The sequence below is a fragment of the Girardinichthys multiradiatus genome, chromosome 3, assembly GCF_021462225.1.
Source record: "Girardinichthys multiradiatus isolate DD_20200921_A chromosome 3, DD_fGirMul_XY1, whole genome shotgun sequence".
Lineage (NCBI taxonomy): Eukaryota > Metazoa > Chordata > Actinopteri > Cyprinodontiformes > Goodeidae > Girardinichthys > Girardinichthys multiradiatus.
The window spans coordinates 32,481,131-32,607,327 of record NC_061796.1 but is presented as its reverse complement, the minus strand read 5'-3'; the positions used below and the strand labels follow the sequence as shown (position 1 = coordinate 32,607,327).

Here is a 126,197-nt window from a genome sequence, read left to right as displayed (position 1 = left end):
CTCTCTCTCTCTCTCTCTCTCTCTCTCTCTCAGTAAAGTCCAAACTCAAACTAATTAAAATGTATCAGTATTTCACTTTACTGTAAGCTGTCTGTATAAGGCAGAAATTAGAATCACTTGACAATGTAGAATATATATAAGAGACTAAATGTAAATCCTTCAATCAAACGAGGTGTGAAAAGTTTGACAGGTGGGCGGGACGTCCGGTGGCTGGGACATCCTAGGGCAGGACTTCCGGTGGCGGGCCTTCCTGTGACGTAACCGGATATCGTCATTAATCGGATGTTGTCATTAATCGGATGTTGTCATTAGCCGGATGTTGTCATTAACTGGATCTTGTCATTAACCGGCTGTTGTCATTACAAGGAAGCGAATCTTTCTAATTCCATGTTTTTAGATGTTTTTTACATCTAAAAACAAAACATGTAGTTTATCCACTTTAAAAGGTCACTCAGGTTAATGCAGGCACATCACACGAAATTCTAATAAAAAGAGAGAACCTGACAGAATTGTAAATTCATTTTGTTTTAACGCAGGGCTTATTTAGATGGATGTTTTTACATCTAAAAAACAAGGAGACAAAAAGTAGATACAGAACCTTTTTTTCTCTGCTCAAATGTTTGACCACAAGGCAGAGAACAATAACTTCTTTGTTCAAACGAAGAGACGGAAACTGAAGATGAAAGGTTATGCATCAGAAAATAGTTTATCATTGTTTCATACATGGCAGTTCTTTAACAATTGAAATATATATATATATATATATATATATATATATATACAGGTCCTTCTCAAAAAATTAGCATATTGTGATAAAGTTCATTATTTTCCATAATGTCATGATGAAAATTTAACATTCATATATTTTAGATTCATTGCACACTAACTGAAATATTTCAGGTCTTTCATTGTCTTAATACGGATGATTTTGGCATACAGCTCATGAAAACCCAAAATTCCTATCTCACAAAATTAGCATATCATTAAAAGGGTCTCTAAACGAGCTATGAACCTAATTATCTGAATCAACGAGTTAACTCTAAACACCTGCAAAAGATTCCTGAGGCCTTTAAAACTCCCAGCCTGGTTCATCACTCAAAACCCCAATCATGGGTAAGACTGCCGACCTGACTGCTGTCCAGAAGGCCACTATTGACACCCTCAAGCAAGAGGGTAAGACACAGAAAGAAATTTATGAACGAATAGGCTGTTCCCAGAGTGCTGTATCAAGGCACCTCAGTGGGAAGTCTGTGGGAAGTAAAAAGTGTGGCTGAAAACGCTGCACAACGAGAAGAGGTGACCGGACCCTGAGGAAGATTGTGGAGAAGGGCCGATTCCAGACCTTGGGGGACCTGCGGAAGCAGTGAACTGAGTCTGGAGCCGAAACATCCAGAGCCACCGTGCACAGGCGTGTGCAGGAAATGGGCTACAGGTGCCGCATTCCCCAGACCTGGGCTACAGAGAAGCAGCACTGGACTGTTGCTCAGTCGTCCAAGGTACTTTTTTCGGATGAAAGCAAATTCTGCATGTCATTCGGAAATCAAGGTGCCAGAGTCTGGAGGAAGTCTGGAGAGAAGGAAATGCCAAAATGCCAGAAGTCCAGTGTCAAGTACCCACAGTCAGTGATGGTCTGGGGTGCCGTGTCAGCTGCTGGTGTTGGTCCACTGTGTTTTATCAAGGGCAGGGTCAATGCAGCTAGCTATCAGGAGATTTTGGAGCACTTCATGCTTCCATCTGCTGAAAAGCTTTATGGAGATGAAGATTTCACTTTTCAGCACAGCCTGGCACCTGCTCACAGTGCCAAAACCACTGGTAAATGGTTTACTGACCATGGTATCACTGTGCTCAATTGGCCTGCCAACTCTCCTGACCTGAACCCCATAGAGAATCTGTGGGATATTGTGAAGAGAACGTTGAGAGACTCAAGACCCAACACTCTGGATGAGCTAAAGGCCGCTATCGAAGCATCCTGGGCCTCCATAAGACCTCAGCAGTGCCACAGGCTGATTGCCTCCATGCCACGCCGCATTGAAGCAGACATTTCTGCCAAAGGATTCCCGACCAAGTATTGAGTGCATAACTGTACATGATTATTTGAAGGTTGACGTTTTTTGTATTAAAAACCCTTTTCTTTTATTGGTCGGATGAAATATGCTAATTTTGTGAGATAGGAATTTTGGGTTTTCATGAGCTGTATGCCAAAATCATCCGTATTAAGACAATAAAGGACCTGAAATATTTCAGTTAATGTGCAATGAATCTAAAATATATGAATATTAAATTTTCATCATTACATTATAGAAAATAATGAACCTTATCACAATATGCTAATTTTTTGAGAAGGACCTGTATATATATATGTTCGTTCTGATCCAGCAGGTTGACTTCACGACAGACACATTCTGGTTCTCTGTATTTATTCTAACAAGAGGCAAATAAACAAGTTGGTGGTTAGCAGCTCCAGCAGCTTCTGCCCCACAGTAACAGATAGCAACAGAAAAAGGGGCAGAGCTGACTGTGATCGTATAGTGGTTTTAACATATATTTACATCAATTTTCTACATTATATTTAACACAGTTAACAATGAATACATATATTGTGGTAAAAGAAACAAAGTACACACAAATATTTAACATTCAAAGACTATCGTACAATTGGCAACTGAATTGTTACTTTGTATCAAAAAGTAAAACATACCTAACAAGAGACAAATAAACAAGTTGGTGGTTAGCAGCTCCAGCAGCTTCTGCCCCTATACTTTAAATAAAATACAATAAATAACTCTAGACAAACTACTGAGTAATCAAATGAACAGTTGATAAAACAGTTAGCAGTTGTAACATTAAACACATCTGAAATACACAACATTAATTACAATAACAGTTTAAAACATTTACAAAATATGGCAAAATCGAATATGAAAAAAAATATATAATTAAATTAATCTAAAATATATGTTCAAAAATCATATTTGTTAAGAAAACACAGAGCTGATCCTAATACATACCACAATAAGAGACAGCAACAGAAAAAGGGGAAGAGCTGACTTACTGGTTGCTATGGTAACCACCAACTGACAAGAGTAACATAAAAAATGCAATTATTAATTAATTATTAATCGGATGTTGTCATTAGCCGGATGTTGTCGTTAACCGGATGTTGTCATTAGCCGGATGTTGTCATTAGCCGGATGTTGTCATTACAAGGAAGCGAATCTTTCTAATTGTATGTTTTTAGATGTTTTTTACATCTAAAAACAAAACATGTAGTTTATCCACTTTAAAAGGTCTCTCAGATTAATGCAGGCACATCACACGAAATTCTGATAAAAAGAGAGAACCTGACAGAATTGTAAATTAATTTTGTTTTAACGCAGGGGTTATTTAGATGGATGTTTTTACATCTAAAAAACAAGGAGACAAAAAGTAGATACAGAACCTTTCTTCCTCTGCTCAAATGTTTGAGTAATCCAGTAACTTGTAAAGATGATCTAAAACAGAGAAATAAATGAACTGAAAAAATAAAAAATAAAGGTTATAAAATCCTCAGTCACTGTTTATTGAATTAAGGCATCGCAGCTGTTTCTTGTGTATTGTCTCAGTCAATATACATCCACTGTTTAATGAATAGGTGACCAGACCTCAGACATCCGCAGCTGTTTCTTGCGTATTGTCTCAGACAGTCTTCACACCAACTGTAGTCAAAGTAATTAAGACAACCGTGCTCCTTCCTGGCCCAAAGTGTCGAGCATTGTCTGACAATTCCCATTCCCTGTTTATTGAATTAACTAACACGTCTGTGCTGTTGCTGAGGTATCTCGGGGGGGGGCAAGGGGCGTAACTATACGCGCTGATAGGATTTCGTCATTAGGGGGCGAATCTAGAATCAACAAATTAAAAAAACAGAGGGGCGTTCTTCATTGTTTGTTTTAAATACTATCGGAAAATGCAACAATTTACCTGCAGCATTCGCTGGAAAACAACGTTTGTTGAACAATGGTTAGAGTTAAAAGAGTTTTTCATCAAACCGGGGAGAAAAGCAAGGTGTGCCAAGATGATGAACAACCATCTACATCATCTATTTCCTCGTCTGAGATACCTGTCGGAATTCCTATCGTAACATACTCTGCAGATGATGATTCAACTTCACCAACAACAATGGATGAAAAACAGGCCTCAGGTCAGCTAAGACGTACGTCTCTTCTGTGTGAAACCCCAGTAACCGTCTACAGGCATACGCGCCGTGAATTGGATGCCCCGAAGAAATCAACATATTACCTATGCAAGGTACCACCTCGTTGCCTTTTGAGAGCCAGCTGTTTACGTTTGATACCGGTTCTTTTATCACCCAACAAGCTGATGATTTTTCTTTGCTTCTTCAATTTCCGGTGTTGAGATGGTGATAGTTTAATGTTACCTTTTAAAATATTCAGAGCAATCTCGCACAGAGCCTGAAGAAAGTCGGGTGAGCTGTGTGCGAGAATATCTTTACGTTTCTGTGGAGTAGCTTGGTACAATGCTCTGAATAATGGGACATTCCTTTTTATACGTGCAGACATGATGACTTACTTTGTTCTGGGCACGTACACAGCAGGCCACTGGTGAGGAAGTATCCCCGTTCTCAGTCTGAAATGTTCTGGGCAGGTAGGCATAAAATCGATGATTAAATATCCATGAGCTTCTCTCGTCGCATCTTCAAAACTCTCCAAGAAGAGACCCTTTTGAGATGGAAACATTTGACGGGCCAGTATATTCAGCTGGAGTTTATCTCTCGAGTTTTTAAACAACACCATATAATTACAGTTCAAACTAATAGTGCGACTGAACTTTCCTTGATGAAAAACATTCTGAGTCAGCATCATGACACTCATATTACGATGGTGACGAAACTGGGTAAAGACCTTCATCGCGTTTTCATCATCTGAGGCTTGAGCGATAACATCGTCTAGAATGATCAGATGATTCTGATCAGGAGGAAACAAGTTTTCATCTTCAAAAGAATGAGGCAATCCTTCCACAAATTTAATATTTTTATTCATCTTCTGCAATTCAGCATAAATCGGCTGAAAAGATGTGTAAATCCACACAATATTTTCTGGAACAATATCCATGACATGATTACAGTTCTGCAAAACACTTTTTACAAAAAAGGTTTTTCCACAACCACTGGGTCCTATTATCATACATGAGAAAGGCGCTCTAAATCTAGGATCAAAATCAACCTCCTGTAAACCCATGGAACTTTTTTTTTATTTTTTTTTACATTTTATCTTTCTTCTTCTTCTTCTTCTTCTTATGCTCTAATAACCGAAAGGCAGAGTTGTCCCGTCAGAAAAAAGGCATCTCTTGTCATACACCAACCGAAACCTTTTAACAAATGCAGCATTTCTTAAGAGGAATCTCTTTTTATCCCTCCTGATCGTGTGCTGAGGGATTTCAATGACACCCTCAGTTGACCCCTGTAAGTAGCCCTGGACCAGCCCTTTGATGCTGTCCAAATTGACCCTCTTGCTGCATTCATGCATCTAAGTGATACCTTTAGCACGTATCACTAGCTTTTTCTGGTTTTTGGTTTGATATGCATAACTATTGGGTCCTGTTGATGCAAACTCCGAAATGCTGTCTCCCGCGAGCTCGTCAGGAAGATCACCCAGATAATTCCCCAACTCCAGAGGAGTTTCACCACTTTTTGTCACATAAATCAAACTGTCCGTGTCAATATAAATCAATCTGTTCTGTAACTTCTCCATGCTGCTGAGAAGTTTTAAACGTGCATAAGCGGTGGTGAATGCAGCAATAAACACATTGTTTACCTTGCTTGGAGGAGAGATGACACGTTTGCTGTAGTTCCACTGCACTACACACATTTCAGGGTTGAAGAAATGGAAGTAGTTAACCCTGTATTTACTCGAGAACATGAAGCTGAAAAACTCATCAGGGTTAGTGATGACTGTGGTCTGAGACAGATCACTTCGCTGCGCAAACTTTCCCCAAAAGCTGTTTAAGCACAGTTTCGCTACCTGTCTTTTGGCAGGGTTCACCTCGATTTTGCCTGTGTCTAATTGGATACCCTGGTGGAGTTTGTAGTCTGCTGCATACTTTGACCTGCTCTCCTCATCCACCGCTTCAGAAGGGTAGCCTGAAGCCTCCTGCTTACCCTTTAAAAAGCAGTGAATGTAACCTTTAAAGATTGTGTCGCTGGTTTTCTCAAAATGCCAAACTTCAGTGATTTTAGCAAGGCGATAACCACACTGCAGCGCTTTACAAAACTCTACACTCACCCACACACCTGTCAGAGCTCTGTCCTCATCATTATGCCTGCACGGACCTGACTGGTTATTTATTTCAGCGCATGTGCGACAGTGAGTGAACACCAGCCCAGCCAGCATGTTCAGATGGGCCCCATATGGGTTAAGTACGGGCTGCAAATATAGGTCCCAAATGGGTTTGTCCGCGGGTTCCATGGAGGCCCAATCTGTATTGCCCATATGGGCCTAAAGTGGGTTCTACCTGGGCTTTACATGGGGCCTATCTGGGCAATTCATATGGGGCCCATATAGGCCCTATCTTTGTACAAAGGAAATATTTAAACAGGCCTTGCGAGGGGCCCACATGGGCTGGAAAATGGGTTCCAAGTGGGTTTGTCCGTGGGTTTCATGGAGGCCCCACATGTATTGCCCATGTGGGCCTCATGTGGGATCTACCTGGGCTTAACATGGGACCTTTCTGGGCAACTCATTTGGGACCCATGTTGGCCTCAGCTCTGCCTGCAGAAATGGACCCACTGGATCTTGTATGGGGCCCAAGTGGGATCTACCCAGGCTTTACATGGTGCCTATCTGGGCAATTTGTCTAAGACCCACATAGATATTACTGCCTGGGAAAAATAAATCTCACTGAGCCTTAAGAGGGCACCAACAGGACCTTAAAACAGCTTCCAAGTTGATTTGACAACTATTTCCCATATGGCTCTACATGTGGGTCTCTATGAAAGTCAAGTCTTAAAATGAAACACTGGCAAAAATATAAAATACTGCATTTTAAAATGTTGCTTAATTTACAACATAAAAAATACAATACACAGCTGTGAATGAGACAAACAAGTTTAATATCCAATGTTTCCTCTATAAAAACTAACCATACCATGTTACTGTTTGAATATTGAACTGTGAACGTGTTATGGGCTGAATCCTCTGAGTTATGAAACTTTTACTTGCAGAATCAGTATTCGATTTGTGTTTGATCTTGGGACTGAAGGGCCAGTGTTTCACCCCGTTTAGTGAGCTCCCGCTGTGTTCGCAACGCCCGTTTCCCTCCTCTGTCACGAGCACCAGTGAACCATTTTGAAAGAGCCTTCTCTGCATCCTTCTTGTTGATGTCCTTTGTTAGGATGTTCGTCTTCAGTGCTCCTGGAAATAAATGGAAGGGTCAACTTAGAATTTCTAAGTTGTTTTGTGGAATAAATTTCAAAATAAATGTTGCATTGGTGCATTTTTTGACTGAAGCAATTTATACTCTGGAGTGACTTCGTAGTCTGGAAAATATTGTACTTGACCAATAAATTATCTCTTCTCCTAAATAAATGGAGCAATAAACAAAATGCAACTGCACGGAATTCATTACATGAAAAGTTCCATGTAGGTTTTAATGAAAAAAGATACTTTTGACATGCATCATAAGATTGAATACCATAACTACCATTTGAAGTCACAGTAACAGTTTATGGTACCCTATCCAACTATTTTTGAACTTTCTAGGTTTAAGTAATTCAATACAAGTATTTTAATCCATGAAGAAAATACATTCAGATAAGATAAAAAAAAAAAAAACAATCTTTGGATAAAAAAAATATATACCACGGCATTTAAAAGTAAAGATTTAAATTTAAGGAATTTTCTTGGTAAAACTAGTAAAATATCTTTTTAGTTATACTGCAACTAGATAATGGTTAACAAGACTAGGTCAAAAGTATGGCTGACCCCATCAATCTGGGATTCTATTGAAATGTCTGAATTGTGTGATCTGGCAGAGTGAGTTTTTGTTTGGTAGTGTGATTGTGCTGTCCCAATGTCTGTGAAATTACCATAAATGAGGTCAAAAAGACGAAGCTCCCTGAAGGGCCTCTTCCCATGACGCCCGCAGAGGTTGTATTCCAGTGCCAGGTCAGGTGACATTATATATGACATCATTCTTCGGGTGGCATCGTCTACCGAAGCACCTCCTATTTCTTCAACCATGATGACCTAAGAATATATGGTGAAAAACAGAGAGGTCCATTGTCACTTAGATGATTACTACTATTACCATTTTGTATTTTAGAATTCGTCATTATGAAATATTTTTTGCTATGATTTAATTCTAGATTAAACTCTAAAATAGCCTCATTTAATTTCCTCCAAAGTAAACACTGAAAGATGTTTTTATAGTTTACTGGTAAACGAGATCACTGGTATTGCTCGCAAAAATTTACCATCTCGAAATTTTAGAATGAGGACCATCAACACATTACAATTATAAATCCCAATTAATCTCAAAACTTTCATAGATTACTTGTGAATCTTGTCAGCACAATGTAAGAAGTGTTTAACGCTTTTTGGATCATTTTCAATCAATCATATTGAGTCTTCATTCATTATTTTTCCATGTGAAAAAAATTCACAAATTCTAAATAAATTTTACTCATTGTAAAATTTATTTAGAATTTCTGCGTCGAACAACTTACTAAGGTTTTTTAAAGTATATGTCTTTTGGTGGAATGACAGCATAGTGGGCCTTGACAGCAACTTTTTCCCAATGAAATAAACCGTCGAGAACACTGGCATGCTATGCTTTATCAACAGTTGTGTTCACATCTTTCATCTGATCATGGTGACATGTTTATTTCCATTAACATAAAATGTATCTTCAGTTGAAGCAGATTTAATTGCACACCACTGCTGTTTGTTACACTAACAGTGAACTGATAACTGGTGTTGTACAATGATAAATATGTAAATACTCTGTATTTCAGTGGCAAACTGGGAAAATTTCATTTTATTTGTTCACCAGTTTTGTACACTTGGGATAAAAAGATAAACTGTTAAATTTGGACTTGTTCCCTGAGTGTCTCTTCACCCCCCACCCTTTCAAGACTAGTTGACGAGTCTTAATTAAAAACTTGGTCTAGCTGGAAGGGAAATTAGTTGCCAGAAACATCATTATCAATGGCAGCATTAAGCAATTTTTTTGGCAACGTTTACCGCTGCAATATACAGGTCCTTCTCAAAATATTAGCATATTGTGATAAAGTTCATTATTTTCCATAATGTCATGATGAAAATTTAACATTCATATATTTTAGATTCATTGCACACTAACTGAAATATTTCAGGTCTTTTATTGTCTTAATATGGATGATTTTGGCATACAGCTCATGAAAACCCAAAATTCCTATCTCACAAAATTAGCATATTTTATCCGACCAATAAAAGAAAAGTGTTTTTAATACAAAAAACGTCAACCTTCAAATAATCATGCACAGTTATGCACTCAATACTTGGTCGGGAATCCTTTTGCAGAAATGACTGCTTCAATGCGGCGTGGCATGGAGGCAATCAGCCTGTGGCACTGCTGAGGTCTTATGGAGGCCCAGGATGCTTCGATAGCGGCCTTTAGCTCATCCAGAGTGTTGGGTCTTGAGTTTCTCAACGTTCTCTTCACAATATCCCACAGATTCTCTATGGGGTTCAGGTCAGGAGAGTTGGCAGGCCAATTGAGCACAGTGATACCATGGTCAGTAAACCATTTACCAGTGGTTTTGGCACTGTGAGCAGGTGCCAGGTCGTGCTGAAAAATGAAATCTTCATCTCCATAAAGCTTTTCAGCAGATGGAAGCATGAAGTGCTCCAAAATCTCCTGATAGCTAGCTGCATTGACCCTGCCCTTGATAAAACACAGTGGACCAACACCAGCAGCTGACACGGCACCCCAGACCATCACTGACTGTGGGTACTTGACACTGGACTTCTGGCATTTTGGCATTTCCTTCTCCCCAGTCTTCCTCCAGACTCTGGCACCTTGATTTCCGAATGACATGCAGAATTTGCTTTCATCCGAAAAAAATACTTTGGACCACTGAGCAACAGTCCAGTGCTGCTTCTCTGTAGCCCAGGTCAGGCGCTTCTGCCGCTGTTTCTGGTTCAAATGTGGCTTGACCTGGGGAATGCGGCACCTGTAGCCCATTTCCTGCACACGCCTGTGCACGGTGGCTCTGGATGTTTCTACTCCAGACTCAGTCCACTGCTTCCGCAGGTCCCCCAAGGTCTGGAATCGGCCCTTCTCCACAATCTTCCTCAGGGTCCGGTCACCTCTTCTCGTTCTGCAGCGTTTTCTGCCACACCTTTTCCTTCCCACAGACTTCCCACTGAGGTGCCTTGATACAGCACTCTGGGAACAGCCTATTCGTTCAGAAATTTCTTTCTGTGTCTTACCCTCTTGCTTGAGGGTGTCAATAGTGGCCTTCTGGACAGCAGTCAGGTCGGCAGTCTTACCCATGATTGGGGTTTTGAGTGATGAACCAGGCTGGGAGTTTTAAAGGCCTCAGGAATCTTTTGCAGGTGTTTAGAGTTAACTCGTTGATTCAGATGATTAGGTTCATAGCTCGTTTAGAGACCCTTTTAATGATATGCTAATTTTGTGAGATAGGAATTTTGGGTTTTCATGAGCTGTATGCCAAAATCATCCGTATTAAGACAATAAAAGACCTGAAATATTTCAGTTAGTGTGCAATGAATCTAAAATATATGAATGTTAAATTTTCATCATGACATTATGGAAAATAATGAACTTTATCACAATATGCTAATATTTTGAGAAGGACCTGTATATGGGTCTGTTATGCTACATATGTGACGCTTCTGACTGATGATCCATGCAGCCAGCAGCTGTTAAATAAGTGACTGACAGAGATCCTAAAAGCAAGTGCAAATGCAGAAAAAAGCTAATAAGATTTGAACTTACAACCCCTGACATGAACTCTGAGTCTGACAGCTTCTCATTCATGGTCTGGACATCATCAACTGTTGTTAATGGAAACACTGCTCCCTGAGGCAGTTCGATCAACGCTGAAGCTTCTCTTTGCTTAAGCAAAGTATTGAGCATTTTGCCATGCACTTTCTGTGTTTCCTTCACTTCCTCAATTAAAGTTATCAGTTTAATAAACATGGCTTCTCCAACGCTCCTGGCAGTGTTTGAGCATGATGAGGCTTGATGAGACGGGGTGGCACTCGGGCTTCTTAGAGTCGCCGTGGCACTCGGGCTCTTCACAGTCGCCGTGGCATTATAGTCATTAGATGGATTACTGGTGCTTCTTGGGAAAGCATGAAGGCTGGTTACTCTTACAGCTGGCTTATATGGTTTTAAATTGCTGCTAAAATCGAGGGGTGGAGAAGGTGGCAGCTCATCATCGCAACATGTGTCAGAGTCCTCTTCACTCGTTTCAAGGGCCTGGACTTGCCTATTTTCAGATAAAAAGCATGTTAGAAAAAAGTTGCTCAAATGTTATAAAGACAGCACTAGGTCTACAGACAATAATATATTGCTAATTAAATAACTTGAACAAGATTGTGCATTACCCAGCATTCCATCCTTCTGTTTTTGTTTCCATTTGTTGAAACAATAATACTAATTGCCTATGGGGCCATTATTGGTGCAAAATTATTTGTGTGTGCGTGTGAAGACCTGTGCATGTGTGTTTTGATCTGTGTGCGTCATAATATTTTAAAGTCATAGTGTCTCAAGAATAACCTCCGTGATTTTCTAAGTATAATAGTTAATTGATTGTGTCAAAGAAACTTAAATTAGCAGTTATATGCCAGTAGCCTATGATGCAAAGATTTGCAAGCTTTTTATTTTTAAGCATTTACTGACTCATTAATGTTCACTAAAGTTCAAGTGCAATGCCACCCTGCGTGTATGTATATATGTACCATTCTTTAAAAACTCGAAATGGACCTATTAGGTAACAAGATCAGTCTTGAAGCTGAAAAAGCTGGAGCTTCCTACTCCCAAAAATAAACAGGGCTAATGAACCTACAGTGGGTTGTAAAAGTATTCATACCCCTTGAACTTTTCCACATATTGCCACATTAAAACCACAAACATAATTAACTTTTATTGGAATTTTATTTGAAAGACCTACACAAAGTGGTATAGAGTTGAGAAGTGGAAAGAAAATTATACATGATTTTTTTTTTTACAAATAAAAAACTGAAACGTGCGGTGTGCAAAAGTATTCAGCCCCCTTTACTCTGAGTGCAAACAATTACCTTCAGAAGTTGCCTGATGATTGCTAATGACTAAATAGAACCCACCTGTATGTCATCTAATCTCAGTCCAAATACAGCTACTTCGTGACGGCCTCAGAAGTTGGTTAAGAGAATATTGGGGAGCAAACAGCATCATGAAGTCCAAGGAACACACCAGACAGGTCAGGGATAAAATTATGGAGAAGTTTAAGGCAGGTTTAGGCTATGAAAAGATTTCCCAAGCTTTGAACATCTCACGGAGCACTGTTCAATCCATCATCTGGAAATGGAAAGAGTATGGAACAACTGGAAACCTACCAAGACAAGGCCGTCCACCTAAACTCACAGGCCGATGAAGGAGAGCACGGACCAGAGATGCAGTCAAGAGGCCCATGGTGACTTTGGACGAACTGCAGAGATCTACTGCTAAGGTGGGGGAATCTGTCCACAGGACAACTATTAGACGTGCACTGCACAAATGTGGTGGAAAGAAGAAAGACATTGTTAAAAGAAAACCATAAGAAGTCCCGTTTGCCAGAAGCCATGTGGGGGACACAGCAAACATGTGGAAGAAGGTGCTTTGGTCAGACGAGAGCAAAATTTAGCTTTTTGGCCAAAATGTAAAACACTATGTGTGGAGGAGAACTAACATTGCAGATCACGCTGAACACACCATCCCCACTGTCAAATATGGTGGTGGCAGCATCATGCTCTGGGGCTGCTTCTCTTCAGGAGGGACAGGGAAAGTGGTCAGAGTTGATGGGAAGATGGTTGGAGCCACATACAGGGCAATCTTGGAAGAAAAAGACTTGAGACTGGGGCGGAGGTTCACTTTCCAGCAGGACAACGAGCCTAAACATAAAGCCAGGACTACAATGGAATGGTGTAAAACAAAACATATTCATGTGATAGAATGGCCCAGTCAAAGTCCAGACCTAAACCCAATAGAGGATATTTGGCAAGATCTGAAAACTGCTGTTCACCAACACTCTCTAATTAGCTTCAAATGGCCGGAGATAACTGTGATGGTGGTTGCAGAAATCCGACAACGTAAAGGTCCTTTGATCCACAGACTCACAAGTTTTCGAACGTTTCCTAAGCAAACTAAATGCATGTAGTCAAGAACAAAGCTTGACCCCATTCCTATGCCTAGCTCTTGTAGGGGGGAAACACCACGATGGTGCTCTTCATCTGCCATATTTTGAAACTCTAAATCTGTTCTAAGTGGTGCGGCCAGATTAGGAAATACAACCCTGTTGTTCATGTGAACCCCATGCTCTGTACAGCGTTCACAGGAACTGTAACCCGAATGACCCTTGATACATTTTAGGAAGGCACGGGCTGGGGCATCACATATGAAGGCATCTGGAAGTGCAATATTGTAATGCATTCCATTGTACTGTAAACCCTCCTGGGTTATATGCTTCAGGTCCTGGATGAAGTCCTTAAGATATTCCTCTACAGAATTGGGCTTTGTAGAACCTGCATACAGACCAATAATAATAACATTACATCCGGGAATTCCTTTGACTTTGGCCAAAATAGGCCATAACTGCATTTTAGAGCTTCGGAACAGGGGCAATCCATCAATGTTAACACGAAGAGTCAAAGTCTCAGCTGAAGGTCGATGTTGTTGTGATAGCAGCGAAATCAGAGCATTTGATACCCCAAAATGATGATAACACCCATCTCCAATGTCTTTGACGTCACATGTTTTTAAAGTTGATAATAGAGTCCTTGGATCTTTTGGTAAATCCAAGCCGCACTGCACCAAAATTTGTAATAGTTCTGAAAGGGCACTGTGTGAAATGTTGCAACTTGCTGCCCAATCAGCCAACTTCTTTTTGACATCAGTGCAAGGCACAGTGTCTTCGATACAACTGTCAGAATCAACTTCTTCATTGCTGTGACTGGAATGGATGTCACAATCAGATTCTTGGTCATCTTCATATTGGGTTGCCTGCAAATTCAACTCTTCCACATGAACCTGGCTTTCTGTTTCAGGGACATGGGCTGGATTTGAAGTCACACTATTTTTGAGACCATAATTTTCCAAAATGAGCAAGTGCTCTGCAACTCTTGCTTTAATTCGTCTCCGTTTGGTTCGCGGGCTACAACAGTAATCCATGTTTGGATCTGAAACAAATATTTTAATAGTTAGACGTTATTCGTGATCATAGTATACAAGTGCTGAACATGTTTGGAGTGAGTCTGAGTCCTAAACAGAACGGCACAAGCATAAAACTCTGAGCAGCAGCCACTACCTGTTCTGCAAGTGTTTTTAATTATGTCTGTGCAATAAATGTGTATCTTTGGAGCCGGGTCTCAACACAATTTCATTATGGTCATACAATGACAATAAAGAATTGTGAATCTTTAGGTAAAAATCAACCAGAAACTCAGTGCGATACAGAGGGTTAATACTGACATGAAATAATTACTTTTTCAAGGTGCTCCGGAATCCTGCCATTTGTGTAAAATATTGGGATAGTTGCTGAAACTGGCTTAGGGGGGCTCAGCCCCACTTTGAATATTTTTCACCAGGGAAGTTATTGTAGACGCCCATAGCGTGAGCCTACAGATCAACTGGTGAGACCAGACCCGAAAGTACAGCCCAGAGGCGCTAAACGTGAAGCCTCTGGCTCTGCAGACACTATTTAGTGCCTTAAGGTACATGTCTACTGGACGCCTATGTTCCATATCCATGGCAGCGCTTTCTGAATTCTGCACGCTTGGTGAGCGAGCACTTGGAGTCTAGCAATCTATATAACGAGGCTGTCCTTTAATGGCAATTTAATACAGGACACCTATCCTCTACCTGGACCTGATCTGACAAAAGCATAGACAACATGGCGGGCTGCTTTGGGCGCAGCTCTGCTCCAGGAGAAACTCTCCCAGCTGAGTGTGCCCGACTCCACCTGTAGGTGGATAACTGACTTCCTGTCTGACAGGAAGCAGCACGTGAGGCTGGGGAAGCACGTCTCTGACTCCCTGACCATCAGCACCGGTTCCCCCCAAGGCTGTGTTCTCTCTCCTCTGCTCTTCTCCCTGTACACCAACAGCTGCACCTCCAGTCACCAGTCTGTCAAGCTTCTGAAGTGTGCGGACGACACCACCCTGATCGGACTCATCTCTGATGGTGACGAGTCCGCGTACAGATGGGAGGTGGACCATTTGTTGGACTGGTGCAGCCAGAACAACCTTGAGCTCAACGCTCTAAAGACAGTGGAGATGGTTGTGGACTTCAGGCAGAACCCAGCCCCACCTGCCCCCATCACCCTCTGTGACTCCACAATTGACACTGTGGAATCTTTCCGCTTCCTGGGAACCATCATCTCCCAGGATCTCAAGTGGGAGCCAAACATCAGCTCCCTCATCAAGAAAGCCCAGCAGAGGATGTTCTTACTGCGGCAGCTGAAAAAATTCAACCTGCCAAAGACTATGATGGTGCACTTCTACACAGCCATCATTGAGTCCACCCCCCCCCCCCCCCCCCACCCCCCCACCCCCCCTTTTTTTTTGCTGACAGGACACCTGTAACCTGTAACTCTATGCGTTACATTAACGCTCAGCTTGGACTCCTGCTTTACTTGCACTGCCATACTTGCACACTGATCATCTGCACTGTTGTATTGCTCTTGCATCTTATACTGCTCTATACTTACTCTCACTAACTTAAAACTGTGCACATATATTTATATTATATTGTAGATATGTTTGTACTGTTTAATTTGTATTGTATTGCACTGACTACGCCAAAACAAATTCCTTGTATGTCCAAAAACGTACTTGGCAATAAAACTTTTCTGATTCTGATTCTATATATATATATGTATATTTCAATTGTTAAAGAACTGCCATGTATGAAACAATTATAAACTATTTTCTGATGCATAACTTTTCATCTTCAGTTTCCGTCTCTTCGTTTGAACAAAGAAGTTATTGTTCTCTGCCTTGTGGTCAGGTTTTGATTTCATTTAAATAAAAAAAATTGTCAGTTCGGTCGTTTTTGCGGTTTTTATTTAAAAGTCTGTAGATGGTAAGTGATTTATTGTTCGTCCTGTCCTAATGCAAGCGGTGGTTTTTTATGTCTGTGTACCACCTGTGTAAAATCTCCCAGTCCATTAAATCGAATGCAGCGATCTCCTTGGCAACCGCTCTGTGTTGGGGGTAAGCGTGCATGCGCTCTCGTGTAGTGTATGTGAAATCTCTGGTCATAAGCGTGGTTTCGAGCTGTACTGTGTTGTTGTAATTCAGCAAAATAACGTGAAACACAATTAGTTTCTCTCCCTGTGCTTTTAACTGGGGTATTTAGCAGCGAGCAGACAAACATTAAACGTAGCAATGCTCGTTTTAAAGGCTGGCCGTTCAAAAAAGCCTCGACCTCCGAGGGGAGAGAAGCAAAGCAAGAGCATTGAGGATCCAGCATAGTAGTTCAGAAACTATTTGGAATGAGGGGAAATAGCTATATTTAGAAACAGATTAAGTAGTGTTGTAGACTGCCTATTGGTAGCGGATCTGTTCTTCTTTGTGTGCTCAGGAATTGTTACAGCCGTAACTGGTTCTGGATGACGGCTTCATAGCATACCTGTCGAGTTTTGGATTTGAAAATAAGGGAAATTTTCTGGGGCCCGTTGCGAGCCATCCCACGACCCCGACCAAGCTCCAGTATCCCTTGCATTATAGCACAGGTGTACAAGATATCTAAAATAACCACTTGTCAACCACCTACAGACTACAATAAGGTAATCAGAATCTGACAGGCCTACCTTTGTTGACACTGAAATGCTGTGGACATTCCTATGTTATAACAGAGTCTAAATGAAACACAAAAGGGGATTCAAGCACATTTATTTATTTCACACATTTTCAGTTTATATATACATTGCTTGTCTTTAGGTTAAACATTTACATTTTATTTTCATTACACATTTTATTTTAATTTCTCATGTTCACTCAGGTGGTTCTCTTCACTAAAGACTTATTATACAGATTTGTTGCAGACTTTGCATCCTTTAAGACTCGTTTGGATGGAGTGTATTTGGGGCCTGGGCCAGTGGTTGATTTTGCATGACAGTAAAGCACAAACAGTGCTGTTGTCTAATGACATCCTATTTTCTGTAGCAATCTTTCTTACCATACTGAATACTCTTTCAGAACTGGCATTGCTGTGGGGAATGCATAGTAAAGCCTTCATTAATCTTGGCAGCTCATTGAACCTCACTTCCTTCCCTACCAGTCCCCAGAATCTGTCAGTTTTGTCTTCTTGTGGGAGGTGCTTGCTATCTGTCACCTGGTAGTCAATGAGTTCCTCTCTCAGCCTATCCTCACTCAAGATCAACTGAGGGAAAAGGGCCCCTAGCCTTGCCACTGTAAAATAAAACAAGTGTTTGACTGAACATTGCAGATCTAAACCATGCAATATTTATTTATTCGTTCTATCAATGAGGAACTGACTCTAACATCTACCTGTCCTTGGAGTAATGTCAAGGCGAGCAGCAGGGTCCAGCACTTTCATGTCCTTCAGGAGTGGATGGTCAAGAGGAAAGGAGGAGAACATCTTCTGAAGCACTGCTTCATAGAATCTTCTCACAGATCCACAACAGCATAAGAGTAAACAAAAAACACTACAGCCTATAATCTCATACTGTGAAAAGATTATATAATTATATAACTGCTGGGTAATATACTCACTGAAAGATTTTCTTCTCAGCTGACACAGGGAGCTGTCCTTGCCATGAATGCCTTTGTTTCTGCTCCTATAAAGAGCCCTTCGTCAGCCAACTGATGTCCTTCTCCATACTCCACCTCCTTGAGAGGTACACCCATGATGGCCCTGGCTGGTATGAGGAACACCAGGATCCTCTTGATCAGCCTGCACATCTCCTCTTCAAGTCTGTGAATCTGCACTCCCTCCGACTGCAGAAAATATAATTGGTCACACTGTAATAAAAAGGCTACAATAAGTACAATCATATTTAATTCATCCAATATGATTGACACCCACCTGGAAGACAGTATTAAATTCATATAAAGGTTTAAGGGCAGCGCTCAGGAACATGAAGTAAGCCTTCACGATTGGATCATGCACGTGGCTTGCTAGATCGCGCACTTTGGCACTCCTCTCCACCTCATGACTGTTAAAGTAGTCCTACAGTACATATGGACACAGGATGGCAATTCATGGTTAAAATGGAAATCTAGCATAGTTAACTGTGTATAAATCTGCTGGAGTTACCATTCTTACCTGCAGTGCATCCCACTGGTTCAACACTCTGGATGCAGGTTAGCAGACTCAGCCATCTGGTGCTGCAGTACTTGAGGAGCTTCAGGTGGTCTGAATCAGTGAAATCTACAAACCCTTTGTAGAGTTCACATCTTTTTGCACTGAAAAATAGAAAAATGTTTATAAGAATATTAACTGCAGACCTAGAAAAAATAGAAGTCCTTTTTTCATTTATTTGCATCTACCTTTTATCAAAGTGGTGTATATCCCCACCAGGATGTCTTCCACCGGTACCTGGGCTGCTCTGATGCCACAGCCAGTGGCCAACACATGCATAAAAAAAGAGCATCTAATGGACGGAAATTTGGCACAAAAAGACCAAGCAGCATATCAGGTACACGTAAAACAACCAAAAAGACAGAAAAGCAGTGAAAAGACTATTAAATCCTCGATATGCCCGGGCCAAATCCTTTCAACAAAGACAAAGAAAATCACTCAAAGGCATTTAAAAATCAAAACAAAATAATGAAAGCATTGAAGGAATGGTTCTGTATATTAAATGAAGATTCAACTGGACTGGTTGTGTGTTTTTATTTTACTTAAGTTGTCAATATTCAATACCTTTACATTTTATCCTATACCATGAACAAACTGGACTCAATAATAAATTGGATAGAATTGGATTGCTGGTTTTATTTGGACTTGACTTTAACTTGTTTACTACCCATGCATATTGTCCTTGGATGACTCTTACTGTCTCACGACATCAGGAATTTTGAACCTATGTACCCACATTCATTCAGCAGCCTGACATCAGACATAGTTAGAATCAAGTGAGATAAACCCCAGGACTGGAAGGCATTCCCAGTGTCCTGGAGCTGATGGTCTGGGGTTGTGGGGCTTTAGAGATGAACATCATGAAGTCAAATGACTCAAACAGACAAAATAAATGCGGACACAGAAGAAATAATGAGAAGGAATGCTGCAGGTTCTCCCAGATGCCTCAGTGGCCTATCTGTAAAGTTCCTTAAAATGTTTTGTCCAATTGTCCTGGGAACTGCCCAATATACCCACCACTTCATCAAAGTGCCTGTTTATTTTGTAGGCAAGTAATTGTTTGATGTGATGAATTCCCAGAAGGTGGTTAATTGTTTTTCTTATTGACACGTCATGTTTTTAATAAAGTAACACCAATACCTGCCTTGAATACTCTCAGATGGTTGACAAACCTGACTATATGCCCAAACACCCATTAAATTACCCTTGCTAAAGGTGAGGACAGCCAGCTCTTTGGTGTATCTCATTTCTGCTGCATCAGGTGTTCTACACATAGGTCAGTTCATGTATAGACTGGTCCATTTCACTAATTTCCAGGAATGCACTGCCCGTGGCCACCGGCTGATTGAAAAGATGAGCAGTTCCCTCAGACTGCTTAACCCGACTCCAAATGGTATTAAATAGCCGGCCGGGCATTCTGCCAGAGAAGCCACTTAGACTCCACAAAAACTGTCCAGTCTCAGCAACACACTGTGAAGCAGCATCATTCAACCTTGTCATATCATATCAGCATGATGACAGGTTAGCAGGCAGGCTTTTTATTGGAGGTTACGGTTCAGAGACTGCAGGTCCCAGTGTTGTCAGACACCATTGATCGCTCTTCATCTTCGACTCCATGGTCTCTACAAGTTTAAAAAAATACTTTCCATCAATAAAATAAGTCTAATGACTAATACAGGATGTATTCAGTTTCTATTTACATTCAAATGAAATTTTGTGAACGTTGGTTGAAACATTTTCTTCTAGTCTCAGAAACATCAGCATGTAGAGATATGCCGATATTAAAGGCAGGAGCATGTCCTTTGTAAAGCATATTTCATTGCGTTACATTAACTTACCAAGAACAACTGAGTTAAAGAAATGGAACATAATAGAACAGCATAAAAGAGCAGAATAAAATAGAACTGATTTAACCAGAATACCACTGCATAAAAAAAATAGAACATAATAGAACAGAAGAGAAGGAGAACCCAGGGATGACCCAGAACTCGCTGGAGGGACTATATATCGTGTCTGGCCGGAGAACGCCTTGGGATCCCCCAGAATGAGCTGGAGGATGTGGCTGGGGAGAGAGATGTCTGGGTTTCCCACCTGGATGGATGGATGGATGGATGGATGGATGGATGGATGGATGGATGGAACAGAATAAAATAAATCACAACAGAATAAAATAGAATAGAACTGATTTAACCTGAATACCCAGGTGTCAAAATGACCACGTAACTCAATGATGGGAAAGCTCGCATGGCAACGGGATGAGCAGTGAGGCTATCTGCAATATAAAAACTGTGCCAAAGAAAGAAACGGGATTGTTTTCCTTGCAGAAGACCAGCAAACAAGATCGGACGGAGAAAGAAGCTACAGATGAATCAGAAGACCGGAGACGCAGCCCTGCTGACAAATTCTGAATTATAAAGAGGATCAACCCGTGTGCCCTGAGAAGAGCTGCAACTCTAAATTGAGACTGAATTTCATCTGTTGCATTTTTACCAAGACAACTGAAGTGAACTTGGTCAGTGAACAACTGATTGCTCTAAGTTTCAGACTTCAGGAAGTCCTGAACCAACCTGAATTACACCTCAAAGGTTTCCTTCAACTATTGAGCCTCTGGAAGCTTTTGAAACATATGCCAACAAAGTTTTATTTATTTATTTTATTTTTTTCCAACTTGACCATCAAAACCCCGAGCATCAGCGCCTGTCCACTTAGAGGAAGAAAACTGAAGATTAGCCTTTCATCCAAGAAGACAATCATTAGTTGATTACAAAAGGAATCATTCCATTCGGATCCATGTTGGGCCTCCGTCTCCAAAGCCTCTTCAGCCTTACCAGTTTCAGCATTAGAGAAAGATAGGTTGAGTTGATTTATTTATTTATATTATTCAAATTATTAAGCTTTGCTGATTTTTAAGCTGTTACTGACCCCTGCAAAAGCATTACTAATTAAAGAAAGCATATAAAATTCTAAATTTATTGTGGACAGTCAATTATTTGAGTCATCTTATTTTTGGGTTTTTTATTGGTTGTAAAAAATCTTGTTGCCTGGATCCAAATGATTTTAGGAGGTTTTTATAGGTTGTCTTAAGCCAAACTTGTTAAAACAATGCCCTTGGGGCTGGTGCCGAGCCACTAAAATCAACCTAACCCATATACCAATTGCAAGTTGTAAAATAGGGAATGAGAAGCTGTTAAAAGAAGTGACTGTCGAGGAGTGGATGACTGCTGTGGGCTACTTGGTCGTCCAGACCACCAGTTGAAGAAGGGTGAGACTTTTGGATGCAGGCTGTTAGAGGTTAGGCTTGTCATTTCCCGACACCAGCTTAAACAGATTGTCCAGTAAACCTGCTTAGTAAGACCTTCCAGGTTTAGGAAAGTCCGGACCCGTTGGTTGGAGAGCTGGACTGAGCAATCCCCCTAGAAATAGGGAAGTAGGAGGGAGGGATTAGCTCATCGGACAACGAAACAGGCATAAAAAAGAATCGAATAGAACAGAAACACCATAAAATGGAGCAAAGTTAAAAAAAAAAGTAGAATACAAAGGGATAATAATAATAAATGGAATAGAATAAAAAAGAATACAATAGAACTTGAACATAGACCATGTTCTGTAGGTGCATGGCCACACAAACAGTACATAAGTACATACAAGAATAGCTAAATTATGTTACTAAAACGATTAATAGTAATATATGCACAAATCTGTGTAAAGTTGGTCACACTTATAGGATATAAATACAACACATAACATGGTCACATTGTGCAGTTTCTAGTACAGTATTTAAAGGCTGATACATTTGTAAAATACCCATTAATATGTTTTCTGGGTCAGCTGGGGATCAAATAGAAACACATGTTAATTGTCTTTATGGACAACTATCCTTTTAGATTCTTTTACATATCGTGGTGAGCTCTGAGGAAATCTTCTAAAAATGTATTTCATGCTTTTTTCACCTGTTAAAAATAATAAGGAAACATTTGTCAGCACTTGATTTTACTTGGGGGTATCAAACTGAATGGGGGTGAAAACAAATGGACGGCCCACTTTTAAGCTTTTGATTTGTAAAAAAAACAAAAGAAATAAATTTTCTCTTCACTTTGCAATTTTGCATTGGTTTATATCATAAAATTTCAAATAAAATACATTGAACAGCAAAGTATGCCTGTATTGGTGACATTTAAAGTCTTTTTTTTATCTATGACTTTCAACAAGATAAGAGGTAAGATATGGTTAATATAGACAAAAAAATGTTTAATAAGGGTGAAACCAATTTAAACTTCTAAACTGCCCCATTATTATTTGATTTTCCACATGATCCAAAAAGGTCTTTGACCTCAGAGAGGTCATTCGTATGCAGTAGAAATGAGTAAAGTTCCCTGAGCTGAAGTTAAGATGAAGGTCCTCCAAGATTTTAGTGAAACTCAGGGCAGCAAAGGCTTCACCTTAGTTTATACATATTATTAAATATAGCGAACCAAGCGAAGGATGAAAGAAGGAAGTTCAGGGACAGCCAGAGACTTCACTAAGGCTTGATCTCCTTCTACTGCATATTTCCGACTGAATAAGGAATCCGAGTCACTTGGTGACAGTAGTGTGGGAGAGACTTGAAATAAATTGTTTGAGATGCGAGCAGTATGGGTTTTGATTCAAGATGATGCAAGGTTATCTTGAGACCATTTAAAAAAGAGGGAGAGAGAGAGAAAAGCATAAGAAGGGGCCAGCAACAAACACTCAATGTGTGTGATCCCATTCACATATCTGATCTTATCGAGCAGTGGAAGAGCAATATTTCACCCATCAAGGTCAAAGATATTTTCACTGACATTTGCAGTAGCTTGGTTACCATGACAACCACTGTGATTGGATTACCCAGCTAATCAAGCTGCAGAGAATAATTACTTGATTTTTACTAAATGTTTCAACCAAAAACACAAGAACATAAAATGTCTTATATACAGTATTTTACAGACCCTTGCAAACATATTCCACTTTTTGTGCTAAAACCTTTACTCTGATAACCCTAAATGCAACCTAGTGCAATCAGTTCCCTTCAGAAATTACCTAATTATCATAGAGTCTACATGAGTGTAATTTAACTTTACTAGAAGCGCTGCTGAAGGCCTCAGACGTTTGTTGGAGAACATTAGTAAATAACGAGTGTCACGAAGACCAAGGAACACAGCAGATCGGTCAGGAATGAAGCTGCGGAAAAGTTTTAAATAGGGTTAGGTTTTAAAACAATACAAGGTTTGAAGATCTCAGGGAACACTGTTCAATCCATCATTTGAAAATGGATAGAGTGTGACTGGTGCAAGGAGAGCATTTGCATTTGAGGAGAGCAGACTGGAGTGGAGATGCAACTGTGAATCCATCTGCAAGAAGGGACAGAGCAGACTGTACTTCTTGAGGAAGCTTAGGACCTTCGGTGTTTGCAACAAGATGCTGCATATCATCTATGTCTGTTTTGGAGAGTGTGATCTCTTCTGGGATCATCCTCTGGGGTAGCAGCATCAGAGCCAGGAACTTAAAAAAGCTCAACAAGCTGATAAAGAAGGCTGGCTCTGTTCAGGGGACTCCTCTGGAACCTCTGGAGATCATTGTGGAAAGAAGGATTCTTCATAAAATGAAGAACATTATGGAGAACCCTTAGCATCCTTTTCATGAGTGTCTTAAGTCAGAGGCTTCTTCAGATGCAGTAAGACGGAGCGCTACAGGAGATCCTTCCTGCCCAAAGCCATCAGCATCTACAACGGCTCTTTGAATAAATCCGTATAATATGAGCTACAACATTTATTTCCCTTTGGGATTAATAAAGTATTTTTAAATTGAATTAAATTAATCATACAAGTCAGACACCTATGGTGAGTTTGGAGGAGCTGCAGAGATCCACAGCTCGGGTGGGTAAATTTGTCCACATGAGAAGTATAAGTTGTGCACTCCATCTAGCTGTCACTTTTGGAAGTGCGGCAAGAAGAACCCAATCTACTGTAAATGTGCCATTCACTTTAAATAATAATCCCATTCATTTGCATGATCCCTGTATAGTAGCTGTTTAGCTACGATTTGAATGAACTGAACAGAAAGTAACTTCTTAGAATCAGGATGAGCACTTTGTTACATCCTTTTATAAGAAAGAACACCTGGAGTTGCACTTTATTCAAAATATTTCCTCAAAAACAACTACACTGGCTGGCTCAATTTGTATGAATTAACAGTTACTGCTTCTGAGTAGCAACAGTTTTTACTTTCTTGAGTTACTCTGGTGCCCTAACCTTAATTGTCTCGTGGGGTTTATATTAGATTGAAATCACACAGTGTGCCTTTCAGTAAATAATGTATTAGACAAGTTCCAGATGACGTGCGCCTTAATAAAAGCACGTAAGTGGATGCTGGTGTGTTAGATGTGGACGGTTCTGGTTAATAACCTTTTTGCCAGTTCTGATGGAGCCTACTGATAAGTGTTCAGGAAAATCAGATGTGTTCAAGCCGGAAAACAATGAGCAGCTCAAATTGTATAGTTAGCAGGAACGTCACAAGTTCCTCCTGCAAAACTGCAACAATTTTTTGATTTACTAACCATTAAAGGAAGTGTAATTAAAGGGAATAGGGATATGGCACAGCACTAAATGTGCACTTTGTTGCTCAGCTGTTTTTATTTTTATTTTCAAAACATCATGAAATGAAACTGGTGGTATGAAAGGCAGCAGCAGGAAAACACTGTGAATGTTGACTAGCTAATGCATAAGCTTGTGACATTTTATTTACACATGACAATTATTTAGGGAAACTTGCATCTGTAGTGAATTACAGATGTCATCCAAATGAAGGAAATAAGAGTAATACAAAAATGAGCAATATACACCAACTGTGACTGTCACATGAAATTTCTAATAAAACCTTAAAGAAATCAAAATAAACTAGAATGCTAATGAATTTCCAGAATTGTTCCACTTTCAATGGCATGAATGCTGGATTTCTGTTTTTCTATGTCAAGCTTTGCTGCACGCAGCAGCTCAAAGCATCACAAATTCAGTCAGAGTCCGAGGTTTACATAACTTAGCAATAACAGGCATGAATTTATTTTAGGCTTCCAATGATTTAAATGCACCCAGTTCTTGTTTACATACCTTTCAAGTTGTGAATTTTCTATAAGCCACACAGTCGCAATTATACCTACAGACTCAAATATAGACTTCTAATATTTTAATAAATGTCCTAGAGAGGGATGCATTTTGGTTACGTTTTCTAGAAATCTTACTCTCCATAATTCTGATAAATACCTTTTGGTGCAGTTGGCGGAGCTCATTTCTTGCTATGGGCCCAATTTTAAAAGATATTCTAATAGGTTTGAAGCCCAATGTTTGCCTGTTTATCCATCCCAAAACCCAGATGTTTTTCTTTTTGAGATGCTGTGCAGTGACATCTCCAACAGTGATGAGTGGGGCAAACGGTCTTCAGACCGATGTCAGACTTGTAGATGTCTACAAGCATCTTAATGAAGTTATGTTAGCCAGAGGTGAAACACTATGAGGAAAAAGCAACCTTTATAATACAATAAGACGTTTTTGGCTTAGTCTGTCTAAAGAAAATCTTTCTCACTTAATGGCTCTCTTTATTTTCATGACTATTTACATTGTAGATTCTCACCAAAGGCAAAGCTGTGAATGAACACACATGGAATTATGTAGTAAACAAAAACTGAGAAATAACTCAACATTTTTAGATTCTTCAAAACAGCCATCCTTTTGCTTTGCTCTCTTATTGTTCTCTCCATGAGCTTCATGAGGTGGTCACCTGAAATGGTTTTCCAAAGAGTCTTGAAAGAACTTCCCAGAGGTTCATTGAAAGATGGCCAAAGTAATATTTTCAGTCATCACAGCAAATAAAAAACTTTACATACAATGTAAATAGTAATGAAAATAAAGGAAACTAGTAAATGAAAGTATAAACCTTTTGACCGGTAGTGTGGGTGTATATATATATATATATATATGCAATATACTCCTTGCTTCTTCAATACTTGACAAATCATTTTACTTCTTTTTAGGATTTACAACAATGAAAAATTTCTAACTTTATTTTGAATGAAATATTCCTTTTTTTTTTAAATGGAGGAAGACAAAGAGGGATGTTATTTGAGGCCTAATGACAAGAGAACAACTCTTAGAATAAACTCCTTGTATTATTAACGTCATTTCTCTGAAGAAGTTACATGAAAATATACAAATAAAATCTGGGTCATTACTTTTTATTCAAACACATGAAGCAGTTCATGTTCTGAAGGATCTCTTTAAACAGCCTAAAATGCCACATGCAGCAGTGGATGACCAGGTTGCAGACCCTTAATTAGGGGATAAGGTAACCATCCTCAGCTAGAAAATAATCATGTTTATTGAGTAAAAGTTAAATTAAATCCCTCATAAAATGGATTAGAAATCAAAATATGAATATTTCTTAATAAGGAACTACATATTTTTACTCAGCTGTTGCATTAGAGCATATTTTAATCCTGATAACCCACGAGAAATTCAAACTTCTGCAGCCAACTCATCTTTGAAGCCACATGTTGCATTAGTCCACTCTCCAAAAAAAGAAAAATCCCAAATTTAAAGAGATTCATGCTCATGATTCAATAATGATGTAAATGTTTTCACCGGGCCTGTAGGTCTTTCTGTACCTCTGGGATAGATGTACATTCATGTTGTAATATAGCGTTGTACATACTCAGCTATGGTGGGAGTTGCTCTGTAGTTCAGGTGCCAGTCAGTAATGAAAGTGACGCTGGGACAGTTTCATCACTTTATTAATGAGTTTAATTATTTATACCAACAAACAAAAACTCTCTCTCTCCCTCCATCCCTCACTTTTCATCATCTCCTTTATCAAACTGGACTGTCCCTAATGACATATCACCCTCTGAAAAAGGGCAATAAAAGGGTCACAGCAAATAAAGTGTCACGACTCAGAAGACTGGGGAGGGAAGAAAACAATTAGCTAGCTCTTCGTGTAGGACAACGTTCAAGGTCAGCCAGCGCACTTTCACACACACATACACACACTCCCAGCTCAACCTTTCCATCTGTGAAGATCACAAACTAGACTGACAGGCCAAACCTTTTGCACACATACGACACACAGAAAGCAAAAACAGCTCACAGTCAGACAAAAGGAGATGATTTATGTCGTCTAGATCGATTCATTTTTCCCTTTTCCTCCAAACACACACACAATGTGATCTGTGCCCACGTATCCAGAGGCTTGTAACATTCCCTTCACATTGAAGTTTCATGAAAAACCAGAGCGCCATGAATTGGCTCGCATATTTATCTGCATACATACAGGACCATTAAATCAGTACAGTATCTTGGATGTGAAATTGTTTTGCATCTGACAGAACTGACTTGGGTTTGAAAAAAATAAAAATAAAAAGCAAGAGAAAAAATGAGAAAGATCCCAACCCGCCCCTAAAAACACGATACAATAAATAAAGCAGTCATGACAACATTAATGGAAAAGGGAAAGTTGAGGTGTGGAATGGAGGTAGAGAGAGAATAAAAATAAAACATTTTGTTCGGTTTTTCTCCCCTTTTTGAACAAGGGACTGAAATGAAACTGTATTTACAGACTGCGACTGAGGATAAACAGTCCGGCTGCTGCTGCTGCTGGGCCGGTCTACTACAGAAAAGAAAAGAAAATTACAAGAACAACAATATAATAACAATAATAACAAAAATAACAAAATAAAAGGTACTTGATATATTTACAGTTCAGCTGTGAAAATAAAAAGGGGAAATGGGAAAGTGGGAGGCAGAGGAGGAATGGGGGGGGGGGGGGGGCTCCGAAAGCGGTCGGGCTTTTCAGGGGTTTGAGCATAATATCTGGTCAGATTATAACAGATATCAGTCGGGTCAGCTTGAACTGAACATGCACATCTGCTTTTTTTTTTGTCGTTTTTTGATTTTATTTTTGGAAGAAAGAAACCCATCTTGTACTGACAGCAGACTCATAGTTTTGTAATGCATTGAAAGAGCAACATGATATGAGTGGGCCGCTTTAAAACGACGGTCCCTGCACCTCATGTCAGTCTGAACATAATCGAGCCGATATGAAATGCAACACTGTACAGCAACATAATTGATGCGGTGCTATGCTTTAACGAGAGCTCGGAGACACTTTGGAGACACCGAGGCTTCTGTTTTAGATGCAACTGGAGCCCCACAACCAAGGCTCTCCTCTGTGTGGCGTTACAACTGGCCCCTTTGCTTCCATCCACTCCCTTCTGGAGATGTGCAATACTTACTGAGAATCAACACCAAACACTGGGCTTTCCAGCTTGATGAACGAAGCTTATAATGACGAAACTGAAGCGGTGTAAACTCTGCTCAAACAAGCCTCCTCCTAATCACAGAAAAAAATTCAGTTTAAAGAGCTAATGCACAAAAACAGTAAACAACAGCTGTGGTGCCCTGTTTTTGTCTTAATATTTAAAACCAGCTCTCATCTAAAAAGGTTTCTCCGGTACGAAACCAGGATGTTAAAATATTTATTGGACATTTTTTAGTTCAGGGTAGAAAGCAACAGAAGAGCATCTTCTCTAAACACTGGGCTCTGGTTTGGATGATTGTCAATATCAGTGAGGCTGTAAATAATCCAGTTATCTCAACTCCAAAGCCAATCAAGTCAAATTAGTGGCGTCACAGCCACTTCTAAAATAGGCTAATGCAAATTAAATAAATAAAAAAAACAAATAAAAGTCAGCTGTTTATTTTAATACAGAAACCCCACAGTGTATAGAAGACTTCTCCATATCCTACCAACCTCCACCTTTAACTGCCCACCTGGCCGTGGAACTGCAGCTTATATTAAACCCGAGTGCAGGTATAAAAACGTCGTTAAAACAACCCACAGCTTCCTAAAGCAAGCAGCTGCAGTAGCAGCTTTCTATTGGAATAGTTTTAGAAAAGATGCAAATGCAGAGCGTTTAAGTTGAGTGAGTTTGGTTATCTTTTTCTAATTTAAAGGTTGGAGCCTGGAAGAAGCTTTAGAGGGAGAGGAGCAGAGGAAAGAAAAAAGGAAAACGGGGCAGACGAAACAGAAAATTGTGACAGAGGGATGGACACTCAGGTGCTGTTGTTGATGGAGCCAGGTGCTGAGCTGGGCTGGGCAGAACTGTCCGACACGCTGCCCTCTGCAGGCGAAAAGGCAGAATTATTAACCATCCATACATTTTCAATGATTCTAACGAAGCTGAATGTTAGCCCGCTGTTTTCATAGTCAGACCCAGTACTAGTGTGTGTGTTTGGGATCACATTCCTATTGGAAAACAATGTCAGGTGTTACGATGTGGTAAAGTTACAGAAACTGGAGTTTGTCGTGTTCATTTATTCCACCCACACTGTGACAAGCTCCAGTACCACTGGCAACTAAACTGACCCTGAGCATGATGCAGCCACCCCCATCAGTTGTTACATTGTTCTTAGGTTTGAAAGCCTCCCCATGACTACGTCATACATACTTCTCTAGGAGCCGGTGGGTTGTTGAGCAAAGGTGGCGATTATGGAGCCCAGGGCTCGTTTCTGGGTTGAGAAACAAGTTATCATCAGGTCAAGTTTATGTTAAACTCCTCTCACTGTGTCCAGAGACGCTGGTGTTCAAGCAACTTCAAGGTTATGACAGGCTGGAGGCCTGGCAGTTCCTGGGTTGTCCCTAAACATCCTGACCGATTTCCTTCCTTTAGAGGTGACAGTTTGGGTCAGATGGTTTGAAACTTGGATACAACTGGGTGTTCCAACAGAACAGCGATCCCAAACACACATTAAAGCTGGTTTTGAAAGGAAAAAGAGCAGACTGGCATTAAGCTTTTGGAATGGCCCTCAAAATCGTAATGAAAGTATAAGGAAGATATATAAAAGAAGGTTCTATGCCAAAAAAACAACTAATGGATGAAACTGACCTCTACCAGTTCTACAAAGAAGAGTTGTCAAATATCCCAAAATATAGCTGGATCTAGAGTTCATGAAAGCATGTTGCTTCTCCTAAACATGCTAAGGGAGATTTTTCAGTGGTTGTCTGTGTACATTTGAGTCTTTACACACAATTCTGAACCAGTGAATTAGAGAAAACCCACATTACATTCAAACTTGTTCGTTCTTGCTTTCGACATTTATTCAAGTTATTTGTTTCATTACTGCACCCCGGAAAAAGAATCGTTCAAATGAATCATTAAAAGCCCAAAAATGAATGACATTCGTGCTGATGATGGGAGGATCTAAACTTCTAAGGAACTGTAATTACAGGAAAACTAAGAAAATACCATTTAACACCTGAGCTGCCAACGTTTACATCTACCAGTGTTTTCATGTTGCCTTTAACAAAAGCAAATACAGTTCTAGTAAATAAAAAGGGAATAAAAGTACAAGTAAAGCAGCTATATGTACCATGTGAGGCGGGCGATGTCTGTGCACGAGCATGAGGAGGAATGAGTGTGGAGTTCAACTGGGGCTGAATGGACAGCTCTGAAAGTGCAAAGAAAGAAATTGTCAATTACAAATAAAATGCCGTCTGTTAAATAACAATGACAACTGCTAAGCCATGAAAGCAAATCTGAGTCCAAATCATTTCACAGTTAGGCACAGGTATACAGAGGGCAGAAACAAACTGACCAACAGGACTGAAGTTGAAGAGGGGCGGCAGTTCCCGACCGCTGGGCAGGCGGGTGTTGGGCTGACGCAGCTCATCGAAGAAGGCGTGCGCGCATGCTTCCAGAGGAGACAGTCTGGAAACTGGTGTGTATTCCAGCAGCCGGGAGCAGAGGGCAATGGCCTCTGGTGGGGTGCGAGGCTTAAACACCTGATAACAAAAAGAAAGGAACGTGGAAATCAGTATGTGAATGGACAAAGCCAGTCAAAACTGAAGATTAGATAATAAAAACCTGTTTATTTTTGAGGAAAGATGAATAGGGAGAACTTCATAAGCGGAAATGCAGAGATTTAAGAGCCCACTTGTAAGAAGTCAAGAACAAACCTTTGTCCAAGGATGTGCTTTGATCTGTGGGAATTTAAACTCCGTGTAGTTAGGGTTCATCTCCCGGATCTGCTCCCTTGTCGGTGTCCCCAAAACCTAACAAGGATGAAAATTATTGTTACCAATGAAGAACAACCACTACATAAAATCTCTTTATATTAAGTAAACTATATGACTAATCTGATATCTTGCCCTATTTTCATGGACAGTGTATTGCAAAACAAACAAAAAAATAATTCTTCTAATGAAGTAGAAAATTCACAAACAAAGAACTAAACCAGAAGCTGAATAAAACAACAGATGTGGTGATAATCAGAAGTGTTTCACAGACAGACGCCGTCGTCTTTTAATCTGACTGGTTGCGGTTTATTTTTGACTTTCACGTGTTTCTGTTTTATGCAAATGTTTTCTCTCACTCTTTCACAGCAGTTTTATGAAACTAACCCAGTGCTATTTTATAATCTACAGTGGAAACACTTTAAATACAAAAATCTGGAAAAAGAAGAACAGAGACCAAGGATGAAAGGAAGGACACTATGATGGAAAGAAATGCAAGTAAAAGAAAGGTAGAACATGAAGGAGCGACGGGGGAGGAAGGAAGGACAAACGTAAGAGAGGTAGGATACAAGGATGAAAGGACAAAAGGAAAGACGAAGAGGGAAAAAATTCCCACACAAGACAAAATAGAAGATGAGTTATAGAGGAAGGACAACAAATGATCAAATGAAGACAATTTATAAGGAATAAAGACTAAAAAAACAAATAACTTTTTCATACTCGTTTTTTTTTTTAATTTAACCAAATCTGAAAAAAAAATACAGAAATCAAATTACATAAGTTTAGAGGTTGCATTGGAACCCTGCTCATCTGCTCAGGAACAGTGGATTTAAGTCTCACTTGGGTAAAACTTTTTTCAATTGGCTTGTAGGCTTTCCTTTACAGATTACACCAGTGTGACTTTACCTTAATGATCTCTACTAGCTGGTCCACACCACTGTCCCCGGGGAAGATGGGCTGGCCCAGAAGCAGCTCAGCTAACACGCAGCCAGCCGACCAGATGTCAATATTGGACGTGTAGTCGGTGGCGCCAAATATGAGCTCTGGGGCACGGTAGTACCGTGAACAAATATAGGACACATTTGGCTCCCCTCGAACTAGCTGCTTTGCACTGGACGGTTTATGAGAGGGTGATGAAGGAAAAAAAAAGACAGTTAGAGATGGCAAAATTACAAAAACATCTCATTAGCAATAAAGATAAGTAAATAACAATAAACACTGACAAGCAAAACGAGCTACAAGAAGCTACCAAGACAGATAAAAACACTCTAACCTGCCAAAGTCACAAAGTTTGAGGATGGCTGTCTCTGGGTCCACCAGGAGGTTCTGAGGCTTGATGTCTCTGTGACAAACGCCCTGGGAATGGATATAAGCCAGACTGCGAAACAGCTGGTACATGTACACCTGAGGGGCAGACGGAAATCGTCACACAGAGTTCAGCAATTTGCAAGTATTCAATAATACTGCAAGAAAATTAGTTCACATTATTTAAGAGCAGTAAAGCAATTAGGACAATAAACCACGACAAAACAAGTGAAAATGTCATTTCTTTCCTACTTCATCACAGCGGTAATATTCAAAGAGGAAATGGACCAGATGGGAGCCAGAAAACTGAAACGATTAATAATAAATAGGATTAATTGTTGGAATCCCTTTGGTGCTGATTTGCAAAGATTACTGCTGTACGTCTGCATCAGAAATAAACATTTATGTCAGTAGAATAATTGAACATGTAAATAAACCCAAACATGCTACAGCACTTCTTTAATAACATGTCGGTAAGAGGAAAAACTCCCTAGTTCTCGTTTTCAATGGTTTATTACAAGAGAAGTCTGGGGAAAACGATAATTAAAGGCTCCTGGACAGACGTAATCTTAGAACATTGTTACGACACAGTGTTTATTGAAGACTGGTTGGATTATCTTTAAGATCTGGACAGTGAGAAACAAAAGAGCCCCCTCACTGCTTACTCTGAAGAAATCCCTGCCCTTCTTTCCTATAGTCCCCCGAGCCTGCCTCTCTGGAGAGAAAGGATGTTTCAGGAGAGCCTTGATGCTCCATGCACATGTTTGCGTGCTCTCGCACTGACAGGGAGCTACCTGGAGTGAACGCATCCCTTCAGACTGCTCCCTCCCTCATTACACGGGAGGCCAGGAACAACCGAGCTGTCAACGCAAATGTTTGCCCGGCTACAGTCCCTAGAGTCCCTATGAAGCATCTCAGTTAAACAAAAGACGATTCACGCTCAAATATACACACACTTCTGAGTCATCTTGGGAGACCTGTGCTATCTCAAGGTATAAACGGCTTGTTTTAAACTAAATCTTTTTTTCACACAGTTCTACACCAATAAAATGTAGTTATGAATATTTTATTGCACTTTTAGACAAAAGCACCCTTGATGTTAACTGAAATATAAGAAACATCAAATTATAGTATTTATTACTAATGACATATTTGTTTTGAACAAAAATGCAAAGAAAACAGCACCCCACCCTGCTCACCCTGAAGAAAAACAAATACAAAAAAACAGTACCTAACAAAATGTTCCCTTAAACATTTTAAACTAACATGGTACTGTTTAAAATTAACCAGCAAAAACGTGGAAACATTTTTCCGGGTTGGTGCCGATCACGGCTAAGCTGGACCCGTTGCCCCGATCCTGTTCTGAAGGCAGCTAACCGACTTCACAGGAAACAGATCAAACATTCCTTAATTCTAGGCTTGGGTTCACGAATACTGGTGCAAAGCGGACAATGTGTGGCTCACGATGAAGCCTGCAGTGACACATTTCTACACCAAAATAGCACAGTGGTGAAAGTTCTCCCAGAACAAGGGAACCCGTCCCTATCCAAGTCTTCTGACTTGTGTCCTCACATGTAGGTCAGTGATGTCAGCCTCAAATACAAAAATATGACAATACAATGAAGTCTGCAAACTACCAACTGTATCTGAGAATTGTAGCATCTTAATATGACAAACGCTGACTTTCGTCATCGTCATATATATCAGCATTTAGCCCACAGGGTGCCTTGACAGCAGACTGACCAGATTATTAAAAGAGGGGGACAAGATGGGGGATGAGAAATGATGGCGGTTAAAAAGAGGGCAGAATAAAAAGGAAGCATGGCAAAAACATGAGAGAGAAGGAAAAAAAGATGGAAACATGCCTCGGCAGGAGGAAAGGGAGGAGAGAAGAAAGAGAGAGAGATCAGCATGGATGTTGACGCCCCGGGGGAGCAGCTGGGTAAGGTGGGGAAATGGGCCATGAGACAGCTATAATGTCCTCTCTGCTGCTTCATATGCAGTAAACACAAGCACTAACATGAAGAGCGTTTAGGCAGGGATCCAAGGGAATTGCGTATGATTAACTCCCATGGGTCCATCTTTGTGCTTTCATTACCCCACTGAGCTTTCCCTAAAGCAAACATACTTGTGGCTTCATTATATCCTCAGGTGAGTAATAAGGGAAAAAAATCTTTTCAATTTCTACTAAACGCTTTTCTACAATCAAATTAACAATTAAAAAATACCTACTTGAACCTACTTTTAAAAAAATCAAGTACTTTGAGAAGCAATTTTCCAGACTATGACTTAGTAGCATTCAGAGGGATTTAAACAATTTAGTGAAGACTTCATCTTAGATTCAAGCTCTACTTGTGAAACAGTTGCTTTATAATTGTTTTTGCAGTATTTCATTGTGCAGCACTTTTATCTCCTCTGATTCTAACGCAGTAATCTCACACCTCAGCTAAAATGGACTGTTTCTGCTTTTAGGGTAAATATGCACTATATCGCCAAAAGTATTTGTCTGTCTACTTTTACATGTACCTAAGGTCCAGTCTGTTCATGGACCCATCGATCCCAGCATCAGCAGTGTTAATAGTTAGATGAGGAAACCACAATTGCAGCCACCTCTCTAATTCATCCCCGAGGTGTTCAAAAAGGTTGAGGTCAAAACTCAGGTCAGTCACGTCTCTCCACACCTGCAGCCATGGAAGTGATTGTAATACTAGAGTTTATTGATTTGGTGACGTGACTCAATACTTTTGGCACTATAGTGTATATATCGATGGGGAAAAATACACATCGCAAGCTTGTGTATTCAGTGTGATAGTACGGTTTAAAAAGTCTAAACTAGATCATTTTTTAATGCAATGAAGCTTAACCTGAACTTTTATGAAATAACCAAGAATGAAGTGGGTCCTCCATGAAAAACTGACCTTTTTTAAATCCTGCAAAAGGGAATGGGAACAACTTCTTAGCAAAAGGTGAGTGTTTTTGGCCTCTACTTACCTTAACATAGATGATGGGGACAATGGCCTTGGCCTTGTTGAAGTGCCGAGCCACCCTGTACACCGTCTCCGGGACAAAATCCAGCACAAGATTCAAATACACCTCGTCTTTCTGGTACAGGGAAGTCAAAGAAAGAAGATTTAATACAAGGGGAAGGGGATTATACATTGCTCTGAGGTCACTATCAAACAGTCTTGACCTTTTCTTGATTTCTTGAGGAGCAGCATATAAAGTCACAAACTACAATCTTTGCCTTAGACTTGTTTTTCCAGACCTGCAACCCCAGAACAGGGGCTTTTTCATAGCATTATTTCCTCTTCAAATACACACAGGTCAGAATGTGATTGGAATACACAGAACGGTATCTGGAAGCACATAACCTTCCTTGCAACACGTTATTTCCTGCCACTTAAGCTTTGATTTGCAATAGAGAATACAAACTTGACGAAACTCACATACTTGTCACACTTTGGAGAAACTTGAACCAGTTTTCATCAAAACAGCATGCGTTGCAGGTTGACTCAGACTGTATCATTACTGTAACCTTTGCTTAACTGAACAAATCATATTGATACCAGAAAAAAAAAACATCACAATCAACTCATTTAATTCCAAATTCATGCAATGTTTCTTAAAATCTTATGTTTTGTGTTGTCTACATAAAGGATTATTAGTTCAGTAAACTAATACCTTTTTTTTTTTTAAGCTACAGAGGCTTCAGTTTATTTAAAATTCATTCTAACGTTTAAAAAGAGGGAGATCCTGCTACGATCTCCTAGTAGAAGATTGGGGTCCTGATTAGGCATTTTCTAATGATTGGTAATCTCAGCGCCCGACTACAGTCAACTCCTGATAACTGTTCATGGTGTATCGTTTGTGATTTTATGTCACCTGCTCTACCTGCTGTGTCCAGACAACCTTCTGTCTAACATGAAGCTGTGCTGAAAAATGTTAGGAGCTGAATTATCAACAAGTCGTATCAAAACAAACCGTAAACACGCTAGAAATAGTCTAGCATGTTGGCAAACTGCTCTAAGTAAAAACATAATCACCAGGACCAACACCTTGGTTGACTGATCACTAAGGGACTGAATGTGTTGTCTAAATATCTGTTGCTGTGCAGAAAATCAGATACTTCAGTGTCTCAAAGGTCACTGGCGATTGATTAAAGAGGGTGCAACAGTTATGAAATGCAGCGTTATTTAACAGTTTTCAAGCACATAAATCTCATTACTTTTAATAACGTATCAGGCTCTGTATCAGCAAACGTGATCAGAACATCCTTATTAAAAACATTTTAAAACTTTAAAATTGATATGGGGGGCTGAAACTGGCACAAGCTTCAGGCCATCGAGCCAATTTAAAGTAAAGACCTTAACCCAGGGACTTAAGTTTGACCCAAAGATCAAACCTTAAGACAAATAGGCTGATTTATGTCTTTTGCAAAGTTCTTTATTAAGTCAAGCTTTAAAATCTAAATACAAAGTGCCAAACCTGGTTGATATAACAGCTCAAAGTAATTAACTTAGTGTGCGAGTAACTTGCCCTCACCGTGCACATGAATCACCAGTGATTCATGAAACATTAATTGCCTGGAGGTGGGAGCATGCTGCTGCTAAAAATCTCTTTCAACATAAAACATGAAGTCAGCGCAGACACACCTTCTCTCCACTTGAGTAGAAGAAGTAGCGTAGCCTCACAATGTTGCAGTGGTCCAACTTTCTCATAATCTGGAGCTCCCTATTCTAGGATGTAGAAAAACAAGACGGACGTTAAACAAACTGAAAGCACTTCCTTGTCATCATCTAAACACATCGTCGCTCTTCTGTTACCTTAAACCTTTTGTCTTGGAGTACTTTCTTAATTGCTACCATCTCTTGAGTGTCAATAAGGCGAGCCTGGTAGACCACTCCAAACGAGCCATTTCCTATGACCTTTATGTCTGTGTAGGACACTTCCTGCGGGCGGTCAGGGCCCTGCCCGGGGGTGGCTACCACCGTCGTCACTTTGCCGCTGTCTCCTGTGGACAGCAGAACAGAACCTTCTTGTCATATCTAAATTACTAACATTATTTACCTCAATCATATTGTGATGGAAATAAAAATTGATCTTGATGGCAGCATCATGATGTGGGGATGCTCTTCACCAGCAGGCACAGGAAAGATTGTCAGAGTTGATGGGGTGATGGAGGGAGCTACATACAGAGGAATGCTGGAGGAAAACCTGGATGCTGCTGGGAACCTCCAGCAGGACTTCAAAACTGATGTTTATAGAGTCTCCCAATCCAATCTGATGGAGGTTGAGACATTTTATAAGAAAGAACTTCTAAATGTAACTAAAGTTAAAACTGGTTTTGTAAAGTATTAAAGTATTTAATTTAAAAACTACAGGGTTAACTAATGTTTGAAATTTGCATATTTTTCCTAATTTTTAACAGAAAAATTACTTTTAACTGCTTGAACAGTGATCAGATCTAATGTATGTAGCTTCCACAAGTCATGAAACAAAACATGTCTTTCTTTTTTGGGTGATATCAAGCCTTTTCACAGCTTTTTCCCACGTGGACTAAAACAAATCTCCGTTTTAAAACCTATAACTACTGGACTTGCAAGGACTTTTATTTGTGGACTATCCTATACTAAATGCAGATTCTGTTTATGAACATTGGACCTGTGATCCATTCAGTAATAAAACCATTCCATAAGTTGTCTGGAGTCCAGGAAAGGAGGAAACCAGCTCTTTGTGGATTTTGTAACGAGCGTTTCTTTAATCAGCAAGTCAACAGGACAAAATACCAAAGGCTAAAATTTAAAACTCAAGATGTAGAGTAGCAAATCAAAGATAAAGCACATCATTTAAATATAAAACAATATAAAATCAACTGTATTTTTTCCCTTGTCAGATTATTGACATTTTGAAAATGGAAGAAGGAAAAAAGTCTGGAAAACCAAATATCTCTTAATATTGGATTTTATTTTATTCATACCTTTTCAGATGTGGAAAATGATAAAACCCAATTCTATAGTTCTCCAGTTTGCATATGAACCCTGAAGCTATGTAACATTTTCCTCTAAATTCACAATTATATACTTCTTTGTGTTTGTCTATCATATAAAATCCCAACCAAAGTCTGTTGTTGTAATATGACTAAAGTGAAAAGGTGAAGTTTGCACGGATCTGTATGTTTCTGCACCCGATAATATGACATATGAACTCTCTGTACTTAAATGTGTCATTTCATTGTTGTAACCTATATGGTGGCTCCTGAGACTCCGCTGGATGATAATGAGGTAGTGATACGTCCTACAGCACTCCACCTGTTCACCTGGGTGAAACAAGGCTAAACCCTTTCAATCTGGAGGCATGCATCAGTTGCAGAACTACTGATTCTAGATATACCCACTTTTTCACCTGTTTTGTGCGAGTCAGTGTTAAAAATGCACCGTAAATACACAAAACTCAAGTTTGTGTATTTATGCCTTTATCTTTTTAAAAACACTTTACACAATATTAGCTGAGTGTTTTCAACTAGCTCGACAAAAGGCCAGTCAGGCTGATGTCTAAACTTGTGTAAAAAAATAAAAACAGGTAAAAGGAAGATGCAGAAGATGTAACACTCCCTGACAGCTCCGGTTAGTCAAGTAGCCCTGTGAGATTTTATTCTTGTGTATGTGTTGGGTCAAGGATGATTTGACAAATAGAAACCAAAAAAAATATCCCCAAAAAACCACCAGGAGGAGAGGAGCAGCAGATAAGAGGCCCACTGCCAACAGGCTTGTCAGAGCCTGTGATAAAATTGCATGGACAGTAGCACACCCAGAGGTGCAACATTTTCTGGACTTGCTCAGTTCGCTTGCCTTAACAAGACCGATCCAGGTTTCTTTTAGATCTCTCAGTTTTAAAGTAGAGCCAAAGTAATAATTAAAATACTTTCTAGCAAAGATCTGAAACTGGATTACGGCCACAATTGGATCTAAATACTTGATTTTTAAAAAAATATCACAAGCAAACTATTAGGTTTTACATACTTAAACTTTTTATAGCAGAGTTATCCAAAGCTTCCCCGTAGCCTATATTACATCCACATGATTAGCCTAGATCGGATCCCTCGGGTCAGCAGCGCTGAGATAAGTCAATGTGTGCGGGGCCTACACTCCGCTCCATCACTGCTCCAATGAACAGTCTCATTGTGTTGTATTTTAGCAGTGCTACCACTTTTAAAAACGTTAAGTCAAAGGGGGAGCACATTAAAAATGAAGCAATGGCGGCATGACAGTGTCTTGAATAATAAATGCAAAGATTAGCGCTCTGCCCGGCTGTCAGAGAGGAGCTTTGCTTTCTAGCCTGACGAGTTAAAATGGATGAGCAGGGTGACTTTCATTGCACCTGCACTTCATGAAAAATTACCCTGGAGCTTGTTTGTAAGCAAAAAAAAAACTTAAGCATATTTTTAAGCTGATAAAAAGATTGTCAGGTCTGTGATAAATTGCTACTAATATTTTATCATTAGCGGGCCTCCTGGCCTTACCTGATAGGGTTCAGTGATGCATTTATGGGAGGAAGACACAGATAAATTACTTTAAAGTTATTAGTGCTTATACTCCCCTCACCTACACACTTTTTACCTTTTCCACACAAAAACACCTTAACTGATCGGTTAGCAGAATAAATTATAATAAACTCAAGCTGAGTTGATTAATCACCCCTTCCCTCTAAGCTGTTAAATCTACATATTGTGTTTCGGACTATTGTGATGCAAAGATTTATCCCTTCCTCTGCTGATTCAAGTACCTTGGCATGCATGTCTCAGTGGTGATTACTAATTTCAAACACAGCTTTGTCATTTCAAAACAGGAAATCCACATAGCACATTAGATGGAGGTCACTGGGATTGGACTTAAGCAAGGTAGCAGGAGGCCAGATGCTAATGTGGCCACCCATGAGTCAGAGCGTTGTTATAGGCTGAACTGGTGAACGGTTTCTAGAGTGGACTGGTCATGACTCACAATACCAGTCTGGCTTATAAGGTTGCCATCACAGCACTCACTATGTATGATACCAGTATGGATTAAAGTGGGTGACTTTAGAGAGTAGAAAACAACATGAACTGAGTCAAATTAACTGGGTTGAGTTGTAACTGAAGAGTCTGTCCTGAAAATAGTTTTTGCATTTAATTAAATGTTTTAAAAGTAAGTTCATCAAATCTTACGACTACAGATGTCCACGTTTTACATATAGGTAGTATGATTAAATAGAAAACACTCTGCTTGTTTGAGCAATTTCTTTTAAAATATGATCCATGTCTTTTAGAAAAGGTAATGGCAAATTAAGTCTAGAAAAAAACACTTGTCTTGTTCAACAGATTTCAAGACTTTGCAAAACCTAAAATCAAGTCCCATACTTCTAAAGACAGTGTAGAAACCCCATGTATTTCATGTATCTGCAGACACCTCTGCAATTTATATCCAAGAATAGGTTCTGCCACTCACACGGATGTCACTTTGGCATGAATCGCCTAACTTGAATATTGCTGATGAGAAAATAAGTCCAGAAACGGTTCTGCAGGATAGTGTGGTGCTGCAATGGTTCAGGAATGATTTAAGGGGCACAAACCCAGGTTTAAATTGTTATTATTCAATTTGAGTATCACTCTGATGTAGTAGACGTCAACTTTGATCAATGCAGGCCTAACGTCACAACTTAAGCCCAACACACATTGTACAGGACAAACATGTTGCACTGTGTGGGCTCCATGTAAAACTGGAAGCGGGAAAGGAGACATGTGTGGATGCGCTAATGACTTAAACAACACAATGATAAGCAGTCTCTTTCTGCAGCTGTCACACTGCATGACTTTTCCAGAAAATTGCTGAAACTGCTTGACATTGGTTCTAGTTGCTCTTTGTTCTGAAGAACGCCACATCGCAGGTCAATGCATCTGTCAAACTGAACAACCACAGGGCACCGATATAAGCTCACAACCAAAGGTTTTCTAATAGCCGACGGCTGAGGACCAGATCACAGTGCAGACTTTGTCCGGTCAACTTTATGCCTGAACAGAGCCGAACTATACTGATGACAAAAGAAGACCATTTTAGACAAGCTATTCTATCGTTATGGCTGATGACTCACAATTATTTTCAACAAAAAAAGAACTTAAATTAAACGTAGTTACACAGTGGACAACATGATGATTTACTAGCCATATTGTTCAATTCTGTATCTTCATTGTTTTTTAAAGTTGTACTGACGTTGGGCAACTGATGGAAGAAAGAATTGTTTTGAATAAACCACCCAATTAAAAATAATAAAGCAGATGTATAACAAAATCTGAATCATGAAAAAAGTGCGAATAATGTCAACATTTATGCATTAATTAATAAGCCCATATAAAAAGTCCCTTTAGCACAATGTATTACAAAATTAAGCTAAGTAAAAAATGACTTGTACAATTAAAATACAAAATATACATTGTATATAACACTGACATTTCACTTTAGCCAGCCTGAAAAAGACACAACTGACCATTCAATATGATTTGAGACAGTTTTTGAACAGTATAAAACATAAATCATAATACTTGGAAAGGTAATTTCATAAAGTGTATAAAATGGTTATTACCTTACAAACTGAAGAGCGTTTAAACAGATTACTGTTCACACCTTTCTGGTGTTCTGTACAAGGTTCCATCAGGTAATGATAAGAGAATTAAACATCAAAGAGCTCACGTAATTTACTTACATAACTAACATTATCATTAACCATCTAAATGAAACCAGCACAGTACTATAACATTTCACACCTTCTCTTTCTGGGTTTTAGACAACATATTGTCCACCATAGACTGGTGTAAATAAAGCTGAATTTATGTTTTTCTTTTAAATAGTCTCTTTTTTTCTCATGTTACTCTTATTTCTTTTGGTATTTTTTACCTGAATTTCCTCACTGGGGGACAATAAAGAATATTTTTATTCTAGCAAAACAGGGTAAATCCATAAAGTAGTATAAGTAATACCTCTGCTGGAAGTTAAGGAGCACTCTTTGTATTTGCAACCGTGTTCTTTACCACACCAGTACATGTGATTAATGCTGGTCAGCAACAAGCTTGGCTAATGTCAGACAATGAAGGTGATTAGATCACATTCACACAAAAAAAACACATTTTATTGATACCCCAACGTCTTGTTACCCTTTAGAACACGAATTCAGAGGATATTCCCTAAAACAGCTTTGAATTAAATAGAAGCCAGATTTCAAACAGTTCCTTTGTACTATAGATACCGCTTTTTTTGCTGGAACTACACTTCTAACTCCGTGATCTATTAGTTTTGCCCTGTTGTACCATCCTGTGCCAAGCAACAAATGATACCGTGGGTACATATCCCTAGCTAAACAAGAAAATTATATTTACTTGTCATCACACAAGCGAACATAAAACAGCTGTTAAATTGCCACTAAAGATCCGTCTTTCAGCTATCGCTTAAGAATTTTAGTGCCAACAGAGCTTCGGTGTTACGAGCCCATTTAGCTGAATATGTGCAAACAATTAAACAGAACTCTTTATAGTGTCATATTCACCTCGAAAACCTCTTTTTATTTACTATTGCTATTTGCAGTTTCAGTAATTCATGCTTTTAACATAAACACACCCAGAATATCATTTGTTGTCCGATGTTTTTTCTTACGCAGGGTTTATTGTTGAAGTTTTGCTCCAATGAAACAGTTGTAGATTTACCTGGGGATGAGTATCAATATTCTAAAAAGCAATTGATTATACACAGGGTTCATGCTTCATTAGCCCCTAAATGGTCCGGACTCCGTCGCAATTTGGAAATAGTTTAAAATATTTTGTTTAATATTGTTGTCCAGCACTTGTCAGCAGATCTGATACAAGAACAGATGTCTAACAAGAACATTGGAAATAATTTTGATGTTTTAATCTAACTAGAATGTTAACTTTTTAACAGAATGTGAGTAAAATTCAGTTTTGTTTCAAGCCAGGATATTCTGTCACTGTTTCGCAGTGATTAAAATACAGTAACAAATGTGACATTTTGGACTAAATAAAGGCACTTTTGCAAACTCATAAACAAACATGTATTTTGACCACTAAAAAGGGACAAACATTGCAATACATTAAACGTTTTAGAGAATAAGTATTTTATATGTGATTTTGGGTGACAAAATTTCACAGATTTCAAAAGTAAAACAGAGACAACAATACCCCAGAATGTCAGCTTTTAAAATGCTTAGCCCGTCTTAATTTTTCAAAAACATACATGATCTCGGTATCATTTGAATGGTATTTCAATTCTTAGGGTGGGAACTTTTGTTCTGAGAAACAACTCTTAGGAAAATTCTGCCAACACACCAATATATATTTTTTGGTAAAACGTGCATTGTGTGAAATTTACATATCATCTAAAACTAAGGTAATCTTGTAGTGACAAACGGCATTTATTAGATTAGACAGAATTGAAGACAACGAGAAACTTGGATCAGATGATTTTCCCAACACTTTTTCCAAACGTTAGCAAGTTAGCTAACCTCCACCTCTGATATAAATAACAGAAAATATTATATTCTGAGCTAGAGCTACTTCCATCCTTAAAAAGGACAAATAACTGTTTGACTATTTAAAAAAAAATAAAAATTGTTGTTAACGTTGAGCTATGACCGGCTTACCTTTAAGCTTTTCACCAGCAGAGCTAACGACAATGCTAGCACAGAGATGAAAGCCGTTGATCGCAGCGCTACATCGGTGAAAAACACGGCTACCCAGCTAACAGCTATCCAGCTATGGCTAGCTCCCCAACAACAGTCGACATCAAATTTACCCTGACGCGTTTATTATTTTTTTTTTAATACACCGTTTGAATCTTCATGTTTCCGTGTATGTTGCACTAAGCGTATAAATGCGAATACAAAACTTACTGGGCAGTTTCAAATTTCCAAAGCTCGTTGAGCCGCTTCCACTGGCTTGTGAAGCCCCAGTTTTTCCTGTCGAGCTTCCACCGGCGACTGCCGACACGGTACCGGCTGCAGCAGATCCGGGAGCTCCGGGAGGCTCAGCGAATGAGCTGGTCCTGGCCCGCCCGCTGCCGCTCATATTTGTGTGAACTAGAGCCGGGGCACAGTTGAATGTTTAGAGCAGCTACGCGGGCAAACACTTTGCCATATCTGTGCGTGTTTTAATATTTGATATAAATTTTAAAAAATTGCACTTACAGCGTTCAGTATAGGTTTCCCGTCTCCCCCTTTCTTCCTCTGTAGAACAGTGATGGTGGGGGGACTGGGTAGTTGACGCACAACGACGTAAAGACCGCTATGTGTAGTGGGAAATTGAGTTTTTGATCACTTTTGTGGGATTTTTCACTTGTTTATATTTTTTAAATACAAACTTCATTGACGTTCTGAGGTACAAATTGTTTCTAATAATAAATTACTGACATCAGCGTCGACCCGAAATCGTATGAGGTTATTTAACCTTTTAACTAAGATTCCTCTCCACTGTTCAACAAATAAAGTACCTTGGAAAAGTATTTATACCCATAGAACGTTTCACATCTTGTCTTGTTACTACCACAAACTTCATTGTACTGAAGTGAAGTGAATTGAAAGGAAAAAGTGAGATGGTTTTTTAACATTTTTCTCAAGAAACAAATCTCAAAAGGATGGCTTGCTTTTGTATTCAGCCCCTTTTACTCTGATATATGTAAATGAAATCCAGTGCGACCAATTGTCTGTAGATGTCACATAATTAGTATATGTCCACTTCTATGTAGTAAAATACAGCTGTTCTTCGTGGGCCTCAGAGATTTTTTTTAGAAAACGGTAATCATCAAACATCATCATGAAGAACAAGAAACACACCAGAAAATGTATGGAGTTAGGTTATAAACACTGCATAGTTGGCTTGTAACCACTGAGTAACCATGCTGCCCACTGCGACAGTGTGCCCCTGCTGAACTGATCATCCAAATATGGAAAGAGTAACCATAACTGCAAACCTACCAAGGCATGGCCATCCACCTAAACTGACAGACCAGGCGAGGAGACGCAGTCTCTGCTAAGGAAAAGCATCCACACAGCATAATATTGCCATCTCCACCATCTTTCAGCATGCAGGGTTAGTTTTTGGTCTGGTCACTTTGCCTCTTGCCAGATTGTACCCATAGATCGCAGTTTCATTACTTGTTTCTTCCATTTAGTATCTGTGAACAAACCATTTTATATCACTACTTAAACCACAAACAATTTGTTTGTTACTTTTGTATTTTTTAGGTAATCATTTAGCAATTATAGAGACAAATATGTAAAAAAGCTCAAATCTTGTGGAATTAAATTCCATTGTATATCATTTAAAAACACTCTATTTTCATTTACTTTGGTTGTGATCCCAGTAGTCCCAGTTGACTCTATAAAATATAATGTATGATTATGACCCTTTATCAAACCAAAACCAGTGATCTTCTGCCCATAGATATTACTCAATGGAATCATGTAATCCTGTTTCTTCACATTAGAACATGGAACATTACTTCATATTATCGGTTATCAAAGCATGTCTGAATCGACGCATAGTTTCTATTAGGGATGCGGAAATATGAAAATTTGGGTTGATATCGATCTCCTATATTAATACTGTTGGTATGGGCAATAACCAATATTCACATATATTTGCCTAACCTTTCAACCAAAAAGAAAAAAAAAAAGCCACACAGCTGACACTGAGGTGTAATAATTTTTATATTAAACCCCAATATCGTGCACTGTCCCTCTCCTGAAGCACATACACAAACAGTAGTGAGATCGAAATAAGCATTAGTTTTTCAGCCCAGTTTTATCTATCGGATTGATACCGATATGTTAAATAATTGATTTACATCGGGCGATACCGATGTTAATGCCAATATCATGCATCCCCAGCTAGTATGAAATGTTACGCAGTAAACAGCACCCATCTGTACCCCATAGGACTGTGTATGAAATGATCAGAACTGCACTGGTGGTAAATGGATGACATGACCAACATCCATTGTTTTTGCACCACATATAGCATATAGCACATTTTGTCCAAAAGTAAAAAAAACAAAACATTGTCTTATTCTGACCAGAGCACCTTTGTTCACATTTGCAATGTTCCCTACACAGCTTGTGGAAAACTACAATTCTAATGGCTTTCTTTTAGCAATAGTGTTCTTTTTACTACTCTTCAATGAGGGGTAGATTTGTGGAGGGCACAACTAATAGTTGTCCTGTCAATAGATTCTCCCACATGAGCTGCACTGCCTCCAGAGTTGATATGTTCTCTTGGTAATATTGGGAAAAAACATTAAAACAAGAATTCAGACAGGTTTAACCATGAGACAAATATATCGAAACAAAACACTGAATTACAGTATATTTATTATTAACTCTAAAATTGTTTTAATGACAAGATACATGGATATGTGATATTTATGACACTAAGCTAAAATAAATGTAATAAAAAATGCAATAGAATCAACCAAGGATTAACTTGCCAAGGATAAGCAAAATAAAATCTAAAAAGATTGTTTAATTTGCTTTTCAGAACATTACTACTGTCTTCTGCCCCCAGGTAACCGGTATGTTATTAGCTGTGAACTTGTTGTTATTCTATTAGTTTAGCATTACTCTGTTTTCGCTGGAATTACAGCTCATTTGAAAAATTTCATTGAAAGTAAACCTAAAAAAAAACCAAAAAAACAACTACATTTCCCAGCATTAAAGCGCAAATTAGAAGTGATGGTCACTGTGTCCAATCACAGGAGCTGAAACGTACACGCTCCCGCACTGGGCGGGGCTTTGTAGCACAGGAACAAGGGTGAACGGCGGGTAAACGTTGCTTTATATATTCACATCGGCACTGCCCTGTTTTATAATTTTTAAAAGCTACGACTGCTGTTGAAGGACTGCCAACTAAGACAAACGGGTGTATCAAGTACGCGGGAAGAGCAAACGACGGCCCGTCCAGCGACAGTAAATGAGAAAAAAGGGTAAAGAAGGGCCCGACGTCGTGGTCGTAGAGCTGCGGAGAAAAGTGGGTAGCGCCGCCTGACGGACCGCCCGACGAACCGGGCTGCCGCTGTCAGGAAACCGCGGTGCCGAGAAACAGGTCTGCAGCCTCCGAGGGAGCGCCGCCAACAGCTCTCCGTACGCCATCACACATTGTAAACAAAGATACGAGTTTATTTTCGAAGGAGTGCAATAATTTTGGGAGTTTTTAGTTTATCGAGTTCGTAATGTTAGCATCAGAGGCCCTTAATTTAGCTAACGGCCGTCTGTTTCTTCCCGCGTTTCTTTCATCATGTCTCTAAGAACACTACAGGGCTTTTTGTTTAATAATAGGATATTTCACTTTACAAATAATTACAAACACAAGGTAACTGTTTAGGAGCTAAAGTGGGATTTTTTTTTAAAGTTATTTATTTCTTTTCCTGTTGACGTTTCTCGCAGCTCTGCCCCAAACCCAAATTTCTAGATGCCAGAAGTTGCCTTCATTGACTGGTCCTGGGTGTGACGGTTCACCATAAATCACTCCTTCAGACTTCTGCCCATGATAAGCTTTCAAGCATAACAAGTCATCACCCACGCTGACAGACTGCCATGATGGCAGATCCGGGCCATGAGGAGGCAGAGGGCATGTACGTAGAGCACCAGTACATGTGCAGCGAGTGTCAACAGCTCTTCAGCACCCTGGAGGAGGTTCTGATCCACCAGCAGATCCACACGGCCCAGGAAACCGATGGTGAGACCCTGGTTACCCCAGACGTGGGTCAGAGTCAGCACTACCAATGTCTGGAGTGTGGGAGCCTCCTGGTGAATGCAGAAGAGCTGCTGCAGCATCAGGAGATGCACATGAGGGAGGCTGGGATGGAGGTGGAGCAACAAGGTGATTTAAAAACCAAATTTCTTGTTAAAATCTGTTGATGTAAATGAAACACCTCGCTAATGTGTTGAAAGCCCTGTTACAATTTCTATTTTGTTGCTTTACACCCGCAGATGTCAATGTATTTTACTTTTATGATAAACAAACAAAAATTGGTGCATAATTTGTGAAGTGAAAGAAAAATAGATACACAAGTTTTTTGTTGTGGTATATGTTTGTATTCAGCTCCCTGGAGTAAAAACTTTGCAATAACATCTGGAAGTCTTTTAGGGTATGTCTCTACCAGCTTTGTGCATTTAGAAATTGAACATTTTACCCAGTTGTCATGTAAAATAGCTCTATCTTAGAATGGGTGGAGAGTGACCGTGAACATATTTTTTCAAGTCCACAGATTCTTCATTTCTTTAGGTCTCGTCTATTTGGTAATTCAAACACACAAATACAGCGCTGTGAGAAAGCATTTGTCTCCATATAAATTTCTTGTGTTTTTGCTTTTTTTGGGACACTTCAGTGGTTCAGGTCATTAAAACTAATTGTTATATCAAACAAAATCGATGAAAATCATAAAATAGCATCTTAATTGGATTTACGTCTGAACTTTAACTAGGCCACTCCAATACCTTCAATTTGCTTTCTTTCTTTAGCCATTCAGAGGTGGGCTTTGGATCATGGTTCTGCTGCCTAAATGAAGTGTGCTGGAGCTTAAAGTCACAAAGTGATGGCTGGACATTTTTCTTCACGATTTTCAGATAGAGACATAACAATATTCTCTCATATCCCTGTCCTGTCTGACCATTTCTTAATAACCTTTGAGTTTAATTTAACCGAGTACTCCACACCTGAAAGAAAATTTCATTATAGTAGATCATTATCAGGCGATGCTGTAACAACCTTTAAAGAATCTGTTCCACTTTTAATTGCATCATTATTACAGAAAAGCTCAGTGGAGGTCAATAATTTTGTTTCTGCCCCTTCACAAATTGATTATCTTGTTCATAGTGTTTCTTCATGCAGCCCCCTTGAAAAAGAAGGTAATTATTCATAGGAGGCTAGCTCCTTGGTTTAATTCAGAGCTGCGTACTTTAAAGCACAATGTTAGAAAATTGGAGAGAAAATGGCGCTCTACACACCTAGAGGATTCCTACTTAATCTGGAAAAATAGCCTACTGTTGTATAAAAACACACTTCGCCAAGCCAGAACAGCTTATTTCTCATCATTAATAGAAAAGAACAAGAATAATCCTAGGTTTCTCTTTAGTACAGTTGCTAAACTTACACAGAGTCATAGCTCTGTTGAGCCATTCATTCCCTTAGTTCTTAGCAGTCATGACTTTATGGGATTCTTCTTAAATAAAATTGATTCTATTAAAAATAAAATCTTTGACATACTCCCGAAGATGATTACTTCATCCTCAGCAAGTGAGACAACATTGGAAGTAACTGCAGAACCTGATCTGTGTTTGGACTGTTTTGATCCTGTGAAGCTTCCTGAGTTATCAGAAATATTAGCTTCATCTAAACCTTCAACTTGTATGTTAGACCCAATCCCAACCAAATTATTTAAGGAAGTGTTCCCTCTGATTACCAGCCCCATTTTAGATATGATTAACCTATCTTTAGTAAATGGATATGTACCACAAGCTTTTAAGGTAGCTGTAATTAAACCTTTACTTAAGAAACCTTCGCTTGATCGAGATGACTTGAAAAATTACAGACCTATATCCAATCTTCCATTCTTATCTAAAATTCTTGAGAAAATAGTTGCTAATCAAATGTGTGAGCATTTACACAGCAATGACCTGTTTGAAGAGTTTCAGTCAGGTTTCAGAGCTCATCATAGCACTGAAACAGCTCTGCTAAAAGTCACTAATGATATTTTTATGGCCTCAGATAATGGACTTGTGTCTGTACTGGTTCTGTTAGATCTCAGTGCTGCATTTGATACAGTCGACCATAATATTCTCTTAGAAAGCCTGGAATATGCTGTAGGGATCAGGGGAACAGTGCTAGGCTGGTTTAAATCTTATTTGTCTGACAGATTCCATTTTGTTCATGTAAATAATAAATCATCTCTAAACTCCAGGGTTAATTGTGGAGTACCACAGGGTTCAGTACTTGGGCCAATTCTCTTTACTATATATATGCTTCCAATAGGTCAAATTATCAGGCAGCATAGAATAAATGTTCACTGTTACGCTGATGATACTCAGCTTTATTTATCCATAAATCCTGATGAGCCCAACCAGTTAGATAGACTACAAGCATGTCTTGAAGACATAAAAACTTGGATGGCTTTAAATTTGCTGCTTCTAAATTCAGACAAGACAGAAGTTGTCGTCTTTGGACCGGAGTCTTTAAAAAAGAAACTGCTAAGTCAATCACTTAACCTGGATGGTATTAAATTGACCTCCGGTGAAAAAGTAAAAAACCTTGGTATAATTTTAGACCAGGATATGTCATTTAAATCCTATATTAAACAGGTTTCTAGGATTTCCTTCTTTCATCTCTGGAACATTGCCAAAATTAGAAATATCCTGTCCAGGAGTGACACTGAAAAACTAGTCCATGCATTTGTTACTTCAAGGCTGGACTATTGTAATTCGTTACTATCAGGATGTCCACAAAATGCAGTTAAAAGCCTTCAGCTGATTCAAAATGCTGCAGCAAGAGTTCTGATGAAAATTAAAAAGAGAGATCATATTTCTCCTATTTTAGCTTTCCTTCATTGGCTCCCTGTTAAATCCAGAATAAAATTTAAAATTCTCCTCCTCACATATAAAGCCCTTAATGATCTAGCTCCATCATACATCAGAGATCTGATTGTTCCGTATGTTCCTAACAGAGCACTTTGTTCTCAGACTGCAGGTTTACTGGTGGTTCCTAGAGTCTGTAGAAGTAGAATGGGAGGCAGATCCTTTAGTTATCAGGCTCCTCTCCTGTGGAACCAGCTCCTAGTTTTAGTCCATGAGGCAGACACCCTGTCTACTTTTAAGGCTAGGCTTAAAACTTTCCTTTTTGATAAAGCTTATAGTTAGAGTGGCTTAGGTTATCCTGAGCTATCTCTGTAGTTATGCTCCTATAGGTTTAGGCTGCTGGAGGACATAATGACCACTTTCACCCTCTTTGCTACATTCTCACACTACTCTCCAATTTTGCATTATTTGCTGTTATTTCAGCTTTTAACCTTGTTCTCTCTTTTCTCTTCCTAGAAGCTACACCTGGCCTGACTCTGTGTCTACCTGTGACCCCTTTCTGGAGGGGGGCATCGTCCAAGCTTCTGCTGGCAACAACTTAATGCTCACCCTCTACCGATGATTCACATGGCCCTGTCTTTCAGTGTTTAACCCTTTCTCTCTCCTAGACATGGCAATTGACTGAGCTTTTACTGTGACTAACTCTATGTGCTCTCTTTCAGACTCTAACCTTTAAAACTGGCTCAGAGTTTATCTGTTCTTTCTTTCTAGGTGAAACGACTAAAGGAGCTACATCCATTAACATTTACTTTTCCTTCCCATAGAAAGTACTCCTGGATCAGTGCTTCTCTGTGCTTTTTGTGTCTCTGCTCTGTTCTCTCAAACCCCCAGTCGGTCGTGGCAGATGGCCGCTCACACTGAGCCTGGTTCTGCTGGAGGTTTCTTCCTGTTAAAAGGGAGTTTTTCCTCTCCACTGTCGCTACATGCATGCTCAGTATGAGGGATTGCTGCAAAGTCAACGCCAGTAACTGTCCACTGTCTCTACATACTCATCCAGGAGGAGTGAATGCTACAAGTCACTGACTGGATGCAATCTGCTGGGTTTCCTTAGACAGAAAAACTTTGTATCCAATTTGAATAAATAACTAACTCTGACTGCACTGTTCAATTGTTAGGACTAATTGGAATGTATGTACCTGACTGTTGTGAAGTGCCTTGAGACAACATGTGTTGTGAATTGGCGCTATATAAATAAACTGAATTAATAAACTGAATTCATGGTGCCATCAATTAATATAGCAGACTGAGTCCTGAAACCGCCAAGCAACCCCACACCACCACCATCATGTTGGGAAATGATGTTCTTTTTCTAAAATGCTGTTATGTTTTTACCCGATAAAACAGGATGCCCATGTTTCGTTAGTCTAAAGAACATTTTCCCAAAAGTCTTGAGGATAATCAAGAGGTTTTTGTATAATGTGAAACTGGTCTTTGTGTTCCTTTTGATCAGCAGTGATTCTGGTCTTGCCGTTCTCCCGTGGAGGCCGATATTTCCCAGTTTATTTCCTTAACTGAAATTAATGGATGTTGTCGTCTGTTCCATTGTGACCTCCTGGGTTGTTGATGTGCTTGTGGAGCGATTTAGTAGGCTGACCTGTTATGGGAATGTTTTGTGTATAAACCTTACATTTGGCTTTGTAATCCTTCCAGACTGATAAATGTCGGGACTTTTGCTCTTATCTGTTCTTGATTTGTTTCTTTTAGGTTGGTGGGCAATGTGTTTTAGCCTACTTCCTTTGGTTAGACAGGTTCTTTTTAAGTGATTGTTTTATTTCTACAAGTCTGGTAGTAATTAGGCCTTGTTGTGGGTTGTGAAATTGAAGCAGTAAACCCAGGTTGTCTTTAATTTATGATCTGAAACATTTAGGTGTGACAAAAAACAAAAGAAATCGCTCCAGGGCGAACGCTTTTTCACAGCAGTGTAGACCCAAATGTTTAATTTTGGTCTCATCTGTCCTTCCACGTTTGCGGCAGTATCCCACATGGCTTATGGGTATTGTTTATAACTCTGCTTCTACACACTTTTTCTTCAGAGATGTGTGAGATTCTGGAGACGCAGGAGGCCTCCTCAGATACTCAGGTGCACGGACCCGTTCAGTATCAGTGCCTTGACTGTTTGGCCCTGTTCGACTCCCCTGATACCTGGCTGGAGCACCGGCGAACGCACAGCAGGAGCAGCACACACAGCAACACAGCGACTGTTGTAAGAGATCCAGAAACAGTTAATCCGTCACTGGACATCAAACCAGCGTCCAAATGATCATTTATTTTGTTGTAAATATTTTTAGCAGAGATACTTTTGCTTAGTTAGCTTCTGAGGTTATGTACTAACTTCAGGTAATAAACAACATCAAAACACTTTAATTAATGACAGCCATTACATTAAAACGCATAATTAAATTGCAGTTTATGTCAAAAACATTCGAAAACCGTAATTTTTTTAATTGCAAGATTTACTTTGACGGGTTTCTTGGAAAGTCACCATTTCTCAATATTTTCCAGACCGTAAAATGTTACATAAACCACTACATAGATTTCTGTTAGAAATATCAGAGTCTCAAACTGTTTGGTTTTATGTATTCTTCAAACACTAAAGCAGTTATTTTCGTGTTTTTTGTTCATGCTGACAGGAGTATGTGCTGCAGCCGGATGGTTCTGTCACTCCTCTCAACAACATGCAGAACTTTGTGCTGAGTGAGCAGCAGGCTGGAGAGATCCTGGCACAGGTGTTCAGTCTAAACATCATATAAACCTTTGACTGTTTGGTTTGTTTTTTGGAAAACCGTATGTTGCCTTTTAATTTAAGCAAGTCCTCTCTGTGTTTCATGAAAATCTAAATCTTTTACAGGATTTGACATTGTAGATGTTTAACACCAGCTAAAAAATGCTCCAAACATCTGGACAGTTATGAGCTTCCCATCCTTATAGCATGTTTTAATTTTATCTTGCTTTTCTCTTCACTCCATTGTGTTTCCAGGTACTTTCCCACCAGCAGCAGCAACAACAACAACAGAAGAAACGTAGGTCTTCCTCCAAACCCGCTGGATCCACCCGCTCCCACCTGCTGCCCCCTGTGACCCCAACCCCGGGCTCTGCCACCATGCACCTGCAGATCCTCACAGCTCAAGCTCTGGCCGACAGCTCCACCATCCTGGGCCAGCATCGCTCCAAGCAGCCCCCTCTGCTCTCTGCTCTGGGTCAGAGCTCCTTAGCAAAACTGGAGGTCCTGGGGAATGGCGTTCAGAGACTGGAGTTAAGACTGGCCCCTGGTGGCAGCCAGCAACAGCAGTCAGCTGAGATGGTGCTCATTCACCCTTACGAATGCTCAGAATGTTCCCTTCTCTTCCATACCCCCGAAGACTTCCTCCAGCACCAGGGTGAGCACTTCCTGAGCCAGGACAAAGAGAGCGGTGGGCCGGGGGTCATGAGTGGCCTCGAGGAGATGCGAGGAAGGGAAGAGGCTGCAGAAAGGCTGCAGGATCTGAGGAACAGAGCAGCAGAGACCAAAGCACTGGCTGGGGCCAAAGCCCTACACTGTGAGCTCTGCCACCGCGCCTTCACCTCCGTCAACCGGCTCACTGCTCACAAGCGTGTGCACGAGCAGGGCACACACGAGTGTCCAGAGTGCGGAAAGATCTTCAAGAAAGCTATGTCGCTGCAGACGCACATGCGCACACATTCAGGCGTTGCACGGTATCTGTGTGTGGACTGTGGGAACGGTTTCACTACTGAGATGACTCTCATCATGCACAGGTAACATTACAGTAATTGTCTTAATTAGGGGCCCAGGTCTGGAGGTGGGGGAACTGTTCATGCATCCAAATGAGCTGGGAACCCTTTTGTCGTTGCTCCAACTTTTTTCTTATCCAATAAATCTTATTCTGCAGCCTAAACACTGGCAACTTCCCTTGGGACTGAAGTACAGTACGTGCATTGCTTCTCAGAAATAAAATTCACTACCACTTACCAATAGGTGTTGCTCTGGCTAAGGGTAATTCATTATTGGTTGTGACTTCTAAACCGTAAAAAGCATAAAAAAGCTTATATGGGCAGAATCCTTTCATCAGAAACGCACCGCCCAACCCATTGCTGCCTAAAAGGTTCTCTGCTGCGCTGCAGAAAGAACAGAACCTTATATTAAAATCTCACTGCATGGTTTAAGCTTGAAGGGTCTAGAAATGTGGTCATCTCATTTAGAGATGAAGCTGAATAATGATAGCTAAGGATGGTAAAGGATTCATTTTAAGACGACCCATTACGTGGAGACACGGTGGGACACAGGGACTCGGACCCCTGCTATAAATGCTTTATGTTCTTGTTATTTTCTTATTTTTTTCTGTGTCTGCATCATCTCTTCATTTTGATCCCTTGCAGAAAGGTACATGTTGCAGATCCTTTTCACAAATGTCAGATCTGCCACAAAACCTTCACCAACATGACTAAATACCTCTACCATCGTCGGTCCCACCTTAACCAGGATTCATCGGGAATAGGCAGTCGCATCTTCATGGTAGGAAAATAGCACAACTCCCCACCCCCTCTAATTGCTGCTGCTCCCTCAATGTCATGTAATCTTTGTTCTTCTCTAGGCTTCACCTCCACAAAGGGCGTCTGCTACTGCTCTTGCTATCGTACAGAGAGCAAGAGAGAAGAAGAAACTCCAAAGTGAAGAAGCAGGAATCGATGAGCTGGAGCCTCCCACAGAGGAGGAGACGGAAACACTAAGGAACCCGCAGCCTGGGTCTCGGAGCACTGTGGATGCAGCTGAAGCAGGGAAGGAAAAGGACGGCCAAATGCAAGTAACTGAAGGACTTGAAGGAAGTCTTGACGAGCAACAAGAGGTTGTGATGGAAGATGCCACTATTTCCATTTCTCTAGATGAAACTACATCCACGTCTGGCTCTGCTGCTTCAGGAGAAGCTACCTTGACATCAGACAAAGGGCCCTTTTGTTGTCGTTCGTGCTCAAAAACGTTTCCTTCACAGCTTCTGCTTGCTCACCACCGGGGCAAATCCCACGCCCCTCAGCGCAGGTTTGTGTGCGGCGTATGTGGGAAGTCCTTTAAGAAGCAGGTTCATGTTCAGAACCACATGCGCATACACACGGGCGAGAAGCCGTTCCAGTGTTCGGACTGTGGCAAAACCTTCTCGTTGCTGGCCAATCTGATGAGGCACACCCTCATCCACTCAGGCGTGCGTCCGTACCGCTGTGATGTGTGTTATCGCTCCTTCTCACAGTCGTCCAACCTCCGTCAGCACAGCCTGCTGCACTCCAGCGCTCCAAAGCTCACCTGCCCCGAATGCCCTGCCACATTTCGTTGGCCCAACAAGTTGGCGGCGCACCGCTTCACTCAACATCCCGGCGCTCCGGCTCCTTTTCCCTGTCCTCATTGTGAAGCCGGCTTCCTGACCAGGAGTCGGAGGGAAGGTCATTGTGTAGAGCAGCACCCCACACCGGTCCACGCTGCAGAAGAAGTGAAGGAGGTCCACAATCCCTCAGAACCCTCTACTTCAACAACAACAGAGATAGAATTAGCAGATTTCAGTTTGGGTAAAGGAGCCTTGGATTGTAATATTTGTGGGAGGAAGCTTAACTCTCCTTCCAACCTGCGACTTCACAGACTTAGCCACTTTGCCCTGGGCTGCGGGCGGCCACAGCGCACCCCTGGAAAGCGACCCAAAGCTCATCAATGTCCCATTTGTGGCAAACTGTTTGTGTCATCGTCTGCGGTTGCACTTCACCAGCGGGTCCACACCGGCGAGCGCCCGTTCCCCTGCCAGGTGTGCGGAAAGCGTTTCCGCCAGAATACACACCTCCGAGAGCACCTGCGCACTCACTCAGGCGAACGACCGTTTCGCTGCGAAATCTGCGGAAAAGGTTTCATCCAGAGCATGCACCTGGCGGAGCACCGCAGGACCCACACAGGTGAGCGACCACACGCGTGTCCCCAGTGCGGGAAAGCATTCAAGACCTTCTCCAACCTAAGGAATCACAAAAAGACCCACGCCAGGCAGCAGAGACTAGACCAAGAGGCTGCTGCTGCGACGGAGGCCACCACAGCAGTGGCGGTGGTGGATGCTTCCGTTGTGGACCTGGCTAACGGGCAAACTCAGCTCATCCAGATCCAAACCTCAGATCTACAGCAGGTATCTATCACACTCACCATAACGTTACTTTGAGCAGCCACTTATCAGCTTCCCACAGCATCTTCTTTTCAGAATAGACAAGTTTTATAATTATTATATAAACATTGAGATGCATCACAGCTGTTGTCAAATGGGACAATCGAGTATCGAAACCTGTTGAACTTCTTCACAGTTCTTATGATGATACAAACATGAGTGTTGGCGGGGTGGGGGTGAGGTTGTCGAGCAACAACATGCCGTGTCGGCTCATATACAGGTCCTTCTCAAAATATTAGCATATTGTGATAAAGTTCATTATTTTCCATAATGTCATGATGAAAATTTAACATTCATATATTTTAGATTCATTGCACACTAACTGAAATATTTCAGGTCTTTTATTGTCTTAATACGGATGATTTTGGCATACAGCTCATGAAAACCCAAAATTCCTATCTCACAAAATTAGCATATTTCATCCGACCAATAAAAGAAAAGTGTTTTTAATACAAAAAACGTCAACCTTCAAATAATCATGTACAGTTATGCACTCAATACTTGGTCGGGAATCCTTTTGCAGAAATGACTGCTTCAATGCGGCGTGGCATGGAGGCAATCAGCCTGTGGCACTGCTGAGGTCTTATGGAGGCCCAGGATGCTTCGATAGCGGCCTTTAGCTCATCCAGAGTGTTGGGTCTTGAGTCTCTCAACGTTCTCTTCACAATATCCCACAGATTCTCTATGGGGTTCAGGTCAGGAGAATTGGCAGGCCAATTGAGCACAGTGATACCATGGTCAGTAAACCATTTACCAGTGGTTTTGGCACTGTGAGCAGGTGCCAGGTCGTGCTGAAAAATGAAATCTTCATCTCCATAAAGCTTTTCAGCAGATGGAAGCATGAAGTGCTCCAAAATCTCCTGATAGCTAGCTGCATTGACCCTGCCCTTGATAAAACACAGTGGACCAACACCAGCAGCTGACACGGCACCCCAGACCATCACTGACTGTGGGTACTTGACACTGGACTTCTGACATTTTGGCATTTCCTTCTCCCCAGTCTTCCTCCAGACTCTGGCACCTTGATTTCCGAATGACATGCAGAATTTGCTTTCATCCGAAAAAAGTACTTTGGATCACTGAGCAACAGTCCAGTGCTGCTTCTCTGTAGCCCAGGTCAGGCGCTTCTGCCGCTGTTTCTGGTTCAAAAGTGGCTTGACCTGGGGAATGCGGCACCTGTAGCCCATTTCCTGCACACGCCTGTACACGGTGGCTCTGGATGTTTCTACTCCAGACTCAGTCCACTGCTTCCGCAGGTCCCCCAAGGTCTGGAATAGGCCCTTCTCCACAATCTTCCTCAGGGTCCGGTCACCTCTTCTCGTTGTGCAGCGTTTTCTGCCACACTTTTTCCTTCCCACAGACTTCCCACTGAGGTGCCTTGATACAGCACTCTGGGAACAGCCTATTCGTTCAGAAATTTCTTTCTGTGTCTTACCCTCTTGCTTGAGGGTGTCAATAGTGGCCTTCTGGACAGCAGTCAGGTCGGCAGTCTTACCCATGATTGGGGTTTTGAGTGATGAACCAGGCTGGGAGTTTTAAAGGCCTCAGGAATCTTTTGCAGGTGTTTAGAGTTAACTCGTTGATTCAGATGATTAGGTTCATAGCTCGTTTAGAGACCCTTTTAATGATATGCTAATTTTGTGAGATAGGAATTTTGGGTTTTCATGAGCTGTATGCCAAAATCATCCGTATTAAGACAATAAAATACCTGAAATATCTCAGTTAGTGTGCAATGAATCTAAAATATATGAATGTTAAATTTTCATCATGATATTTTAGAAAATAATGAACTTTATTACAATATGCTAATATTTTGAGAAGGACCTGTACATCTCGTCCTGCTCCCCTTTCAGTTTGTGCACCGGTGGAAGAACATGATTCCTGGGTTCTCACAATAAAATGGTTCTCACGCTCCGCTCGTCTTTCGTTTAGGCCCAGATTTGTGAAGTGCATGACTAATAGTTGTCCTCTCGCCAGATTCTCCCACCTGAGCTGTGGATCTCTGCAGCTCCTCATGATGATTCTCTTTCCTTCACTTCCAAAGGGAATCAGAGGGGGATTTGGGTTTTTAAGAGGGTCATAATGATTACAGAGCTATAACCTTACATGATCTTCAACCTTTTCAGTTCCTTACAATTAAGTGAGACATACGCCTGTTGGATTAGTGTAAAAACACACAGGCTGTGGTTACAAACCAGCACAACAACTCATTTCATCTTCCATCATCAGGACTATCCATGTTACCAGGATAAATTATAAGTAGGCATCCAACACACTTTGTTGTTACCATGTTCATAATAATCCTCCTCGCAGGCTCAGGGCGCCCCCACCATCATGTGTAACGAGTTTGGAGAGACCATCGCCATCATCGAGACCAGCGAGGGAGGTGGTCTTCCTCTGGAGCAGGCGCTGGAGATCTATCAAAGAGCTCTGGAGAACGGCCTTGGTGGGGACACAGTTGTGGATGGGCTGCAGCTGCTCTGAGGAGGAGTGAACCGAAGTCGGATCTGAATCTCTGCCACAGAATTCGTTTGATCAATATTAGTCTTAATACTGGCTGAAACAAAGACTAATTTACTGCTGAGGTTAAATAAGATGATTTACTGCAACCAGATGTTTATGTACTGGACAAAAAGACCAAAGTATTTCAGGTTTCCTCCTATTTCCTTTATTAGAGGGACCACTATTAACACATATGGAAGTGACGCCATTTAAATTAAAGATATAATGTTAAATTAAAATAAGAACCTTTGTTTGTGCCTCTGATTACATTTATATAATTATTTTTTATCACTTTTATGAAACTGATGTGCTGTTTCTTCTATTTAAAAATAGAGATGTTTGGTTGTAAAGGCAAAATAAAGGTTTCTTTTCTTAAAGTTTCTTTGCATTTGTAACAGAGCTGTAATTTAAAAAGGATTTGGACAAAACTCATGTCTAAATTACCTTGTTTAACCCTATATTACAGTTTATTAGAAAGACATCAACTTATTCAGTAGCCAGCCATGTTGGAAGACTGATTTGTTCTTCTTCCAGCATCCTCCTCTACTTATTCTCCTTCTCCTCATTCGTGGAATATCACATTCAATATCCTGTATAAAATAACTGACCCTGGGGTCAACAAGAAACCAGGGTAGAGGCGGTATTATGGTATGGGCTCGGTTCAGTCTGCTCAACGTTATGCAGCCAACAGTGGCATCAGTGGGACTACTTAATTAAAAGAAATGAGAGGAGATTTTATCATGAGGCATGTGGACTTACAATGTTTATCCTTGTCATGCAAACATTTTCAGGATTTCACCAATAACATTTCACACATGAAGGAAAAGCTTGACATTCAAATGTTTTTTTGACAAAATAATACGATATTGAGTGACAACTGTAAAAGTATTGCAGTCAAACAAATGTTGCCAACCTCGTTCCGTACAATGAAAAACAAAATGAACCTCGACTATCAGCCTGTGCTCTACATGCGCTTCACTCAAGATCGTCCCTGCTGGTCCTGTAATTTAAACATTTCATTTAATTTAAAGACATTTCCACAACACAAATATTGTTCATAACCCTAAACAAATGAAATGAGTCCTCAAAGAACTCGGTACAACTAAATAACACATAATCAAAGCTACCACGTTGAAGGAGGTGCTTTTTGAGAAAATCCTCAGCATTTTAGCTACCTTCTCTTAGCTTCACCAGCACCACATCTAGTGAAGACATGTTGATAGGCAGCATCACTAACATCAGAATGTTATTACCTGACCTACCTTAAATGTAGGTATTTCTGTCATCTACGGCACTTCCTTTATACAAAATTACACTGTAGCTTGAACTAATTTGCACAAATCATAAAATACTTTTAAGTTACAGTTGTTTCCTCCCAACATGTATTTATTTATTCTACATTTTAAGTTATATTAGTCCTTAGTTCATTTTGTTTTATTATTTCTGTGGATTTTAGGTGTCCTACAGCTTTTAAATGTGTTTGTGGTCCAGCACAAGTGTATTAAATGGTTGAATCACCTCCTCAACAAACAATCCAGTTCTACAGAGTCTATCTACAACCTAATTATTTTATTTTAAGCAGAAATACTCATAAAAGCTGCACTCTACCAGCCATCAAGGAGTGGAGTTTCAGACCCCTGTTATAGTTGATATTTTTTGTGAACCTACACTAGTTGGCCAGTAGGTGGCAGTATGTGGAGTGACAATGACGTGGTTTATGTGCAGATATGATGCCACTGGAAGTATTTAACGTTAAAGTTGTCTAACAAATGAAGCAATTTGAGTGTTATACTTTTACTTCTTATACTTCTACATGCCGAGAAATAAAAAATATCACTATTACTGGTTTTTATTTATTTTCATAATTAAATATACAGAATTAAATCTAAATTATATTTCTAAATTTCTCCCAGTTCAACAAAACCAGAATCAAAACACAACATCAAGTCATATTTATTGTTTTTTTTTTTTTGCCATTTAATATTTTTTCTTCAATAATGATAAAAGCCAACATATGCTCAATGACAGATTGCTTTGCCAATAATCATTTGCCATCAATAATGAGTCTACTGACTCTACAGTAATTATTTACAACACAACCAAGTCTTGCACAAAGACACAACCAGTATTATGTCTTTGATTTGATCCCTCCCTTCACTTCCCTGTTTTTTTGCCTCCACCCTTCTGAAAAGGGGGTCAGCAGAGAGCAATAAAGTGACAAAAGGAGGAAGGAGGGGAGCACAGAGGTGGAGGAAAGAGAAGTACAACCGTTGAGGCTATAGGAAGGGTAGGAGGCATCGAGGGTCTTCTAAAAACAAATGACTTGTTACTGCAGAAACGACATAAAAAGGTCCACGCTGTGTTTGTATTCCTGTTTGAAATGGATAAAAAGAATTGCACTGCAGGTCCTTGCTGAGGTGAGAGGCCAGCCAAGGGAAGACTACAATGGAGAAACTGTACAGACATGGAGCAGCATGTCTCACCTGCCTCCAAAATTATACATTTAAAAAAGAAAAACAGAAGAGAAGAGAAGAAGAAATTTAATGTTGGCAGCAACTAAAGAAAAATCTGCCAGGAGAAAAGAAACCAGAAATACAGACAATGATTCACTTTAATCATATGAGGAGTAATAACCGTAAGAGTAGTACAACAAACTGAGTATGACAATGTTAAATATAAATCAAAATATAAAAAGAGAAGTAAGTAAACTGCTTGGCAACAGAGGATTAAGGACCTTTTCAGCCCGACCTCTACGTCTAAGAGCCAGGATGTGCCCGGTGACTCTGACCCTCCTCCTTCCTTCATGGCAAACAATTAAGAGGCAAAGGAATGCTCACTTCCCAGCTACTGGCATGTGTTATGGGTCAGTCGCTAGAAGGGACAACCTGGCTGGTCAGGTATCTGCGGGAATGATGGCACTGCCAGACGTCTACGTTAAGCTTCTGATTATCTTTGAGTCACTCCGGGTAAACCTCCTCTGAAGGTCTACAGATGAGAAAATGATCTCTCCAGGTCCACTGCAATGACTATTTTTTCCAATCACGTCGCATTGCATCGTTTCCAGCTGCTGAGGGCCCAGCCCCCGAACGTCAGCAGAAACAAATCACAAGCTTACAACAGAGACGTATACATACATGTTGTTTCTTAAGCAGACACCTACTGCCTGCACTGTCCTAAAATGAATAAAAACAGAACAAATATCAAAACATAGATACACTACCTCTTAAAAATGCTAACCGTTCGCCGTTCCAGCCTAAGCGGATTTGTCTGTCCGAAGCAGGAACGGCTTCATCTTCAAGGCAAATGAGTGCAGCTGTACATGATGGTCCTTCGATCACTGGCATCGGTCTTTCTCTGAGGTGGTTAATACAGAGTGCTGATTCAAGTCTGGGAATGAACAGTTTGTGTACGTGGTCCTGTCTGTGTCACTTGTTTTTAAAAGGTTCGTGTTTTTGGTGCGAGGGCCACACGTTACCAAAACAAAAAGTCCAAATACTGCAAACAGAAAGCTCTCAATCCGGTTGGATATGGATAAGTGTGGGGTGGAAGAACGTGTGATGAGATGTTACTGACTGGTCAACCTAACTTGTCCAAACCGCTCATCTAGAAGATTCCTGTGACTCACGAAGCTCCTCTGGACTCACATCTGTTCCCTGTTCCACTTCTTCATCCTGCAGTTCTCCACCTCCTTTCCCAGATCCCTCCCCAGACCGGGAGCCAGATGGTCCTGGAGCCGATGAAGCTGAGTCCGACGGGCCTAAAGCAGTGACGTCAGACGGTGCTGCTGTCTGCATGATCTTTTGCCGAACCTCCCTGATCTTCAACTGCAAACACACCTTGGAGGGAAATATGTCGGAGTATCTCGTCTGGAATGCTGCAGTGGCTTGAGCTGCAGGGTGGAGATTAATGCTTGTAGTTGCAAACAAATTCTTCAGCTTATTGTTTGTATGGGTACATGGTGTGTGTGTGTGTGTGTGTGTGTGTGTGTAGGAGTACCTGATGGAAAGAAGCCCTGCTCCTGGAACAGCTGCATGACTAGTGCTCTTCTCTGGTCAAGAGTTCTTCGCAGGGACGAGTACGGCACCTTTTCAAACTCCAGTTCTGCCAGAATGTCTTCTCCATCTGTGGCTGGAAAAGAAACAGAAACGGATTAAAACTTAAGGAAACCTGTTTGAATTCAATGCATCCAGTCTGTTTTAGAATTAATTTTTGAATGTTATCGATTTTCAGTCTGCACCACAGCATCTCACAGCCCTTTTAAAGCCCATACCTCCCAGAGCTTTGAGATCATCGGACCAGTTACGTTTAAAAGCTCCTAGGTCCAGGCTAACAGCCACAGAGTGACAGGGCTTTTCCAGTAGCAGCCCCAAGGATGTGGAACAGTCTCCCATGAGACCTGAGATCTGCTCAGGACTTCAAAAACTATTTTGAAAACAACATCTCTTGACAGCATTTACTCACTGGTTGAATTATCAGTGTTAAACATTGTTCTTTAATTATCTCCTTATATTTTATTTTGGATCCATCGCCTTAACTTCTTCTGCTATGTTTATATACAGTATAATGAAGTTGTTTTAACCCTCGAGGCACCTTTATATTGAACATACATTTTTACCTTTATGTCCCAAAACTGTACCTCTTCTAAAAGCCTAATAAAAATAAAATTCAGATTTTTTTTTTCACTTTCAATGCATGAGATCCTTTCAACAACTTTAGACCTATCCATGAATATAAAGTTTTTCATATTTTCTTTACATTTTTTATGTCTTGATGCCCTTTTTGTCCAAGAAAAACACAGATTTTGTGAGAGGAAAAACACAAATTATGTAATATTTCTCCCCAAAAAACCCATTGAAGTTGAATATTTTTGGTGTGGGTGTTACAGTCTTGACTAGGTCAAAAATTGATAATTTAGATTTTGATGCATTATTATTTTTGGAGGAATGACAGTTTATTATAAAAAACAAATTACAATTTTTATGTTTAGGTCCCAAAACAGCCCGTCTTATAAAATTGTACTAAGAATTGATGATAAAACAAAAATGTTTCACGTTCACAGCACAGAATCTTTTCAATACCTTCAGACCAAACCACAGATATTAAGCTCACATATTGTTTTAGGATTTTTAACATGCATTCATGACCTAAAGCATAAATCACAGCTTACGGTAAGGTGCGTTTTGCACGTGCTCCACATTTGGCACATCGGTTGCACACAAGACCTTCCAGAAAGCGAAGGCAGTGTGTCTCCATCTTCTGGAAGGTCCTGGCTGTGGTTCAAACCTACAGGCTTGTGAAGTGCAGAATTGGCTGCAAGATGGCGTCATGGAACAAAAAGGCCAAATGCAGTCTGAAGGCTGCTGATTCTGGCAAGTGAGAAGTGAGTTGGTTCTGAAGTCGAGATAGGAGGGGGAAAGTATGGCAGGGCCTCTTCATGTGTGGAAGACCAAAGGAATTCTCAATTGTTGATCTTCATGGAGATCTCCAATACTCTATAGCCTCCTCTTCTTCTTCTTCCTCCACATCCTTCTCCTCTGAGCTGCAGGGACCCCCTATGCCAAGCAGCCGTTCCTCCGCCGAACCCTCCTGCCCCTCAGATGAATTCCCACTAAACATACCTAAAACCAATTTTCCCTGTAGTTTGCAGGAAGAGGCTTACAGTGAATCAAAAATATGTGGTTATAATGGGAGTCAATGGGACCAAATCGGTACCGAAGGTAAAGAGTGTTGCGCAAAATGCATAGCTTTTATTCTATATACCTTGCAATCAAAAGAATAACGAAATTTAAAAAATAAAAAGCAAATCTTTAATAGAACTGACCTTTAAGCTGATTGAGATATTGAGAATCAAAAACACAAAATGAGCAGAAAGTACACATTTGGTACCCCAAGGTGCCTCAAGGGTTAAATGTGCACTATAAGTGATTAAATGAATAAATCAAAGAATGAAGTGAGAATGACAATATTTAGTGTCTTTATCTTCCTAAGAACAGATGCCAAGAATGAGAAACAGAGAGACCCCTAAGAGAAGGATTGTTGGAGCAACTAATTCATGTCTGACACAAATGTTTTTAGGAATATTCTAAATAGATTCAAGAAGACATGAAGTAGCTTATTAGCTTCCCTGTGAGATTTTTTCAAACGGATCTGAGTCTCTTCTAGGTGTAAACTTCTTGTTAGGCTGCCTGCGGTGCAGCAGTTTCAGTAAAAACATGGACCTCATCGGGTCTTATTAACTGTATGTTCCCCAAGTCACAATGCTGACTCAGCTCTGTGTTAAACGTTCATTTCACTGCTTCTTTGGCATCTGGGCCAACTTGGTTCTATTTCAAGATCCAGCCAAGTCAACTTTCGTTATAAAGCAGGAAGCAGCAATCACAGAGCTGACCATTAGGAATAAAAAACTATTTACTTTGACTTGTCACATCTGGATAAGCTCATCCTTTATTGAATATTAATTAGTTAATGCAGTTTGTGATCTGTGATACATTTGAGACAGTGCTTTGTTTGGCATCTGAACCAGATTCAGTTTAACAATCACAGACGCTCTTATCCTTTTTTAATTTTTATTTTTCAGATAAAAGGAAGAAGGAATAAAGTCTGAAAATTCAAACTTTTTTCACAAACAGTTTTTCTATTTCTCACATACTTACCCAGATGTAGAAAATGATCAACTGTAATTTCAGTAAAACCAAAAATATTCTAAATTTAGGCAAACACATCTAACCACATAACATTCATTGTTTCCCATTGATCGCATTAAGATTGTCATTTCAACCAACAGATGCTGTGTATTCCACATCTGGAGCATAAAACCCCAGAACTTAAGAGGTTCAGTTTGTGGCAACAAGTAGGATTTTTATATTCAGTTCAATAAATTAATTAAGATTAGTTTATAAAGCCATAATTAACAACAGTTTATTACCTGCTCTGTCAAAGGTGAAGATGTCTCCTTCACATTTGGCGGCGCTTTTAGGCGTGTTGGGTTCGGAGCTGCAGCTCGAACGCCGCCGACTCTTCCTCTTTGGAGAGGCTTGTTCGTCATTCGCAGAGTCCAAATCTGAAAGACGGCAGGAATCATTTAATATTAATGGCTAATAACACAAATATGAAAACATGAACCCAGTAACACAGAGTTTAGCGCTGCACAACACACTGCAAACACACCCTAGATTAAACATGAGTGTGCCGAGTAATACTATGGCCATGAATTGTCTGGGATGCCATATTTGTGGCAATTATTCTGTCAGGCTTTTACATTTTAACTGTTGGATGGAGTTCACTGCAGTAGACAGCGAAGTCAGATGATAGTGACTAAATCTCATAAAGAAATTTGGAATCATTGTGACAATAGATGAGAGGGGAAATGTGGATTTATCCCATCTGAGATCATCGTCACATTTTACAATAATATCACATTCCATGATTTTCCAGTGTAGCCCCAGCATCTATTTAAATCAATGGTATTGTGACACAAAGCCATCAGAAGAGAGACCTGTTGAGTTCTTCCTCTTGCGGCGATAGCTGCCCAGGATGGCGCGGGGTGACGTGGCCAGACTCTGCAGGGTTGGTGAAGGCAAAACCTCCTCAGGTCGAAACTCTGGCAACTCGGCAAACCGTTCCTCGAAATATACCTCAGAAAGAACCCTGCCAGTCCAACAAACCCACAAACAAATATACAGTATATATACACTGTCCATCAATAGCTTATACGCAGAATATTCACAGAGGTAATGACTCACTTGTCCACAGAGTCAAAGGTCTTCTTGAGCGGTGGTGGGCGAGCTTTGATCTTTTTGGGTGTGAGACCATCTTTGTCAGTCTGTGGGGGTGGCAGAGCCGGTTCTGTGGTTGGTGGAGGCGGGAGAGGAGAGGAGGGGAGAGTCTCCTTCCACCCACCCTGTGAAAAAGTTGAATACAGGCATGTTAAGAACAAATGCAAAGGTGGCCTGGGAAGATTGCCGTTATGCTGTAGTGTTAGAGTGTTACGCCTCGCCTCTTTGGTCGTTGTGCTTTCCCTGTTCCTCGTGTCAGAGGAGTCCGAAATGCTGGAACCCTCCAGGGGTCTGTCGGAGAATGACGGCTCCTCAGTGGGATGTGTTGACGGAGACCCTGTGTGCCCTGAAGGTTTAGGCTCAAAGGAGAAATGACTGTTGGCTGCTGCTTCTCTTTCCCTCTCCCTCTCTTTGTCTCGTTCCCTGTCTTTTCCTCGGCCTCCTCCGTCATAGCTGCCAACAGGGATTGTCGCTACTGTTGCTTTCACTTTCTGAGGGAGCCTGACTGGTAGCTGTGGTAACTTAGGTGTACTGCCTGTAAACCACAAAGAAGTGAAATTTTACAAAACAAGCGTACAACTTCCATGTTTCATCTTAAAAAGAACGCGCAGTCCTACCAGGTGCTTGGATCTGAAGTGACGGACTACAGGGCCTTATGGACACAGCTGAGCCACTAGGAGGTGCTGCTGAGCTGTTACTATTGGAGGCTGTGGTCTGCCTCTCAACCTGTCTGTCTGAATGTGCCAGGATGTCCACCTGCCTGTCGGGCTGCTTGTCGCTCTGTCGATCGGCGGATCTGTCCGGAGGCAGGTGCCTATCCGCCTGTCGGTCAGGGTGGGGCTGCGGATGTAGATGCGTGACGGTTGAGGGGGTAGTTGTGTGTTTCGGCAAGATGTGTGGCGAAGCGCTTGAAGGGCTAGAGACAGAATACACTACGCTGGGGGCCACCGGTGCTATAGAGACCATCCCTGTTGCCATGGTGACACTTGGTGATGGAGGGTAAATGGCGGTGACTATCTGGCCCCCGGAGCCTGAGGCAGGGGCGGAGGTGGAGGGTTGTGGGGACTGAGCTGTGGCGAGGAGTGGTGGCTGACCTGGATAAGGAGGAGAGATATTCCATAAAACTAATTCCACATTAAATATATTTTCTTCCTTATAATGTCTCTGCTCCAATTTATTCTTACAGACAACAAACTCTTTGCTCGGTTATTTATTTTATTTTAATTACTGATCTAATTCAAGCATTAATATCATGGGACTTTTGGCTAACATAGGCCTACAAATGAAAACAATCCGCTCTGCTCTCGATAACATTGATCCTCTAAATGATATAATTTTGTACTGACAGGCCTACGATTGCCTCATTTTGACGTTTTAGCTCAATTCAGACAGAAGTTAATCTGTCTAACATACTTTTTACACAACAAATAAAATGTGATTCGATGAGTTTCTGATGTAATTTTATGATGATTATTTTACTGTTTGTTCAGACCTTCACAGTGAGGCATGGCAGGCTTTCAGCTCAGAAAATGTGATCCATGGAAACCTTTGTGGGATGGAGATCAAGCTGATTTCATATTTCCAAATACAATTCCACTTGTTTTATTAGGTTTTTCCAAAACCTTCTGTATGAGGTAGAGTGTGAATACTGGTGCCCCCTTGCTCGTCTGCAAAGTCAGCTTTTTAATCATTAATATTTATTACGTCAAGTCAAATTAGCCCTGTGTATAGTGCGTCAGTACAGGCAGTACTAATGCCGTAATAATAATATAACATGGGCAAAAAAAGAGCAATAGTCATTTGGCATGGAGGTGGTTGACCTCCGGCATTCATAAGGGAAGGGGAAACATGAACGAAAACCTTACGAGAAGAGAAACTATTAAACACTTATGATCTTCATGTTCTGCTGAACAAACAGTATCTGTACTGAGTCAGGCCCAATTATTTTAATCTTTTCTGGTTTAAAAAAATCTTAGATAAGATAAATAGCTTTTTTGATTACCTGATTGTGAAGGATCAGTAAACTGTAAATTTGTAAATACAGAAACGTTTAACTTGTTGGGTTACATCAAGTGATGCTTCACATCTTTAAATGTTTAGGAAGGAATTCAAAGCTCTGACAGGTGCTTCACCTTCACTTAAAATATCATTAAAAAAATCAGTTTATTTCAGCAAATACATTCATAAAGTTAAAGTCATGTATTATATAGATTCATTACACACAAACTGATATGTACATTTATTTCTGTTAATTTTGATGAAAATGGCTTACAACTAATAAAACCCCAAGATTCAGCTTCTCTGAAAATTTGAATAACATAAGACCAATTAAAAAAGTATTTTTTAATACAGAAATGTTTTGTTTGATCGACACAAAACTCATGACTTGACAGTCATCCCGCAAAGGAAGTTAAGCTGCAACAGGTCACTGCTAAAGAAGCTGACTATTCACAGAGAACTCAAGCATATTACTTGAAAGTTGAGTGGAAGGAAAAAGTGTGGCAGAAAAATGTGATAAAGAAACAGGGATCCCCACAGCTTAAATAAAACTGAAGAATCACAAGAATTTGTTGTGAATCACAAGGCGTGAATTGCAGCTGGGTTCAAAGAAATTTTTAGGATGTGGCTACAACTATTACATTCCTGGTTTTAAGCCATTTCTAAACCAGAGGCAATGTCAGAACCAGAGAAAAAGGACTGGACTGTGGTCCAAAGTCCTCTTTTCAAGTGAAAGTAAATTTGCGATTCATTTGGAAATAAGGTCCCAGGTCCTGGAGGGAGGGCTGAGGGGCACAAAATCCACGTTGCTTGACCCCTAGTGTGAAGTTTCCACAATCGTTCATGTGCTTTCTCAGAGTCTACCATGAGATTTTAGAGCATCTAATGCTTGACCCTACTCACAAGCTTTACAGAGATACTGATTTCACTTTCCAGCAGGATTTGTCACCTGCCCATACTGCCAAAAGATACCAGCTCCTGGTTTAAAGGTCTTTGTTTGGCCAGCAAACCTTCTTTACCTGAACCCAAAGAGATTCCAGGGGGTGTTGTCAAACACATTAAACAATCAAAAAATATCACCCTGTGTGTAATGAGTCTATATTATACATGAGATTCAGTGTTTGAACTGAAATACTAAAGTTAATTAAGTTTTCAATAATATTCTAATTTATTCAGATGCAGAACAAAGTTTGGGGTTTTGTAAAGAAAATGTGTAGCAGCATAAATAAGAAAGACATAAGGAAAGTAGGTTTGTTGTAATATTTACTCTTGTTCTTTATGCAAAGTACTAAACCAAAGTTTAAAGGTCACAAAGCAGTTAGACGTCTGTGACTGGTTCTTCAAACCAGTTGAAATAATGGGCATAACAAAATAACTGAGACTTTGACTGAAATACTTCATTTTGTTAGGGCTCATATTTTACCCTCGGGTAAACTTCAGATGATGTTTTGTCTCAAACACATAATTAGCATAAAAGCAACAGACCTGCAATCAGCGGCTGAACCAGTGTCTGTCCTGGTGGTGCAATGGCTGTAAATCCAAGTGTTGCTAAGGGCGAGGGAACATATGCAGATCCAGGCACTGGTAGAGTTTGCTGGGTGGGAGAGGAGCCTGTTGTTGTAGAGACCAGAGGCAAAGTGGATGGGACCCCCGGGGTGGACTGGACGTAGGTAATTCTGAACAGGAACCACAGAAATAGAAGAGATCAAACTATGATGAAAAAAACAGGTGAATAAAGAAAGCAGAAGTGAAATTAATGCTTGTAATTAAAGGAAAATTAAAGAGAAGTGTAACGGCAGCGGCAGATGGTGTAATAGTACAACAACAATGCAGACCCACAACGCAAGGAACAGAGACATGATTAGAAAGAAAGAGGAAGACAAAAAGAGAAGCACTGCAGAGAAGGTCAGTCGATGAGTGCACACCACAGCAAGTAGCACTAGATGACTAGTGCAGTGTGAGGTGCTGAGAGGTAGTGTGGGGGTGGGCGAGCAGAGGCAACTCAGGCCACCAGCAGCATGACTAACACATCCAGAATAGAGCTGCAGTCTTACTGCTGCACCCCGACAGGAATTTAGCCTCTTGCATTGTCTGCTCGCTAAGCACTGTAAAATCTGTGAATTCCTTCAATGCGAACAGCACAGCTTCCTGAGGTCTCAATTATTCCACCTCAATCTATCAGCTTCACTATAATAAATAAACAAATCTTTTATGTTCTCAGCTGCACCTTTTTAAGATCAGATCAAATGTTTTTTTCTAAAATCACACAAAGATAGCGACAAGTTTAAAATGTTTTTACACAAAATATGGCCTTTTTAGAAATAAATCTAAAACTATTAAGTACGATTTTTGATCTGCAGACTTACTTGGCTAATTCAACAACTTTCTTAAATGATGCCTAGTCATATTTATTAATGAAACCTCTAAAGTAATTTGCCTTTTCTGGTTTATTAGTCGTCCTATTTAAAAGAAAGCTTTGGTTTGGGACAAGGACAGCTGCATAAAGAACAACAAAAAGATGCAGGTGTTCATCATCAGGACTGTGTCAAGCTTTGTTTACAAGCCTTCCCAGACATCTGATCTGTGGCGTTTATTGGGTTTATCCAACATCGATCTGCAGTGCTCCATTTCATCTCTAAACTGGCTGTTATAGATCCAACCAGTAGGACAATAATCAAAAAGATTTTTTTGCCTCCTCGCAGATTCAATTACAAAAGAACAGCGGTGGTTCGGGAAACAGCAGAGAAGATGATTGTTTTTTATTGGTAATGTAACCTGTTTACTTGGTTGTAAACCACTTTGCAAAGATAGAAGCCCTTTTGACTCCACTTGGCATCAACTTACTCTGAAGGTTGAAATGAAAAGAAACTTGTCGACTCAAACACTAAAATTATTCCAAATAGACTGAGCTTAGCTGTAAACTGGTTGGTCAGATTTTGGCCGGTTAGAAAAAGTCAGTCAACTGATGATAATGACATACGGGACTTTCTTTTTCAACAGATACAGAGTTTTGCAAAAGAAGTCACAACTCTGAACCTTTTCCGCTGTTTGTCAAATTAGAACCATAAAGATCAGGACATTTTATTAGGATTTTAATGCTACAGACCTTCAAAAACACTGCATAACTGTAAAGTGCAGCCCCCTACCAGCCCTGCAGTATCCATGATACTAATCTAATGGGTTGATTTTTGTCAAATCACTAAAATAGCTGGAATAACAGAGTATCTGAAAGAGACTGAACTATTGTAACACCTGAATATGATTTGATCTAAACCATTAAGTTGTAGCTCTGGCTGTATGTTTGGGGCTTGTTGTCCTGCTGGATGTTGATGCCTCTAACAGGCTTTTGATCTGTATTTAACTTTGACCAGCTTCCCTGTCCCAGCTGAAGAACAGGCAACCCCACAGCATGATGCCGTCACCACCATGTTTCACTATGGGGTTCAGGGTGAAGTGCAGTGTTGGGTTTCCAGAAACCAGTCTTCTAGTGCACCTTTGGTTTCATCTGATCAGAGCACCTTCTTCCACAGAGTCCTTAAAAATGGCTAGTAGCAAACCTTAAAGAACATTATTATTGCTTTCTTTTAATAGTGGTTTCTTCACAACACTTTACAATAAAAGGCCTCATTTGTACAACTAACTTTAGTTTAAACCTTGACCCAGTTTTGTTCGCTGTGTTCCTTTGTCTTTAAAATGACGTTTGTTCATTAATGTTCTCTAACAGACCTAAACAACAGCTGCATATATACTGAAAAATAAAGGAATCACAGATGGACACCATTTATAATTTAAGTGGCTTCTGAAGGCAACTGATAGCACTGGGTTTTATTTAGGGCTATCTGAGTAAGGGGCAGAATACGAATAGCTTTCAAATTTTTGTCAAAAATGTCAAAATCAGATATTTTCACACCAAACATGTCATGGTGTGTAACATAAAATCCCAATAGGATATGTTTAAATGTTGTGGTTGCAATGTGGCCAACTACTACAGTTCCAGTAGTATATATATATTGGTTTAAATGAACTTGTGACATTTAGTGATATTTTTCATTTGCTGCCTAGTAATTGTTGATGAAATGAAATCATTCATGACAAAAGAACACGTTTCATGCTATTCTTCTTCTTTGGCTTATTCATTTTCTTCTTTGAAATGACTTTTGTTTGAACAGTTTTGTATTTCTGTGCAAGGAAGGAACGTTTGAACATATTTGTGACATTATGAAGAAGCTGTCAAAAGAGGGAAAAACAAACAAAATCAAATGATTTTGTTTTCCAAGTATAACAAAGAGGTGAAGCAATAAAATAAAGAAAAAAACAGTTGAATGAAGAACGCATTAAAAAAAAAGCCATCTGTTTTTAATAACTTTTATGACTGATACGATGTTTATAATCCTCACGTATGAGCCCACAGATCCTTCCAACTAAATATTCTGTGATACTCGTCTGTGTAATTTGCTGGGTATATTAGAGCTTGCTTACCTAGTAGGTGCAGGCGGCAGAAGTACAGCCTGGGAGGGGGCAGATCCTTGTGCCACCACAGCTGCGGTTCCCACTGTTACTGGGAAGGGACTGGCAGGATGTACTGCTCCACCCTGAGGCAGGTGGGACTGGACTACTGGCATGGGGGCAATCTGAATGATCTAGAGAGGCACACAACGAGAGGGTCAAAAGATAAGTAGAAAATAGAAATGTTTGAGGACCAGCTAAGCATGGATGATACCATGTTAATGCTTCCAAACAAAACAAGCAGCATTACGAAAAGGTTTTCATGCAATTCTCTCCTGTGAAGTACTCTCTGACCTTGCTTCCGGACTGTGCACCGTTCTGGATAGGAAGGGGTGGAGCCACAAGGGGAAACTGCTGGGCAGGGGCTTGGGCCGTCCGAACTGTTGCCACGGGGACAACTATTTTACCCTGGAGTGCTGGAGACTGGGTTTGCACTGACAGAGGAGCAGAAGACCTCATTAGACGTCACAGAGGAAATACAAGACAGTGTGTGACTTGTGATTGAACTGTTACCTCTTGTTCCAGGGCTGACCAGACCCACTGCAGGGCTGGACGTATATCCTGCTTGTAAACCGACACCCTGCTGTTTTTCATTGGCCAAGGACACATGTGTTGGTGGAGCTGTGGGTAGGTTGAAGATACTGGTTGGCTGGCTGAGATTCTGAGGTGGACTTTTGGAGTTGGTGCTGGCAGGTAGGGTGGGCAGGATGTACTGAACTTGTGTGATGGCCTTACCCCCGGAGGGTCCCAAAGAGGAGCCTGGGAGGAACTGGGGCTGAAGGAGGGGTAGGGGGCCATTGGTTTGGCTGTGTGAAGCTGAAACAGCTGTGGAGGGAAGAGCCTGCTGATGGGATGACTGAGGGTGAGGGGAAGGGGTGATGAGCTGCACAGCTGTTTGAGCAGGCAGAGCCCCTCCTAACAATAAATTAGTCACTACACCACCTGCACCTACAGGATTTGGTGATGATGAAGAGTAGTACCCACCCCCTGTGGCTGGAGGCCCAACTCCTGCCCCTGGACCAATCAGAAATTGGGGCTGCTGCTGGGGAGTCAGGGACTTTCTCTCCGGAGGATGCGGGCTTGATGAAAGGCCGCCATCTCTGGGTTTGCTGGCGATTGGAAGTGGTGTGCTGATAACAGGACGCATCACATTTGTCACTACTGTAGACGCCACCCTCACAGCACCAATGCCCAGAGCTTGGGTCGCTCCAAATGAACCTACTGATGAGGATGGAAGCCGTCCAGCTGGAGAAGTGGATTTGAGTGGTTGACCAGAAGAGACAGAGAGGGAAGAGGCCTGCATATTGCTGCCTCCCTCACTCACAAAAGTGTCTTTACTCTCTCCATCACTTCTTTCCTTTCTACTGTGGTCTGAAAACCCTCCCACTCCAGATCTCCCCTCATAACGCCTGCTGCTGGGAAAAGAGGAAAGTGAGACACTCCTGCCATGAGGGGTATGGTGTGAGGAAGACGATGATGCAGTGGAACAGATGACCGGTGCAAATACCCTCTAAGAAAGTGAACAGAGAGGCGTTACAGAACAAAGCAATCAATATGCATGTAGTAAACCCAAAATACGAACAACAACAGGAACATTTCTGGCATACCTTTTGATCATTTTCATCTCCAGAACCGTTCTCACTATCGCTGTCAGTCACACGCTCCTTACACTTGAGGTCTATGGAGCTGGTGGCATAAGGGTCCTCTGTGGAAAAGCAAAATACGCTACAGCTACAGTTGGAATTCCTTGCTACTTATAATATTTGTATATATTAACACATTCTTAGTTATGATTAAGTGTTATAACTTGTAACAAGAAATCAACTGGTGGCCAAAATCTAAAAGTTTAGATCTGACCATCTCTGACCAGCGACAGGACTTTTGGAAACTCAAACATCCAATCTTTTTCTGAACAGTGAACTCACCATAACCAAGGAACCAAACACCAAAGCAGTTTAAATACATTTCAAAGAAACCATTTATTTATATTTGCGAGACGTGTTTGCCGTTTATTCAGCCTGTGAGAGAGTGGGAGGAAGCAAGACTTTCAGCAAATAACAGGAAAGCTGATTAGAGAGTGGCAATGGTGCCCAGTTTCATGCTTATGAGTGTTCAAAATCTGTCATGAAACACAGCAGATCTGGAAATTTTGGCAGTCTTCTGGAAATTTCAGAGTTAAGGTGATGATCTATATTCTCTCAGGAATACACACGGCTCTACCTTCGTGTCATAGCAAAGAACCGGCCCTGAACTGGTTTCGCTTCTACCAGGAATCTTAACTAAAACCAATCTAGTTTCCACCATCTGTGGTTGATCTCTAAAAATCCAACCCTATCTACCTCATAGTGACCCTGAAGGATGTTTCACTCTTCTGTCACTTCTAGACTGGACTACTGCAACTCTGTCTTTACTGGGATGGACAACAGTATTCTGTGTCACCTGCAGCTGGTCCAAAACGCTGCTGCCTGACTGCTGACCCGTAAACGGTGATGTGATCACATTACTTCCATGTCGTCCTCCGTGCGCTGGCTGCCTGTACGTTTCAGGATTGTTTTTAGGATTTTACTTTTGGTTTTTAAATGTTTAAACAGTCAGGCACCTCCTTACTTAGCGGACCTCTTACACAAGCACGCTCTGAGGTCAGGTAACCTGCTGCCTTTTGATGTTCCCAGGACTCGTCTTGTGAGCCGAGGAGACTGATCTCCTACTCGCTGTAAGTATGGCCAGCACCTTGAAGGATTTTAAGTCTCTTACAAAGAGTTTTATTTTTAACATGCCTTTTAATTCAAGTACAGCAGAAATATCATGCTAGTTTTATTAATAGTTTTTATTTTCTCATCTTTTATTGGTCCAACTGCTCATATTCCATTAGTTTTACTATAGATGTTATATTTTATTGCTAATTTCCTGTCTTTTTATTTCTTTAGTTTTTATGGACCTGTACAGCACTTTGGTCACTTTTTCTGAAGCGCTATATACATAAAGCTTGATTGATCGATTGCTCTTTCAGTAATGCTAGCCTTGCTAATTGCCAACATAAGATAGCAAAAACTGTTTAAAATGTCACTCAATCTGTTACTATTTACCATTACGCGTTTTAAAATGGAATAATCCTGTTTTACACCAACTGCGTTCTCACAGCGCATTGGAATCTGTTTCTAATAAGTAATTAATAAAGGCTCATGGCAGGCAGGATAGAAAAGTTTTTTAAATGCTGTTTTTATATCTTCTTATATATCTTTTAAAATAAATCACCTTAAATCACCATTGGCAGGTCAAAGCTTTGCAAAAATTGGAGATCTAACATTGGCAACAACATTTCTATGGTAGAAGTCAATACTGGCCACGTTTACTGTTAAAAATAAAATTATTATAGTTTATCCAAAACAACTCTCATTTCGATCAAAGTTTTTAAAAACTGAAAAAACAAAAAAACAGCAAAAAGTTTGTAAAAATGACATCTTTGAGTTGGTTGATAATCTCACTGTACTATCAGATGCTGTTTCTCCATGAGCTTCTAGAGAGCTACAAAAGATCTAGTGGTACAGGAAGTAGTGAACAGACACTTGGCCGTCTCTAATCTAATGTGGCTTAATGAACAGAGCATGGCAGATTTCTCACCAATGACATCATCATCTCCTTCCTCCTCACAGATGACCATACGCTCTTCATCACTGGTCATATCCTCACTGACCGCCCGCTGAGTCTGAGAGGGTGCAGAAGCATGGCTGGGAAACTGACTCCCACTGTCCCCACACATCTGCAAATCATGACAAGTAGAAGTTGGGAGTTAATGATAGCACATTGTTTTAGTGAGTCATCTTCATAATGTTTGTTTTCTGACCTTTTATGTACGTAAAATGCAATGAAGTCTTTTATGACAACTGCTACAAACATTTGCATTGTTAACATATTCCCGAAAACACAATTGTACAAAATGGCAATTTCCTTGGAAAACAAAAACCTTTGTTATAAAATAAAATCTTAATTAAAAAATATTACAATCCTAACAGCTGTCCTTCTTTACCTGGGCCAGTTCTGTCAGAGCTTGAGTGTTACCCCTGTCGCCCCGCTCCAGGCTGTGCATGGCACTTTGGGAAAAGGCTCGGGGCCGAGTAAGCTGACCAACATGCCCCTCTCCTGTGCTCCTCTCTGATACACCCACCAGACCTGGACTCACACCCTTCATCTCCACAGAATGGGGCTCTGTCAGAAGAAACAATGGTTGTCCAAGGATTAGATGGATAAAAACAACTATTGTGAAAACTGCTCTATTTATACATTCATGATAAGTAAGACCAACCTGTTGATTCGGACATGCTTCTTTCTCTGATATCTTTGTTTCCTGGGACACCTCGACCTTCAGAGCTGGACTTCTTCCTGTCTTTGTTGCACCATTTCCAGTCTGGGTGGGCTTTAAAATGGGCCTCTTTCACCTAAAATATAAAAGTATTATAGTTCCTCATCTATAAAGATATTGAAATACGTGTGACTTTCTGTCAGTAGATTGATCTGCATACCTTGAAGGCCAAGTCATGATACTTCTGTTTCTCTTTAGGTCCCAGAGCATACCACCACTCCCCAAGAATCTTGCTGACTGTCCTGTTGTCCTGGTTTGGATGCCGCTGGTGCACTAATGCTCTATGGCGCTTACTGAAAATCATAAATGCATTCATTGGTCGGCGGATGTGATCCTTCTCCCTCTGAAGGAGTGAGCAGGAAAAGCAAAGCAACATCAAATTACTTATGTAGGTTAAAGAATTGTTGAGAGTTGCATTTCTGCCATAGCATCATAGTAAATACCTTTCCTGGACTGTTCTTGTCTCCATCTTTGGGCAGCGCACTGAGAGACTGAGTACGTCGCTTTACTGGTGATGTGGAGAGAGGCTGCTCTGGTACAACTCCTGGGAGGAAGCTGAAAGATAGGAAAAATATTCATGACTATATATATTACTAAGTATATTCTTTAAAAATATAGCTTCATTAATTTTTCTATCCGGTAATTTACACCAGTTCCCATTTACTCTGTAACTCCAAGATACATGTGCATATTAGACAAAAAGCTCATCTATTTCAAAGGCTGACTTCCTAGCTGCTGCGTTACATAAAGTTTAGTGATAGAGACCAAAGATGGAATGCTTTTGTTCCTATCTGCTTTGTTCTGGCATGCAGCTCTTATGCCCAAATTAGAGCAAGGATGCAAAAAATATCACTCTCACTTACTTTCTGTGTGGTTACACAGCCCCGCAAAAAAACACTACTGTGAAGGCTGGCTAGGACAGTTTTATAACTACTTTAACAGATGGACAATGTGTTGTAAATTTATCCACCTCTTCAAATGTCTTCACCAGCAGAAACAAACAAACACAGAAGAACTGATCTTACAGGTCATCTACATCACTCTCAGTTTCACTGTCAGGCCTCTCCCTCTCTGCATCTCCTTTCTCCTTCTCTGGGAGAGGCTCGTCAGATGAAGGGGGAGGCCTGGAGGGGGTACCTCTCTCTACAGTCAGAGGTGCCTCTACAGGCTCCTGTGACAGCGCTGCCACCCCCTGACAATCTGAGGAAACACAATGCCCAAAGAAAAGAATATAATGATAATCATATAAGAAAAGAACAGAGAATTGAATTGAACTGGTGATTATACAGTTTAAACAACTATTTACCTGTCTTTAGACTGGTTGCTTGAGGGTGGTTGACAGGGTGATGGCCCTCACCAAGATGAGACTGAGCATCTGACTGGGTGGGTGCCAGAAAAGGAACCAATGAATGCCAAGGGAAGACTGGAACTGACCGTGGTTCTACATTGGTCCACACTGCAGAGGAAGAGGGCAGGATTTAGTTGCATCACTACAAGGCCTGTAACTTCATAATATGCTGCAGGGATCTGAAGCTGGATTCAAAAGAAGAACACTTTTTGTATATTTAGCTTGTTTTAGAACCCGTTTCCCTTTGGGGTCCTGTTAACCTCATGCAGCAATGTTCACAACACAGTGGCATTACTGATCCACTCAGTAAATTTCTCAAAATCAGTTTGGAATGTGATAATAAATTACATTTTTATATTCTGGGATTGAGACTTAAGCCCAACACCTGAGCTATTATAGCACCTCCTTCAGAGACAAAAACCGGTGTTTGTTTTTTTTACCCAAAGACTGGTTAACATCTATAAATGTAGAAAACTACCAGCCCTTTCAAAAATACAGAGAAAAATCAGTGCTGGAACAGAAGCCCACTTCTATCTACTAGGCTGGGAAAACGACTCCACACCACAGCAGATGTACAAAAGGACTTTCTGTTCTCAGAAACAGACTGGATTGACAGCAAAAGCTGTTGGACTCACTGTCTGAGCATAAATGAATAAGAGAGCATATAAAAGCTTATCCACAAAAAACATCAAGGAACAAAATGAGTCTCTTTAGGAATAGGTAAGCACTAAAAGACTGCCTTGGTATGATAAAATACAGCAACATCTGTTCAGACTTGGAAAACAAATGCCATGTAACATTATACACAAGAAAATTAAACATATATACTGACCAAACATGCTTAATCCTTGGCGAAGGTACTGTGGATTCTCTGAGGAGAACATAATTGAATATTGGATGTGTCTCCCAAAAAAAAAAAAAAAAAAAAAAAAGAACAACAATGATGTGGTCTTTTACAAACAAAAATCAAGGTAGGACGACATTTTTAATCCAAAATGTGGTGCCGACGGTGCTGGGAAGCTCTCAGATGACGGCATGTGCTTAGTGGCATCTGAACCACTTTCATCCTTTCAGGTCGCGCTCGTCATTCACAATTATTACAACATCATACCTCAGCATGATGATGATTTCAACGATATGACATGGAGAGGTATCCCGTTTGCATTTAAAATACAAAAGTTGAGTCCATCTGGCGTATCGCAGAATGCCGCAATCTTGCGCACAAGAAGCAATGCAACATCAGTGGACAAAATGTGCAGTATAAATGTTAACAGTAAAAAAAAAGACACTATTTAATGAGATTTTAACGACGTAAAGTCGGCCCACAGGACAAATAAATATGACTGAAGGCAAAGATCCAGTTCCCTTTGGTCTAATTACCCCCGATGCCCTCTCTCCGTGTTTGTTTACATTACTACAGCAGCTTGGTCAGGAAGGAGTTAACGAGGCCTCTAGCCCATCCACGGCCTGGGTTACAACATCCACCCGGGAACTACGCAGTCTTTCTGGCCCATGTCAAACTGCGCTCTGCGCTGCATTTTACCTGCAGGCAGGTGGACTCAGGGGGAGACACATGAAGCCCCGGACTCAAACAGTTCAAAGGGCTGATGTAGGACAGCAGTATCAAACAGACTCCTCAACGCTGAAACGAGCAACACCAGGCTGATTAAAGCTGATGTGATTGGTGTGTATTTTTAGTTGTAGGAGTTTAGAGCAGCTTGTTGTAACAGTGTTCGCCCCTTTGTTATCTACTTTTTGGACTTACTAATTCTAACGGGAACACATTGGAGAGGCAGTTTTAGCTGCCTCTGGTAATAAGCGGAGCCTCAAGTGCACCGCTCCAAATTGGACCAACCTCTCGGGAACGCCCCTGGTCGTGCACCCGGCGCACAGACACAGGCAAAAGAAACGCAATTGTTCTCATGTCCCAACTACAAAAGCTGTATTCACACGATCTGACTGCCTAAATAATCCATACACAACTGTTTGACAAGTGCAGCACTTAAAAACAGTGACTTGCTTCCCGTAGCACTGACTCTACTGTATTATGCACCTGTTTTATGCTGTTAATTAGCTATAAAATACAAAATGAGCTATGAAGAAACACCATGCAAAGTAGGTTCAACTGTAAAAAAAAAAAAAAAGCAGGCATGGGATGATGTTGTAAATATGGTGCATTCATCCATCACCCTGTGCTTGCAAGTTCACTATCCATCAGTTTAATCCGACCTATTAATTACAAAACAGAGCTTATTACGGGTTCTAATGAAATTGCTCTTATCCTACCTGGCCAATCTGGCCGCAGACCTGAAACAAGCTACTGATAAGAGTACAACAGCGATAAAACCCAGCGACCACGGTGAAGACTCCTGGCTCCAGTAAGCGAGGAGAAAAGGGAAGGCGGGGGGAGTGGATCGCAGTTGCTTGTTGTATTTTTCTGACTCCTCTGGTCCTCCTGCCAAGGTTTTAACCCAAGGAACGAGAACTCGTTATAAAACTCCCGGATACCGAGTCGAACTCGCCTCCATGGGCTTTGAAAATAAGCAACTTTGGGTTGTAGCCGTTAGAGCAATCCGTCCGTCTGCAGCAGGTTAGCTAACACTTGGTGCGGACGACATAGAAGCGCACTCCGTCCAATTCGTCTAGCAGTTGCCGTTACGAGTGTTGTTTTGGCTCAGAAAAGTCCCCGCATCGCATCTCCGAAGCTCGCAGCTGGAGTTTACTCTTTTATTTTAGTCTTGTCCTCCCTGGTAAGCCTTTCTTTCTCTTTCCCTCCCTCTTCCTCTTGTTGTAAACTAGGCAGCCTGCCCCCCCCGTACCCGTTCCCCCTCCCCTTGCTTTCTCATCCTGTCAACCTCGCCCAGGCTTGTCCCGCCCTCTATACAAACACTATTCAGTTATTGGGTGAAGCCACTGCCTGTCACATGCCACGCGAACCCTGATTGGTTGAACCGTGCGCTGGAATGCCAGTCATATGCAAATTTTACTGGATTTTACCGCGTCCAGTTCTTAATATCTCAATATCTGAGTTGGATTCAAGAATAAACACCACTATGAAAAATATGACGGTCGTTATTCTTTTAAACTCATCTAGAAACCATACATGGCATTTATATACCGTTTCAAAAGTGCTTAGTTTTAGTGTCTCTATCTTTAGGCCCTCGTCATTGGCGAAGGAGACGTAGTAAACCTTGAGTGATGTGCAAAGGAGCCAATCAAACGCCGACACTAAGATTTAGGCCAACCAATGGCTTCATAGATATCTAACAAGATCCCTCCCCTTTACACATCATGTGCTTCAATTCCAATGCCCCTAAAAATCATCTATACGGCGAGGCGCCATTGTATATGGCAAGCCATTGTAACATTTAATTAAAAACCACACCTATCTGTACCATTTTAAATAGCAATAATATTAAAGATGGGATTCACGGCTCGTCAAAGTGAGCCGGATATAGTAGATGCCATTCTGGCTTTTTATGACTTTGTGACTAACCGGAATGTCCTTCCGACTAAGAAAAGCGATTTTATTGATATCTCAAATGTTATCATGGATAATCACGGAATTGTCCATGAATTTTTTTTTAGACATTTGTAGATACATTCTTGCTGGTCATTAATTTATGGTTCTGTAAAAAAATTCCCCTTTTAGCTCTGTCTGTTTTTCTTTTTTGTCAATCCTAATTGTTTCAGATCTTCAAACTAATTTGAATATCTGACAAAGATAAAGCTCTATAAATACAAAAAGTCTTTCTTCGATCATTTTATCTTTTAATGGGCAAGGTTAACCTGAATCTATGAGAAAAATGAACTGCCCTCTCAAGCTGTTGTGTCACTCTTGGCAACAACCACAAGCATTTGTGATTAGTGGACTTAGGCAAGGACAGTCTAAAAACTTCATTTTGTTTTTTGATGAATTCAGAGGTGGACTTGCTGGTGTGCTTCCGATCATTGTCCTGCAGCCCAACCAAGTATCACTTGAGCCAAAGGTCACAAACTCATGGGTGGACATTCTGACTCAGGATTTTCTGTGAGAAAGCAGAATTCATGGTTCCTGATTCATTACTCTAACAAAATAGAGTTTGATTTAGTGATTTCGGGGTAAACAAAGAGTTTTCTTTTATAATGTCCTACTTTATAATTTCTTAGAAAATTGAGTGCTGCTGTAAACTAACTCCAGTATTGCTTATCAAGGTAACAGTAATGACAGTAAGGTAGTCCAGCTGGGCTGGGAATTTTGTCCCAATGTTCTGAGAAATGGAAGATGTATTTAAATCCATTGTATTTCCTTGTTGTTTCTGACATGTGCCCAATCCCCACAGGGAAGCTTCCCCACCTTCCCATGCTGTCTCCATTTGGGGACAATGGCTCTCACTGTGGTTCGGTGGAGTCTCAAAGCTTCAGAAATGGTTTTGTAACCATTTCCAGACTAACAAAGGTCCAAGAGTTAGTTTCTCGTCATTTCTTGATTTTTGTTTTTAGATTAGGACATGATGTGTTGCTTTTGGGATGTTTTAGTCTTCTTCATGTTGTCACACAGGTGTGTGGCTAGAGAAGATGAACCTCCATGGGGCAGGGTAGTTTGAGGTAATCCTTTTCTCCTAATAAATGAAATCATAATTTGAGAATTGCTTTTTATAATCAATAAGGATCGTTTTGTCTGACATACCAATTCATCAATGGATAGCTACAAAAACGTTATGGATAGTTCAGAGACCATTCTATATAGTCCTAGTTGTAACATTTGAGATATTAACAAAACTGCTTTTCCTAACTGGTCCAAATAATTTTCTTGCTAGTCAAAATGTCATTAAGGATGTATTCATACCAGGAAACTCCTTTGGTCCGAGCAAAAACGGACTTTATTTTTTCCGTTTGGCGCAGTTTGCTATCACATTGTACTGTTTGCAAGTGAACTATAACTTGTAAGCAAAGCCATGTGTGTGGTGATCGCTGTTCCCATTGGACAGAAATGACTTGGGCAGGACAGAGCACAGACTCAGAAATGGAGGAAAACTTGCTTAATGCGTCTCGCGCCTTTAGATAACTTTGGAGAATTATTTTCCACTTTAACACAACATTGCTCAAGAGACTGCTCGTACTCCCTCTCCTTCATCTTCTTGCTAAACATGAAAAACACCACTGCATTCATGTGTGTCATTTTTATAAGTTGGGTTATGTGTGCATCTGCCCAAATACCAAGGAGGCACAGTTTCTCCTCGTTGTTCCAGGTCTGTCTGTCTGGATCATTGTTTGTAGCATCCCTTCAGTAGCGTTAGCAACACTGAAGGGATCGTTTTTCCCATGCTGTCTGCTCTTTAAGTCCAAAAAGGCATATGTTTCCTGTAGTTGGGTCATTTCGAGGCCGGTTTATATTAACACCAAAAGCGAACTGCACCAGAGTCCAATTGGAAGCAGATTGAGACCACCACTAAATGTGGGTCTTGGTCTGGTTGTTTGGTCCGGACCAGGGTTCGGATGAGGGTAATCACCAAGGGGGGAAACGAGCTCTGGTCTGTTCAAAGTGGACCAAACTTGGCACATATTTGACTCAAGTAGTAGTAGTTTTGTTTTTGCTATCACATTAAATGTTAGGAGGCATGTTATATAACTGAATATAACACAATTAATGTTTCTATATTTCTCGATCATTTGAAAATGTTCATTGTCTGATTTAAAACTTACAGGCAAATCAAGGACACTGGTGATGGCTGAAAAGAGAGTGAAAATGGGTGGAACAGGCAAAGACTGGAGAGGACCAGAGGGTAAAAATAGAACGAGAGTCATTTTCAGCAGGAGAGGTGGAGGGGGATGCTGGAGAGAAGAGGGGTGTGGAGAGAAATCAGCTTGTGAAAACAGAGTTCTCTTAAACGGAGGTGGGGGGGCAAAAAATAGGACAGGAGGGGGAGGAAAGGGGTGGCATTCAAAGCTATCTGTGTTGTATAAGAGATGGGACAGAAAGAAAGCTGACATGTATGTATGATACTGGATGAGTCAAGAAGTCCTGTTCAGCCTGACTCATCTTAGAAAAATACAATTCTGGGAGGGATTTGGTTTCCACTAAGAACTAGTCAGCACATCAGGAGTGATATCTGACCAATAAGACTGAGAGAGCCACTGGCAGCTGCTGCAGTCAGTAGTAAAAAAAAGTTAACTCTTGAGGTGCTGACTGGGCACTTCTGGGTATTTGGGTTGCTTCTTTGACTTGAAAATGTAGTCAAAATCTATATTTTCATCCCTGCAGCTTACCAGAGGAACAAGAAACAACAGTTTCATCCAAAGTAAAAAGCAGCATCTTTACAATTTTGCTAAGCCGTTTGTGTTTTCATGTTGGTGACATCAGCAAACTGAACAATACAGGATGACTCTAGTTTCCTTATGATGTGTAGAAAGAGTTAAACCTTAAGGTGTTAGAAGAACAGAGGTCTTCGAGAGTAAGAGATTAAAGCTTATCAACCACAATGAGCTCTCAACTAGTCAATCCAGCAAACACAGCATGGTAAAGTTGGAAAGCTTGACACAGTGAGTCAAAAGCAAAGAGGGTGATAGAGGGCAGGGGTGGAGATGAGGTTATTACACTCACTGCTCAGTTGTTACAGCCCGAATAAACAGTACAAGCCCTTTTTAACAAACCGTTTCAGTGGCTTTCAAAAATATTTATGCATCTTCAACCTTTTTAGTGTTTTACACGTTACAACCACAAACCTAAATGTTTTTTACAGGGACACAAAGTAGGGGCGTTACTATGCAGAAAAGGTAAAATGCTACATTGTTTAAAAAGTTTTTAACAAATAGAAATCTGAAAAGTGTGGTGTGTTTTTGTATTCAGCCCCCTGAGTCAACACTGTGGAAACACTTTTTGAAGCAATTACAGTTGCAAGTCTTTGAGGATGTGTCTATACCAGCTTTGCACATGTAGAGAACAGTGACGATTGCACTAAGACTGCAAGAGAAGCTCAGCTTCCCCTAAAATGTCAAAAAATAAGTGAACAAATATATACTGTTGTGTGTACATGTCTGACTAAATATGCTCAACCTTTGTTCAGAATCAGCTTCTTATCACTGGTAATGACACGGCTTTCCTCTCACTCATTCCCGCAGCTTCACAGTGCTTTAAACAGTGAGTTCAATAGCGAAGCAAAAATGCTGGGCTTTGTCCCGCCAATCGGACGCTCAGCGTCTCTCGGGGTCTATGGGGCAGTGGGCTGGCCTCGGCTGGCCCGGACGTTCAGCTTCTGCATGATTATTGGATGATCTGTCTGAGGCTGAATCCCTTTTTGATTGACAGTGAAATGAGCAAATCAGCGAATCAACGATCTTGAAATTCAGCTTCCCCTCCTTGAAAGACCAGCATCCGCCACTGGTAGAGAATGTTTCGCCTATTCTTCGCAGAACAGCTAAGGCTCAGTCGGATTGGATGGAGAGCATCTGTAAATAGCAATTCGTAAGTCTTGCCACTGATTTTTAATTTGATTTAAGGTCTGTAGTATGACTGGACCATGCTACCACATAAATATGTTTTAATATAAACCATTCTATTCCAGCTATGGCAGTGTGTTCAGGGTTGCTGTTCTCTTGGAAGGTGAACCTCTACTCAGTCTTTAGTCTTTTGCAGCCTTTAATAGGTGTTCATTCAGGATTGGTCTGTATTGGCATTTCACACATAGTCCAAAACATTCAAAAAGGAATCAGTTTTGCCCCATTTGAACTGCTGATTGCTGCAGCTACTCCAGAGTTACCAAGCCTCTTCTTTATGGCTCGGATTCATGCTGCTCCAGTGACTTTAGGAGGGCTATCATTTCTCGGTTTGCAGTAGGGCCATACTCTTTCCATTTTTGGATGATAAATTGAACTGTGCTCAACAAGGTGTTCAAAGCCTGAGTGTTTTATATTCTAATCCTTATCCTGAAGTTATTAAAAAAGCTGTGTTACAACAGTTAAATATCTTCTTAACAATGACCAACCCATTTGTCTCCTTCCAGTCCGGTTTCAGTGCTCACCACAGTATTGAGACTGCTCTTGTCAAAGAGTTCACTGACATCCACATAAAAGTAGACTGTGGAAGAACCACAATGCTGGTATTATTGGACCTCACCACAGCATTCAACACTGTTGATCACAGTATATTACTGGAGAGATGGAGAACTGGGTTGGTCTTTGTGGTACAGCACTTCACTGGATTGACTCCTACTTGAAGGACACAGACTTTTTTGAGGCAATAGGTAATTTAACATTGGAGTTGACAAAAATCACATGTGGGGTTTATCAAGGGTTCATCTTAGGGCCCTTCCTATTCAATATCTACATGCACCCCAGCTCAGATTATAACAAACAATAAGATAAGTTACCATAACTACGTAGATTACACACAGTTCTACATTACAAAGAAACCCAGTGACTTGAACCCATTCAGGTGCTGGGTAGATGCATAGAACAAATCAGTGTGTGCATGTGCCATACATTTCTTCAGTTGAAAAAAAAACAAGACTGAAGTAATCATTTTGGCCCAAAGAAGGAGCGATCAAGAGTCAGTGTTAGAAACCACTGATCAGGCCCAAAATCAAGGCGTAGTGATGGAGACCTGAACCTTCAGAGGTACATAAATACAATCACTAAGTTGGCCTTTGATCATCTGAAGAACATTCCTAGGATTAAAGGACTAATGTCCCAACAAGATCTTGAAAAACTTCTAAATGTGTTTATCTTTAGTTGAATTTATTACTGCAACAGTGTCTTTGCAGGTCTGCCTAAAAAGTCAATCTCACAGCTGCAGCTGACCCAAAACCCTGCTGCTCACTTCCTCGCTAAAGCAAAGAAAGTAGAGCACATCACCCCAGACTTAAAGTCCTCACAATGGCTCTCTGTGTCTAAGAGAATAGGCTTAGCAATAAAATTCTTTAAAGTTAGGGTTAGGAGGAGCTCTGTTGTTGTCATATCAACCTTCCAGACCACTCGGGTCTTCTGGTTCAAGTCTACTCTGCATCCCCAGAATCAGAACAAACCATGGGGAAGCAGCATTCAGTTCTTATGCTCCATTAATCTGTAACAAACTTCCACAAAACTGCAGAAATGCCATTAATTTCAGTCTGTAGTCCAACTTGTCTTTACTTACCTTTATAATGCTAAAGTAATGTATTTTTTATGTTTTATTTTGATGTTTTTATACTGTAAATCACTTTGACTTATTTATTTGGAACTGGCCTAATCCTGCAGTAAACTTTATCCTAACCATTCTGCTGTGTTCCTTGGCCTTTATGATGCTGTTTGTTTACTGACGTTCTATAACAAACCTCTGAAGCCTTCGAAGAACAGCTTCAATTATACTGAAATGAAATCACACACAGGTAAACTCAGTTTAGTAATGAGTTGAGTTCTGGTTGCAATTGCTTGCACAGGATTTTATTTAAGGCTATCAGAGTAAATGTGGCAGAACACCTCAGTTTTGTTATACGTTAGAAAATTGAAAAACCATCTATTATTTTCATTACTACTTGACAGTTATGGACCACTTTACATTGGTTTATCACATAAAACACACTGATGCTTGTGGTTGTCATGTGACAAAATATGGAAAGGTTCCAGAGGTATCAATGCTTTTGACATACACTTTATTCAGCTCAAGAAGATTTTTAACCAGGTCTAAAAACTACATTATTTGCTATAAACTGAATATGTTTTAAAAAGGTAAGGTGACCATTTTGACTAATAAAGGCAGCTGAACAGAGGCAAGCAGGATGAGAAGAATCAGATAACTGCGTGTGCATGAAGACTCAACGTGAGATGATGGTGGGAAACCACAGAAACATCACACTTAGTCATTTAAAATAGAGATAAGTCATGACGATTTGTGAGAAAACAAACAAAAAAAAAGGTGTGAAGAGAAACAGTGAAAGAGAAATTCCCCCTGAGCTAAGCTTAACTTGCTCTCCTTGCCACCGTGCTGGCGGTGCAGTATTTGTGTAGGTGTTCAGCAGCTTTTATTGGCTGTCTCCTCAGACATCATGCTTCTAAAGTGCATGTGAATGCATGTGTCCAACCCCCCCTTTCCACCCATCCACAGTTACATCTGTCACACTCGTATGATTTCACAGAAGAAACTTTTCCTCCACTCCCTTTTTACCTTCACTGGCACCGTGCAGGCAGAGCATGGCTTTCGCTCGCTCTCCCATCCCTTCTCTCTCGTCCTTTCATTCATCTTCCACCCCTATGCTCTGTGCCTCTCCCTCCCACAGCCAACCAATTGCTGCGTCCAATTATAACTCAATCTACCGGTTCTTTTGCAGTTACCATGGCAACAGCAATGTTGGGTACAGGCGCCGATGTTGCCCTGTGGTCACCGGTTTGCCAATCACTGTGCATTTTTAAAAATAAGCTAAACAAATAATGTTAAATAGTGTGTGAACGGAGAAATGGCTTTGCAAAAGACATGTCTTCATACGGCGCTGACTCTTCTCGGGTTTAACTATTCTTAAAAATCATAATTCGGTCACAAATGACAGCTTGATTACTGAGAAATTAGGAAGCAGGAAGGGTAGTTACTGAATAGAAGACAATACTTGCAGCTTTTAATGCTGCTTCGTTCAACATGTAATCATCAGTGAGAAAAATATGTGAAGCAAAAACTTGAGGTCAGTCTTTAAAAACCGTGGTCCTTGAATCCACTCTGTGCTGCAACTTGTAATGTAGGCTTTCAGCCATCTGGGGGCACTGCTGGACTGCAGATAAATGGCAAAGAACTAGGCAGCATCAGAAAACTAGTGCAAAGACTGAAACTGAAGATGCAAGGAAACAGATGAGAGTGAGATGACGACGATAAAATGATTCAGAAGCAAAATACCAACTGTTTCAAACTTATACACAAGAAGTACAATAAAACTTATCTTCTGAGATAAGAGAACGTGAGGTTGAGGTGATTTCTGTGGAACAGGAAAGCAACACAAATTTGTTTTAACTTCTCATGCTTGTGCTCAAAGTCTTGGAGCCACCTCAGACCAAGAAACCCCTGTGTAGTGGTGCATTTTGAGAACCTGCTATAAGTATGTCTCACCTAAGAAGAAAATAGATTGTTTGTAGCACACGCCTTTTAGAGATAAGTGTTGAGGGGAGGCTTCACGTATGCTTCAGTGCATGTCTAGATGGCTGTGCGATCCAGATGTGGTTGTTGCCATGGCCAGGGAGGATATGCAGGGCTTTAAGCGTTACATAAAGCAGGGGCGGGAGGGAGTGGGGATGTTATTCCCGGGTATCCGTATCCGGGTAGATGAGGATGAGGAGGGCGAAAGTGGAAAGGAAGGGTAGCGAAGCCACTGCAATGCGATGAAGGGAAGAGTTAAAAGTGTCATAATTCTTCAGAAAGAACCCCCCGCCCCTCTCTCTCTCTCAAAAAAAAGAAAGAAAAAGCAGAGGGAGGGATGCGTCCAAGTGCAAAAAAGTGTATTCACGTGTACTTAGGAGAGTGTGACATGTTTACCCAGTGTTCACCAAACTGTGTGCAATTGCTTCAGTTTGGGAGCAATTCAATGAGACACTATAAACTCTGAATTTTTCTTAAGACCTAAATAAAGCCTCTCTATCAGTTGTGTTTATTATTAAGACATACGTGAATTCCTGTATAATGCTACAAGTGCAATTCATGACCTGCTAGAGATGTTCATTCTAATGATGGAAATGTTAACATTCAACACAGTTCGCCAGACTAGTTGCGTCTTTTCTTGTTTTTAATCACAACACACACACACACATGTATATATATATATATATATATATATATATATATATACACACACACACACACACACTTCCTTCATTAACTTCATTGTTCTCAATGCAGAATGCTCTGTATGGTATTAGTGAAAGAACGTCAAAACAAGATAAATTTACGCTCACAATTATTCATACACCTCAGCAGATTTGCATTTAGAGTGCCCACTCAGATTCCTGACTTTAATCTGATAGAGAGTCTGTGAAGAGCGTTAAAGATTAGTGTAATGGCATGGAGGCCTTCCAGGCTCAAACACTTGGAGCACTTCACAAAAGATGAATTTCAAAAAACATCAGTGAAGACCAGCAATCATATCAGCAATTTATTAGAAGTGCTTGATTGCTCTATTACCTATAAAGTCTTTTCAATTGATTAGTTAAATTGATTTATTTTTGTTAAAAATGTAAATAAAACAGAGAAACAAATATCTTCAAAAATGACAGCCTTTGTACAGCACATTACATTTTGGGAGATGCCTTCATTAACAAATAAAAATAACTTTAAATCTAGAGCTTTCTGGAATTGAAACAGTAACTGGCTTTAACTATATTTCCTAAATTTGTGTTGATTATAAGTGTTTAAATCCTTGAAATAAGTACTTCACTTGAACACTTCAGTCATTGAATAATTTAGAGGAAACCCTCCGATAATTTTGAATCGTCCCTGCTGCTGGGCGATGCTGTCTGAAACGGCCGAAATGCAACAAGAGCGTCTCGTAATGTGTTGGTGTGTGAACACGTGGGAAAGAGCTGAAGTCCCTCCTTGCTGAGTGTGTGTGAGAACACACACACACACACACACACACACACACACGCACGCACGCACACACACACACACACACACACACACACACACGCACGCACACACGCATTCATTCAGGGACCGCTGTTTCTGTCTGTGAATATTCTGTGTTATGTACAAGCAACATCAGCATGATGTTTGCTGTGTTACCATGGCAACAGACGTTTTGGCGCTCACACTTCATGTCCAGTAATCGGTGATTGACATTTTGTTACTCTGTCTTCCACACACACGCACACACACATGGAGACATACATGCTGGGTGACACAGGTGCGTGACACCTTAAGGAAATGATCTCATCCTTTACCTTTTCCCCCCAACGATTTTCAATTCTGTTCATCGGAATGGTTTTTTCTTTTAAAGTGCTGGAAAGGGTCAGTCCGGTTATTTCAGGGGACTGTTTGTGTTTTTTCAGTTTTGTATAATTAAACACAAAACACAGCAAATTCGCATTTATGCCTTATGTGCCTCATACACCACTGTGTTTATCAGCTTAATTAAAAGCTATTTATTTTGCTTCATTTTTTTGACTAACATTTCTACCTGACAAAATATTCTGCACATTTATTCTAAATATATTGTCATTGTCTTATGCTTTGGCTGTATTGAAATTAAAATAAACATTTCTTTAGCAGGTCTGACAGATCTCAAAGAATTCGGAGTTAGAAACGCACATCATAGAATAATTCCATCCCCTACGAACGCCGCCATAGTTTTCTGGCATAAATCAGGCCAAATTTATGCTGATGCTGACACTGAGTGTCAGTGTGTGCTCTGACTCACAGTCATTATCATTACACAATAATAAACACATATTTCTAATGACATTATATCTGGGCTTAAGAGATCTCAAAAGAACTTCTGCATAAATCTTTGGATGCCAATTTCATCTATTGTTTCTTTTACAAAGAAAAGAAAAGAAAATGAAGAAGAAAACAGTTAACATTTCAGGAAAACAGATATTTGCAAACATTAATAAATTGTTTACATTTTGTCATGGCACATTCACATACTTCAGTGTATTTTATGGGAATGCCACATGATAGATGACATTTGTATTCAGCCCATCTGATTCAATAATTTCAATAACACCACCTTTTACTGTAAATAGAGCTGCAAATCTTTTTCGATACATCTCTATCAGCTTTGCTTATCTACAGAAAGACTTTTCTGCTATTTCTTCTTTGCAAAATAGGCCCAACTTGGATGCAGAGAGTCTGTGAACATCAGTTTTTATGTCTTGCCACAGATTATGAATTATATTTAGGTCTACCACACCATACCACTTTATGTCTAAGGCACTTAAAAAACACAACAACAGCTGACCAAAGAACTGTATAAAATGTAAGAGAGAAGAGGTATAAAACAACAAAACAGCTGTAAATTAATACATACGAGCTATAGAAAAAATGAAATAGTACAAGTACATAGAAAGGCAAAAAAATTAAGACACCAATGCGAACTCAATCTGGGTTAAAACCCAAGAAGAAAATGTGTGTTTTTAAATTAGCTTTAAAAACAGCAAGAGATGGAGTCTGCCTGACCTCCAGCAGCAGCTCATTCCACATTTTAGGAGCTAAATCTGCAAAGTTCTGTCTCCTCTGGATTTATAAAATGTCTTCAGGACAGTCACCTGTTCAGCCGGTCTACAAGCACGCAATGGCACGTAAAAACGAAGGAGCTCAGACAAATAAGAGGAAAAGTCAACGGAAGGGATACAGCTGAAGCCACTGGATTTAAAAAGCTGGATTAAAATTAAGGACATTCATGTGCCATGCGTCCCCTGATGTCAACAAGACAGTCAAGGAGAGGCTGATTAGAACCAATATGTTTTAAAAGGAAGTAACCTTGATATTTATCAGCATATAGATGAAATGGCACACAATGCTTTCTGAAAATAGCACCAAATGGCACCAAATAAAGCGAGAATAGAAGACCAAGAAGTGATCCATGAGGTTCCCCCAAGGGGGAGGGCAGCAGAAGCAAAGATAAAATCATCCATCATGACACAGAAACTCCTATGAGAAAGGTAGGACCTACACCACTGCAGAGCTGTGTCAGTGAGGCCCACCCACTGCTCCTGGCTGGAGATGAGAAGGCTATGGTCCACTGAGTCAAAACAGCTGTTATATCTAAAAGCACGAGTAAAACACAGTTCCCAAAATCCATCGCTAAAAATATGTCATTAAAAACTAGGGCTGAAACAATTAATCAGATTAATTGTTTATTGATTAATCGTTTATTTAAATAATCTGCAACCAATTTAGTAATTGAATAATAAAACATGCTATTTGCTGAAAGAGCAACCCACTCAGAGCAGTTATTAGGCCAAACTTGTACAAACAAATATATACATTTAAGATGAAAAACCTTCTTTGTCTTCAAATGTCTCTATCCAGAACTCAAGTGGCAAAGCTTTAGCTTCACCTGGTTCAAATTCTTTTAAAAAATCTCCAATTAATCACCTTTTGCTATCCGATTATTAATCGATGAATCCGAAAAATTGTTAGTTGCGGCCCTATTAAAAACCCTTGAAAGAGCAGATTCAATACTGTGATACGTTTTAAATCCAGATTGCAACACTTCCAAAATGTTATATTCATCCAGGAAGGCCTTCAGCTGGGAGTAAACAATTGTTCCAAAATTTTGCACAAAATGGTAACTTGGGGAAGCAGAAGTATCGAGACCAGATTTCTTCAACAAGGGTTGCATCACAGCATGTTTAAAACTGCTTGGCACTAGACTGGAGGTCAAGCTAGTGTTAATAACATCAAGGATAGTAGACAATAGTAGGAAAAACCTCCTTAAGAAGACATGGAGGAACAACATCACAGAGGGAGCCAGATGGTTTCATACAGGAAACCAGTTTTCGCTAGAGGAAAGGGAAATAGCTTCCAGTGATCAAAGACAGCAGCGCTGGGGACCTAGATCATGGGAGGGAAGAAAAATACTTTCTAGCACATGAGTATGTTAAACCATTCCACTGTGGCTCTGGTTGTATGTTTGGGGTTGCTGTTCTGCTGGAAGGTGAACCTCGACCCCAGTCTCAAACCTTCTACAGCCTCTAACAGGTTTTCTGCCAGGATTGCTCTTTATTTAGCTCCATCCATCTTCCCATCAACTCTGACAAGCTTTCCTGGCCCTGATGAAGAAGGCATCTTTAAAGCCTGATGCTGCCACCACCGTGTTTCACAGTGGAGATGGTTGGTTCGGGGTGTTTTATATATATATAGAACATCATGGACAATATACAGCATTGTCCATGAAGGCCAAACATTGAATTATGCCTCAGCTGACCACAGGACCTTCTGCCCCAATATTTGTGGCAAACTAAAGAGGGACCTCTTGTGTACTTTTACTTTAAACAATTCAAAAATACTGCTACTTGCCCACAGAGGCCAAATTTGTGGAGTGCAGAACTAATCTTTGTCTTGTTGGCATTTTCTCCCATCTGAGCAGCGGATCTCTGCAGCTTCTCACAAGTTACCATGGTCGCTGTTTCTCTGATTCATGCTTTCGGTGCCCTGCCTGTCAGTTCAACTGAACAGCCATGTCTTGTTAGGACTGCAGTTGTGAAAAACTCTTTCCATTTTTAGATGATGGATTGATCATTGCTCTGTGAGATGGTCAAAGCTTGGATATTGTTTTATAACCTAACTTAATCATGAACCTCTCCATAACTTTATCCCTGACTTGTCTGGTGTGTATCTTGGTGTTTATGATGCTGCCTTTTACTATTGTTGTCTAACAAATATCTGAGATCTTTCACAGAACAGCTGTGAAACGGCATAACCCTATTCACTGATCTCGTGATTTGAAGGCAGTTGGGGGCACTGGATTTAATTTTGGGATAAAACAGTAAAGGGGGCTGAATATAAAGGCATTCCACTCTGATTTTATCAATATTTACAACATGTTGAAAAACATGCATTCTTTTCCTTTCACTTCACAGTTATGCACCACTTTGTGATAGTCTATTGCCATATTCCACTAAAGTACACTGTATTATTCAGGAAAAAAAACACTTGTTGTTTTTTATGATATCTTATATTATTATTCACATAACATTGAAAATACTGAAACATCAAAAACCACAATAAATTATTAATTGCCCCCATTTTCAAAAGCTGATAAAAATACACAAATATAAGAATAATACCTGCACATTCTTGCAACAGACCAAATGTGTAATTGGACCACATGCGCTCCGGACACGCATGCAGCAAAGCATGCAAACACTCACACAAAGAGGTGCCATTCATTCATTCATTCGGCGTCCCTACAGCTGCAAAAAAGGGATCAGTAGAAGAAGCGTATACTCAAAACGACACCCCTTCTTTGCTCTGCCTGTCCACCTCTCTGTCACACCCCTGAATGCCTACACAACGACCGGGGCAAAAACAGCGAGGGCAAAAGGTTACGTGAATCAAACCGATTGACACCATGTGTGTATAAGTAACAGACCTGAAGATAAGCTGGTGACAAATAGTGTTCTCACACTCATATGTACACCCTCTATAGTACATTCCCCCAACACCGGAGTTTGAAAAACATTTTTCACACACCCACACAAAACAGTAAAACTTGCAGTATATAAGCTGCACACACCAACACACAATTCAGAACAAAACCACTTCGATACAGCTGGAAAATGAGGCTGCTTACACCCTGTTTCACTATATAGTTACTATTAAACAAACAAGACATATGAGAAAAAGAATGAGTCGGTGGAAATAGTTTGCAGCGAGTAAGAATTGCTGCTGGGGTTAGGGAGTCGACCACACAGACACATTTTAAAGATAAGAAGAAATAAATAAAACAAAACATTATTTGAGTTATACTTTTTATCCCAGCTGCCGTATTCAGGAACAATTTCCCCCATGCTGGTTGTGATCTAAACATGTTTTTTCAGCAAGGCACAAACAAAAAAAAAATGGGGGAAAAGGCTTTAGCTGGCCTACATACAGTTCATCTAGCCCACACGTTCGTTTTGTCCCTTAATATTAAATTCTTGTGTAGCACTAATTTTTTACGTTTTCCCCCTCAACTCTTCGTTAAAAATTATTTTCATACTATCTGCTCTTTTCTCTATTAGTTTCTATTACAAATCCCTGCTTTTATTCCTGCACAGTATCTCGGGTATATCATGAGACAAAATTACTGCTTGGTAATGGCTGGAGATATAAGAGGAACCCTCCACTATCTGCAAAGCTAATCCTTTATAATGTGGAAGTTAATCCCTATAGAAAACATATGAAGAAATGCGGTGGTTATTATTATCAGGGTACATCCAGCTTTTTAGGATTTCTAAATTTTATGGTTTGAAGTCCTATTAATAATAAGATGTGAAGGTCCTTTTGCTGTCCCTCTTCCACCTAGTGCTGTGCACTGCCAGTCAGGTGGCTGAAACAAGGCTCTTACACTTTTGCCTCACTTACAAGAGAAACATTTTTTTAGAGTGGAAATACTTCCAGTTGCAAAAAAACATAGCTATGGTGTAGATATTAAAAGAGTCCCACCCCACAGTCTCATTAACGTACCTCTGGTTTAAAACTACAGGTGGAAAGCTCTGAGCAGCATGCCTGTTAAAAAGCTGACTGCAGGCACTCTCCTGACTAGATAGACCAACAACATATTCAGCTCATTACATTTATGACACTCTACAACATGCAGATCAGCAAAAATGTATAGTACTCTCAACACTAACCTTGAAAAGAAAATAGAAAATGTAGCTGATGTTTATGATTTATGTGTATTAAAACCAAAATAACTGAAGAAATGTAAGAGGTAACATTATTTTTTACTGCAATTATCAATATTATTTCAACAGTAGTAATACAAAATGTTGCTTTTCTATTTAAAATAAAAGTAATTAGATTATGTTATACATGTTTATTCAAAATATTTGTGTTAACACTAGAATAACGTAAAACCGTTTTTACTTAAGGTTGTCAGAGACTGAAAATCTAGTGTCTAATCTGATGAATTAAGAACAACACAGCATAAAGGTACCGGCTGGTATTTATTAATTAAAAATAAATTGTCTGAGTTTGTTTGTTTGGCTATGTGTGCAGAACAGCAAAAAAGGAGAAACCTATAAAACTACATTTCCCTGCTAAGCTTTCACATTATACAAAAGGCATTTCTCTGTACCTCTGGCTTAATGTGCGAAGATTTTTTCCCCTTGGTACTTCTTCCTCTAAATTAATCTGTATATTTACCATAGTTCTATTAAACGTCACTATCTTAAAATAATGACAAAATAATATAATTATTTCTGCCATCTTATTGAAAAATGCAAGTTCAAGGCCAGTTAAATATTCTGCACATGATAATAATGTGTGTCACTAAATACAATACAAATCTACAAAGAAATGCAGCTGTTACAATGAATTTTAGATGTAGGAAAGTGAAATAGGATTTCTAAAATATATTAGATATTATTTTTTTTAAAGAATGGTATAGAGAGAAAACTAAATTCATCTAAAGTGCTCTAAAAGCAGGTTTTATGAATGCATCTAATTAAAATTAGACTAATAGTTTAGTCAGTCGGTAAATCCAAGAATCCTTTAAGAAATGAAGATGACATAAGTGCACTTTCTTAGTTTTATGTAATAAATTATATTAAAAGTATTTTATATATTTTCCATCTATTGTGCCAAATAACTGTCCATTGATGTGCAGATATTTCTGCCAAAAATTATGCATTTGTAGAACATTCTGTTAATTTATTTTTTTTAATTCATTATTGCTTTGAACACTAATTAGAGAATTTCTCAGGATGAACAAACATGGTTTTTGAATAGTTGAATCAAATTTGTTTTTTTTCTCCTGCAAGAGCCAAACGTTTCTCCCCTTTAATTTTAAATCTCTCACCTCACACGTCCACACATTTGTACACTGTCTCACCTGTGCCAGGACGTCCCATGATAATGTCCTTTCGAGGGGCAGGGTGAAGACTTTCTGCTGGTAGGATCAGGGGGAGTAGAGCTGTGGGAGATGGGTGACAGGGAACTGGCTGCTGGACCTCCCCACCAAACCCGGTGCACTTGTTGTCCTCTCGTTCTGCAGAGCTGTCCGTGCTACTCGGAGCAGAAGCTGTCACTGTTGTGCTGACAGTAACTGAGAGGGCTTGGAGGGGGGTAGCAGTTGGGTCAGCGGAAGGTAGGGAGGAAGGTGTCGGGGAAACAAGTACCAAAGTTTGGGCTGGGCTCCGCAAGAAGACAGTACCATTGGGCACTGTGGCTGCAGCAGCATTAATGGGGACAGGAACCTGGAGGCCCGTGACAGGTTGAGGGGTAAGGGAGGTTAAAGCAACGTCTTTAGGTGGGGTGTTATCTATAGCCGCCTCGTTTCTACCCCCTCCTGCTCTCTCTAAGGGAGACTCAGTGAATTTTGCTAGAGGGACTTCAGGATTTCGAACAATGACAGGGGAGTCCCGCAAAGTCTGCTGGGGTATAGGGACCACTCGACGAGGCCCTCCGTCGGTAGAGAGAGGAGGAGGAGTTGCCGACGCCAGCAGAGGAGGAGGAGAGGCAGCAGCAGATGATGGGGGCCTGCTAGAAGATGGTGTGCTCAGTCCTTTGAGCTGGGAAAGGGTGGGTGTATGTGTCCGGGAATGTGATGCTGGTGTATGGGGCGAGAGCACTCTAAAGGAGTTGTTGAGGTCTCCCAGCTCCAGCTCTGTTTTGGGTGTGTAATCGTGGTGGTGTGAGGGAAGGGGTGGTGGAAGGGGTACATCTGATTTTCTCTTGCTGGGGCTCATGGGGACTGTAAATGTCAGATTACTGGGGAAGGAGGGCTGGATGCCCGAAACATGTCTCTCCCTTTCACCTGCTCCTGCTAGGGTTATTGGTTTACTCCCCCCTCCCCCTCCTCCCCCTGTACCACTGGGCTGCCGGTGTCTCCGGTGTTGTAAGACTGGCGATGCAGTAATAGGGGAGAAGTTGGCCGGCCTGAATCCGAACAGTGGAGAGGGTGAGGGAGAGGGGGCAGGGGAGAAAGGAGACTGATTCGAGGTAGGGGAGAAGGAGGGAGTGCCAGAGCGGGAGCTTCCTAACGACACAAGCATGGTGGCAGCCTCACACTCATCTAAATCAAACCTTGATGACAGTTCATGAGGGAGGAGGGAAGGCAGGACCAAGCGTGGTCTGGAGTCTCCTCTGCTGCTGGTCTCACTGCTCTCTCTTGAAGTGTCGTCCCACTCAAACTCACTGCTTGCCCTCCCCCGAAGGTCCGAAGGGGTCACCGTCCCTGAGCTGCTGCCTCCCCCTACCTTCTCTCCCCCTGCTGCTTCCATTTCTTTGGTTTTCATGGACAAATGTCTAGAGCAGTATCCTCGACGCTGAGACTCCTTCATACAGCCCTCCCTGGAGCACAACCTCCTCCACTGCTTCCCATTGAACTTTTTACGGATGCCATTGGGAGTGCATACCACATCGCCTTTTTTGTATTTCTGCTGGGCCAATGAGAGAGGAGTCCTAGAACGAGAGGAGGCTGGAGAGGAACCCACACCAGAAGTGGGAGTAGGGGTCTGGGTGGGAGTGGTCTTGGTTGGAGGTAGGTTTGAAGTGGCGTTGCTTATTTCAGGGGTGAGCAAGGCAGGGGATGGGGTTGGCAGAGGACTGGTTATTGTAGAAAGATGAGGTGGTCCTACCCCCCGCACCACTGAGAGGTGAGTGGATGTAGGAGCATAACTACTAGGCTTGGAGACAATGTTTCTGTACTGCGAGGTTCCAGCACTTGCTTTTGGACTCATAGAGTGACCCATGTTAAAATGAGATACCTCAACATCTTCTTCTGGTATGTTAGGCTCTTTCTGCCTTTCTCTGCCAGACAAATTGCTTTCACATCTATGACTTGTGATGGCCACTACACTGGAGCTTACAGTGGAGGAATTGGCAGGTGGATGTACAGTTACAGAGGTGGGCCCTTCTGCAGCCCCCTTATGTGAAAATCCAGGACCCAACCGTGCTCCACCTCCCAGCACCCCCATTCCAATACTTAACTGGCAAACTTCTCTCTCAACCTCCATCTCCTCCCTGCGCTCCCTCTCCTCCCGTTCCCTCTCAAGCTCTCTCTCCTTTGCTCTCCCACCGTCTAACTGTGAGACCTCCCATGGAGGGGTGAGTAGTCTCAGGCTCTGTCGGGACACCCAGACAATCCGACCTGTTACTTTGCCTTTGTCTTTCTCTCCTACCAACTCTCCACCCAGAGTTTCTCTGTTTTCATTCAGGAGCACCTGGTAAGGAAATGAGACACCAGGGTGGGGGTCCACCTGAACAACAACCCCCTGTCTGTACATCAGAGGACTTTGTTCCTCTTCACCAATCGGGACACAGACTCGAGTCCCAATAGCCACGGGAGAAGTGCCAGGTGGGGGTGCATCTAAGATGAAGTCTACAGCGCTCTCAGCCTCTACAGATGGTGTCACCATGGTCCCACTACAAAAGGGGTATTTAACAAGGGTTTCTTCTCCTTGGAGTTGAACTTCAACAGTACCTCCACTCACTCTACGCACCACCCCTGGTCTAAAAATAGAGGATTGGAGGGATGAATCTTTACCACTGGCATTCTTTATATCGCTCTCCATTTTCCTTTTTATTTGGCGAGCCAGCACTCTCTGGTTTTTCATGCCTTTAGCCAGAGCTTCAGCTAGTCCCTCTGAAAGACTGACCTCCTTCAGGTGTGAGTTTTGGAAAGGAGCAACAATATGAATATTAGCATTTGGTCCTGTTGCCTCCATCACGTCCAGGTCAGAAGAGTGCTCGCTAGCTGTATCAGTAGAGGAAGAGCGTGCTGAGTTAGGGGGACCCTGCAATTCATTTCCTCCACTTAGTGAATTGTTTTCTGTGGAATGTGACGTCCTGTGGGTTTTATCCTTCACTGAAACAAAATGATTTGCTTCTTTAGCTTTACTTTCTACTGTTAACACTGATGGCTGCTTACCCGAGCAATCATTACTTCTGCTAATGTTTTTTATATAAGTACTATGGCTCCCAGCACAACTGTTACTACTGCTAATCATACTAGTATCACCACTTGTAGTGTTACTGGAAGTACTGCTATTTATGCTCACATTAGTGCCTTTATTAATGCTGTTAGTAATATTGTTACTACGCTTCAAAAGATTATTGAGAGCATTCAGACTTTCACTGTTTTTGCTGTTGATATTGCAGTAACAGTTTGATATGAGAGCAGGGCTGGAGGTAGGTACAGTATTTGTGACATTTGCATGGTTAGCAAAGTGCTCATACATGTATTTTTTCTTGGGTATGCGAGCTTTGAATGTGGCCGTTTTCCTACTGGAAACTGAGCCTAAACTGGGACTGTGATTGGTGGCTTGTGGGGGTGCAGCTTTGGAGAGTGGTGCTGGGGCAGAGGTAAGCAATACTACAGAATCAGTGGGTGGAATGCTGCTTCCATTTGTAACCATTTTTTCCTTTTCTGTCTTTTCCTCTGCCTTCTTTCCATCACTTGTGTCTGACACCACAGGTTTAATCCGGTCAGTAGTCTCCTCCTCAGTGTTAGCATTGCTGTTTGTGATCAGTTCGTCATCTGAGTTGGCATCTGTGGGTGTCGGGGTGTATTTGGGATTGGAAGGAGTGCTGGGAGTGTTCTGTGTGGTTCTGACAAGCGTCTCCTTCTTGACTCTTTTGGAGTCTTTCTCTTTTATGGGCTGAGAACCAACTCTTTTTTTCCCCCCTCTGCCTCTTGTTAATGGTGGAGATCTTCTTCTGTTTGCCTTTAACGGTCCCATCTCGTTTTCGAAGTGCTACAGATTATATGATTTTATGTTTTTAAGGCACTCTTTTTAATATTTTGCTCTCTTCTTCTTTTCTTCTGTGTATTTTCTGTGTGCTTTCCACAATGTAATCTGCAAAAGAGAAGAGAGACGAAGCAGACAGGTGGTCATTTATTGTCTTCACAATCAGAAATTGCTGTTTACAAAAATTACATCATACATAGAAGCCAGCTTCACTGCAATACTCAAACTGGCTCAAAATTTTAGAGTATGCTTTCAGTGGGTACTCTCCATGCCTGCCCTGATTCACTGCAAAGTGCATGCATCCATGTGTGCATGCATGTGTGCTTGCAAAACATTAAACCTGGATTTCCATGTTGCAAACAGAAGCCGATATAAAACGATTGCTAGAAAAAAACAAAACAAACATAAAGCTTTTTTTCTAAAACATTAAAAGTATTATTTGAAAACATTTAGTTTGACTCAAACATAATTGTAAACCATTTGATTAACTAAGATCCTGTGTCACAAGAACTCGTGACATGAAAATGCCACAATATTTCTCCTCAAAGAGAAGTGACTTTCACGAAGCGCTATCAATTCACTGTTTAACTTTAAGCTATTATTATTATCCCTGTATATTACCTTGTTTGCATTAGGCTTGATACCCTGTATCCAGATTTAATGCTTTGACTTTAAAGCGAGAAAAAAGTACTTCATAAGTTGCTCTGTTGTATTGACAGTGTCAACTACTGAAGACTTCTTGACAGGATTTGGTACTTGGTAGCAATGAAGAAGCACTTGACACTTTTTAAAGTGTGTATGTGGTGTGACAGAGTTACAAATGACTTGTATTTATATTTCCATCTCAACTGGTGCTGGGCAATAAAACTCTTTCAATTATTTACTGTAAAACAAAAAATGTCAATAACAAAAATAAAGGTAAGCTTTAAAATGCAATAAGACAAACAATACATGTGGCCTAACAGGCAGTAAGTGGGATTACCATTATTTAACTATTTTCATAAGATGAAGAACAGATTGCAAACAGAATTGTGAACTAGATTTGCACTATTTTCTAGTTGTACTACACCATAATTACATTTTTACTCAGTACTGCAAATAGGATTTTTACATTATTATATTGCTAGTTGAGAAAGTGTCATTATTGATCCATAAAGTACCGTTATTTAGGAAATTAATTGCTTAGTTTATAATACCTTCTGAAAAATAAATCTTATTAGTAATTATTAATGTTTTATTACTTATATATTTCTTCTTCAAGTTTGTATTGAAATAGAACCTAGCTTACAAACTAACTAACCTTTTCATTTAAAACAGTATTGTGATAATTATTTAAACTCTTGGATATAGAAAAACTATCAGGATAATGTTTTTGTCTATATCACCCAGCTCTAATCTCACTAACAGCTTTTTTCAAATAAGCTCCATTTGACTACATCTGCTTATTTGGCAAAAAAAATAACTTAGTTGTCATTTCTCAATGGTCTCCTGAACATTGTCGTTAATTGGCAAGAAATAAACAACTGGCAAATAGAGACTTAAGTGAATGCAATTTAAATAATTGTCTAATATTTATCAATGTCCCAGCATGTTGATAAATTTGCAATATATCATGCAGCAGAAATTGAATACACTGTAAGATTACTGCAACTGGCTAATGGTTATCCGACACTGAAGTTAGCATCAAACTGCTTATTTGCTGTTTCTAAAGAATCCTTTTTTGTTTAAAATCTAAATATTTGATTAAGCTTTATCAGGATAATTCTACACTTAACAAAAATGCTGGGCCGATAACCGATAAATCAATATTAGATATAGTTCCCCACCCTTTCAACACCATAAACAAATGAGCACGCTGCAGACATTGCTTCTCTGCTTCAGTTCAACCTCACACTCCTGCACTGCATCACTTTTACCGTCCCTCCCCTCCTGAAACAAATGACAACAAAATGAAAATAAACATTGATTATTTATATCAGCCCTGTTTTACTTGTGGGACCGATACTGATATGTTACAAAATGACTGACCTCAGCCAATACTGATGTTAAGGCAGATATATTGTGCATTCCTATTCTTAACATAACTAAAGCAATGAAACAATAATGAAATAGCAAAATTTTCCATGCACTAAATTATTCCACCTTGATTACAGATCATTTAAAACACAGTCTGGAGTTTGTAAATTGTTTAATCTAGTTTTGAAAACAATCAAAGACTAAATTTGGGTTCCTTTTTTCCCCAAAAACACAGTTTAAATCTTGTCTCATTCTTTGTGAATCCATTATCGTACATTGTCTCTGTTCGTACGCTGGATGTTTATATTGTAGCAAAAATGAAGAAATTCAGTACCAGGCATAATAAAGTCTCTTGTGAGTTTACTAAAAAAGACGTCCTGAAAGAAAATTCATATCAAACATGATAAAAAAAGAAAGAAAGAAATGTGTTGTGAATTGGCACTATATAAATAAAACTGAATTGAATTGAATTGAAAGAAAAAAGCTACTTTTCATATCACTACTTAGACATTTAAGTCTGAAGTATCGTTCGCCTGATCCCTCCACCTGATTTCCTCCATCTACTTCAACATGTGACAGCAAAGCTTTCTCACGCTGCGCATTATGGATGTGATACTATGTGATCAACTTGGGAGTGAACAACTGCCTTGTTCGCTCCCTTGTTCAGAAGAAAATAGCTGTTGGTGGCCTGAGTGAGGTCACAACTATGACATGAGTGGGAGAAAGGGAGGAATACACGGCTGTTTGGAAGTTTGACCAAACAGGCTGTTCCTGTGTAGTCAGTGGGAATTTCCTCAGTCATTCTAGTACTTGTTGGCTCCTTCTCACTTTTTCTCGAGGTCTCAGTTTTTCATAGTCGTCTTTTGTCAGTGACACACTGATACTCTGTCACGCGCACACACACGTTTCACTAAAAAGACAATATAATTGGAATAATCTGCCTTGGTAAGATACGCCCAAAATGAGAGAAATTAAAAGCCTGGCGCAGGATCAGGCACTCACTGATGCAAGATTACAGGCTTAATACAATGACACACACACATTTACAGACATACACTGACGCACACACTTGCAGCATTTCGCACAGACGTGTGTTCCCCTCGATTAGCCTCAGCAACTCACCCACATGTGCAAATGCACAATTTCTGACAAATGCAGATATAAACCCTTGCCCACTAATTCCTACAGTGCACGCACACACTTCCTGTCTTGACATTGAAAAGTTTCTCTCTCTCACACACAGACACACACACACACACACACACACACACACACGGTGACCTCGATGTTAACTGTTTAACAACAAAATAAATGAGCAACACACCAGTTCCGCTTCCTGCCGTACCAAAACTCATCTCTCCCCGGACGAAAATGACTAATCAAAAACAAGAGTCGTTCATGCGATCATCACTACCTCACAGTATAAACAGTCCTCAATTGTCAATTTAATACCAACCCCAATACTCTATACGTTCGACTCATATCTACACAAGTAAGGACACTTACATTTATTAATTCCTGTATGGGGTTTTATACAAATAAACACCAATCAATCCACCAGAGATCAAAATTAGATCTAGATCAGCTCATCATTAAATGATCATTAAATGATATAAAACTAAGAACTCCCACCATTTCTGTTCCATAAAATGCATTAACTTACATGTGCATTGATGCCACATTTGTGAGTTTTAATAACAACCAGATAAAGATTATGAGCACATGCTTTGATATATAAATGAGGATAATCTTGTATCTCCTTTATTTTCTGTTGGATTCAAACCTCACAGTCCACATTTCCTGTTTTATGTGTCATAGTTCTTAGAAAAGAAAAAACATCTAAATTGGTCAAAATTGGAATAGATCAGTCAAAGAAAACCAGAAATATACATTCGCCAGGTCACTGCCTCTTTAGTGTTGCGAACTGATTGTTTCAGTGATGTTTCAAAACGATGCAAAGATTTAAAAACAACTTATCTGTGCATAATAAATGGTAACTGCAAACCTGCTCTAAAAGTGTATCAAAGTACTGGATTTAAGTCAACATAAATATGTATGGTTATGTCTTCCAGTCTCACTGATAGTAAGTTAGATTTTATAAAAAGATCCAAAGGAAATGAGTGTACTGTGTAAACAAATATATTTATGAATTGTGTTAAATTGCCAATCTCTGAAAAATCATGGAAAGATAGAAAAAAGAGAGAAAACTCTGACTGGAGAAATGTACCTCCCACCAGTATCAGACCAAGTACCCCTTCATTAAAGGAGATGATGAGGCTTGTACTGGGAGTGCTGGGTCTGTCGAGGAACTTAGAAAAAATGGGAAAAGAGCAGGGGTGAGAGCCACATGTCTGACTGACTGTTTGGCTAAATGTCTGGTGAGGATCTGATCTTAGCACAGAAAAATGCATTTGGACATGCTCATGGCCATCCCACAATGCTCTAGACTTTGGCTGATAAGTCAGTGTGTTCCCCATTTTGGCACAGTGAAGTTTCAGAAATAGAAATGGACCAATCTTTCATTTACGGAGTAGTTACAACCAGTGGAAAATACACATTTCTGTAATTATGAATAACCCTTTAGGCATTAGAGGGTTGAATGTGTTTCTGTTTGGCACACTACATGTCACAAGGACAATTATTCTGATATAAGCATTTAATATCTGTAAATTCCATGTTGAAGAGAGGCAGAGGATTGAAACACTGCATGTGGCCTAGTCCTCGCCTTAAAAATTAAAAACCATCAATCTTTGATGATTTCTACTTTGTTAAATAACATTTCATGACATAAACAAAGCAAGTCTAAATCAGAATTTCTGGCCTGTGGTTGGAGCTGCCAAAGAGCATAAAATGTCAGTCATTCAAAATTTTGGAAGAAACAAAATTAAACTCCCAGAGGGCTGAATCTGGATGGAGCAGAGAGAGGAATTCAGAGGTGAATCAGACAAGTCCTGACACTGCTAAACCAACATTAGAGGTAGCTACAAGTAAACTTGCTGCTGCTCTGTTCTAAAGCAAACTGTAACTGTAAATAGATAGATAATCGCAATCTCCATGGCACTGAACTGGACTCCCCTTTAAACAACAAAACTCGGCTGTTTCACCCAATAAAAATGGAGGATAAAGGGGCCCTTCCCGTAATGTGGTTCCTGTCAGCACCAAAACTTTACACACACACTAAGTGCCCTCACTGGAATTTACAACACAGTCATGCATAGTCCCTTAAACTCTCCCTTGGACCTATATACTGTCACACACTGATTTTACCACATAAACAATCCCCTACATGTACATAAATACCTTTTGCAGTATAAAAAGTGCATGTCTGTAATGAATACACACGAATTATATTATTAGGTTAAAATACACAATTTCATGCAAATAAAAATCTTCAGAGGGAGTTTTTAGGTTTGGGTGCAGGTGCATTTAAGCACCAGGAACACACACTCACACAGCTCGGTCATTCATGAAGAGTTCTTGTCTATGTTTCAAATTAACAATTAAGTTGTAGAGTATTTATTACTTAACAATGAGAGAGTAATAAACAGAGTACAGGTTTTATTAAGTTTGTGGAAGAGGAGTCAGCCTGTGCCCCGCTGCATCATGGCACAGGTTGTGTTTATGAAGTGAAGGGGGGTCGGCAATCAAGCGGCTTCTTGTTCAAAAGGTATCAGAGTCTAATTCAGCCGTGTTCATATTGCGTCTGCCTTGTTCAATGCTGCATTTGCAGCTCGTGTCAAGGAGAATGTATATATGTTGGCATCGTGCAGCTCATCTCTTCCTCCTGAAACATTTTATGGGTGTCTGTCTGGGCGCAGGGCTGCAGTGACGGAGAAGGGAGAACGTGAAGAAGAGGAAAGAAGGACGACTGTGATGGCGAAGCCTGTCGTGGTCCCCGTACTCTTCGGTATAGCAGGGCGGCTTTGCCCTTAACTGGGTCACGGGGGAACACACACTCACACGTGAAACAGCAGAAAGAACAGAAAACATGCTCTCTTCAACAAACACACATGTTTTTGTTTATAAGCGCATGCGTGAGGGAGGTGATTGCACAGACAGCATGACATGAATAGAAGAATATGGATTCCGGTATTTTAGGGTGAGCTGTGTGGTTGTGTCTGCATGTATGTAGGCAAGTGAAAGGCAGTCCTTGTTACAAGCGAGTGAATATTGTGCCGTACTAGAAATACTGGCAGCTGTTTAGTAGATTGGCGCAGATATTGAATGACATTATTATAACTAAAATACAGAGCTGCACCGATCAGTCTTTTCCCTGCAGATACAGATGTTTGTTTTCTATGAGAGATCTTTTCTTCCTGCTGAGGTCTATAACACATAAAATAGACAGAGAGGTAGTGGTGAATCCAACAAAGATTAAGCAATGACAAGAACATCCAATTTATGCAGCAAAACATATGTTCAAAATAGAGTACATCAAAGTAATTGCTGGAGGTTAATGTAGTTTTCCTTTTAAAATAGTGGGAGTTCTTACTTTCAGTGTATATAAGAGGAAAAATAATCACATATTTCAGTACTCCGATCAGGGAAAATTGGACGATTTGGATCTTTGGCCTATTCACTTGTGCATTCTTCATAAAATATAAGCACTAAGATTAACTAATTTGTTCACGTTTTGGCCAGGATTGATCCTGAGTTATTGTAGCATAGATCAGAGGTGACTGTTCTTGTTTGGGACCAAATGGCAGAAATGCCAATGTCACATCAATGCCCAGCTGATCAACAACATCAGGACCACACAGGGGCCATTAATGAGGATAATGGGGAATGCATGCCACAGTGGAAACATGCAGGGCATCTGAAGTCCAAACGTACCTAAACAACCATCTAATTTTACCATGACTTGAAATAAATGTTACAAAACTGCGAGAATGTGCAGATGTCAAGGGATGCATCGACTATGATTGCGGGATAGCAGAGCAGGAAAGCAGAGTTACGAGGAGAGGAGGAAAAAGCCGAGAAAACACTTAAAGCGTCCACGGCTTGTCTGTGTGAGTACTACGAGAGGCGCTCCACAATGTCAAAGGAGTATATCGTGAGTCGAGGCGGTCAGGCGCTTTGCTGTGCACGATGGTCCTCGCATACAAACACAAACCAACCGGTTTGAAAGAGACGTTTAATTATCTTAACCCATTTCCCCCCTCATGCAACGGTGTTTCGCCTGCGAAAAACACACTACAACGCCTAAAGTACGCAAGAAAGCACACGCGATTGAAGCTTCCTTAACGTTGCAATGAGCCGAAGGTATATAATGTTATAAAACTTGGGTGAACGTGGTATCGCTCTAGTAAGCAGCAGTAGCATTAGTAGTATAGTGGTGGTTGTAGTAGTCGTAGTACGAGACGGTGGAAGAAGATAACTACATAAAACGTTATGGCTACAACGTATTTTATTTTATTTTTCTTTATCCTGGGTTTATTTAAAAATATTCCAAATTAGATCGCACTCTCGTGTTGGTAAACATTAAGACTGCAACGCTGCAAATAGGTCGCTTGTTTTTACTACGCTACGTGCCGCGGCTCCGCGCAAAACTCAAAAACTAAGGTCAAGGAAAAGTACTCCACAATTAACAGGCGACGCTGAAGGCAACTAAATTAACGTGGGATGTTTCAGTAGGAGTATGGGGAAACATTTCAGAAAGTTTTTAGGCTGTTACGCTCCCACCCCTCCCCTGTCTTTGGGTTTTTTCCCCTCGGCTCGGAAGCCTTGTCACTCCGTTTCTTTGGACGGTTGTGGAACATTCGACGACCGTTGGCGCTTATGTGTTCTAGTCTCGTGCTATCTTCTGAAAATAGAAAATTAGCGTCAGTTTGGCTTTACTAACCCGTTGCTAACTTAGTTCCAACTCACCTCAAACAGCGTTTTTCCTCTTGCCACAGAAAGATGTACGGTCCTATTTTCCCGATGGGGAGACTAGTACAACTCCCAGTAACATCCCTCTGCTGTTGGCGTTGAATACTTCCTACTTTACTTTTCCTGCACAAAACATGTCTTTTCCCCTCCGCAGAAACTCAAACAAGGATACAAAAAAAACTATCGCTCTCCTTTTCCACTACAGTCACAAAATGGTGAATGAACCACTAACAGCTGGGGAAGCCAACCAATGACAGCACGCTGACAGTTACAGTAGCCAATCAGAGCGCGCGCTGCGGTGCAGAGGGCGTAGCAGGCTGTCAAAGTCCAGTTGACGGACAGGGAGGTTCAGCCAATGGTGGCAGGGATGGTGAGCGAAACTCACGTAGGGTCCCAAACTTTACAGTATCCAATGAGAGCTTTGGGAACCATAGGAACAGCGTGAGTGAGGACCGAGAGGAGGGAGCATATGACTGTCAGCCAATAGAAAGGCACAAATGTCCCCTTTTCCTCCTCCTCTTCTCTTGAGGAGTATGTTTACCATAATTGACAGCAGAACTACTATCCCTTAGTAGACCGTGATAACGCATTAACCGCTACAAGTTGGTGGAGAAAGGATTCAAACAGCCCTATGCGGTCATTTTTACATCCAGCTGTTGTTACGCGCGTTTTTATAACTGTTCCCTCTTACTGTGTCAGTACAACTGCTAAAAACACTGACAAAAAAGAAAAATGGCCCACAGTTTATGTTCAAAAGTTATTTTCGGAGCCGATCTGCACTTTCTGTGGCGCAGCCGATCATCCGCTACATCCCGTCTTCCTTTTCTCTCAGCAACAGACACTCACGTTCACTGCTCTCAGCCAATCACGGCGCAGGATCCGACTCGCTCTGACGTAGATGGTATCCAAGCCACGCCCACTCAACTGTAAGTGAACGGGAGCCATCCTGGCTAACGTCACTTCCTCGGTAGGCGATTGGACGGACGAGGAACGTCTCGGGGCCTATCGGCGCCCGTTGCGGTGATGTCATCACGAGTGTTGCCACCAGCTGGACTTACGGGGCGTGGCCTATAGTAAACTCCGCTAACATTGTGTTTGTGACTTGCAGACAGTGACGACCTGTGTGATGAAGATGAACCTGTGGGTTTTACATTATAGTACGTGTGAGGTGGGCATTCTGGACGTGCCATCACTGTGATATGCAACATATGTTGGTGACCTTCAGATTCTGCATAAACAACGCAAAATGACGCTACCTTGCAGATGATAAATCCATAATTGCAAACATTACATAATCGCTGGCAAGTGTGTGTTGTCGAATGTCAGACTCCTGCTGAGGCAGACAGTGCCCCCTGCTGGTATACAGGATTGTGATGTTGGAAATATGAGGCTCTGACTTGAAAACGCAAGAAAGCCTCTGATTGGATATTGCTGCTGTATATATTGTTGTTTGGCAACCTCTCTCCATTGTACTTCCTACATTTATGTACATGTGTATGCGTGTATGCTAAGAGAATGTGAGACAGAAGAGCTGGACATTGATTAAATGTGGATTTAGAGTGACATCTAGCGGTAATGTTTTTGTACCGCAACTGATGACAAATCTGTTCCCTTCTACTTGAACCCTTCAACAAATAAAAGTTCAAATCAGGGTTGTGTTCTATAACAATATCCAAAGCTTTGAACATCTCACTGAGCGCTGTTCAAGCCATCATCTAAAAGTGAAAAGAGTATGACACAAAGGCAAGCATACAAGGACATGGCCAATATCTTAAACGTATAGCGAAGACAAACGAGATGACCAGAAAGGCAGCCAAGAGGTCCATGGTAACGTTAGAGGATCTGCAGAGATCCGGAACTCCAGGGGGAGAATCTGCAGACAGGAAAACTATTAGTTGTGCACTCCACAAATCTGGTCTTTATTGAAGAGTGGCCTGAAGAAAGCCAACATTTAAAGCAAAGACATAAAAAAAAGTCTATTTAAAGTTTGCCACAAGCCACGTAGGAATGTGGAAGAAGGTGATGTGGTCTCATGAGACCACAAATCAACTTTCTAGCCTACATGAAAAAAACTATGGTTGGCCAAAAACTAACACTACATTTTACCCCAAACACACTATCCCTGGATAAAGCATGGAGGTGGGAGCATCATGCCGTGGGGATGCTTTGATCCACACAGGGACAAAGGAGCTGACCAGAGATGATGGGAAGATAGATTTCAGTAGGACAACCTTGAATATATACAATCATAGCATATTTATGTATGAGAATGACCCTGTCAAAGCCCATTAATATTGAAAATTAAATTGATATTCACAGACTCTCCCAATCTAATCAGTCTAAACCTTTTAGCAAAAAAGAATGATCAATAAGCAATAATTTCAGCCTCTAGATGTACAAACCTGCAAGAGACATACCTCAAAGACTTGCAGCTGTAACTGCAGCGAAAGCGGGTTGAATTAAAATTAACACAAGGGCCTGTAATGCATGGCACACTTTTCAGTTTTTATTTTCAATAACAAATCTGAAAACAATGGGTCCCATACTTTCAACCCTACAATTATTTGTGTTGGTTTTTCACATAAAACCCAACTAAAATAATTGAAGGGTTGTCATTGTAATGTGATACGTCTATGCCTTCCCATTGGACAGAGAGCTTCTGTGAACATCAAATTTGAAGTATTGCCACAAATGTTGAGTAATATTACGGTTTAGGCCATAAATGACATAAATCTTGCTCGTTGTCCTGTTAAAATGTGAACCTTTGGTCTAAGCTCAAGTCTTTTGCTCTCTCTAACAGCTTTTCTTTTTGAATTACCCTGTAATTAGCTCCACCCATCTTCTCATAAACTATCACCTGCTTCCCCACAGTATGATGCTGCCACCACCATGTTTTGCCTTGGGGATGGTGTGTTAAGGGTGATGTGCACTGTTAGTTTCCTGCTAGACATTGCTGTTTGCACATGTTTGTACTGTGGTTTGTGCCAAATCTGAGAGGGGTGTTCTGATAGTTTTCTTCCAAATATTCCACAAAAACAACACTTTTTCATAAAGAGCCAAACTTGTGGAGTGCAGGCCTAAAGGTAATTAAGTTTACACGGCAATTACCTTTTCACACCGGATCAGGTTAACTTTGTTGGCTCTTTCCTTTACTAAATGAAATCATAATTTGAAAACTAATTTCTGTATTGGCTCAGGTTATCTCTGTCTGATATTAAAATTTGTTTAATTAGGAGCATCTGAGTGTGAAAAGCAAGAAAATAACTGAAGAAATCTGCAACTGGGCAAATACGTCTCACAGCATATGCATCATTTCCCTTCCAATAAAATTCATGCAAGCTCATGGTTATAACGTGACAAAATGTTTTAAAGTTCAAGGGATGTCAGTACTTTTGCACTGAGCTTGCATTCACTCCTCCTCACATCTACCCACATATTTTCTATGATGACGACCTTGGAAATAAAGCTGAAGGTTTTTCCATGAGCCTTCAACCAAAGCATGCAGTTGAAGTTTTTGTTCATTATGAATTTAGAAACCCAAATGTTTAAAATGATCTTTGTTGTCCACAAATCTGGAAACATGCGTTTGGCTTCTCATGGTGGTTAAAAACATAAACAAACACTCACACAATAAATAACAGCAAGCACAACAAGGTCACAAACAATCAACGGGGACAACTTCAAGTCTGAATGATTGTCAATAGTTGAGCAACAATATTGCGTTTAAGATTAGAAACATCCATAGAGGCTATTCTGTTTTTGTTTTTCCTCTTTTTTCCAAATAATATGATGTTTGCTTCAAAATCTTTTTGGTGTTTAACAGAATCTATTCTTCCCTGAAGAAAATAAATGTCCTTAACACTGAAAGCACGATCGATCTGCTCCATTAACTGCTAAAAGAGGTTGTTTTTCATTGTTCATCAAACATTGTCCCCATTTTTGTTCTCCACGCAGATTCTGGCTCAAAGAAATTACTTCTAAATCTTTTACATAAACATGTCTTTAATGGATGTGTTATTTTGCTACTGTGTCTTTCTGGTATCTGCTCTCGCATCTAAAACTGTGAATCTACCAGCAGTTTTTCTACAGCCAGACAGGAACTTTGATTTACCTTTTCATCAGACGTTTCCTCAAAGAATTTACAATTTAATCCAAATCTTTCCTCATATATCCTCATCGTGCTGAAAATGAGGACTTCCAGTATGTTGGATGGAAAAGTATTCATAATCCCCTAAATCTTCCACATTTTGTCACGTTACAACCACAAACCTAAAATTTTGTGTGCTAGACAAACAATGTAGTGTATAATTGTGAAGTGAAAAGAAAATGGTATATGGTTTAAATATTTTTTTTACAACTAAAAATCCATAAAGTTTGGGTTGCATTTGTATTCAGCCCTCCTGAGTCAATACTTTACACAACAACTTTATGCTCCAATTACAGCTGCACGTCTTTTGGGTTATATTTCTACCAAGTGTGCACATCAAAAGACTGACATTTTTGCCCATTCCTCTTTAAAAACTGCTCCTTAGTCAGACTGGATGGACGTTTATACATTTTAGAGTTTAGAGTTGTTCTACTGGAAAATGAACCTTTGACCCAGTTTCAAGTCTTCTGCAGCCTCAAGCGTTTTTTCTTCTGCGATTGTCCTATTTGGCTCCATCCATCTTCCCATCAACTCTGGCCAGTTTGCCTGTCCCTGCTGAAGAAAGCATTCCCACAGGATAATGCTGCCACCTCCATTTTAATAATTTTTATTTTCTTGTGAAAATCAACTATATTGATGATCCTTCACATGTGTGTGGTTTCACCGATAAATATCAATTTAAAAGTATGAAAAACTGCATGTTATTTTGACCAAAAAATGAATGCATTTACATTTGGTAGAAATTGCTTTTTTATTTTCTGAGAAGTTAAATTTCTGGAGATACAAGGTTTTTGTGGGCTGCACGGTGGCGCAGTTGGTAGCACTGTTGCCTTGCAGCAAGAAGGTCCTGGGTTCAATTCCCGGCCAGGGATCTTTCTGCATGGAGTTTGCATGTTCTCCCCATGCATGCATGGGTTCTCACTGGGTACTCTGGCTTCCTCCCACAGTCCAAAGACATGCCTGTTAGGTTAATTGGTCTCTCTAAATTTCCCTTAGGTGTATGAATGAGTGTGTGCATGGTTGTTTGTGTGTTGCCCTGCGATGGACTGGCGACCTGTCCAGGGTGTATCCTGCCTCTTGCCCATTGTCTGCTGGAGATAGGCACCAGCTCCCCTGCGACCCACTATGGAATAAGTGGTAGAAAATGACTGACTGACAAGGTTTTTGTCCAACAGTGACGAAATGTAATTTCCTTTGTATTTCGTCAATGATGGCTTTCTTCTCTGCCACGGTTTCATGAAGGCAAGATTTGTGGAGTGCACAATTATCATTTCAACAGATCCTCCAACCTGAGCTGTTGATCTCTGCAGCTCCTCAACAGTTATCATGGGCCTATTGGCTGCTTCTTTTATTAAGGCTGTCCTTGCCCAGCCTGTTAGCTTAGGTGGACGGCCATGTCTTTGTGGGTTTACAGTTGTGCCATTGCCATGATCCTGGGTTGTTTTGTTGTGGGTTGGGTTCTCTCTGTTTCACCATCTATGCAGCAACTCTTCTTGGTGGGTGGGGCACTAGTAGTGAGTAAACATACCTGCAGGAAATCCCAGTGGCCCCAGTAAATCAAGCTCTCTAGTCAAAGTTCTGCAGGTGATATTCCAGTAAATAACTCAGTGTCAGGTGCTCTGAATCTCACCTTGAGGTATTGTTGGAAAATATTCATGCTATACTTATAGGATCTGTATTGCTATGCTCAAGTATGTTTAATAATGTGTGAAATAAAATGTATTGTGTAACTTAGAGGCCTGCAAACAGGCTTCTCTGTGTGTGTTGGACTTAGATATCCTCTGCCCAGTAACAGAAGATATTTCTGTAAGTAAGACTTCTGCCCTGCAACAAGAATATATTTGTATATGTCTGTAGATAAAGGCCAAAAGTGGAAAAATAGGAAGTGCTGAAAAGGCAGCTGAATGTCAGAGTGCCGGACAGCTCCGATATGAAATCAGACGATCACCTGACACTCGATTAAAATGTATTTCTGTTCACGCCTTGTTTTTGAATAAAAACTGCTGTTCTGGGGGAAGTAATCAGAAGTTTCAGAAGTATTCGGACGAGCTTCTCCCTGTACAGGCATCTAAAGACTGCGCAGCCTCCGTGTTCTTTTATTACTTAGTTTTATTAGTAACAGTATAGGATGTCTTAGCTTTACCAAACAAACGAACACGCAGGAGTTTAGGGAACAACTACATCAGTATCATCGAGCCAACCTCTGCTGTTACTGGACATCTTCGAAGATCAACCACCTCAAGGAAACTTATCTTCTGGAGAGGTCCTACCTACCTGGTAAACCCACCTGCTTCTCAAACCTGTCGCCATCTTATTCAGCAAGCGCTGCATATCCTCAACTCCTGTATGGATATTTTTAAATGAAAGGTTGAACAGTTCTCTGTGAAATGTTTAAAGCTTGGGATATTGCTTTAAGCTTTTCCAGAACTTTCTCCCCGACCTGCGTGCTGTGTTCCTTGGTCTTAATGATGCTGTTTGTTTTCTGTAATGTTCTCTAACAAACCTCTGAGACCTTCACAGAACAGCTGCTGGACTTTATTTAATAATAAGGGGACCTCTGAAGGCATTTGGCAGCAAAAAGCTGTTTTCATCAACTAACCCAACACCAGATTCCTGCAACTGGTTTGTGGCAAGTCAAGACTGAAACAAAAGAGCTCAACGAGGGCCTGCAGCGGTGCACTTTGGCTGCTCACAAGTCAGGAGAGGTCTACAAGCCCATATCTAAATGTGTTAAAGGTCAAGTGTCCAAAACAAGAAGTATAATTATAAAATATAAATGCAAAATGTCAAAGACATGGCAGGAAGTCATTATGAAAAATGTTGACCATGCTGGTGGCAACATCTTAATGCAGAGATCTTAATGGACATTGGATTGGATACAAACCAAGGAGGAAACCACTTCTCCAAGTAAGGCACACAATAACCTACTTGGTCTTTGAAAAGCCTCATCTGTGCAGACAAGATGACCTCTGTCTGTCTGTACTGTGGTCAAATGAAAAAAAGAATCAAATTGTTTTGCCATAATGATGCAAATTTCATTTGGTGTGAAAAAGGAAAATTCTTCAACTTCAAGAACACCATCTTCCATGGTTAAGCATGTTGGTGGAAGCATAATCCTTTGTGGGTGTTTTTCAACCAGTGGGACAGGCAGCCTAATCTAAGTGAATGGCATCATGGAAAATGAAGATTACATCAAGATTCTCAACAATCACACCAGGCAGTCCGTAGAGAACCAGATCTTGGGAAACATTGGATGTTTCACCATGGCGATACCTAAAACACACAGCTAAAGAGGTGAAGAAATGGTTATCCAATAAAAATAGAAACATTTTGGAGTGTGCCGGCCAGAGTCCGGACCCGAATGTGGTGGCGAATCTGTAAATGGAGTTATATATTAGGGTAATTGGAAAGAGGTCTTCCAACCTCAAAGACCTGGAGCTCATCACCGAAGATGCCAAAGATGGTCAAAGATGCCAAACGCTTGTCAGCAATAAAAACCTTTTGATTGCTCTTATAGCCAATAAAGACTTTTCTGAAGGATATGAATTATTGTGGACATGAAACAGTTATGACTCTTGCACATTCTTATCTTATCCAAGATAACTGTGTTTGTGGTTGAATAAAAATCATTTCTGCCAGGCTTATAAATACCTCTATTTACGTTTCTAGTTAACTTTAGCTGATGTAACTGATTCTACTTCCCATTTATGACCATGAGTAACATTTCTTTGCTTCATTTTATTTTTATGTTTCTTCTTTGACCCCTGCACCCATCGTTCTACTTCGTTAGCACCCGTTCCCCTGGTATGATCTCTGTCCTCCACGGGATGCCTGACTCATGACCTCCACCCTTCACCCCTGGCCTGTGCAGTCGCCGTAGCCCTTTTGTTGTATGCTCTCACTGAACAAACTCCGAATCCCCTCCACATAAAACCTGACTCCCCCCCCCCATCAGGAATGTCCTTCACCTCAGGGGTTTCTTGAAGCAGACACTAAGAGTAGCATAACCTCTGACCTTCTCACCCAATCACGCATGCCACCCCTCTTCAAAGTAAAGAGTCAAAACTCCAACCAGGAGATGAAAAAAGAAAACTGAGAGGCTTTCAAACCAGCAGCTTTTTATTTGCATGGAAGTAAGCTCAAATAAAATGATGAAAACCACCAATAAAACTAAGATTTTGAGGGTTCAGTGTGGATTTACTGTACACCGCCGCAGAGTTATGCACCCTGCTTCATCTGAAAGCACGTCTTCAAGAAACCCTGGAGCAACAGATTCTTGTAACCAGCAGGACCTGAGCCTTTAGGTGGAGGTTGGGGGCTTTGATTTGAGATTTTCAGCAAAGGCACAGCAGTAGAAGGGGACTTATTTTCACAGATGCACAGTTTGATGTCAAGAGAGACTTTAATATGTTAACACGTACTCCAAATCTGCTGTTCTTAGTGAGTCACCTTCAGATTTCAAGTGCATCTATTTCCTTAATTTACAACATATGATTTTATCTTCTTTTACGGGTATTTAATCCTCTGCATGTTGGGTTTATGTAAGAACTCTTACATAAGTGTCCATGAGTCTTTGCAAATGTTTCTGCAGCATATTTGTGAGAGATCTTTACACCGAGCTTTTAGGGAGGGAGAGCGTGGAGGGGCTCTTTGTGTATCAAATGTCAGCAGAGGACATGTTTTGCTCTGTAGCTTACAGAATTAGTCTTAATATCTGGTAAATGCTGCACTTACACTCTGCTAGGTTCAGGATTTAGAGGAGATCCAGGCAGTGCAAGGTGGGATCAAACCTAGAGGTACATAACAATTGGGAAAAGGGATGCTGTCATAAAGTAAATGTTTAAGAAATACCCTTTTGAATGGCTTTATTCAAGCATCCGAGCTGCCTCTGTACACTGAGGCATATTGCTACATGATCCGTGATAAACGGCTGATCGAGGTGCCGTTATGACCTAACGGGGCTGGTGCAGGGGGACGACATCCACGCTGCCTGCGGCGTTGAGAACAGTGGGCTCTTGTGCTCATGGCATTCTAGTTCACAGTAACTTTACACCGCTCAGCTGTTCCTCGAGGTCCACGTCATGTCCACGAGCTGAAGACAGGACCCTCAGGCGTCCTTGGTCACACACAGACTTCCCCCTGTATTCAAGAGAAGACAGAATACAACATGTTTATTCAGTGCAGTAACAATGAGTTCAGTGTGTTTGACTACTGCATGAAATTGTGCACATTAATTTTTATGAAAGCAGCATGTAAGCAATGCGCTGCAGCTCCAAGTTGTATTAATTCTCACAGTAGCTTGCAAAAGTATTCATACCTTTTCCAGTTCACCACACTTCCACAAAATGAACATTTGGGCCTTAACGCGAAATGCTATGTGTGCACTACACAAAACTCTGAAAACAAAATCCCCACCATGAAACATGGTGGTAGCAGCATCATGCTGTGGGGTACTTTTCTTTAGCATTGATGGGGAAGCTGGTTCATAGGAAGATGGATGGTGCTAAATCCAGAGCAAACCTGGAGCTAAACCTGTAATAGGCTGCAGAAGACTTGAAATTGAGGTTAAGCTGGACCATAACTGTAAACAAACAGACAAATATGGTAAGACTTAAAAACTTCTCTTCACAGAAAGTCTATCCGATTTCCTTGAGCTTGAGCTATTTCGTAAGCAATGGACAGAAATTTTAGTCTCTGTGTGCAAGACTGGTACAGACATACCCAAAAAAGAGGGTTGCATAAGTACTTGTGGCAAATTATTCAATAAAATCAGGCGGCTGAATACAAATGCACATCACACTTTTCTGATTCTAATTTGGAAAAAATAGAGAAAAAGACAAATGATAACCATGTATCATTATTCCACTTCAGAATAATCCTCTACTTTGTGTTAGTCTACCACACAAAATCATTTAAAAGTATTCATCATATCCTGACAAAACATGGAAAATCCTAAATGAATATGAATACTTTAGCAAGGCACTATAGCCCAAGATTTCAACAACCCAGAATATTTACAAGGAAGTACCTTAAAATGTTTTTATCTGTTTGAATATGCCTGTAATATCAAAAAAGGGTTCCAGTATTTATTTATTTATTTATTTGCAATGTGACAAACCCAATGATGCCAGTGAAGAAAAATCCTAAAAGTCTTCTGTATTTGCCCCAAAAATGGGAGTTTCTGTCCATATAAACTCTCTTGGCACTATTTTGGTCAGCCCTTTAATCACAGTCACTGATTTATTGAATAGAAATGAAAATAGAATATTGTTTTTCATGCTAGTTAAGCCAGAAAGTAATCAAAGTAAACTTAATTGAAATTCTGTCAAATGTTTGTCTTCTGATGCGCAGTAAAATGGGGTGCTATGCAGTAATCCAACAACAGGGGGAGACATTCGCTCTAAAAATCAAACACCAGATCAGTTTTAAAGGTGAATGAAAAGTTTATTTTACCAACTCTCATATAGATTTTATTCTCACAAGTCATTGAGAGTCAAAACAGAAATAACGCCAATATTTGTGTGCAGCTCAATTAGTTGAAGTCGAGTGGCGGGAAAGGAAGGAGGAAACGGAAATACAAGAAGCAGAGTATCAAACAAACCACATCAATGTGCGTTTACACTTGGCTGCGCTCAGAGCAATGTCGCTGTGAAAGAGCTTCACGGCGGTGCGGTGCACTTTTTCTCAGTATGGTGGAGGATGTGGTGAACTTACTTGCAGGCCTCTGTGCAAAGCCGTACCGTAACTCTCTCAAAGGATGCAACACTTTGTTTGTGTTGTGTGTGTATCTGCTTGAAAGGGCATTCAGGACGGGTTTCTTGCTGTGCACTGTGTGCATAATGCAGAGGCTGTGGTTAAATGTGGAGCAGAGAGCCAGCCTCTGCGCCTGTTTCCGCGAAAGCAGGCGCTTTGGAGGAAGCGGAGGGGAGAGGGATGTGGCCCAGGTGACGGAGCTCAGCGGCTCCTGTGGTGTGTGTGTGTTGATGTACCACCTGGATAACTGGTGTGTTAGCAGTGAGCAGAAAGCTCTCACACACAGAAACAGTGACCCTCTGCAAGGTGAAAGCAGAGTGCAGGAGTCACACACTGACAGCAGATATATGCAGGTCTGATTTCTTAACCCTTAAACAAGCTCAAGAATATAAAGATATGAGGGAAAAGCTTTATGCAGTTCAAATAAGCGTGTATGTTTTGCCCTTCAGAGCCTGAAAAAGAGGCCTGAACACCATATTTTAGTGGCATGTGCATGAGATAAATTAGAATATTATTGTAGAATTAATATATTTCAACAAATAAGTTAAAGTACATCATAATTATGGCTTATAGCTAATGAAAACCAAAGATTCAGAGTCTTCTGAATGACATGAGAATAACACATTAGACCTAAACAAATGGTTCTTTTATGCGGGAACTGTATGTTCTGACCATATTATAGCCTACACAACCATGAGGAAGACTGCTGTATCCAAGCACAATAATGGAAAGTTGAGTGGAAGGAAAAAATGTGGTAAGAATGGGTGCACAAGCAACAGGGATAACCGCTGCCATGAGACCATTATAAAGTAAAGTTCATTCAAGAGTTTTGGGGAAGATTCACAAGTTGTGGACTTCAGCTTGAATCGGTACTTTAAGAGCCACCAAACACAGGCATATCCAAAACATGGGCTACATGTGTTACATTCCTCATTCTTAGCCACATCAGAAGTGTCTTACCTGGGCTAAGGAGAAAAAGCACAGTACTGCTCAATGGTCCAATGTCATCTTTAAGATAAGAGTATATTTCACATTTCATTTGGAAATTAATGTCGCAGAATCCAAGTTGCTTCAGGTCCAGTGTGAAGTTTCCACAGCCAGTGATGATTTGAGGAGCCATGCTGTCTGCTGTGTTTTATGAAGTCCAAGGCAGTGCAGCAATCCAAAAGGACATTTTAGAGCACTTCATGCTTCCCTCTGCTGATAAGCTTTTTGGAGATGCAGGTTTCGTTCTCCAGCAGGATTGACCCCCTGCCCATACTATCTAAAGTACCAATACCTGCTTTAATGACCATTATATCACTGTGCTTCAGTGGCCAGACCCAAACCTCTCAGATAAACTATGGAGTCTTGTCAAGAAGATTATAATGTTTCTGTGGACACCACGCATGTCTGTGTTTAACTAAAGGAACTTACATGAATGAAAGTAGAAATAAAAGTTAAATTCTTCCCCCAGTAACCGTAAGCTTAATCAAAAAGGAAGGTTTTGAGTCTAGTCTTAAAGGTACACAGGGTATCTGCTTCCTTAGGAAAGGAGCCTAATAATTGAAGGATGTAAAGAGCTTGGTGCTCCGTTAGGAACAAAACAGATCTTTAATATCGGAGATGTTACAATCTCGTCCGTCGTCTGTACCCGCTTGTCCTTGTAAGGTCTCTATAATCATTCTGGAATATATTTAAATGTTTTTCAAGCTTACATTTTATTTATTTCTCACTTCCAAGGAGCTAAACCCTCTCATACTCTTTTAAAATGGTCTTGATAAAGATCTTCAGGCTCTTTAAAGATTGATCAATATTTCTTTTTTTTTTATTATTCAGGTGCTTTTTGCTCATTTGTAGTCCAGGTAGCGTCTGACTTTGTGCAGATGAATATTTTTAGTGTGTGAAATCACTTTAACAATAATAATCATTTTCCTAAATGTGGCATTTTTAAACATATTGCTCTTTCTAATGTTTTTACAGATCTAAAAAAATTAGATTCATTTTGTTTTCCTTTGTCCTAAGGAAGTATCTTAATTTCTATTTATGCTCACACCTTCTTCAGTCCTCCACTTAGTGATTATCTTTTCATCCAAGGTTGTTGGTTGATAGCTGAGAAAACAGGACCACCTTAAATGCTTCAAAAGCCCTGTACCAGCATTCAATGTTTTTTTATTTATTTAAAAAGGCAATAATAAAGTGGCCAGAAAATAGCTTTTTAATCCAGATGTTCTCATTCAGGATTTGTTTTAGCTTCTCTTAAAATAACTTGGGCCCATTAAAATCAGAGTATTACATTATTAATCTAAGAGCGTCATTAAAGGGTGACTCTTTGCTCTCTCTCCCCCAGCCGCTCCTCCTCATCCTCCTACATATAGCATGTGCCTGAGTGCGCTTACGGCAAGGCAGCAGCTACAGACGTCACATTAAAAGGTAACTGGGAGAAACCTTATGTGAGCATTATGTGGGTGAAAAGGCAGCAGAACCAACAGACAAGGTGCTTTTTATCTCAGAGGCATATGAACAAGTGAGGATCACTTATTCATAATAGACCGGAAAATGCCAGCAAAAGGTGGACTTCCCCTCTGCAATTATTAAAATCACTGAAAGGTTGATTTTCATATGGTATAATGTAGCAAACAAAAATTGTAAAACAACTTTAAATATGTTTTATATTTTAGATTCCTTAAACTAGCCGCCCTTTGCTGTGATGACTGAAAATATAAAAAAATGCAAACCAAATATTTGAAAAACTTGCATATTTTAGACTGGAAACATTTTGAAATTTCACAATAAATATTAAGCTCTGACATGTTTGCAAAGAAGAGCACCACTGAGGCTTCTGATGAGTCCTGAACTCAGTCTGCAGCCTGAAGATGGGGACCTCAGTACAGCCAGTCATAAACAGCCTTCTTCAGCCTGCAATAGATGGTGCGTCCAGAACCACACTGATCTTCACAGCATACGGCCAAGTCCGGGTTCACATAAACAGAGTAAATCCAGGAGAACCGTTGCTGAGGCTCCAAACAGCTTACCTGTCAGGTAACATGAAACAAACTGGTGCTGCCATGAAGAAGTCAGGAAAAAGTTCAGAAATGAATGAAATCCCACTGCTTTGCCTTCAAAGCATTCCCTCTCCAGTGTGTGCAATCAGACTAGGGCTGCAACTAACCACTATTTTGCTAATTATTTTCTTGATTAATCCATTAATAATCAGATAGCTAAAGGTGATTTTTTTTTACAGAATTAGACCCAGGTGAAGCTAAAGCCATGCCATGTCAGGAGTTCTGGATAGTGCATATTTACAGACCAACAAGGTTTTTCATGCAAAATGTTGGCATTTTATGTACAGTTTTGGCTTAATTACTGCTCTGAGTGGGTTGTTCTGTCATCAAATGGCATGTTTTACAGTGTATACTCCAGCTATGATTATTCAACTACTAAATTAACTGACGATTATTTCAATAATTATTCCGAATGTTTCAGCCCTAAATCAGACATGAATACAGAAGAGGATTCCTAAACTATTTTCCTTCAAACATTTTATCTGTTCCACTCAACGCTCTCAGCCCTTTTCATAATTTTTTAATTTAAAATACTAAAGTTTACTATGACTTCATAGCAGATTGTTCTACGGTGGTTAGGAGATGTATAAGGAACCTGGAAAAAACAGGAGCTGGTAGGACGGAAGGACACAAGGAAAAGAGGAAGGAAATAAAGAACAGATGGATAATGAAGAAACGAACGAGGGAAGGACACCCAAAAGGAAAAAATGGATGCTTGACATAAGGATGTAAGGACCAAGGAAAGGAAGGACGACACA

The 126,197-nt window shown here is 40.5% G+C and overlaps 3 protein-coding genes and 1 long non-coding RNA gene across 5 annotated transcripts; 1 reads left to right on the top strand and 3 right to left on the bottom strand.

Moving 5' to 3' along the window:
• Positions 1–17,531: 17,531 nt before the first annotated feature.
• LOC124866242 lies at positions 17,532–18,832 on the bottom strand. Of its 2 annotated transcripts, XR_007037759.1 has the most exons (6): positions 18,756–18,832; positions 18,532–18,671; positions 18,292–18,435; positions 17,979–18,203; positions 17,754–17,911; positions 17,532–17,654 (listed from the first exon to the last, which is right to left on the bottom strand). It is a non-coding gene; the product is annotated as an uncharacterized LOC124866242 (long non-coding RNA). The 2 variants fall into 2 exon arrangements; XR_007037758.1 differs by lacking the exon at positions 17,532–17,654 and having other exon boundaries at positions 17,754–17,869.
• An 8,518-nt stretch (positions 18,833–27,350) lies between these two features.
• On the bottom strand, positions 27,351–45,295 carry gsk3ab (glycogen synthase kinase 3 alpha b). The gene is made up of 11 exons (XM_047361339.1): positions 45,169–45,295; positions 44,875–45,060; positions 37,773–37,960; positions 37,602–37,685; positions 35,941–36,051; positions 32,918–33,048; positions 32,551–32,755; positions 31,588–31,683; positions 31,227–31,413; positions 31,002–31,079; positions 27,351–29,752 (listed from the first exon to the last, which is right to left on the bottom strand). The coding sequence occupies exons 2-11, from the start codon at positions 45,047–45,049 to the stop codon at positions 29,685–29,687; spliced, it is 1,323 nt and encodes a 440-aa protein (XP_047217295.1). The 5' UTR covers positions 45,050–45,060; positions 45,169–45,295; the 3' UTR covers positions 27,351–29,684.
• A 2,525-nt stretch (positions 45,296–47,820) lies between these two features.
• On the top strand, positions 47,821–60,667 carry znf526 (zinc finger protein 526). The gene is made up of 8 exons (XM_047361811.1): positions 47,821–48,117; positions 48,421–48,856; positions 53,640–53,809; positions 54,237–54,332; positions 54,584–55,359; positions 55,981–56,116; positions 56,196–57,752; positions 60,102–60,667. The coding sequence occupies exons 2-8, from the start codon at positions 48,571–48,573 to the stop codon at positions 60,270–60,272; spliced, it is 3,192 nt and encodes a 1,063-aa protein (XP_047217767.1). The 5' UTR covers positions 47,821–48,117; positions 48,421–48,570; the 3' UTR covers positions 60,273–60,667.
• A 1,560-nt stretch (positions 60,668–62,227) lies between these two features.
• On the bottom strand, positions 62,228–111,717 carry cicb (capicua transcriptional repressor b). The gene is made up of 21 exons (XM_047361414.1): positions 111,493–111,717; positions 99,750–103,716; positions 80,236–80,385; positions 79,955–80,129; positions 79,373–79,484; positions 79,090–79,272; positions 78,873–79,005; positions 78,597–78,775; positions 78,191–78,329; positions 76,177–76,274; positions 75,083–76,079; positions 74,864–75,003; positions 74,543–74,703; positions 71,549–71,739; positions 68,683–69,159; positions 68,287–68,600; positions 68,033–68,190; positions 67,786–67,946; positions 67,216–67,350; positions 64,287–64,418; positions 62,228–64,179 (listed from the first exon to the last, which is right to left on the bottom strand). The coding sequence occupies exons 2-21, from the start codon at positions 103,597–103,599 to the stop codon at positions 63,890–63,892; spliced, it is 8,175 nt and encodes a 2,724-aa protein (XP_047217370.1). The 5' UTR covers positions 103,600–103,716; positions 111,493–111,717; the 3' UTR covers positions 62,228–63,889.
• Between the last annotated feature and the right edge of the window lie 14,480 nt (positions 111,718–126,197).

Coding starts and splice junctions, on each gene's coding strand:
- znf526 (XM_047361811.1), top strand. CDS start 48,571: ATGATGGCAGATCCGGGCCATGAGGAGGCAGAGGGCATGTACGTAGAG. Junction 54,333..54,583: donor CTGGAGAGATCCTGGCACAG/GTGTTCAGTCTA, acceptor TTGTGTTTCCAG/GTACTTTCCCACCAGCAGCA. Junction 57,753..60,101: donor AAACCTCAGATCTACAGCAG/GTATCTATCACA, acceptor TCCTCCTCGCAG/GCTCAGGGCGCCCCCACCAT.
- cicb (XM_047361414.1), bottom strand. CDS start 103,599: ATGGGACCGTTAAAGGCAAACAGAAGAAGATCTCCACCATTAACAAGA. Junction 68,191..68,286: donor AAAGCACAACGACCAAAGAG/GCGAGGCGTAAC, acceptor ACTTTTTCACAG/GGTGGGTGGAAGGAGACTCT. Junction 64,419..67,215: donor CTTCACCTTTGACAGAGCAG/GTAATAAACTGT, acceptor TTTCTTTTCCAG/CCACAGATGGAGAAGACATT.
- gsk3ab (XM_047361339.1), bottom strand. CDS start 45,049: ATGAGCGGCAGCGGGCGGGCCAGGACCAGCTCATTCGCTGAGCCTCCC. Junction 32,756..32,917: donor AAACTTTGTGACTTTGGCAG/GTTAGAGTGTTT, acceptor TAAACCGTCCAG/TGCAAAGCAGCTAGTTCGAG. Junction 31,414..31,587: donor AAGCACATCCTTGGACAAAG/GTTTGTTCTTGA, acceptor TTTTGTTATCAG/GTGTTTAAGCCTCGCACCCC.